Consider the following 114,065-nt stretch of genomic DNA (forward strand, 5'->3'; position numbering starts at 1 on the left):
AACCCCAACCCACTGTCACACATTCTGTAGGTCCGGTATTTCATAACTAATCGATTGAATATTAGCTTGCTTTCTCGAGCTCCGCAAATAGGCTGAAATCTGCGGGCACTCTTATCCACTCTCTTGCACTAAACAGTAAGATATAGAGGAGCGATAACTATCAATTTCTTAAGATAAGCGCATCCAAACCTCTAAAGTAAATTTCTTTTCGCCCCAGCTTCTCGTCAAATGTCTCTTCTACTATGTATAAAGAAAAAAGAACAGTATATTATCTATTTTTGAGCACAGACCAACCTTCTATGCCGGTGAACAATGTTCCACATATTAGGCGAATGTTAGTATTGTTTAGGTTAGTTTTGGGATTTAGATTCTAGAATAGGCTTAATCATTGACGTGGTCTTTCATTGAAATAATTCTAGAGATTTAGGGCCATTTTGATAACAATTCTGATCCAAAAAAATAATTCTAGTTAGAATCATATTTTGTGATTATGTTCCCTGGATAATTTTAGAGAATAGAATGCATTTGATAATTACACAAAATTTATGTTCCCGAATATAAATGTATTTGGTAACTGCACTAAATTTATGTTCCCAGAAACAATTGGATGGCAATTTTTTTTTAATTTTAATCTTTTTTAATTTTTTTAAAAAATTTAAAAAAATTGCAATTTTTTCTACATATTTTCCACTTTTTCTAAATTTCCAAATTTTTTGTTAATTTTTAAAAATTATTTTTAAATTTAATTTTAAAAAATGTATTCAAAATAATTACTTGTTAGTAAATTTTCAAATCCAAATTTTAATTTTTTCAAATTTCAGAAGTCCACGTGCATTTAATTTTTTTAAAAGAATTGAAATTTTGTTCTTTTTTGTGATTTTCAAAAGTGATTTTTTTTTCAGAATCAACTTTTTTTTTTCTTGTTTTTGCTCTAAAATTGTTTTCGAAAACAGAATTAGAATCAAATCATTTATGTTATCAAACATGTTTCTCATCTTTTTTTATTCCTAAAAACATAATCGGATAATCAAAATCGTTGTTAAACAGACCCTTAATAATTTAATGGGTTTAATTCAGCATTCGATAGAAAGTGTGTGTCTATATATATATATATATATATATATATATATATATATATATATATATATATATATATATATAGGTAAGGAATAGAATGTATATATTATTTCCATCTAATCTATTTTTTTTTTCTGTCATCCTCAAATTTGTCCCTACCCTATTGGTTAGTGTCCCAACGAATAAGTAATTGACTCCTCTATATTCGAAATATGCCTATATATATTTATATATTTATATATGTATAACTTCAAATAATTGTATAGGTGATATGGGAGTGCAGGAACTTACGAAAAGTTTGATAAGGACAAATGACTGCTACCAGAAAAATTGTCCAAAAGATCTTAAATCTATCGTACTTTGGTTAATTTAGTTATAAACTTTTTAATTGTGTTAATTGAGTCTTAAACATTTTCATGCTTTGCCAATTAAGTTAACTCGACCAACATTTGCCAAAAATCGTTGATGTGGACATCAATCTTCATATGTGGCACGGCCGGTGCTTACATGGATTATTTTTATAAATATTATAATTTTTTTATTTTAATATATTTTTTCGCATAAATTTTGGTTTCCTTTTTATTTCTTCTTTCTTATTTCTTTTTCCCTCTGCTGGGCATCGACAGGCCTCGACCATTACTAGCATTTGGTCAACTCTATGATGAATATCGTGATTAATGGTAGTCGTTTATCGATAACTGATCATGGCCATCGATAACTCACGCAACCCAGTATTGCCATTGATAAAGGACTCCTGTAATCAGTATAGTCACAGATTGATCTATAGAATTGAGCATAGAATTGTGTCTCCATTTCCCCCCAATTTTGAATCAAATTGGCCGGTAGATTGGTAAACAAAGCGAAAGCAGTCTTTGATCATCTTCCCCAGCAAACAGAGTAAAGTCAGAGCATTTTTGTAACCTCTTGGACAGGGCATAGCATCAACCCACCGTGGACATGGTTTTCTATACCTGGCCCTAATGTTCCTCCGTCAAATCGGAGGCCTTCCCCTACCTGGCCGACGGACAATTGGACATCTTCCGGACCTTGCACTAGAACTGCCTAACCATCTTGCCCCCAAGATGGATATAACGATCTGGCTTGTTGTAGTCTTGTAGATTATAACATTAGGCCTACATGGAATATATCTCGAATTAGGAGATTTACAACGTCTCCGAAAAGCCCTTGACCTTCCTGCCCATAGGTGAGGAAGGCAGTAGGGGCCATCAACAAGTATGACCATCTATAGGAACTTGCGTGACTAATGTGGCCATCGATAAAGGGCCCCTATAATTGGTATCCCGCCAATATCTACCTTGTCTAGTCTCGGGTCACGTACTCAAACCGATGTTATACCGACTATATCGACTTGGTTAATTTTGGTAATCTCGTTGATTTATTTAAGTGTATACTTTGAGCTATTTTTCTTGGTCCTATAAGCCAAGAAAAAGCACCCTCCGCCCGTGCTAGCAGCAAGAAGAACCAACCTCAAGAAAAACATGTCTCGTTGCACAACCGTCTAAAACGTGGGTAACTAAGCACTAAAACATTTAGTCGGAGAAAGCAAGGTGCCAAGCCCAGCGCCTGTTCATGTAGTGTCTTGAGCAAAGGCGGCAACATCCTTCATCCCACCGTCGATCGCTTGCCCATTACACCAGATGCCGGCTTCGGCATAAGCCGCACCTTCTCTGCTCCTCCACCGAACTTGGTCGGCTCTTGGAATCCGCTCCCTCTGAGCATAAGGTAGTCCTTCATTGCGCCATAGTAGCAGCCATATTGCTTCGCGTTCGCTTTGGCCAATTCAGCTTCCTTTTGGTTCTCCAACGTCTTCACTGCCGTCCTGACCATTATCTCCTCCTCCTGCCCCTCTCCTTGCCATCGGGTTGCTACGATCTTGGTCTCAGCATCAATTTTCGCAGAATTTTGTTTGGTCTGTCCAGCACAGCATAGCTCTGACTTTACCCTTCATCTTTGCCTTGGACACATCCACCTGTTGTAAGGAAGCCCGATCACGAATAGTCTATTCAAGCACATAACTAAAGAATTAAACATGTAAAACGCAACGTGCAAGATGTTTAGTCTTCATACCACTGTAAGTTGCAATCACAAATCTAAACATATATCAGCCGTGTGTCTATCAACCATCATGGTAGACATAAATCAGAAAAGCCTATTTAGACCTAAATACTGCCAACATAAGCATCAGCCTACTCAGACCTAAACACTACCCAATATAAACACCGACACGCCTTCTTCGCGAGCTCAATGTCATTGATTGAACCTCCGGACCTCCGGTCATGGTGAGGTATTCTGACGGGCTTTCGACGGGCCACATTGTGTTACTGATGATAGATGGCAGAAAGAGGAGAAGAAGAGAGCGGGAAAGAGACATGGAGAGGGATTAGCGGGAGCAACTAGAGATTTATAAGGGCCAAACACATGAGCGAATGGAGAGAAAAAGAAAAAAAGAAAAAGAAAGGTATAACATAAATTTGCCGTTGGAGAGGGCAAAATTTTATCGATTGTTTCCTCTATGAAAAGAAATATCTATCCTAATGCTTAAACACGAAATGCTTGACGAAACAATTTCTCCTTCAAATCTCAAGTATGCATTTGGTAATTTATGTTAGCGGTTGATAGATAAAAGATGAGCTATGTTATTTATATTTTCCCTTTTGAAAAGAAGCATGGTTGAGATCGTTTCTTTTTTTCCTATGCAACGCCAAATACCCAAAAAAAAAAAAAATCGGGTCATATTTCTCGATGATCCAAAACGAAGAACTCGATTTCAAACGCACGAACCTTTGTATTCATGAGAATCTGAAGAGGAACCCTGGGAAATTTGCGCAATCTGCTGATGAAGAACGTGGCACTAAACCACCACGTAAAAGCCGCCTGCAAGCGGAGGCCGGAACCAAGAATCAACCTTTGATAACAGAGGAGACTTGCGCATGAATTGGCGAGATGCCAATTGTCATGCGACAGTGTAAGTAACTTTGAAAAATGAGCAGATCTCCCTCATCTTTCTCCCTTTCGGAAAGGGCAGAGGAAGAAGTTTCTTTCACAAGGGAAAAAACAAAATCTTATTCAAGACTTTTCATCCAGAACGTTATTCTTTGTCAGTGGAACAACCATATACTACGACGTCGTCATATTCATGAAGAGAACCCGCCATAAATGTGGTCCCTTGCGGTTGGCCAGCCGAATGGGACGAACCAAGCCAACACCATTTAAATTTTGTAAATTTTGGATAAGACGCCCTCGATTTCAACGTTGCCAATAAAAAATTTCCTCCAATTCCTTTTCGTGATGCCACCCATTTTCCCGTGACTCTTGCTCTTGGGAACGCCCGCACAAATACGCTCGCGAGTCCCACATCTCCGCTCTCTCTCGCTCGTGCTCTCTGCCTTTTGCTCTTCGTCGTCCCTCTCCACGGATCCACACGCTCGAACGCGGTGATTACAGCGAGGAACGAGATCGAGAGACGGCGGAGGACATGTCGGGCGAGGAGTTGTACATCGGTTCCATTGACCAGGGGACCACCAGTACGAGGTTCATCATCTACGATCGCAGCGCTCGTGCAATCGCATCTCACCAGGTTGAGTTCACTCAGTTCTACCCCGAAGCCGGGTAATTGCCGTCGTCCCATAAAAATCTGTTCTTTGATCATGTTGAGTTGAATGATAACAGCAGTGTTCGTTTTTTGTCATAAAATGGTGTGCTTGTTCACATGAACGTGTTATTATTATTATTACTATTATTATTGCTTTTGGCACTTTCGGTTTCGGGTCTTGTCCATGAGCGAGATTTCGGATCGTTTAGTACGAAATTGCTTGATCTCACTGTTTCTGGAACGTAATCGGTTTGATCTCAAAGAAAAAGATGGTTTTTTGTCCGTTCAGTTTAGTAGGACAGCAACGATTTCTTTTACAGGGTGTGTTTTTTTTTTATGTATTATGGAAGTGTTTGTTTGAATGCTTTTCTGTTGGTAGATGGGTCGAGCATGATCCGATGGAGATACTGGAGAGTGTCAAAGTGTGTTTAGCCAAAGCGATCGACAAGGCAACAGCCAATGGCTACAACGTGGACAAAGGTTTGAAGGCCATCGGATTGACCAATCAGAGGGAGACCACTCTTGTTTGGAGCAAATCCACTGGTTGTCCTCTCTATAATGCCATTGTTTGGATGGATGCCCGTACCAGCTCCATCTGCAGGTTAGGCTACTTTTGGTCTTCATGTTAGCATGTTTCAAAATTTAGAGTTTGAGGCTTGTTGACGCCTAAATTTTGATTAATCTATTTTTTGCATAAAAATTATAAAAAATCATCTCACATATTTATTTTTAGCGTACATTGCATTGGCATATAATTGGGCAAGCAGAACACTTAATTTAGCATGCGTCTAGACTAGGCACGGGATGGAAAAATACACCGAGAAGATTTGAAACTTCAAGGACTGTATTGCAAATACTTAAAATTTCAGGGACCGTATTGCAAATACTTGGAACTTCAGGGACTGTATTGCAAATACCAAAAGAAGATGAAGAAGGGAAGATGATGAAGGGAAGATAATGAAAAGAAGATGAAGAAGGGAAGATGATGAAGGGAAGATAATGAAGGGAAGATGAAAATGGAAGGTGAAGAAATGAAGATGAAGAAGGGAAGATGAAAATGGAAGGTGAAGAAATGAAGATGAATAAGAGAAGATGAAGATGGAAGGTGAAGAAATGAAGGTGAAGAATGAAGGATGAAGAACTTTGCCTATAAAAGAGAGAGCTCTTGAGAAGAGTTTTAGAAGGGGGAAGTGGAAGAGAATTGAGAGAGAGAGTAGAAGAGAATTGAGAGAGTTTTTTAGGAAGAGTGGAAGAGAATTGAGAGAGTTTTTGAGAGGAATTTTTAGAGAGGAAAAAGAGAGTTCTTGAGAAAAATTAGAAGAGAAAATTCGAGAGTGAAGAAAAGAGTTTTAGTCGAGCATCATCTTCGACGAGTCTCGACAAATATTTCGCCTCTCGCCACCCAACAACGCCATTGCTTGCCATTTTCGACGACAGCCGCGTTCTTCCCGCTCCGAGATCTTGAAGGGAACTATAACGTGTATGTGAGTAAGTTTTTGTGTAATAGAAGGTAATCCTTTCCATCTCGATCTACAAAAATGTAATCGTTTGGTTTGAACATTTGTTTGTTTATTTTAGACATGCTACGTGTTCCAAATTTTAGCATTATTACATGTTAATTTATTTCTGTAAATACTCGTGCTTGGCTGCGTTTTCTTTCTTTCTAAATCATCCATGGTGTATATCGCACAAAGTTCAATGTTTTACATTCTCATAAAAAAGAAGATAAAAAACCAAAAAATTGCATCTTTGAATTTCAAGTAAAATCCATCAAAATTGCCAAATCAAATATTTTTCATGAAAATGGTACCGAAAGGGCGTTAGAGTAATCTAGCGTAACCAAATCCCCGAATTCAAAATCTCTGGTTCGCGGAAATAAGATAGTTTTCTCCCGCTATTTTATTTAGGTTTCTAATCAACCTACCGAAAATGATTAGTGGCGACTCCAAATTCAAAACACGTTGCATGTTAATTATTTAAACCTTAAGTTGCGATTTGGTATGGACTTGGGAGAGTCCGAGTTAGGTTAATTAATTAACCCGATAATCCATTAGCCCGAAAATTAACTCGTTTATTTTTCTAGGTCGCGACAGCTTGGCGACTCCGCTGGGGACCCAAAGAGGACTTAGGCCAAATAATTTCATGAAAAGAAATCACTTGATTTGGTAAACTTTGGTTGAATTCTCATTCTTAGGTGTTAAATGTTTTTGCAGATTGGGAGTTATAAGGGGAGGAGTGATTGGCTAACCCTTTGTTTTGCAGGCTTGGTGAATTGGAATTGTGATTTAACTTTTGAATCATTGAAGCGGTGTTTGCCTTTAATTGTTGTGCATGATTTATCGTATTTGCACTACACCGCACACTACCCGTGATCGGACCTGGGTCACACTAATAGTTTTAAGATGGTATTTAGATGGTTCTTTAACCTTGGCGATAAGGTTTCGCTAAAGGTTATCCCATCCGGATCCCGAAAATTTTTCCAAAAAATGGCTCAAGGGTCGTTCTCATACACGTGAGGCTACGATGCATGAGAATTGCCCTTGTCGACCGAACCAAGCCGATGTGATTGGACCCGACTAGTCATGACTATTGTACGCGAGGTTGCGACTAGTCATGATGACTGTGCGCGAGGCTGCGACATGTCGTTTCGTTCATCATTTCACTTTGCAAAAGCCTTTTGGATAGATAGAATAAGATTTAAACTCACAATTCATGCGCATGTCTTTGTGATTGGCATTTTCTTCGTATGAGAGGTAATTTCTTGTCTCTTGTACCCTGTTATCTCATTTTTATTTTGAGCCGGTCCATGGTTTAGGTTGATTGTTTAGAAGTTTCATTGTCTTATTTTCAATTTCGCACTTTGCTTCCGTAGCTTTTACAATTTCATCAGTTGTCCTCAATTTTGATTTGGCTTATTCCTGTTGTGCGATTTTTACTAAATTCTACGATCGAGCTTTGAGTAAGTGCCAAACACGAAAGTTGTAGACCTATGTTTCAACTAATATCTTGCAAAATTTCAGAATTAAATTCATAATTTAAGATGGCCCTTCGTTTTTTCAACAACATGCGGTTATAACAGTTTTCTGAACGTGATTTTTTTGGAAAGACACATTAAACTGATTTGATCCGTGCATTTCTAGTCCGATTGGCCAACATAAAAGTTGTTCATCATCTTCTCAACTACAAGCTCGTAAAATTTGGACATGTTTTGATCAACGTACGAATTAATACGAATTTTTTCGTAAAAGCGGACAAACTGAAAATTACATGTTTCAATCCTTTGGTCATAATCACTTTGTTCATTTGAGTCTAGAGGGATGCCATGGGCCGGCTCGCTATTCTTGCTCCCTGTACTAATTTTGGGTTTGTTACTGCGTACAGGTAATTTATCAAGGATCCTCCACATATTACTCGATCGGTCGCGAAGAGGATGGCCGATATTAACGCCGCCGTTAGTGCTGCCCTAGATGAGAAACTTGGCTCCTTGATCGAGCGCTTTGAAGGGATGATGTCCCGAAATATGGAAGAAATGATGGCCGCCTTCACCGCCAAACTTCAATCATCCGCCGCCAACCCGCCGCTTCCTGCTCTAGTTCCTCCTACGGACAACTTCCGTAAAGCCCCGGAAGCTACTCCCTATCCGACAATGCCGGTAGAGGATGTGATCATCACGGGCGTGAGCTCGAGCACGCCGCCCGTAGTCCCAATCCCTCAAGCCAGCCCCGTGGCCCCCGGATTGAATGGTGATACGGCCAAGCTATTGGCCCAAATGGAACAGAGGATCCGAGAGGTCGAGGGGACTCACAACATACCCCGTGTCGACCTGGCTGTCTTTTCAAAGATCATTGTGCCGTAAAAGTTCAAGATGCCCGACTTCGAGAAGTATGATGGAACTTCCAACCCGGTTCAGCATGTCCGGAGTTGTCACAAATGTCAGATTCATGGTGACAAGATTAATGTCTCTCCGAACGAGTTGCATCGCTTATCCGAACCATGGCCGTTTTCTATGTGGGACATTGATGTTATCAGCCCTATCAATCCTAAAGCATCCAATGGGCATCGATTCATCTTGGTAGCAATTGACTATTTCTCTAAATGAATCGAAGCCGCATCTTATTTAGCGGTCACAGCACGAAATATCGTGAAATTTATCCGTCGAGATATCATCGCTCGATATGGTTCACCCGAAGCCATAATCACCGACAATGGCTCAAACTTGAACAACAAGCTAATGGACGAATTGTTCAAGGAATTCAAGATCAAGCATCCGAACTCTTCCCCATATCGTCCTCGGATGAATGGAGCAAGAGAAGCCGCCAATAAGAACATCAAGAAAATCTTAGCGAAGACGGCTGAAAATTATCGCGATTGGCATGAGAGGTTGCCCTTTGCACTTATGGCGTATCGGACCTCGATCCGACCATCTACGGGGGCAACCCCGTATTCTCTTGTATATGGAATGGAGGCTGTTCTACCGGTTGAAGTGGAAATTCCTTCCTTACGTATATTGTCTCAAGCCGAGCTAACCGAAGCCGAATGGATCCAGCAGAGGGCGAGCCAATTGAATTTGATCGATGAAAAGAGACTTAAGGTTATATGTCATGGCCGGTGTTATCAGCAGAGGGTTGCCAATTCATTCAACAAAAAAATTCGGCCTCGATATTTTCAGATCAATGACCTGGTCTTGTGAAAATTGTTGCCAATAGTCCCACTCCCGGAAAGGAAGTTTTCCCCAAACTATGGTGGTCCATATATAGTAAAGAAGGTGCTCCCTGGTGGTGCTTTGATTATGGCCGAGATGGATGGTCATGTCCTTACCAACTCGGTCGGTTCTGACTCCGTAAAGAAATATTATACTTGATTCACTCTGATGTTTTCATAATCGAGTTATAATATTAATACAGATTCACGAGTTGTTCACATTTGGGCATTCGTTTATTTCCTCGCTACTAATCTTTGCTGAGAGATTGTTTCAAATGGGGGAGTCTCTCCGGCCCAATTGAATTGACCATCAGTAGCGTGATATTTACATATTCACAGAGTAAAGGGGTTATCTTGCAAAAAAAGATATGACGACCAAGATGAAATGAGTAAAATGAAGAGCCCCTTCAATCCGTCAGCATATGGAAGAAGGAATAATGCGAAAGCAAAACGCAAATGAGCAAAAACTTGCATCCATTTCATTCAGCGGGAAACCTTACAAACAGATCATCGGGGTGGGAACGTAAAGCCAAACCGAGCCCTAATGAGCATCACAAAGGAGTTCAACCGACTCTCCATACGGTTGATGCTCCGCCTACACCGATCGCTTCGAGAATCGAGATCCGCCAGCTTAAAGAGGAGAAGCTCACATTTCTCTTTAAGCTTGGCCACCCTGTCCTCGTGATACTCGGCAGCAGATTCCAAGTCATGGATCAGCATTCTCCCGCGGGCTATATCCAGGGTCGGATCGTCCAGCCTTTCTTCCAGCCATGTGCATTGGAATTTCAAAACGATATCGAGCGGATCGCGCTCGAAGATGGTCCGGGACATGGCCAAACGTTCCACCAAGTTCCCCCTCTCACGAATCAGCAGCGAGACTTGTTCATTACCATAGTCAAGGGCCTTCTTATGATTGTCGGCTACAAGAGCGGCCAACACCAAGCTGTCCGACCGATCCCGATAGCGAGCTCTCACAAGATGAGCCAAAGTAACATCTTGATGAGTAAAATGGTAAGCCTCCAGGAAGTTAGTGAAGAGGGTAGGGAAGATCCTATATTCCTTTTCTAACTCGGTACCTTGAATAGAAACGGTGTCCATATCCGTAAACATGAGACGGATTTCGGTTTCGACCTCCGGATGGTTGGCTATATAAGAGTAGCCCTGGCCTAAGAGATTATAAAGTTTCTCCCATTTGGCCAAAACTTCAGCCGAGAAGACGCGTGCGGGGAGGGAGGTCATTGTTCTTGAAGCTGCTAAAAAAGAGTGGATGCGAAAGAGTGCTTAGAAGGTTGGAGATGAGGATATGGAAGCGATAATCGTCTCGGCGTTAAATCCTAATTTAAAGGGCAGAAAAAGTCATAGCAATAATTATTGTGGGGGCCGAGTTAATTATCTGGGTAAAACTACAGACGTTTCGTCCGTGAATCACTGGATCTACCATCTCGAGGCTCACGAAATTCGAAAAGTTGCGAAATGACTTAAAGGTTCCGCCATATTAAAAGAGGGACAAGCATACCGCAGAAAAGATTTGAGGGTCCCACCATGTTAGAAGGAAATGAAGAAGACAGAGCGGGAAACACGAAATCTTGGGAGAAGTACCGGCTTAGTGGTTTTCATCCACGTTAAAAGGGAGGCTCTGGAACATGCATGTTTACTCAGAAGAATTTGGAGAGAGTAAGCATACAGCGGAGAGTAGAGTGAACAAAAGGCGAGAAGAAGTATTTCAATCCAACATGTTTGGAGGCTACCAAGCACTTACCGGAGGCAACCAACCTAGACATCCCCGAGAATGAACTACTGAATTTCGAGGCCGGATCCAACGAGAAGCCGTAAAACCCAACTCCCTTGGCGGTGAAGTTCAAGATCTCGATAACAAGCAACAACAATAGCAGCAGCAGCAGCCGTAGTCAACCCCCGTAAAAGAAAACATCAAATCAAAGAGCTCGAAGCTGCCTTTAAGGAGTGCCCTTACGTGAACGGGAAACGAAAAAATGAGTTGAGCCGGAAGCTAGGAATGGAGCCCTTGAAGGTCAGGTTTTGGTTTCAAAACAAGCGGGCCCGAGTGAAGGTTCGAAGTGAAAGTCATGAACTTGCGTCTCTAAAGGAAGAAAATGAAGAGCTTCGAGCAGAGATCAAGAGGTATAGGGATGCTCTTAACATCGCTATTTGCCATGTCTGCAGCAACCCCATCACCTTTGGTGGCATGTTCCTTGATGAGCCACATCCGAGCATTGAAAATGCTCATTTATCGATTCATCCTCCCGAGCAAGTTCTCGCACAATCGGATTTCGTTGGGGATACATCCCGGAAAGTCGGCCTTGCGGAGGCGTAACCGATGCCCTTCGAGGGAAGTGACATGCATCACTACAATTGGAGTTTCCCCGATGTCACAATCGGCCAATTCAACACCGATGAAACTCCGAATCTGTAGCCTACATGAAGCTTGAGTTTTTATTATGGGCTCTCAAAATGTCGCTCTTTTGAGCATTACTAGCCAGCCCTTACGAATCCTCAAGAAGAGTAGAGACATGCGTGAATGAATGTACTGTTTGTTACAAAGTCCCCATGCGAGACATTCTTCCTTTTACGCCTAGAGATAATCAAGGGGCAAAGAACATTACTATCCGCAAATATCGTCATGCTTAAATGCGTGAATTCTTTGTCAGATTTGACTGAACGCCGAAAGAAAAAGCATTAAAAGCCTTCACATAGGTAGATGCAAAAAGATTTGAGGAGGGAAATAACCGCCTCGTTCGTAGGAGAAAGCGGAAAGATTTGAAGAGGGAAATAATCGCCTCGCTCGTAGGAGGGAGCGAAAAGATTTGAGGAGGGAAGTAATCGCCTCGTTTGTAGAGAAAGTGAAAAGATTTGAGGGCTCCTCCATATCAGAAAAGGAAGAAGATGATAGATGGAGTGAGAGATGAGAGTTATTACGAAACGGATCCAAGGCACTAAGACGAAAAGGAGAGAAAAAGCTGTCCTCTTTCGTAGAGAAAGCGAAAACCCGTCTCGCAAGACTAATAAAAAAAAGAGAGAGGAAGTTTATAAAGAACTTGAAGTCTCCATACACCTAGCGACCTTCGGAATCCGTCACGAAAGGCCATCATCGCTTTTGTGATTTTCGGGCAATTTGTTTTTGCAAGTCCAAGAACATCTAAAGCTCATTCTCTAGTCGAAACAGCCATTTTCGGTCTACATATGGAAGGTTTTAAAAGAAAAACACGTTCATTCCAAGCGGAAGTATGGGAACCTTCCTATCCCGAGGATCTCTGCGAGTCATGGCCATTGATGGCAACCCCGTTTCCCTCTCAATCCTCGTTGCTATGCCGAGAAGTTGCATGTACGGGGTTTTTGCTTATGCGAAGGCAACGGATGCCTTAGAAGTGCCGAGGCAAGTACAAAGAAGAGTTTGACATCGTCGTCACAGCCGTGGTAGGGATCAATATGGACGGTTTCAGTCTCTTAAAGATCATTGATTCCGAGTTAGACATACGGGTCATCGTAGTATCAGCAAGTAATGATCAGCAGTTCATAACGAGGGCCACATTGCATGGTGCTCGAGACGTCCCTACGAAGCCGGTCTGCGTTCGAATGCTCCAAAACATTTGGCAGCATGCTGTAAGGAAGCAATTACTCGAACAAAAAAACTACGACCAAGCTGATGACGACGATTTTGTCCAAAAGAAAAGGCCCCTTTGGTCCGCCAAGCTTCATTCTATATTCATTGAGGCGGTTCGACGACTAGGAATCAATTCAAAGACGACCAATGGCTGTACACGTAATAATGAATATAGACGGACTCACCATGCAAAGTGTCACGAATCACCTTCAAAGGGTTAGAGATAAGTCGAGGAAGCACGATGCAGGTTGGGACCAACACGACAGACCAAAGTTGATTGGAAGATCAATACCGGGAAAATCTACCGAGCAAAAGGTACTCGGCCACTTCCCAATCAAGAATACATGTCATACCAACCTTCCGCTGGTGGTTCTAGCAACAGCACAGTTGATCATCCCTACAAGTTTCCGAGCAACGGCGGAAGTTCAAGCTCAAGGGGTCGATCGCTCACGGTGAAAACAAAGTGGGAAATCCGTCGCTAGTGTTAGCAAGTAACACTACCCAATTCGAGTATCAATCAGAAGATTACTTTGATGATGAGCTCACCACATTGATCGCCCGGTTCGGAGCTGAAGGACCTCCCGAGTTGTGATCCAACGCAAGTGATTATGGATCCTTGAACAACGATCGTTGGTGTATAATCCAAGACAAAATCGGTCGATCATTGGAATGGCCAGCAAGAGAGGTGAAACCAATCTCGCATGAATACTTCTTTGATTCCATGTATAGTTCCCCTGCGTGGGATATTTTTTTTACTTTCTAGCTGTCTAGAATTTGCCTAGAGTTAAAGGGCGAATTTTCTCCTCCCTTATCAAATGCGTGAGTTCCTTGTTAAGCTAGGCCTCGTAGAAAATCAATTTGTGGACGACGCCCCGAACGCCCGTAAAGAGAGATTCCGAATAGCCTTACTTGGGAGAATACGAGTAAAAGGCCAAGCGGACTCAAAGATGGGTAACTCCGTATCGTCTCAATTGGCTCTCAATCATTTCAAACTCTGATTTAAGCTTATTTCATTCTCGACAGGAGATTGCCAACTGTTTTGAGAACAATATAGCAAAAAGCGAACCAACCGTGGACGCCAACATCACCACACCTAGTGGTTGGGGGAATGACAAGTGGTCCGAGGCGTCCCGAAGTTCGATCCCGGGATTTGGCATCAATGTACAAAGATTAATAAAAACCTTTTTGCTTCGCAGTTCAATGCCGATTGAAACTCAGCCCGAGATGGTTACAAGACCGGAGAGATAACATCCCGGACATACAATCCAATCCAGATGAGTTGATCCTTTCAATTCAAAGTTCACAAGAAATTCGTACAAGGGTAAAGCGGTATCGTTTCAACTCGTTTAGAACATGAGAACGTACATTGATGCTTTCCCTTTTGATTTTTACGGGGGTCACCGCCTTTCCAGATACGGAAGTATCCCTTCTCCCCGAGAAATTAATGAAATGAGAAATTCCCGGAGCCTTTGACAATCTCATGTCTCGAACCAAATAATGAAGTTTTGCAACTCATTTGCATGAGCAGGGGCAACTCACGATCCACGCCCCTAAGAAGTTTCTTATGTGCTTGCAAATTCTATCCACCAAGATAAAAAGTTGCTGCATTTTATATGCTCGAAAACACTCATACATTGCATAGTTTGTGCATGATTGTTCCTCATGTTTAATTTATCAACTCTGAATAAGGAACATGAACTACATAAGATACACCAAATGTATGGAATGGGGCAAAACAGGATGATGAAAGGCAATCTTTTTCCAAACACGTCCCATTTTTTCAGGCGAGTTGAACGGTGGCTAAGTTCCGCATTTCACAAGGTAAAAGGTTTTCTCGCAAAAGGTACGATAGCCGAAATGACAGAGGCATTCAGTTCTCTATCCCAAACACTACGGGTGATCCATTGATTACCCCTTTTGAGCGGTGGTTTCATTTCTTTACTCCTGTCAAGAACCACCCCACATCGGGGTCCAGACGAGTTAATTCCAAAGCAAGCAACACGAGGTAAATGGTTAGAAATTTTCTTGCTCGGACTAACATTAATCTTCGGGTGTTTCTTTGCATTTATACTCGAATTTTAATTCAAGTGCCTTAGGATGATGAAGAAGATTCACTTCTCTATCCTATACACTTCATTCTTTGCATAGCCCACTTGAGCCCGCAAATTCATTTCTTAAACTCCCGTTGGTGATCATTTGCTCATTCCAAAGACGAAGATAGCATTTTCCCAAGGATTAGAATTGGAGATGGTCGGGTCAACAGAGAATTCCCGAATGGACTCATTTCTTGTATGCTAGATTTTTTATGTTTACATAATTTTTCTTTGTAAATGTTTATGTTTGTTGTAATTCCTGGTTCAAAATCATGGGATTGTAAAAAAAAAAAAAAGGAGAGGCAAACTCAGCTTAAAGGATAAGGGCCCGCTCTCGAAAAAAAAAACAAAAAAAAAGTAAAATAAAGAGATGTCGAAGAGCTCTCAAAGAAAAAGGAAAAGAAATCTCTTCTCGAAAAAAAAGAGAAAAAAAAGAAAAATGAGAGTCGGGAGTAAGAAAAGCAAAGGCCGATCTCATATGAAAATTTCAAGCATAGGAAAAGCAAAGTGCCTACCAAAAGTAAGGCCAATGCACATTCATTTGTAAAGTACTTCTGAATTTTGAATGTACATTTTTGCATGTTAAGTTGTAAATTCCATGTACATGTTTGCATTGTGTCTCTTGCAAATCCTTGATGAGACACTTGTTGTGAAGAAGACTCCCCAAGAAATCAGTTTGTAAAGTGCAATTTTCAGTAGAAAACTACCATCCCTCATTCAATGATGGTATTCTTTCTCAAGACATTTCCGGAAGACCAAGATCGGTGACTAGTCGGCGATGATCACCAACGTCAAGCCCCTTCTCATTTAATTTCTGAGCCAAAACGAGCCTTTTCGTTCCTCGGTCCCCAATCCTAGCCTACGTTATAACACTCCAAAGTCTCTTCTGATTAGGGCACTTGAGTTAACGTAGAGTTAAATGATTTTAAGCATCACTCGAAGAAGTTCGAGCAAGATTATTTCTCTCTCATTTTTGCAGGATTCTTGACTTGTAAATCCGGAGCAGATGATGAAGAAATTCATTTCAGCAGCCTTGACTCAATTAGAGTCCCCTTTGTAAACCTTTGACCTAGCCCTCATTACGGTCCTAATCAAGACCTCCAGATCGGCTCGGTCGTATCAATTGCGAGATTACTTGGATCCTTATCGAATGCGATGATGGAAAGATTGAGTGATTTCTCTTGAATCCCCGCAGACAGGGATAAATAGCTTTTCTCGAGAGTGAGAGAAAGCCCTTTCGGACTGAAGTCCCCCATTCAGCTCACATTCGAGGTATTCGTAATGTGAGAACCTCCCCTGGACAAAATTGGTAATGCAAACTTGACAGAATGGTTATGCATGAACTATAGTATGAGTGATTGCATTATACTCATTGTTGAATATGTTTGTGTGTGTTACCTCCGACATTCTATGATAGGTAATACATTCCCGATGTTCGAGTTCCCTCCCAAGGTCTCGAAATTCATCCAAGGATTATTGAATGAGCAAGTTTTGCTGGCAAATGCCTACCAGGTACGATACGAGCAATCTGTTTCGTTCCTTGATTAATCATTTGGAGAACCCGGGTAAGTTTTTTCGAACCCCTTTTCAAATTAACAACTCTTCTCATGATAGTTGTTATGATTCAATTCGTGCAATATGCCCCTTTTGTACTTATCGATTCCATTCGATGGTGCTCCTATCAAATATTGTTCAATTCGGGCAATATGCCTCTTCGTCAAGTCGTGTAGACATATGCACTCGGCGATCTTGACATCTTATCAAATCATAACGACGTAGCTCTTATGGTTTCAATCTCTGGACGTGAAGACATATGCACTGGCGATCTTGACATCTTATCAAATCATAACGACGTAACTCTTATGGTTTCAATCTCGGGACGTGAAGACATATGCACCGGCGATCTTGACATCTTATCAAATCATAACGACGTAGCTCTTATGATTTCGGTCTCGAATCACGAAGACGTATGCACCGGTGATCTTGACCTTTAGTCGGCTCATAATGACATAACTCTTATGATTTTCGGCTCCTTTATCAAATCATGAAGACATAAGCATCCATGGTTTTGATCCAAACCAAATCATAATGACGTAGCTCTTATGATTTTGGTTCCCCTTTATCGAATCGTGAAGACATATGCACCGGCGATTTCGACATTTAATCAACTCACAACGACGTAGCTCTTGTGAACTTGATCCCACTTCTTTCGACTCACAACGACGTAGCTCTTGTGATCTCAAACGACACACATATCTTGCGCTGTCTTGCATTAGGGAGAAGTCTCTGATAACGGATAGGCCAAATACCTTAAAATCCTTGCATCCGCAAAAAGAAGCTTGGAAATTAAGAGAACCATTAGCTTACGAGAAATTTGGTAAAACAGGTATTCTTGTATGCGATCCATGTGCAGGTTTCTCTAACATGAAAAAGGGAAATTATGACACATGTTATTTACAGTCTTGCATATCATGCATCACTTCATTACATAAAAAATGGGATTAAAACTCCCACCAAAAAGTTCATCCATAATTTGCAATGTCAAAATTTAGGATTCAATTTTGTCTTTGAGCGGAACCTCTACGAGCCTCCACTCAAAGAGGGGCAGCTGTTGACGCCTAAATTTTGATTAATCTATTTTTTGCATAAAAATTATAAAAAATCATCTCACATATTTATTTTTAGCGTACATTGCATTGGCATATAATTGGGCAAGCAGAACACTTAATTTAGCATGCGTCTAGACTAGGCACGGGATGGAAAAATACACCGAGAAGATTTGAAACTTCAAGGACTGTATTGCAAATACTTAAAATTTCGGGGACTGTATTGCAAATACTTGGAACTTCGGGACTCGTATTGCAAATACCAAAAGAAGATGAAGAAGGGAAGATGATGAAGGGAAGATAATGAAAAGAAGATGAAGAAGGGAAGATGATGAAGGGAAGATAATGAAGGGAAGATGAAAATGGAAGGTGAAGAAATGAAGATGAAGAAGGGAAGATGAAAATGGAAGGTGAAGAAATGAAGATGAAGAAGAGAAGATGAAGATGGAAGGTGAAGAAATGAAGGTGAAGAATGAAGGATGAAGAACTTTGCCTATAAAAGAGAGAGCTCTTGAGAAGAGTTTTAGAAGGGGGAAGTGGAAGAGAATTGAGAGAGAGAGTAGAAGAGAATTGAGAAAGTTTTTTAGGAAGAGTGGAAGAGAATTGAGAGAGTTTTTGAGAGGAATTTTTAGAGAGGAAAAAGAGAGTTCTTGAGAAAAATTAGAAGAGAAAATTCGAGAGTGAAGAAAAGAGTTTTAGTCGAGCATCATCTTCGACGAGTCTCGACAAATATTTCGCCTCTCGCCACCCAACAACGCCATTGCTTGCCATTTTCGACGACAGCCGCGTTCTTCCCGCTCCGAGATCTTGAAGGGAACTATAACGTGTATGTGAGTAAGTTTTTGTGTAATAGAAGGTAATCCTTTCCATCTCGATCTACAAAAATGTAATCGTTTGGTTTGAACATTTGTTTGTTTATTTTAGACATGCTACGTGTTCCAAATTTTAGCATTATTACATGTTAATTTATTTCTGTAAATACTCGTGCTTGGCTGCGTTTTCTTTCTTTCTAAATCATCCATGGTGTATATCGCACAAAGTTCAATGTTTTACATTCTCATAAAAAAGAAGATAAAAAACCAAAAAATTGCATCTTTGAATTTCAAGTAAAATCCATCAAAATTGCCAAATCAAATATTTTTCATGAAAATGGTACCGAAAGGGCGTTAGAGTAATCTAGCGTAACCAAATCCCCGAATTCAAAATCTCTGGTTCGCGGAAATAAGATAGTTTTCTCCCGCTATTTTATTTAGGTTTCTAATCAACCTACCGAAAATGATTAGTGGCGACTCCAAATTCAAAACACGTTGCATGTTAATTATTTAAACCTTAAGTTGCGATTTGGTATGGACTTGGGAGAGTCCGAGTTAGGTTAATTAATTAACCCGATAATCCATTAGCCCGAAAATTAACTCGTTTATTTTTCTAGGTCGCGACAAGGCTTTTTACGCGGGTGATTTGGCATTTCCAGTGACTCTGTTGTCTTCTATTGGGATTTTCCTGTACTCTGTCTTGACTATCTCGGATGACATGATTTTCATTGTGTTATAACGTAGCCAAACTGTCTTTTCCATCGTACTCTGTTATTTTCTACTGGAATTTTCCTGTATTCTGTCTCGAAGTTCTTCCTAGGATGAGATTCTTTTCATTGTGTTGTAGCGTCGCAAACCTGTCTTCTCCATTGTAGAGCTCATTGAAATTACTTCATAGTCTGATCCACTCTTCGTATGGTGATCAATAACATTCATGTGATGTTGGATTAGTTGAAAATCTGGGGTTTGGCATGAACTGTAAATTAATGACAGGAAATTGGAGCAAGAATTACCGGGGGGAAGAACCCATTTTGTGGAGACTTGTGGTCTACCAATAAGCACATACTTCAGTGCACTGAAGGTGCTGTGGTTGAAGGAAAATGTTAATGCCGTTAAAGAGGCGTTGCAGAAAGGCGATGCATTGTTTGGAACTGTCGACACTTGGTTAATATGGAATCTGACTGGAGGTGTAGATGGGGGCGGCTTACACGTCACTGATGTCTCAAACGCATCGAGAACAATGCTTATGAATCTGAAAACACTAGACTGGGATCAGCCAACGCTGGATACATTGGGGATTCCTGCTGAAAGTCTTCCTAAAATCATAAGCAATTCTGAGGTAATAGGAAAAATTGCCAAAGGGTGGCCAATTCCTGGAGTTCCTATCTCAGGGTGTCTCGGAGACCAACATGCTGCAATGCTTGGACAAGCCTGTCGGAAAGGTGAGGCCAAGAGCACTTACGGAACCGGTGCTTTCATACTTCTGAACACGGGTGAGGAGGTGATTCACTCAGAACACGGACTGTTAAGTACTCTGGCATATAAGCTTGGGCCGGATGCTCCGACAAACTATGCCTTGGAGGGTTCAATTGCTATTGCTGGAGCTGCCGTTCAGTGGCTCAGAGACAGCCTTGGTATAATTACTAGTGTGAGTGAGATTGAGGATTTGGCGTCGAGTGTTGAGTCCACCGGTGGGGTCTACTTTGTGCCTGCTTTTAATGGCCTATTTGCTCCGTGGTGGCGCGATGATGCACGCGGGGTTTGTATTGGAATCACGAGGTTCACAAACAAGTCTCATATTGCTCGAGCCGTGCTTGAGAGCATGTGCTTTCAAGTGAAAGATGTGCTGGATTCGATGCACAAAGATGCCGGAGAAAAGGGCGAGGTTAAGAATGAGAAGGGGGAGTTTTTGCTTAGAGTGGATGGGGGTGCAACTGTAAACAACCTTTTGATGCAAATTCAGGTACGAGCTTCTCTCATCCTCAGCTTTTAATTACTTTCTGGAGTAATCCCACTACTCACTTATGTTAAGGTCCATCCTTTTATTATGCTCGCAATCCTTGAGTGGTGATATTTTCTTACCTACTGTTGCTACTGCCTCAGAATGCGTCTTCCTGTGGATACAACCAAGTGCACATGTTTATTTTTCCCCTCTAAGGTTCTTGTGAAAACCAGTCATAAACTGGAAGAGATATGTCTTACTGTGCTTATATATGTCTTCATCTGAATCAAGTTAGAAACATTGAAATTATTCTTTGTCAAGATTTAATACCCAATCCCATGCTTTATGTTCTAATGAAACAGAAACTGCATTAAGAAAGTTTTGGAGCTTCCCCTGTGCAAAGTGACTCTTCTGTTGATTACTAGTGAGGTGTAGGATCAAAATTTTTATCGTTTTGGCTGGTGTTTTTTACAGGATAACGTGTGCAGTCTACAGTCCACTTACATTAATGTTTATGGTAATTGGAAGCTATAGGTGTTTGACACAATAATTTGGGCGGGACCCTTAGCAAAGAAGAAAGCATTGTTAATTTCCTGGTTACATAAAAAAATTGTCATTGCTATCATCGAAAATGTTGATCTAACCAAATGGTTGTTCTTGTTATGAAGGCGGACCTGCTGGGAAACCCGGTGGTGAGACCTGCAGACATAGAGACAACAGCGCTCGGAGCAGCTTATGCCGCCGGATTGGCAGTCGGAATATGGACAGAGAAGGACATCTTCAGCTCTGGAGAAAGGGCCGAGAACGTGACGATCTTTCGCCCCAAGTTGGATGAAGGTGTGAGGAAGAAGAAGGTGGATTCTTGGTGCAAGGCTGTTTCTAGGACATTTGACTTGGCTGATCTCTGTCTGTTATGAGTGAAGTTGTGTTTCCAAGTGACATTGTGTTTATCCTAGCTCTTTTCCTGATGTCTCTTACTAGTCAAAGAACTCTTGTTTCTTCTACTCTAATAAATTGAACATTACCTTTGTAGATAATCATTTCTTTCTCCACGGAAGACTTCTGTGTCCACAGCTTCTCCAATTGAAGAACTTTAGTTTTTGAGGGAATGATTAGCATCACACCTATGCATTATTTGGGCCTTTTCTATACAATTTGTAGTGATCGAAACTTATTGCGATGTGCTTAATGGTTGGAAGATCCGTTTATTTCTTCTTTTGATTATGCAATATCGGTTTTGCGCTTGACAAGAGAACCTATTCCAAATCGAATATGAATCAACGCCCAAATCATCTGGTACAAATTATTAGGGAACTGCGATTAAGGTGGGACACAAGATGATAAAATTCCATGGAGATTTCTCCGACCCGGCCATGAACAATTTTGACTAAGGCTTGAGGTTCTTGAGGGGTCCAAAATTCAGCAGGCCAAAACAAAGCCCTTGAATCCTTTCTTGTTTTTGCAAGCTGGTCACGACAAGTTTCGGGCAAAGGCAGTGCATGCGGCTGTGTCCTCTTCATCTTTCATCGTAGGAAGGTCTCACCTTCACATGTTAGCTTACTTTGAGGCCAACTTTCCTCACCTTTGTTTGACCATTAGATCTTGGTTCCAATTTCACCACCTCTTCCAAATTTTGTACTTCAAAGTCACGAAAATTGATGCGGAGCTGACGTAGATGTCAACGCATTGATGCGGCGTTCGCCGAGCCTTCCATGTCAGTATCTCCGTCCATGTGTTTGACGGAAAGACTAGCTTGCACAAAAAATATGCGGTTCAAAGACCCGTTTGGCGCCCGAAAAACAAATCAAGAATGTAATTAAACAAATTGGAAAGTATAAAGACTACTAGTTCCTTCATATTCATTATAAAACATTGTAACTAAAGGGATTATACCACAACTTTTCAATTAGCAAACCATATGAAAATCTTAAAAATTGGTGAGTAAATTCCCTATATCCTCCTATCACGCAACCTCTGTCACATTAACATTAGGGAGAAGCAAACATATTTAGATTAATCTTTGGTACACAAATCATGTGACTTTATTTTTACACAAGTCACATCTCACTGTGGATATGAGTAGTTATATCCTGGAAAAATTTAGTTAGATATTTAGATGCCTTGTTTATTTCGCTTAAAATGAACGATTCGGAAAATGTTTTCTTTAAAATGATCGCCTGTATCGCTTACAAAAGAATGAATAAAAATATTTTCATTATCCACAAAAATATCTACTGACGATAATAAGAATATCTTTCCTCGGCCAATTATTTCAAACAATACAAGCTATCGATTGTAGAAAAAAGTTTTCCAAATCATTTATTTTTCATGAAATAAACGAAGCCTAAAGTTTGCCGCTCCTTTCTCTCAATGAAAATGTGGATTGGGATCATTAGATTTGCATGTTCCAAAGGACGCTGAGCATGGCTTGGACGCTCCACCTACCGAATGTAGAATGATGAAACTATTGTCCGGAGCGAGGATTATTGACGTCCTCAAAAGTCTAGGGTATCCTCCACGCATAGGCCAAAAAGAAAGTTTTGAACAATAAAATGTCTCTATTGCATTGTAGCTACGTAGAAAAATTAAATTGGAAAAGAAAACCGATGCATTTTCCAATCCAGGAACTAGAGGTTTTTCGTTTAAGTCTTACCGCACGTAAACTTCTTTTGATTGAGCCACTTGCACAGACCAAAGGCTTAAATTTAACGGATTCATGGCGATTGTATAATTTTTGGGATAATTATCTAAAAAGTTCTAAACCTTTTTACGATTATGCCGATTTAGCCCTAAACCTTTTAATTGTGATAATTTAATTATAAATCTTTTGAAGTTTCGCTAATTTAGTCCGAACCTATTATTTGGATAATTAATTGAAATGATTATAATTGTCGGGAGGTTTATGACTAACTTAGCACAATTAAAAAGTTCATGATTAAATTGACGAATTGTCAAAAGATTTAAGATTAAATTGACACAATTAAAAGATTTAAGATTAAATTAATTATCGTACGACAAATTTAAAAACATTTTGGATAATTTTCCTTATGATATTTCATGAGCCTTGTGCGTAGCCGGGACAGGACTCTAGTCTCCACTTCCGTGTCCCAAGATTAACAGGATTGAAAAAAAGGCAATGTATCGTTGGGGACAAGGAAGGAGAAATGCCGCCGAAGGTGTGACGAGATGATGCTCGTCACGGAATCCTAAGCAAATCCCAATTTCCTCCGAGCAGCATTTCCTAAGAACATCATTACTTTTCGACCCCGCTTTTCTAAAGAGGAAAAAGGAAAAAAGATTAAGTACATCGCAATAGTTTACTTTGGTCCTCTTTTTTTGCCTTATCTTAAAGGCAAAACCGTCGCTTTATAGGCATAAGTCCACTCGGGAATCAATCTCTTTTCTACAAAAATTCTATACAAGCATGTTTCTATTGTCTCGTAGCAAAAGGTCACCTACAAATTAAAGGAACGTGGTGGAATTCAGGACGCATCGACTTATAGACATAATGTATCATTGTTGGGGCGCTTAGCAACAACTTAGCCTAGTTTTCTAATCAAAGATTAGTGCGCTAATCAGGCCTCTTTGTTAGTTAAACCCCCACTCCAGAGTTGTTCTATTCTCATCACTAAGCAACCGAGGTCCAATCCGCAATCATGTTGTCCTCCACATACCCGCCCGCGATCGAGTGGGTTCCCTTTGCCCCTCTTTTTCCCCCTCGTTTTCACGGAATCAAAGTTGGTGAACACGATCTTGTACTACACTTTTTGACTCTTTAGTGAGGGCCATTTCATTCGGCTACGCAGCAAGGGGCTCTCGATGTCGCTGTGCGATCGGTGCGTTACAACGAGGGTCCTGTAAGATTTAACACTTAAAAATGTACTTTGATCGGTTCGCTTTTGGTTCCGTGATGTTTGGTGCAACATCAAAGCAATGGTTCTCGTTTTAATTACTTGACGTGCCTCTATCTTTGAATGTTTGACGAGTACTTGATCGTTCTTGGTACTTGTCCTGCTCGATCGAGAGAGATCGACAGAGAGAGAGATTATGGAAACAATAGATTAATCATATTAAAGTAAGTTTTCTTCCAAGCGCGGGCAAGCTTAGTTGATTAATTATAAGGTCGTGAATCTTGTTAGCCATTAATTAATCCGATGCCTTTGGTGCTTGAAGAATTAGATTGGTCAGCATGATGTTGAACTTATTTTTGTTTGCACAGCAATCATATCTTCATGTCTTTTCTGCAAAATCTACTACCAGGAACCAGAAAATGCGGGGCAACATGGAAAAAGAAATTACGGTTAAGAGCTAGAAGGACCTTCCTCGAAAGTCTCGTTGGGGGAGTAATTGAAAAGAGAGAGAGAGAGAGGAGAGAGAGAGAGAGAGAGAGAGAGAGAGAGAGAGAGAGAAACAAATTATAAAAATTTCAGAGTTAGAGGGACGTCAGGTTCTTAAGCGATTGAGTCATGGGTAATTTTTTGTCTCTTAATTGTCCTGAAGAATAGTTGAAGACAATTTGATTTCGCATATTGAAAGATGATGAAATTTCGACGAATCGGTTCTTGATCATTGTAATCTTCTGAAGTCTAATCGAAATATTTTTTTTTTTCGAATCTCTTATATTTGTATTGATGACTCGACTCGAAACTTAAATTGAAGAGGCAATCTGATCTCAGCGTGTGTCCACGGCACCGAGCTTGATGAAGATTTGGAAATGACAAAATTTGATATTGTCTTCCTAATGTTTTCATGTATGAAGAGTCAAAAAGAAATGGTCTATCCAAATACACATCTCAATAAAATTAAGAGGGACTAACTTACCCCTCCCAAATTGCTCTCGCAAAGTTGCCATCACATGGCCTCAAATCATTTGCTCATCACCGAGGAGCGTTTTAAAGTTATCGGCACAAAACAGACTTGCATGTCACTGCAAGTTTATGAGCTCAAGAAAATTTCAGTAATCTTTCATGACATATATGATCATCAATGCTTAAAGATTCATAAATAAATAAAAAAGGGTCACGAGGACATTCTTTCTCCATTTTCGGAAATATTCTTATTTCGACAGAAAATAACAAAAAAAGATGCTTAGGACGAGTCAAAATGAACAAAGCCCTCGATTGATGATGACCTATTGAATGCGCAAATTCTTCATTAACATGTTCACGAACGTACATAACCTTCTAAGTAGTAGAGCTTCGAGAAGGCTGAGTTCTGTTCTCTCTTTCTTTTTTTAGGGTTTTGCCGTGCAAGACTCTCTTGTGGTGGAAATGACGCTGAATTTGACCCTAGGAAAAGAGAGACGCAATAATGAAAGCTGAGAGACCATGATCACCCGCATTGACTTAACGAGCACAAGAACAAGACTTTTAATGATCCCTCTTTTGTCCGCATTTTTTCCTTTTTCTCTTTCAGATGATCCCCCCGAGGATTTTGACTCATCATGCTCTTAAGCAAAAGAGGACACGAGAGGCTGTTGTTTTCAAGGTAAGGGATGCAAGCAAATTGGTGTTTGCACACTCCATGATTGGATAGCGTCACGCTTGGTCCATCGGCCATTAAATTCCTTTTGCTTGACCCTCTTCAACGTGTCCTGTGAGGACGAAAACGGCAAGCAAATGACACAGAAAGTATGGAGGAAACCAGCGAGCAAGAGAGAGAGAGAGAGAGAGAGAGATTCGCAGAGGACTAATGAAACCGAAGCATCCCAAGCAAAGCAATCTCGGGAAAAAAGAAGGGAGGAGTGAAGAAAAGGCCTGAAAGAAGTCTTGGGACACTTTCCTTTTCTCCCTTGAGTCAAAGTGCAATCCCCCACGCAAAGAATTCGTGGAAAAAAAGGCACATGCACGACGATTTTGGCCTCCATATTCCTAACCTCAGTTTCCATGCGGAAAGCCGAGAATCCATGGACGGAACTTCTTTATCATGTGATGACAAAAATTTTTATCTATCACCTATGGAATGAATTCTTTTCTCCCATGTCACATGCATAGGATCTCATCACTTGACCTTTTTTGATTTGATCGTAACAATATCGACACCATGAGTCATCTCCTATGCAAAATTGGCATCGGCTAACTGGTCGGTCATCGATTGCTCGGCGATAAGGATACCAAGGGTCCATTTTAGAGGGCGTATACTGCTGTCTCATTACACTCCTCCTAGGGCACCAAGGTATGCTCTTGAAAGGGATGATGCATGTGAAGGAAGCTGATCAGTCTTTAGGGCGAAATGTGAAAATTGGGAAGAGGTGCGGGGACCGAAATGAAAGCGAGGGACAACTTACGAACACATGTACAGGAGAAAGCCGGGAGGCAGACACGGAATCGCAAGGTAAAAGCCACCTCCACACCAGTCTGACCCTGCGTCTGACCGGCCAGAGAACTCCGCGGTCCCACACGAGTCGCGCACAAGGCGCTGAAGACAAAAACCCGAAGAATCTACCGAGCAATTTTCAATTCCACCATCCTCTAAACTTACAATGAAGTGAAAGGAAAAAAAAAATCACCTAGTACCACAGTTTATATTCGATGAAAACTATTGTAAATGCGAAAAAAAAAAAAACCTCGTTTTTCGATGTTTTTGTCATTTAATTGCGACAGGAAATCCCATTGTATGTTATGCAATGTCTTCTTGCAGGTTCTGTTTCAATTTCAATGCCCCGCTGACCCGGCAACTCCCTCGTCCTCCATTCATTGCCTGCTCATCCCTCCATTTATCACACACCCCTTTCCTTTTTTTTTTTTTTTTTTCAAATTCAAACGTTCGATTTCGCTGCCAACAAAAGCTCAGTTCCATAAAACAAAAGACAAAAAGAAAAGGGTACACTTGCTAACAACATTCATACCGAAAGCAATATTTACATAGTGGTTTTGCTAGGTAAATAAAGATTATATCATCATAGTCGAAACTAAGTATAGTGTTATCGAAGAAACTATTATTGTCGCATGATATTCTCTCTATCGTTTCACCTCTTCCCCTATTTTTTGAAAAAAAATAATCGATATAATCTCAAACCTATTGCAATTGTAACAATTCAAATATTAATTTTTTTGCATTTGTGCCATGGTAGTCCTTCCGACCAAATTTAGCCGGAAATTGATGACATGGACGCCGGCCGTTCAATGTGACACCATTGACATTAATACATTTTTTTTTTTGAATTTTTTTATTTATCCATCTTTTTTTATTTTCTTTGTTTTATTTTTGTTAATGGCTAGTAAGAGACCAGTGGATGGTCGGCATCCATGACATCAATTTTCAACTAAAATTAGTCGGAATAACTAAATTTGCACAAATACACAATTTTATAACTCAATTGAAAAGAAAAAAAGATTTATAACTAAATTAATATAATCATATTAGGATTAGGACTTTTTTAGTAACACAAGCTCCCCCTCACCCTCCCTTCTTTATGAGATCACATTATTTATCATCATTAATTTCCTGTCCTTCCCATTATCCATCTACTTAAGTTGTGGGGGGCATGTCAAGCTAAGCTAACTCGGCCAATCCCCAAGCTACTAGATTTATCCCAAAAAAGATTGGTTTAGTTAACGGCTAAATAATAGAAAATTAAGCCCCTCCCTCCCTATCATCTATCAAGAAAGGAGAGAGAGAGAGAGAGAGAGAGAGGAGGGTCGTGTTGATAGGTTAACTATACAATCATGGGACAAAAAAGCTAAAAAGGGTTGGCATAAAAAAAGCTTCAAGCTCAAGAATCAGCTCAAATTTTTTTTTTTTTCCAATGGTGTCTCCAACTCTACAACATGCAAAATAATTCCTTAGCCAAGATTGTTTATTACCTTAAACCCCCTCTCTTTTTAGACCTTAGCTCTTTTTAAACCTCCTTGGCTTATTATCAACTGTGTGAAATTCTCTCTCTCTCTCTCTCTCTACACCCAAGAATAATAGAGAGCCCAAAAGTTCAACGCAAGAAAGAGGAAAGCCTTTGCCTCCCATTCTCTCTCTGTCTCTCCACCATGGCTTCGAACACCAACATGCAGGGCTACGGATCCGACCCGGCATCGCCCCACACGACCTTCGTCCAGGCCGACCCGTCGAACTTCCGGGCCATAGTCCAGAGGCTGACCGGTGCTCCCGAAGACCCTTCCGCCCACAAGCTCCCCCTCACCCTCCCTTCTAGGCTCACCCCCAAGCCGCCACCGGCGGCCTCCGTCTCGGACGCGGGGCTCCGGCGGCCCGCCTTCAAGCTCCACGAGCGGAGGCAGAGGAAGCTCGACATGATCCAGCTCAACAACCACAAGAACATCGGGTTCTACGCGGACACCAAGCACGTCCTCGCTTCCCCGCCACCTCCTCCCGCTTCGTCCCTCTCTCCGACGTGGCTGAGACAGTACGGGAAAAGAGGCGGCGAGGCGGTGATGGTGTCGCCGGTGTCGCCGCTGGATCTGTTCGGGAGGGCGAGCCCAAGGACGCCGACGCCGACGACCCCGACATTGCTGTCGCCGCGCGAAGAGGAAGAAGCCGAGGAGAGAGCGATTGCGGAGAAAGGGTTCTACTTGCGCCCGAGCACTCCGAGACAAGCCGAGCCTGAGCTGCTTCCCCTCTTCCCTCTGCACTCTCCTAGCGACCAAGATCGTCCCTCATAATTAAACCTTAGTTTAGCTAACAAAAAACAAGATCTTTTAATTCTTTCTCCTCTCCTTCTTATCTGTCCTTTATATTTTCTTCTGGTTCTTGATGCGTCTGGTGCTATTAATTTTGATCTGGTTTCCTGAGTTCTTCCTTGAGGACCGATGTTAGTTTGGCTTTCGTCGGTCGCGTGACTAATATGTACTGTACTGTTGCTATTTGATTGATTGTGTACTTTGTTCTTTTTCTTCCATTTTGCATATTTTTTCCGCCATTTTTCCGAATTCTTGTCTCTCTCTGCTTTACATTATTCAAGAACTGAAACTGTGGGACTTCTGCAGCAGCAAATGGCGTCAGAAATTTTCTTCACCATCAAAGTGAGGAAGTGACAACTCGATCTCTTTCGCCCACCCCTCGCAGCGTTTCTTTTTTGGCGTGACGTCTGCGCACCATATTCGTTTTTCTCTTTTGTTATTTCTCGACATGGAGTGGATACTGTCATATCGTCACCATGCACCAGAGAAAAAGCGATTAGTTACTGAATCTTCCGGGCTCAAGAACCGGGTTGAATCAGCAGGACTTCGAAGTGGAATAACGCAACCTAGGAAGTTTAGCCAGTTGACTTGAGGGCTTGGCTTCGTTTTGAAATGGTTTCCTACCAGTACTTTTTAAGAACGATACAATTTCAATTATAAAACCACACATGATTATCGAGTATTTTGTATAAAGTATTTTTAACAGTATTTTCATGCTAGCTGATTCCATGATAAAAATGAGTAGCATTTATGTATGTATTGCTTCTTCAACATGAGATACTGTTGTCGCGGATGAAGACACAGTGAGGCTGAGGAGCTGTTGGATTTAATGGCCATTAATGGTGGGGACTGAGCGATCTTGGCGTCCAGACAACGGCTAGGGTTTCGTCCTCTTGCATTTGATTCAGATTTGCTGGCCTGGACTATGGAAATTTATGGGAGTTAATTCGGTAGTGTGTGCCAGGAATTGAGCAGGCTGAGTGGTAAGAAGTAGATGTATTTCTTGTTCAAAAGTTCAAAAATTTACTGCCTTCGATTGTTTTACTTAATATCTACCCATTCCTACTAGGAGAATACTATAATAGTTACATAATGCTTAGCACAAAAAGAGTAAACAACATTCCTTACATGACATTTGTAATGTTTGGGATGACCTTACTTAAAACAACGCGAGGTGGACAAATGAGTATGTTAAAAACGAAATATCCAATGACTTCATATTTGGCCGACAGGAACCGCTAATTTGATACTCCGACAAGACGGTCAATTATTTTTAACCACACGATCTCTTAATCAATGATTACTTTATATAAAACACACAGTGGTGATCTATGAATTTATGGTTGAGATTGTATTGTCTCTCGTCAGAAATCATTTTCCTTGACTAATTGTAGCAGATTTACATCTTCTAAAAATAATTTTGCATTAAACAGCATTTTAAAGGAGGGTTTTTGGGAATGGGTAATGTTAATTTTTGAAAAAATTAATTTCCAGCTTCGTAACTTCATCATTTTGGGGTGAGCCTTATGGTTACAAAATCTCTCAAAGATCATTGCAACTTAAGGATGATCCCACTTATCTCCAAACAGAGCGAGCCGCGAATCTCTAGATTTATTTATTAACTGCGCGGCGTAAGTCCGATATCTTGAGCCCAAATCCGAGCTCGTCAACATATCCAGTTAGACTCACCTTCACTCAAAAGTTTAAGTTAATGAGTTATGGGCCAATTGGGATATATTAACTGCTCACATTACATCAATTATCCGATGTGAGACCTCTCTAACACAACTCACACGTGCATTCTAAAAATAGGGCATCAACATGATATTGCGGCGACCATCCTGTGGCACTTTATCTTCGGGGTTTGAAGAGGGAGAGGATGATGGGAGCAAAGTCGCACATCGGGCAACTAAGGAGATATTTTTGGGGGTGTTTATAATGGGTTGGGTTCAAGGCAGAGATCTCTCCATACCAAAGGAACCAAATTACAATGGCGCGAATCCCTCCATTTAGGGCAGTCTGTCATATAAAAATCAAAAGTCGCCAAATTTGAAGAGTCTTAAAAGTCATCGCTAGAGGGCAATTTACATTGGTTTAGAGATGGCCTGGGAAATGGCTGAGTTGACACGGAGAGACCTTGGTTAGCCAACTACGTCTCTTCTAGTGTCTTTTGTGGAATTTTTTTCTGGTTGCAAGTTCAAGGGAAGACGCTTAAATCTTTAATCGGACCTTTCTTTTGTCAATTGCCCGAAAAAAAAACAAGAACTAAAAAAATGGAGCTATCTTCAAATGGACCTTCGACGTACAAGATGTTTCTCAATCTGAACAAGCGAAGCATCCATACAGTAGTAGAAAAGAAGGGGTGTTTTCGGACAGTGTGTATTGTTGACTTTCGACTGCGGAGAGGGAGAGAGAGGGAGAGGAGAGATGTGAATTTGCTTTGCCCGGACAAGGACCGGGGAGAAAGTTTGTGCCCTGAAGTTACGCGGCAAGAGAGATGGTGCGCAATCTTATGAGGCAAGAAAGGGACATTTTTGCCTCAATGCTCCACATATTAGGAGCCGGAGGTTTAGGGTTCGAATTTTCTAATGCTTGTTCTGTACTTGTTTGTGAATTTCTCTCGTTACATAATTCTCGTCGTTGTATTAGCCTTCGCGAGAAGGAGAGTGCCAAAACCTAGAAAATACAACTTGCTTTTTTCCTTTGACAACTTAACTTTAAAAATTAATGACGAATTGAGAATCCGGTTTACTCTTTTCTCTTATTATTCTTGTGAAATTCCGTCTGTTTTCGTTAATGTATATATCGCCATTTATTAGGAATTTCCTTTCTATGTTTGTGTTTTATTTTTTTGTGCAAAAAAGAATGACACTTTAAGGAATTTCCGTTCTTTATGCTTATATTCCTTTTGGACGTTTTCAGATACCAAAGTGTATTGGGGCTTGTCCTTTCATTCTTAATCTCGTGGGGAATTTTCCAGGTCCGAACAGAAATTGGCACTTCGATATTCTCTTTACCAACCGTGGTATCGATTATGCAATTTGAACCCAATGATTTGCAAGTCTTTGAGAACATAAAAATCCCACTTCGTGGTAGAGACTTTTGGTTCTCTTTTGCACCTTTTGAGCTCATTGGAGGATCGTTGATTTGAGCATCTTGTCGCTCACAAATAATTAGCAATGAAGAAACTTGAGACTAGGAGCATTTTTATCGGTGCAAAGTAAGGGCGTCAAAAGTAGAAGTCGACGAGGATGGAAGTTGGAAGAATATATCATAGCTCTATAAACGTCACGAGTCACCAGTCGTATCATTTTCCATCTTTTCTTCCTTCGAATTGAGTAAATGACGATCGACATGTCTAAAGAATCCCAAAATATCCAGAACTCAACGGTTTTGTGGTAAGGTGGAAAGGCGGTATTTCTTACTGGAGAGGGAGGGTTATTGTCGTGAACTCGAATGTCAGGTCGTAGGTGAGGAATGTCGAGTTGCTTGGAGTCGCTTGAAGTCAAGAGAAGCAACTAGTAACGAATTGGTTTTCCAATGACGGCTTACCGTGTGTCCAAAGGACACAAGCGAGCACTAAACCCACTAGAAATGGCTAGGAAATTGGCCAGACCATCCCCGACAAGTTTGCTCTGAACTCACCGAATCAAAACTCTCTAAAACATCTTAGCTAGACAGGAATAACTTAGGATCCTGCCACAAGTCCTAACTGCATAGAGCAATGCTCTGTAAAGAAAGTTTTGCATTGAGTCCCTAAGCAAAAGACAATCGTGAGAAGTTCAAGAAATTATAACAAGGAACAATATACTTATTTGTGTAAAATGACCACATTATGCATCTACAATCATTTTTATGATGGATCAGCATGATCGCCAAAATCGTGAGTAGGCCAAAGGATTTCCAAAACATCAATAAGGATTTCCAAACTCACTTCTAATATTAGACACAAACAAATAAATTTCCACGCGTTTCTAAAATTGCATTACATATTGCAATTTAAAGCAACCTTACTTGGAGGTGGATCCTACAATAAGATCATTCACCACGTTATACGCCTTTAGGTCGTAACTCAATCCCTCCAGTTTTACACGAAAAATCTATGCTTCCCTCGCTTGTCAAATTAAATCATCCTTGATAGAGCCGGCTCTCGACTTAAATGAATATGGTCTACACAACATAGCAGGAATCGAGATGAATTTTTCTCATGTTTCATCATCATAGTGACATTTTAGTACTTGTTTGATTCTTACATAACAATTTGCCAAAAGAAAATATCTTGGTCCTCTTTCGATCGCCACCCTCAATTTTTTTTAACGTACGGTTGACTTTTTAGAGGGAATCTCTAAGCTGATGTTGATAAAGCACTAAAACAGGAAAAAAGATCACAATTATATGCATATATTCTCGGAATTGATTAGCTATTCTGATGCATCTCACACAGTGTTGCCTCTCCCAATCATGAAGCTGACATTCTCTTGGTTGCACTTTCCCTTTAGCTTCTCCTACACTTCTCTCCCCCCTTATCGCTTTCGAAAGATGGTTGGAAACTTAGAAACTTGCATGAAACTTGATAATAATAATAATAGTAATAGAGCACATAACTTTATCCTCCTTTCATCAAATGCATGCAGTCGTGGACAATCTCCCACCACAGCTTTTGCCCCACAAATCTTCTTGGGCAGATAACAAATTAGCTCGGGATCTAAGTTCAAATGATGAAGAATTATTATCATAATGATTGCTATGTCGGTTTTTCCTCTCTTTTTTTTCTTTTTTTCTTCATGTGTTGACAACCACAGAGGATGTGACATGTCGCCGCTGATATTGCTACTTCTTATGTCCGAGTTCTTTCTGAGATTTTTCCCCTTTTGAGTTGTGGGTAATCACTCAAGATTGTGAATGCATAACAACTACTGGAGAAAGCATTATTGCTCGAAGTTGAACAACTGGAGATGCATGCTGGCGAAACATTACCTTATTACTCTCCGCTCGGTCCGTCGATTAATTAATAATATCTTCTTTAATTATGCAGATTGAGACAGTGATGCTGACATGTCATGTACAGTGCTTATTCTCTTGCGCTGATGAGCCATCATGGTCAGTTCTAGCTGCACTGTGAATCCTATGCATCTGGTCTAACAACTGTTGGGGCAAAACAAGCGATCTATTTTGGTGCATGTAGATTAGGAAATTCTCACATAAGAGATTTCCTAATCACGTTTAAGATACATGTTTATGTTCTGGACAAAATAATGTAGGGAAAAGGAAAAGTACTATATAATTTAAAGTCAACGATTAACACTTGACATTTGGCAAATTTTAAAAAAAAAAAAAAAAAACTCTGAGAATGAACTTTATTTTCGGGTTTATCTTTATTTTTCTTTCATTTCTGGAATTTGAAATTCCAAAGATATTTTTTCGGGTTTGCTACAATTTATGTTACTTATTAGACACAATTTCGAGAAGATATGTTCAATATCGGTTTGCGACTTTTTGGTGATCAACGGAGAACCATAAAGTCTGAAAAGTTAAGTTTGTCGCTTATGGTTGAGTTGAAAACAAATGTACTTGCCGTTGGTATTGGTACTTTTCAGGATTGCTGTTTGTTTGGTACAAGTGACTATCTGAAACACTTTTCTTCTTCCTGTTAAAGATCTACGTTCTCTTTCGCTTCATCTTTTTCCTATAGAGAGGCCAGAAGAAGTTTGAGAGATTGGCAGTCTTAATCCTGGTTTCAACTTGAAAAATGAAGCTAGTCTGATGTGCACAGATTAGCATGGAAACATCTTTGATGACCCCAAAAAGGAAAATATAGGCTAAAAGCATTACCAACGAAAGGCTCCCAACAGATTGCAAATGGGAAAGATGAAAGAAGAAAAGGGGCCTTGCCAGGGTCATTCTATAAGGTGCTCGAGCATGCGATTTGGCGTCCGGCACGAGCTCTCGCATCATTATGCTCGATAAAAGGAACAAGAGAAGCTTCAATAAAAAGATGATGGCAAGGAAAAGCGGCATTAACCTGTCCCAATGCACTAGTTAAAATTTCTTGATGGGGGCCCTTCCTAGGATATAACTATTGTCCAGGAGCATTTAAGTTGGTCCTTATCAATTTAGATGGGGCAATATCTCCACCCAAGCCCTGATCTATAAAAGATTCAAAGTCCATCAAGTTCTAAATTTGTAGAATTGAACTGAAACGGTGGACCTGATAGCTTTATCCCCAAGACATGTGATGCAATGAGATGAAAGAATAAATCATCTTCTTGACTAGTTACTAGAAAATCCCACATGGGTAAATCCAAAAACCCAGAAATCAATGGAATCAAAATGGATAATCAAAACAAAAAGGTATCCCTTTTTTCTTCAACCATCTCTGCTTTGTTATTACAAGATGCTGCCTGATTCAAGTGCTTTTATCAGAAGAGATTCAAAAGAGAGCCCCTTCCTTATGTGTGGCCTCTATCGTTTGTTTCATCTCCTCAACGAACTGAAGCGCATATCGATTGCTGGTTATGCAACCCGGCTACGCCGTTCGATAGCTGCTGCCTGTTTCTTCTCCGGTTCGTGACGACTATAAAACCTTCGTCATCGCCGTTCATATTATTTACATCGACTTTATTTGACTCTGCCTTATTAGTAGCCAACTCTGTCTTCCCTTCATTTCCGTAGAGAATTTTTATAATTGCCCTATCACTGGCTATCGCTTCTGAAGAACTATCAGTGTGATCAATCTTCTTTTCACTGACTGCTGAATCACTCCGGGGTTCAATGCCATGCTGCACCGACTTGACAATGAAGCTGAGCAAGATCTGCCTGGCAAGCTCTGACTTCTCTGCCTCAGAGCTGGTCTTTCTTGCAGTATCGTTTTTAAGTTCAGCATCAGCTCCTTTTTCAACCTTTCGATGCTCTTCTATAGACATTTCATCCGACGAATGTGACCCCAATGAAACTTTTGAATCGAGTGCCCCGGTAGTAGAGTTTTTCCTGGGGACGTATTCTGGGGCATGTGGATTCATGATTCTGGGAGGACTGAGTCCAGTTCTTTCTGTCACGGGAGCTTGATATTTCCAAAAACCGTGTTTCACACGTAAAGAGTGGTTTCTACTATAGTATAGTGGTGATCTCGGCCCACACGGAACTCGTACAGTAGCCGGAGGGACCCCAACTGACTCGACCAACATTCCTTGAGTAGCTCTTACATCATAAACACCGGTGACAGCAACGGAGTTCATAGGATGAGCCATCGCGAGCACTACCGGATTGAATGGCTCTGCTGCAGCAGAAAGCTTACTTCCATTTGTTTCCATTGGCTTTTCCTTAGGAGTAGTCATCTCTTCTCCTTCACAGGAAGCATCCTCATGTTTATCATCGCTTCCATGCTTTTCTTCATCTTTTTTCCCGCCATCATCTTGAGCTGCCTCAGCAGCAGAGTCATTCTTGATTTCTTCCTCCGGTTTCTCGGGTGGCATTTCGTGTACCTGTGGTTCAAGTTTTCCCTTGTTATTTTCCTCAACCTTCTCCAGTAATGGCTTCAGAACTGTACCTGGTGGTGCCAAAGCAACTTGCTTGTAAGATAAAGATTTTGAAGCCATGGTTGCAAGATTTGGCGCGGAGGGAGAAACTCTAGCTAGAGGCGCTTTGCCCTGCGTTTTCACTAAATCTTCTCCAGCACTCAAGCTAGAACCTTTCAACTGCTTGAGCGGGGATGTCTCTGTTGTGTGGGCCCTCAGAGCAGCCTTTTTGACAGGCGAGATGATTTCTCTCCTCGAGCTACTGGTACTAACATTTGCATACTCTGAACTGCTTATGTTTAGTTTTTCAAGGACTGGCCGCCTCCGGTTGAACTTCCGGCCGATTGTATTGCCCGATCGCCCTTTTGGATTGGCTTCTTGCCACCCTTCATCTGAAGTTGTTTCTTCCATGCTCAAAGTCGACACCCCTGCTTTGTGTCTAACTGCATCATCACCTTCCTGATCTTGCTCATCCATATCAACAGTGCCGGGTCCTGCTTCAGCTGTAATGCTGTCAACGGCAGTCTCGGTGCTTTCTGGACTATCTTGAAGCATGGCATTATCAACTGTAGCCTCTGAAAGCGCTTGAGTAGGCTTATCTTCAATCTGCAGCACCTGATAAAGTATAGCCAGAAGGAAAGAATCATGTCGAGGGGCTTGCACGAAGTTGGATGCCTAATAGCAATAGAAAAAGTAGATGACGACCAGTGAGAGGAAGTTGAAAGACTGTCCAGTATAAACCTCAAATAACCTGACTTTCCTCAAGATCTTTGGCCAAATCATCTAGCATAACTAATGGACTCAAAGTAGCGGCATCCTGCTTAGATAACATCCCCATATTCTTGACAAGATATGGTCGACAAATTTGATTATCTAAAACCATTCAGAACATAGAAGGCCAAATAATTCCTCATAGACAAGAATAAAGAAAACCAAAATAGAAATCCAAGTATAACTACTGCTATGACCGGAAACAGGAGAAAAATATAAGGTGAAATGGCCATGGCCTTTGACAGAATCAGCAGCAAATAATATATACCTAGATTAGCTGATTAAACATCTGAAGGTTCAAATATAGCCATTATTCTACTTAGTTTACCTTGGCACGGCGTTGCTTTTTGTGCACCTCACTCCTTTTAAAATCTTGATTGGAACTTATATAATCCAAGAGATCAGACACACTGCAGAAAATGGCAAAAGAGTTGGTTTCCTGAGATACAATTATGCAAGCCAAACCAAAGTAATCTGGAGCTACCATATCACTACCTAAGGTGGCCTTTGCTTGCAATTGACGCATCTGGCTTTGGAGTTCCATTTCTGGCAGCTTCTTGCTGCTCTAGGGCCTTTGATTCAAAATATTCAAGCCATGCAGCGGCATCCTACAAGAATATGGCAGGAGAGGAAATTTTTTGTGATCATAGGTCAAGGATCTGATACAAGGATTTATAAGCATCATTTCCTTAAATTGATTCATAGTTCAAAATCCACCTGCAACATTGATTAACAGAAATTTTCTATTAATGCTTCCTAAAATTTTTCATCAGCTCCCATCGCGCATTGTTTTAGAAGGTATAAGTTCTTGGGATACACCGTCACAACTAACAAAAAATGGTCAATAGAGATGTTTCAATGACTCAACTTTCAACAAGAATTCTCACCTGAGTGCGAAGGTCTTCAGGCCCGAGCTTGGCTTGAAGTATTTTAAGTGTGGTTTGCTCATGCTGCACACTTAATGAAAATGCTTCCATCAATGAAAGTGCTATGGCTATCGCGTGAAAGCTTGCAGCCGTCTGCCAAATCAAAAAATCATGTCAGAAGTCCAGTTAAGGGAAACACAACACATTGACATTATAGGTTCAGAGAAGGGACCTGTATATGATCAGCTCCTAATAATCTTTGGTTGCACTTTAGAGCTTCATGCAGGTATCTAAGAGCAACATGGACATTTCCCATGCCCTCTTCCATCATAGCCACATTAATGTAGGTTGCGGCAGTGTTAGGATGAGATAGCCCACATGTAAATTGAAGAAGAAATAAAGCACGGTTGACGTACCTGCGCACAACAACATCGACAAAAAATTTAGAAAATAACACAGTGAAATATAGAGAACATGTATATCAAACTACATCAAAGTGGGAAAAATACCCATGTGACAAGAAACAACTACTAAACTACTCGTTGATATTTAGAAAATCATCAAAAGAAAGAGAATTTTGAAAATAAACAGAAACTAGTCGCTCACTCACTTCAAAGCCAATTCAATATGCTGTAGGCGATAATAAAACACAGAAAGGTCTCCATAGCTTTTCATTGTATCTGGATGATCAAGCCCAAGCTCCCTTTCGTTGATATCCAAAGCCTTTTGCTGATATATGGTTGCCTAAAACAGGAAATCAAATATTCCGATCATTAAAGCATGTTCACCAAATCACTCTTAAAATGATCTTTACAACATTGCAAGGAAAAGCTGGAGTAGAAACTTTCTGCCCTAATCACAACTGTACTGATCTTTCCAGCATCTCCTATCTAACATAGGAAGATCGATTGAAGAATAAAGATTCATCCCCTGGTATTCTGATTGCATGTGCTCTCTTCTTTTAGTGCTTGGACCATGAATTGAGTTCTCGTGCATGCTTATTGCCACACAACCATTTTACACTAGTTGGAATAATGTTTCTGACAAACAATGTAAGCATCACCTATATCTATCAGGATCTAAGTTCCCATTGTATTCTTGGAATTAAACCTAGAATACGAAGTGGAAGATTACGGTACCTGGTTAAAATCTCCTGTATGGTAAAGAACAACTGCTAGAAGACTATATGCACTTGCTGTTGTTCGATGACAGGGACCACAAACAGCGATCATCTTCGCTAGTGCCTTCACATTCAAGTAATAACACATTTTTTATGTCCCATAATGGAAATAATGGAGTTAACTGTTAACCCTTGCCCGCGATTTGAAAAAATTAGCAGCTCGTACCTTCGTCCCGTAGGTAACTGCTTCCTCCAGCTTTCCTTTATCAAGAGCAACTTTAGATGACTCCAACAATGTACGTCCATCAGCTGAGGAGCAAACTACATGCTGCAGATCATTATTGAAGCCAACTCATTAGTGACATACTATCAAAGAGAGAGAGAGAGAGAGTGACATACCATCAAGAGAGAGAGAGAGAGAGAGAGAGACATCTACCTTGCAAACAGGGACCATGCTAATGATGTCAGATTTCGTAAAGGGGTTTTGACTATCCATATCATAGTCTCTAGGAACCAACTCCAGCCCAACCTAAATACATGGAAAAAAAAAAAAAGGAGCATTAGTATCTTGTTTAGGAAGAAGTCAACATATTAAGTGCAGTCAACTGGAAATTTACTTTATGGCAAAGTCCTCGGAGAATGGACGATTTTCTGATATGTTGAAACTCATCTTTCAATGTCCAACCAAACCTTCTAGCTAAAAATGTTCTTAGCCACTGCAATCTGAGAAGACAATCTTCATTCAAGGTTTCATTGTCTTCCACCCCGCCACTTCCAAGTAAGAAATTAAGAGTTGATGCAACTGCTGCAGATAGGTCTTCAATATTTTCGACCGAGGCAACAACTGCTTTAAGGATGTGCTTGAAAGCTCGAGTGACCATCTCATGAATACAAAGTGACTGTATGTGAGGGAGCTTCTCTGCAAGTTCAACCTGATTGGTATTTTATAAAAAAGGGTCCTGTCAAACTACATTCTTACAGTTCAACCAAAAAAAACTACATTCTTACAGTACCAGAATGAGATATTGGCAAAAGTACTTTAGAAAAAGATGAACTTAATGAAAATAAAAGTGTACTAAAGGGGTGATAACATAACTCCATGTAGTAATTTTTTCGAACATCTGCTTGTATCATATCCACTCACTGAGAGAGGGAGAGAGAGAGAGGAGTGCGGGATCATCCTTACCACACGGCCTAGGGAGTGCATCTTTAGTCCCCTCAAATGCATAAAGTCGGTCAGTGTGTGGCCATCAACTGGGGAAAGTTCGAGCGATCCAAAGTCTGTTACCTAATGAAGTAATAATGTTAACATCGCATTACAAGAAAACCCTTGCAGTTCTTCTGTAAGAAGAAATTGATACATAAGCATGAGAAAATTACCAGCTTCGGTAAAGCGATTTCATCGTAGTATCTGTGTGCCATCTGGAGAAGCTCTTCTGCAGACTGTAGTAGAAGGCGAACCAACACATTTTAGAAGTTGGAAAACATGTTAAATTGCAAAATTGCTAATCCAACTATTGCTATAGCACAGATACTTAAGCTCTCATTTTAATTAGCTGGCACCATGTGAGTCAGAAGGATCAGGTGGTATCATAACATACATGCCAGATAACTGAGTGAATAAATTGTTAAGTATTTAGATCATGGTACTTTAGCGACCTTTAAATGAAGACCACTTCCCATTTCTTCAAGACGCACAAATGCTTCTTCAGGTATTGACTTCCTCAATTCAGCTTCGCTTGTGGATTCACCATGGGTTTGTGCAACCAAATTGGAATCTGCGGATGGAGAGGTATCATTTCCTCCAAGACCAGATGAAGTAGCCGTTGCGTTCTGCTTTCTCTCCCTCTTCTTTAACAGTTTGAATTGTTTTCCAAGACCTTTAACTGCTTGCTCATCCTCATCAATATTGTCAGGGTTTATAGAAAGGTTTTCCGAAGGAGCTTCTTTCTTTTGTAGATGCTGTATCCAGCAAGAACCAAGTTCCCATCTAATAGATCTTTCAGAATGAATCGGCTCCTCCTCTAACTCGGTCAAACTTTGTTTAGTTATTTTTTGAACTAGATCATCGGAAATGTCTACTGTATCAGCTGCAGGCTTGGTCAACTGCCCTCCTCCAGGTGATTCGCTATCACCAGAGTTCTGTAGCAAAACTCTTAAACTGCAATGAAGCATCAATTTCTTTGGTGAAGAGATCCTTGGTATAGAAGATATGCACATTTTAGATGTAATGCTCTTGAAATTAAAGGGAAAAGACCAAATAGATAGTCTATTTCAAATGCATAAGATTGGCTCTGAATGATCATGAAAGATCAAGGCTCGTGGAAGAGAGATAACAAAACATCATATATGCATATGCACTTTTCCCCATGTTCAGGTTTCCACAGAAGCTCTGAACTTCTATGAGTTAGAGATACAGCTAACTGTTTTTACCTGTTAAGATTGAGGGAATTAGCTCCTCCATTTGGTTGATCATCAATCTCAAGATCACGAGCCTCGATCTTTCCAATCTTCTTCTTGGTGACAACTCTAACTTGTGCAGTGTATCCACAGTGTTTTACAATGACGTTGCCCAATGAGAAAGTATCCTGCCGAATATCATCTACATTTGTTAAGGGGACTACTAGACCAAAGTGGAAGATGCTTTTTGTCTGTTATCACCGCTCTGAATTTTCACAACATTGAAACAATTTTGAAGATCAAGTGGCTATGGAACCGATGAAATTGCAAAAGGGTATTATTAAGATAGCCAGAACTTACACGGATAACAACATTTTCATCTGCAGTGATCCCTTTAAGCAGATTCCTCTGTGCAATCTCCTCAGCATGTTGGTCTCCATTTGAGGTTTCTTTATACTTAGAGTTTGCATCGGCTGCATCTCGTTTTACTGAAATGTACAAGTCTCCCACTCGATCCTCTAGCCCAACTGATCCTGGCGTATGATGTTTCGCATCTTTAGCACTTGAATCAGAATTTATCAGCCTGCGTATTGCTTCAACGGCTCTAAAGATTGAGACGTCAACAAAGAGACTGTGAAGCAAAAAAGCCTTCCGGTCACGAACCACTCTCTCCTCTTCTGTTTTGCATGGCAAACTTGCCAGTATTGCAAAATCCGTGGCCCATGGATGAAGATCATGCTCGCCATGTCTTCCTTGACCACCACCATTACCTCCCCAGTTCTCATCTTCAGCTGGCAGTGATGGGAAGTTGGTGGGAGACTCCACAACAGATGGTGGGACTAACCATGTATTTGCTCGAAATCCATAAGGTAGATTACCAAACTGGAAATTAAACAAAGAGATCAGATGCCTGGCACCAAAATCATGGTGAGAAACAAGCATTTGACATTATCAAGAAAAAAAGAGTCACCTTGTTGTGCTCTATGAATGCTTTCATCAGCGACTCATATCCCTGAAAAGGTAAGCCAAGTTTATCAGTCAAAAGCAAGAGAAGCTGAACTATTTCATTCTTTGCAAGTGCAAATACATTGGATATGATTTCAATAATTGCCAGACAAGAACAATCAGCAGGATTTGATTTTTGAGTTGCACTTGGAAACAGTCCTTTTACCCTCTTCTCCTATTAAAAACATTCTAAACCGCAACATAAATGCTACAATCAGTGTTTTGGTAATCGAACAATTCTTCTATTTAATTGCGCCCCTAAGCAATCATTAACACGACTCTAATGGTAAATAACCAGGACAAGGAAAGACTTTTGACAGAAATTCTTTGATACAACTAAAGACTCCCCAAATGGGACACGCAAGAAATGGCCATAAACCTCATTTGGCAGCTCAAGCTGAAATGTGGAAACAGAAATGACTAACTAAAAGGTGAGCTGAATCTATTAGAGCAAAGTACCGACATTGGCAAAAGCCCGGCTGAGCTGTTGCAGGAGATCCACAAGAGAGTGGCTTTGCTGAAACACTTTTCCTTGAGTGTAGAATCCTTTTACTGATGCAACTACATTTACCAACTTCCCATTGCATATCTTCACCTGCAGCAATCCACCAAAATTCACAGCTCCAGTAAGTGCCCAACAACAATGTCACAAGAACACGGTTGAAAATGCAAGAGAAGTGAACTATAGTTGCACCTGAATTTCAAAATAGTCCCCATCACGCCTCTCTTCTGTATCATCTTTTGGGCACCTCCTCAAACCTGAAACAGGCAAAGAAATAATTACAACTCGGTTGCCAAGTTTATAGCCCTTGAGAATTTAATACAAGCGCGTCATCTGTATTTGTATATAATCAACAAGGCACCAAGAAGTTTGTTTGACTTCACTCATGAGTCAATGTCACACTTTTGTCTTACTCCACTTATGCAGAATCACTTCACTATACATAAATAGGGGACCTTTACCTTAATATTCAATCTCAAAAGCTCCCAATACATGTCACCAAGATCTTAATTGCAGCAATCTACCTCCCCCATCTTTGGTAAGAATAACCTCTCCCATTTCGCAGTAAACAAGAAGTATCCATCAAGTTCAACATTCACCCCTTTTTTTCCTGGTTATAGAAGTTAGGATCACCATTTTAATAACAATTTGACTAGTACGCAAAGTTTTTCAGGGGAAGGACCACAGATGTCCCAGTAATGTCACTGAATGGTCACTGTAGCATCTACTTCTGTCCACTATTAATGGTTTAAGTAAGAACCAGCATTTTCCGACCAACCAAACAGGACCCAAGTGGACGATGAACTCCCCGACCTTGAGTGGACCGTTGAAAACAAGGTGAAACTTTGACATATTGTCCAAGTTGCTTCCTCTTTCTGTTTATTCTATACGGGAGCAATATAAAAATGCAAATAAACAAATAGAAAAATTGGGGCTCACTGTGAATGGGTGGTGTGAGGTGGGAGAGAGAGAAGAAGTCGTAGAACTCGGAGAGCTTCGGCGACGGGTGAATCGCCGCCATGTCGATGCTCTGCGAGATCGCCGACACGGGCGGGTCCGACGGGCTCTGGCTCCCTCCGGCCTTCCCATCGGACGGCGACGGCGACGGCGGCTCGCGCGCTTGGGGAGTCCTGGTCTTCTTGGGACGTGCGTCTGTGGAAGACGGAGGCGGTGATCTGCTGCTCTTGGGCTTCGCGAACCTTGTTGTGCACGCCACGATGTCCAGGAACCTTCGCACGTGCGATACGGCCTGCGCTTCCTCCGTGTAATCCTCTGGGCAACATTACACAGGATCACAAAGATCCCTCACCCTCAGTTAAGGAACTGAATAAAATAAAAACAGAAAAATGAAAAATAAAAAATAAAAAGCTTTTCATAGTAGCCTATTTGCGATTCCAATTTCTAAGTTTGAACGTTGATAATGATAATGCTACTGGAAATTTTATCTAATTTTACTTTGTATGTACATAACGAAAATCGATTTTTCCCACGAAGACATATGACAAGTTAAGGGTGATGTCCCTATCTTGAGCTGCTATATTCGCTATTTAATGTGACATAACTTATTGATAGGTACGCTCTCCTTTTCTAGTTCATTTGTGCAAAAAAGAGCATCAAATTGAACTTAGCATGCTGGCCTAGACTAGGACACACGACAAGTGATTATTAATTGCAGCATCCTCCTCAAGCATGAGAACGGGTCCCATATTCATGGGACCTACACCTACGTAGCATGCGCTAATGAAATTTATTAACGCCCCAACATGCAACTCAGACAAAAGTAAGATGGTCCACACCCAAAGAAGAAAGACAAAAGTAGATGATGTTAAAAATTGTAATGTAAGTAAATAAACAATCTTAATAAACACTTGTTTTAATTCTTAATTTTTAATCTTTCTGTGCTATTGAACAATCGCCGCAATGCCGGGAACCCTAGCCACCAAGATTCCATCTCTTCAGCAAAAGCAAAAAAGACAAGGGAGGAGGGTGGGGTAGGAATTTCCATTGAGACATGAAAAAGGGTTGTCACCAAGAACCAGGAGAAGTTAGTTGCAATTAGGACCAAATTGAATACCAAATAATAAACATTTAAATATAAAAAAAAACATCGAGGAAAGTTCATCTAACAAACAAAAAAAAAATGGGACATGTCTAGAACTTTCCATGTGTATCCAAATCAAAAATCTATTGAAAGGCAGGTATGCACACAGCACCAATGTACTTTTGCTCTTCTCACACCCACATTCTCATTTGTCAATTCCTTTTTTCCCCTGAAGAACATCATATTGAAATGCACGCCAAGAACAAAAAAAGAGGAAAAAAAACGAAAGTATTTCTCTAAGTTTCAATGTCCTTTGTGCCAAATTTAGGCATTTGTCCATGTGCAAATGTTGTACCATAGCGCTCACGGTTGGCGCCGGGGGAGCAATGTCAAAACTCCAACATTGCACAAAATGGTTCCACCAAATTTGATCAAAGTGGGAAAATCCCAAGACCCCACACGTGAAATCATAGAAATGCTGCGAAAAAGTGGGAAATGCGAGCTAAAGCTGAGGTTGTGGTTCGGCTGAACTGCAGGTAGAAGATCTTCACCTACCTTCAACCATCTTCAGAAGGCACGGTTTCAAAGTGGCAACCTCTACTCTGTCATTCAACCGCTGCCCCTTCATCTGCTCCCCAAGGGGAAAAAAAAAACCAAAAAAATTAAGAAAAAAAGAGAGAGATTTGAGTGGAAGAGTTTGGTTAGGAAGAGTTGACAAAAAGATGATGCAGAAGCTGTGACAATTTTAGCATGTGATCAAATTCATGGGGAAACATGTCGGATGAATATTTGATGGGGGCGGGTGTGGAATCTGAGAAAAGGCTCTTGCCTCGTGAGATAGGGAGTAGTTCGTGAGGTGGCATGTCTCGACATGGTTGGCCAGTAATCTTCGGACATCGAGGATCCTGTCAGTCGAGATGCCCTTCAGACAGTCAAAAGCAAAACCACGTCAGCCAATGTGAATTGTGAATTAATCTAAGGGAAAGGATGAGATTTTCTTTAACCACAAGTTGGCCATTGGGAAGAAGCAGGGGAAGATTAAAAAAAAATCAAGTCTTTCACCTTGAGTATGACTTGAGCATCGTATGGGGTGATGACGGCTATGTCAAGAACGCTAGGCACAACTGCCGAAAAAAATCAAAAACATCAGTGCCTCCTCGAAGTACTCATCTTTCCGAGAGAGAGAGTCCAAAGTAGCAAAAGGAAGGGAAATATAGAATCAAAGAGTTAAATAGATTCTTTCCGAAGTTAGAGACGGGCAAATTCCACAAACCTTTCTCTTCCTTTCTCTTCTTCTCTGCTTTGGCTTTGCCAGACTTGCCTCTGCCTGATCTTGGAGCCATTTTTTCTCTTGACCTCAAGAAGTCCGCCCCAGCCAAAAAACAGAGCTTGGATTCTTGCGAAACACTAATGACCCAGTTGCTGTATCGTTCGGTTATATCGAGATGGAATCGCCCGATGCCCGTGCTCAAATGGCGGACCGAGGTGGGAGCATCATAGGCGACCAGTCATGACTTAATCAATCCGACAGGACGAAGAGGAAGAGGAAGAAGAAGAAGAAGAAGAAGAAGAAGAAGAAGATGATTGTGGGGAGCAATGAGAAAGTAGTGGAGGAGGAGTGAGGTGTGAAGAGAGGAGGAGGGAGGGAGAGAGAAAGAGCTTTAAGAGGGAGCTAGAAAGGGTAGGAAAATCCTGTGAAAGCCCTTCTGGTTTTCTGGGAAGAAGATAGGATAAGGGGCTTCGGGTGTTTTCTTTTCACCCTCTCGTGGATTTGTGAGCAATCCTGGCCTCTCCTTCTTGCTAAAACGCTCCGACCCTCTCTCTCTCAAAATGTGATACTTGTGATGAGCTAATTATAAGAGGGGCTGGGCTGGGAGCCTGCCCCCAGGCATGGGGACAAAAAAAGAGGCTCGCCACTCAGCGGCCGACACGTGGCCAATGGTGGGGTTGGCCGAGAAATTTTGTTTTATCCCATGTTGGGTTCTTGAATTCCCTCTCGGTAAGTATATACCAACGCGGGCCGTTGATTTAGAGAGCGAGTTGAGAGATTCTTGCGGAGCTTGAGTCCATAATTGAATCCTGCAATTTGTCACACTTTGGTGATGATTAGCGCTTGTATTCATCAGCCCCATTTTTTCACACTCACTCGACCTGAGATTGATTGACTCGAAATTGTTTTTGCGATAAGATAAATTTTGGAAATGGTCAGTTCGTAAAGGACGCATGAAGATTTGTCTTTGCAGTTCTCTCCATGTAATTGTCTTCTTATGAAACACGCACATTCATCGCTCTCCCTCCGGCCGTGCACGAGGAATTGTGCGTCACAATTACAAGCGGAAAGTCCGCTTAGACCTAGGAATAGTAATGGCATATTTCACCAAATAAGTTGTGTATGGCATAGTGGGGTCGCACTTGCCCATGTAATTGGTGCGCCCCCGGATCAAATACCAAGGCAAACGATGTGGTCATTTGACCATGCGGCAGGCTAGATGGGATATAAAGGGTCATAAGAGAAACCGATGTGGCATTTATCTGACAATGAGATGCTCGTTAGGTTTGTAAACATTAGAGAAATCAATAACGCAATGGAGACAGTGATTGAGTTCCAAGTCCTCTTCTTAACGTCCTCCTCTTTTGTAATGGGAGAGATCCGGTGTTTGAGTGGCTTATGACCATGATTTTTACGGTCATTAACAACGCTCGCGGTCTATAAGCGCGCCCTCATTCTCGTCATATTGTCGGCCTGAAAGGAACAAAATGCAATACGGGTTCAATGGCTCGCTCGTCGTCCCCGGCACGAGCCTCGGATCAAACTGCATATAAGGCAATTGAGCAACCTATTGTTCGAGGTTTTTGCGATTTCCGAAAGTTGTCTAGACTTTTGGAATCCACTTCCTAGTGTGTCTGAGTTACTCTCTCGCTCTCGTCATTGATCGTTGTGGGTTTACAGTAGAAAAGCTGTGAGTGGAGCTGTGCATGCAAGCACTTGCTCTCCATTCATGCTCGACTCTCGCCCATCTTTGCAAAAGCCGTCGAGGCTCCTCTTTTGCTTTCACCATAATTAGTCCCTGAATGTGGACCACTGCCAAACATCATAATCGCAAGCCTAACGAACGAGAAAACTGGGGTTCTTGTAAATGAACGAGAAGCGACACTGACATCACATTGATGAGTGCATGCGGGATGTTTCTTGCATTAATAGATCTAAACCCAGACCTTTCGCTTACCGCGCAAGGCAATCCTCGAGAAAATGACATATAGCAACTAGAAAATAGTTCCGCAAAATATTTCACGGGTCACCTCATATCGACACCATTATTTCTACAACTCGGTGGAGGGAGACTACATCCACATCAAATAACATGAGATGTTTCATGAGATATTGTATGATTTGCGATTCTTACGCAAAGAAAAAAAAAACGGAAGAAAACTTATATCGAAGGTATTGTTCCATGGCACATCGGAAGGTTGTTAATCAACTAAAGATGGCCAAAAAGAGAAAAGGGTTGTTGGCGGGCATGTTCAAAATCAATTTTCCGCTTCCACCCGCTAGATAGCCTTTAATCTATTGCGTTTACTTGATGGAAGTCTTTCATTTTTTTGGGGGCGTTCTCCGGACGTGCATTACAAGATATCTGAAGTAAATGAGTCACGATGACCTAAAATGTGACTTAGGTTATTGTAGTGACAAGACAAGTCCCGATCGACAGGTGGAATAGTAGTAACAAATCACTACTCTAGAGTTTGGCGGACCTCCTTGCGCTAGTTTAAGGGCATAGACCCACCATGTTTAGCTAGGTCTGCTCAAGCCCAAGCCATCATTTAATATGCTGGTTATGGTTATGATAATTTCCTATAGATGAGATCGACTCGGACGAGATTGTTCAAGACTCCACATTCGACTCGGACCATCATTTGCGGGAATCTCATTATCCGGTCCCATCTTCCATTTCTCTCGTCCAGCTTAACGGGGGATTTATAACTTCCCTGTCTTTAGTTAGATCAAATGAATGCCAGAATGAAGCTGTGGCTTTCTGCCTACGTTCCTTTTCTTGAGTTTTGTTTACATGTTTCGAATCTAGTGGGCATCTCCAGTTCATCGACGGTCTCATCAACGTCGGACTTACAAGCACAGCTACAAGTGAATCGAAATGTCACGACTAAACTCAAGCATTCCTTGGCCTGTATGAGGCTCTTATGGTCGCATCAGCAAGAAAGTCACTATTGCTAGTCATCCCTCCCCGTTCTTTTTTTATATCGTCACGGGATGGAAGAGGGATAAGCCCTCAGTAGCTACTATAATTCTCCAAATATCGTCAGTCAGTAGTCGAATAACCCTACTCGAAGCAAACCCAATATAGCATTTTTGAATAATTAAATCATCTTAACCGATTAAATAATAATGATCATCTATAGACTATAGCTAGGAGACGGAAAATGTACACTTAAAAGCATATGAGGCCTCTTGGTGAGCAATTCTTCTTCCTTGACAATGTATGTACAAAATAAATAAAACGTGCAATATCACCTTAAGTTTGCAACCATCATAACTCACACAAAAAGTACATGGCATCTCTCCCACGAGCAAACCACATATTGGCCAAAACATAGAATGATGAAAACTTAAGTAACAATAGTGAGTTATGTGATTGATAATCCCAATTCTCAACAAAATGAGAAAGTTAGGCTTGAAATGATGACGGGGCTTGTGTTGAATAATGTTAAACTAGAAGTTGATTTTGCATTTTTAGCATCAAGGCTCATAAGGTTATTCATTGTCTACTGAATAGGTGAGAGTATACAGGATACGTTTGGAAGTATGCTCATAATCTATGAATAAAATTTCACACTTAGTTCGTGACATAAAATACATCTTAAGCTTATTAAAATCTGAATGTATAGGGAGTCCGATATGACTTGTCCTACTTATTTCATGCTCTTTATCTCAATACATGGTGGGATAGGGAGCAGCACGACTCAAACTACTTGAGAATAGCTCATACCGGACTTGACAACTACTCGATATTATCTTGCTCAAATCTAAGTAAAACTCAAGTTCAAGCTACTCAAACATCTTGTGGAGTCCAAATCTAGCTAGTCAATATTCAGCTTGATGGACTCGAGAGTCTCATCAAGTTTTCATTATTTTTGACAAAATAAGGTTCCGTAATATTTGAGGTTATAAAACTCAAGCTCGAATTTCATTTATCGGTTAATCGTAATCGAGTCGAGCTCGAGTATCTCAATTTTCTTGCCGAATCGTCCCGAATAGGAAAAGTAGTGCACGATTGAGATCGAGTGGAGCTTTGAGCGCCCCGAGTATGCAAGCCGCGGCTTGACTCGGCTTCCATCGTAACGACCTCGGGCAGATCATCATTCAGTATGATGGGCCGGGAAAAAGGAGGCCCACTTCGGCGGGCCGAGCCCGGCCCGATTAGGCCCGTCGACTTATCGAAACTGAGACCCGTTCGGATTCATCCATGTTCAGAGCTCTCGCGTTTGGACTTGACCGATTTCAGTCAACGAAGCTATTTCCTCCACCACGCCCTCTGGTTCTCTCTCGTCCATTGCACGAGCTGAGGCCGAGCAAAAAGCGCGCGAAGAAGCCCTCGCAAAGCGGTGCTACAATGCCGGAGTTGCCGGAGGTGGAGGCGGCGAGGAGAGCCGTCGAAGATCACTGCGTCGGCCAGAAGATCAAGAGAGCCGTTGTCGCCGACGACCCGAAAGTCATTGAAGGCGTATCCCCTTCCGGTTTCCAGTCCTCGCTCGAGGGCAAGACCATCGTCGCGGCTAAGAGAAAGGGCAAGAACATGTGGTTCCAGCTCGATTCACCTCCTTTCCCTTCTTTCCAGTTTGGTACACTCAAATTCTCTAACCCTTTTGTAGTTTTGAAAAAGATAACTAATTTTTTCACTCATCCAAAAATATAAAGTAAAAAAGCACGGTCTTGCTCAGGAGAACGTTCTGTAGTGAGCATTTCACCATGATAGAGTTGTCGCAAGTCAATAATGACGTACTGTCTAATGCTTGCTTGCATTTGGGAACGATACAAACCGTATTAATGTACGTGGGAGTTTGTTTGGCTTATGATAGTGTTGGCGTGGTGTAAGAGTTGCATAATTGTCATTCATTTGCTGAGGGAGGAGGTTCACTTCTTTTCTCGCAAACAGAATGCTTTAGTGAAATGTTTGATTGATTGGAAAGACGTTGCTTTAAGAACTTTCGGCAGAGCGTGGGTGTTGCATATTTCTTTTTCTTTTCTGTGGAGATGGTGGTAAGAGTTTTTACTTTGTGGTGTTGGATCCAACTGCAAAAATCCTTGAGAACAAGAAGACGAGGTGGGAAATGCGAATTTTTGAAGAAGCTAGTAGCTCTTATGGCTTGGGTATTACCTGGCCACGAAATATAATGGACTATAATAGCGTAGGTGATGATGCCAACATTCACGCCTAGTTCAAATGAAGAGAAAACTTGTACCATCTTGTTGTTGCATGACATAGAATACCATCTTTGCTGACTATGTGAATCTCTAATTGCATTGTCGCTGTTGCTGTTTGAGAATGGATTATGTATTTTAACGGAACCCCAGTCTTCTAGGAGGTACTATGTTAGAGACATTGGTTATGACCCAGATGAGTTGCGATTTCTCTGATAGTGTGTGTGGATAACATTTTACTTGAGTTTAACGTAGAAAATGTGCAGTTCGAAGAATGTGCATGACTCTTGTTAAGTTGAGTGAAATACTTCCTAGCATGCCGTAAAACCCAAAGTCCACTGTGGAGTTAGTTTATTTATTAATGAATGAGCAAAGGTCTGCCCAAATTGCACCACTTTCAGTAGCCCTGTGAGGGATTGACGATTGTGTCTTGGTCGAGGTTCTTACCTATGTAGAAAGTCCCAAGTTTTAGAATTGTGTTCATTATTGTGGCAGACCTATGCAGTTCCATGGAGAAATGAGGATGGGTAGGAGAGAAATCGAGGGATATAAGATTTCTGCTTTTTTATGTTAACTCATATCATATGGTCCTGCCCTGTTTATGGAAGAACAGTGCGGAATGTAGGGATGAATTACATTAACATGCATCTGATTTATGAAGAAGTGGTAATAGTTCTTTATGTGATTCATTTGTTGCAACTGGAAAAAAAAAATTACACTAGGGTATTTCTTTCATAGAATTTATTCTTTTTCAGAAGAAGTTGGAGCATGAACACTTTAGAAGGCATTAACCCCACTCGTGTTTGGATCATGACTATGAGATATAAGGTTGACTGAAGCTTCTGTTACCACTCTTTCATGGGTCCCTTACTCTAGCATCTCAATATGTCTTTCAGGGATGGCAGGTGCTATCTATATCAAGGGGGTTGCAGTCACAGAGTATAAAAGGTGAGGATGGTAAATGATGGACGTGGTACTTTGCTTTGATCATTTTCCAGGAATAATGTCTTTTGTTTCCTGTAATTTCTGGCAAACTCCATACAGCTAAGACTGACTGAGACTGGTATCACCATCTCTCTTGCAAGCTTTTGTTGAACTTAGATGAATTTCATTATCCAAATCTTGCTTGAGCAGATGTGCTTGTTCCTCTCGAAAGGGAAAATTGGTAACTCTTTTGTGCCTTGAGGTCAATTGAAGTCATCAATGTTCTTTTGCTGGCAGGTCTGCTGTAAAGGACACTGATGAATGGCCTTCCAAGTATTCCAAAGTCTTCATAGAAGTAAGAAGTGTTCACTTATAATGAGTTCACTGCTGTGAAGACATCAATGTTCTTTTTCCCATTTTGTTTCTTGGACCTGTGAGGTCACTGTGATTCCTTAATATCCCCTTCTCTAGAGTAATTGCTACAAAAAATCATTGTTCTTCTGCAGCTTGAAAATGGATTGGAGCTATCGTTTACTGACAAGAGGCGTTTTGCTAGAGTGCGCTTGCTGAACAATGTGCGTGAAATATCTATGTTTTTCTAATCTTGTAGAAGACTAGGCCCCCCAATTAACCACTAGATCTAATGTTGCAGCCGACTTCTGTACCACCAATATCTGAGCTTGGCCCAGATGCGCTTCTGGAGCCTATGACGGTTGATGAATTTACTGAATCCTTGACGAAGAAGAAAATTGCAATCAAGACTCTATTGCTTGATCAGGTATACTATGTCCTTGTATGGCAGATATCTGGAAAAATCACACAGAGGACGATGTATCAGGAGGGGGAAAATTTTGACAATCTAGTTTTCTCCTTTGTATTTTCACCATGTTGCATCTTTGCAATTCTTATAGTAAGGACATCCATTACAAACTTCTTTTAAGCTTGAGGAATTGTTTTACTCTGTGTGAATCACAAGCATGCTGTTTGAGGAGGATTTGGTTTTATCTATCTAAGCTTGGTCAAAAGAGTTCGATTTATACAGTAACATTAAAGGTTGTCCTTCAGTTGACATTGTGGTTTGCAACTCTTTGGTTCTCTTGTGAAATGTGAGTATGAAGGGAAATTTCATATAGCATGTTACAAAATTTAATATTCAAATATAGATTGGTTGAGCCTTCACGGAAAGGGATAAAAAGTTTGATCTGGAAATTGTTGTTATGCTTAATTCTTTTAGGTTCTTCTTGATCTTAGAGCTATTAATTTGTCATTTTAAGTCAATATGGTGCCCATAATTTTTCTTAGGCTGTCGTGGAGTACTTTGTGATGAATACAATTCAGGCTGTTAATTTTAGTACTGCCTGCTTCAACATTCGCTTATTGTTCCAGGTTCTTTTGTGTTTTCTGTCTAATGTATCTGGATCTTGACTCTTCAATTTTCACAGAGCTTTATTGCTGGTATTGGCAATTGGATTGCTGATGAAGTGCTATACCAGGTCAATTTTCTTCCATATATCTATTTGGAGGATTCTTTGTAGTTCTGTTAACCTTTGCGGATAGAGTGCAGTGTTTTCTTTCCATTTTATGATTTTCCTATTGTAAATATCTGTGGCCTTCTACTCTGATTCTCCTTTATATGGTTAAATCATTTTCTAGTCTGTAACAGGCAAAAATTCATCCTCTGGAAACCGCCTCCAGTCTTGCCAAAAGAAAGCTGTGCAACCTTACATAAGTGCATTAAAGAGGTAGGAGACTAAACGTTCTTCTTCACATGCTTCTCTTGCTTGGATTGACTCTTTGACGTGTAATACATTTATGGAAAAATAGAGGAAATACATGTAGGTTGTTCAGTTTGCTGTTCAAGTTGATGCAAAATGCAGCCTCTTTCCCCTTGAGTGGTTGTTTCATTTTCGGTGGGGCAAAAAGCCTGGGAAAGTTAATGGTAAGATTCTGAATATTCAAGAACCATCGTGACAATATAATGGTTTCACAGGTCATTGAGAAGGCAATTGAAGTTGGGGCAGATAGTAGTCAGTTCCCTAGTAATTGGATATTCCATTCCAGGGAAAAGAAGCCAGACAAGGCTTTTGTTGATGGTTTGACTCTTTTCTTGTGAAATTTGCAGCTACATGAGTTATTATCTTGCCCTTTTATGATATCCATTCTTTTCACCCTTTTTTGTGTTATGCTTTCTCTGGCTGTTTATACAAATACAGGTACATGTCAAAAATCCTCCACGAGCATGTTTATATACATGTATGTTGGTTCTCTTCTGCATCATAGGCCTATGCCTTCAAGACTTTATTGACAGTGTTTTACATACAAGTTGGACTTGACATGCAAATGCTGCCTGGCCCTAGGACTGGTCCACTATCCCTTGAAAACCAGAATGTGCAAAGCCGGTCTTTAATCTGGTTGAACTTGTTAACCGTTGATCAAACCTTGAATGAGTTCTTCCATCTGAAGATAAAGAACAAGTTCATGCAGGCACCTGGTTCCGAACTTAGGATTTATTTAAGAGGGAGCAGGTTGCACAATCCCTGGTTTTGAACTTGGACTTTTCAGTTTGATATTGTCTCTGTTTGACCTTGACTAAACCAAACAACGGTTTTTCTCTTGATTAGGTGGCCAATTAAATCTTGAAAAATTTGTTTTTTAGTTGATGAAGATAGATATGTTAAGGTTGTTAATGTTTCTGCAGGCCAAAGAATTGATTTTATCACTGCTGGTGGCCGGGTATGTCATTTTCACACTACTTCTCTTTTATCTCTCCAGATTGCTTTTTATCACATAGTCAATTTGACAGGCCTTGATTGTCTGTCCTAGACAACTGCATATGTACCTGCTCTGCAAAAGCTAAGTGGAGCTAATGCGGTAAATGCTGCCCATAAAAAAGGAAAGCAAACCTCAAAGAGAAAGAAGCGCAGCAAGGAGGAGGAAGAGGAGGAGGAGGAGGACGACGGTGGTGGTGTAGCAATTGAGGAAGATAATAAACTTAGTGAAACTGCCAAGTCGAAGAATGCCCACAAGCCTAGAGGTCAAGGTAGAAAATCATCTAGGAAACCCAAGGAAAGCGATGATGAAAGTGATGAAGCTGAGATTGGCGAGGAAGATGAGAATGCATATGGTAATGGCAACAATAAGCAGAAAAAGAGAACAAGAGGGGCAGTTAAGAAAAAAGGTCCAGAAAAGGCCCTGAACAAGAAGACTCAACCAGCTAGGAACAGCCAAAAGCAAAAGAAGCGAGCCAAGTAATTATCCCTTATATATTAATGAACCAGGTCTCTTGCACCTGCCCACTTTTGGTCGAATTAAAGGGCAGGACTATGCAGATTTTTGTAAGTAATGTTAACGTGCATTTTATTCACTTTGGGTGGTGAAACCGGGTTAGTTTTTTAACTTTTTGTTGTGGCTATGATGTCTGTTGTGAACTTGATTGCCTCCTGCTGTAGTACTTTCTGAACAAGGTTATGCCATATTTAGGCTGTTGGATCGGGTTTTCTATTCTATTCAAATCTATTGGATGACCTCTATGTCTTAGTATGGAAAAGTTTGCAGTTTGTTGCCAATGCTCATCATATTGAGCGCTGGCCTGCAAGAGAATGAAGCATTGCAATCTTTGTTTCTTAGTCGAGAGGATGTCGACATTTCTATTAATCTGTCGATAATCTCCGGTCCACCGAGACTCTTCACATCACGAGTTTGTCATCTCAGCTTAACCTCGTTCGGTCCCATTGCCTTTATTACTGGAGTGATGGTTTTAATGCGAGCTGTTCAATTGATCCATAAACGTTCAGTTCCTTTTCTTTTGACATCTCCATGACAACTACTTCCAGTACTGGAAAAATCGTCTCCACAAGCTGTGCTACCAAGTACCGTACATATAATGTCAAGTTAGTTACCTACCATTACACAATGGAGACACGTCATTTACCTCTTGTTATTTCAGTTGAAAAGCAATTTCATTTTTTCTTTTTAAGAAGCAAAATTTCTCAATTTAAATTGACAAAAGGATACCTCAAGTGTCAATATTTGTGTACGTGCTCACTTTTTTGTCAATATTTTTTGTCACTTTAGTGCCAATTTTTTTTTTTAAATTATTTAAGTGCTATCTCCAGTGAGATTGTCGAAATTTCTTGCTCTTGGCACTAAAGTGATTTTTTTTTCTCTAATTTGACACTAAAGCTATCATTTTTATGGATCACTTAAGTATCGATTTTTTTTAAAAACGATTATTTAAGTGTCAACTCTGGTGAGGTTGCCGGAATTTCTCGTTGTTGGTGCTAAGGTGAGTGCCATATATAAATATTGATACTTGAGGCGTCCTTATGCTATTTAAATTCACCTTAAGATGTTCAGGTTCAGAAAATAGGGGGAACAAACCAGACTAGAGATCAAACTCGCATCATCCGGGCTCTTCAATCTCACAGGCCCGGTCCAACTTTCCGGCCCTAGACTCAATCCTCGAAGACTCTCTCTCTCTCTCTCTCTCTCTCTCCTTCTTCTATTGACTGCATTGCTCGTTACAGTGCTCCCAGCTCGTGCAACTCCAAACATAAAAATGGGCGATTCTCAAGTTTCGACGAATCGAAGCTTCCGCTTTCCTCTCACCCCTTTTTCAGATTTCACCTGCGCTTTCTGTTTCGGCCTCGTTTCTCTCGCGACCCGTAGTTACTAGGTACCTTCACTCAGTACTCCAAATAGTCATCCAGTTCGGTTTTTTAGTTGTTGATCGCTTGTAATGGGTGTCGTGGTCCATTCGCTCATCCTGAGGTTGTGGCTTTGTTAGTGGGCTGTTTATATTGTTTCCCTTTCTTTGATTCAGAGTTCTGGCTGCATCTCTTGAATAGTGAGGCTCGTCGGTCGTTAGATGCATTGGAATCAATTATGGTGGACGTTTTGATGCTCAAGTTTTTGGGGTCAGATTGATGGGCAGTTTGTTCCTTATCATTTTTGTATTGTGTTATCGCAGGAAGTCGTGTTTTTCGAATATTTGGGCTCCTCGTTTGATGTCATCGATATGCTGCAATTCTTAAGCCAAAATTTCAGTCCCTGCGTGCTGGAGTTGAAAGTACTAATAGGATCTAGATCACCAAGCTGTCAATTCAATTAGACTCGTTCACTAATTCTTTTTAGAGTTGTTTTGCTATCAGAAATGGTTTTATTTTATCAATGTCATGGTCAGGTCATGTTAACAATTAATCTAGGGGGCTTTACGAAGGCTAGAAGTGATAGAACTGCACCTGCACCTTCATCTATATTGTCTAGTTCGCTTATGATCGTGCCAAGTTTTGTATTTTAGTTGTTAACTTTCATTGTGAAGTAGTTTTGATGTTGGGCTTATGGGCTGAGCAGGGCAAGAGTAACGCTAAAGAGTTGGGAGTGATTTCAGTGGAATTAGTGTCTTACTTTAGCGGGGTGTCCTGAAGATACATCATCCAAACTTAATATCTGTTAAATAGAATTAGTTGAGCATGAATCTGGCTTTTATGAAAGAGGCATATGTTTCTTGTGTAAGGAAATACAGGAACAAACCATCTCTCTCCTAAGTAAAGGGATGTCAGCTTTAGGTTAATTCTTTGATTTTGCTCTACTGATTTTATCCTGAGTAACTGATATTTCCACAAGGTCAGTGCCATGCGTGTTCAATATCAGTAACACCGAAAAATGTGAATGCTTAGGAGAAATTGTGCATAATGCTAGCTCTATGTAAATGGCATTCAAGAAGCTTATTCGACACATCCTTGAATAGGAAATGTGGAAGCATTTGTGAGCATAACAAAGTAACTTAAATAGAGTTATAGAGTTGATAATCATCTAACTTTTTTACTTATCAGCTGTGGCCACGACTATGATTTGTGCTGGAAAGTATGACTGGTGATAGCAATCTTTCACCAAGCAACAAGGCCTTCCCACCCAGCCGTAACCTCAATATCTCGGTAAGTGTGATACTCTTCTTATCTTCGCTTTTGCGGAGGTTGTGTTTAAGTTGTTCTGGTTCCATTGTGCATCCGTGCTTAGTTCTGTATATAACAGTTTCATCTCCAGCCTTTTGTTCTTGTCTCGTGACAATTCTTACCCTTTTTAAGTGTTCAAGTTCCATTTAGATCTTATACTTTCTGCTTCGTACTTTTTGGCATTTGAAACTTGACTTTATTTCATGTTGGTTAAGTGATCTCTAGAAATATTATACATGTTGACTTTTAAAGCCATTTAGAATATATCAATTCTCTTCGCAATTTTTAGAGTCAATATGTATTTGTTTTGCTGAGAAAATCCATAAGTAAGATTTTGAAGAATTCGGACAATCATACCCTACATCTCAATTCAATTCAAACATCTTAGCAAAATTGGACTCTAACGTACAGTATAAAAAATTTATTTTTCCCTACTAAAGAGCCTTTCTGTAGCATCAGAAATGCTCCCGTCATTCACAGAAGAGTTTGACCAAGCAGTTTCAACATAATAAGTTTGATTAGCATGTTGCAATGTGAGTGCTTTTTTTTTTTTTAAATGGTTGCTTGTTTTGGTCAATAGTAGGAAAAGTCAAAGACAAAGGTAGTAAGAAAACTGAAACTTTTTTTTTCTTTCATGTCAAGGGAGAAGTATTAAAAAAGTTAGTGATAATTGTATTGCTTTTTCATAAAGTGATTCATAGTGACACCGATTAGTGGGTTGATAGTTCTTATTTTTCTTTTTCCAGGTAGAACAAGGTTCTCAAGACAGGAAGGAACTAATTGAGGATGACGCCCATGTCCTTGAGATTGATGACGATGAGATTGAGAATGATAGTGAGGAAGAACTTGAATTAAATGATGGCGACCAAGAGCTTGAGCTGAATGATGGCGAGCAAGATCTTGAATTGAATGATGGCGAGCAAGTTCTTGAGTTGAATGGTGTTGATCAGGGGCTTGAGATTTTGGGGGAAGAAGAAGAAGAAATTGTGAGGGATGGTTCAGTCAGCATCAATGTTCAAAATGGCCCATCTGATGTAAAGGATTGCCCTCCACCTTTTGCAGGAATGGAGTTTGATACATATGACGATGCGTACAGATATTACAATACTTACTCTAAGGAACTTGGGTTTGCTATTAGAGTGAAGTCTTCATGGACTAAGCGGAACAGCAAAGAAAAACGTGGTGCAGTTCTCTGTTGCAACTGTGAGGGATTCAAAACTGTCAAAGAAGCAAGCAGTCGAAGAAAGGAAACACGGACAGGTTGTCTGGCAATGATAAGGTTGAGATTAGTGGACTCCAACCGTTGGAAGGTAGATGAAGTCAAGCTTGAGCACAACCACTCATTTGATCCTCTTAGAGCAAAAAATTCGAAGTCACATAAGAAGATGGATGCTAGTGCTAAATATAAAGTGGAACCAAATATTGATGTGGAAGTTCGAACAATCAAATTGTATCGAACGCCAGTCATAGATTCTGTGGGTCATGGAAGCTCATACTCCTGGGAGAGAGAAACTGGCTTTGACAGGGCCAAGCGTTTAAAGCTTAATAAAGGAGATGCTAAAGTGATGCATGATTTCTTCAATCAAATGCAGCTTATAGATCCAAATTTTCTTTACCTGATGGATCTTGGTGACGAAGGTTATTTGAAGAATGTATTTTGGATTGATTCGAGGTCCAGGGCTGCTTATGGGTACTTTGGTGATGTGGTTGCGTTTGAGATGATGTACCTTTCAAATAATTGCGAGCTTACTCTCTTTGCATTTGTTGGAATTAATCATCATGGAAATAATTTGTCGCTCGGCTGTGCTTTGATTTCAGACCCAAGCTTAGAGACATATATATGGCTATTTAGGGCATGGCTTACATGCATGTCAGGTCGACCTCCACAAACTATCATTACTGATCAGTGCCAGGCTATGCAAAGTGCAATAGCTGAGGTCTTTCCAAGGGCTCACCATCGTCTCTCGTTGTCATATGTGATGCAGAGCATTCGTGAAAAGGCGACACTTTTGCAGGAGGCCGAGGCATTTTTCACGTTGCTGGATAGCACAGTTTATGACGTACTTAGAGTTGAGGAGTTTGAGATAGCCTGGGAAGAAATAATGCGGCGTTTTGGCATCAAGGATCAAGAGTGGCTTCAGGCACTTTATGAAGCTCGAGAGAGATGGGCCCCAGTTTACTCGAAGGACACTTTTTTTGCCGGACAGAACTGTTTTCACAGAGGCAATCCTAAGAGTCCGTTCTTTGATGGCAATGTGCTTCAGCAGACTTCTTTGAAAGAATTTCTCTCAACGTATGAATCATTCTTGCAACAGAAGAAGCAGAAGGAAGTTCTTGATGATTTGGGGTCTAGAGACTTAAGTGCCTTGTTGAAAACATCATCTCACTATGAGTTGCAGCTCTCCAAGTTGTATACTAAGGCCATCTTCACGAAGTTCCAAGATGAAGCCGTTATGATGTCTTGCCTTGGTTTAACTCAAATTCATGCGAATGGGCCGATTGTGACGTACTTGGTGAAAGAAAGAGATAGCAACGCTGACCTGGAAGATGTCAGGAACTTTGAAGTCTTGTACGACAAAGCAGGAACTGAAGTCCGTTGCATCTGTAGCTGTTTTAATTTCAAGGGCTATCTGTGTAGACACGCGTTATGCGTGCTTAATTACAATCGGGTGGAGGAGATTCCTTTCCAGTATATATTGTCTCGGTGGAGGAAGGATTTTAAGCGCTTGTATGTACCGGAATTCGGGTCCAACAATGTTGATGTTAGCAACCCAGTTCAGTGGTTTGACCATTTGTATAGGAAAGCCATACAGGTTGTGGAGGAAGGAATGATGTCCCAGGATCATTATATGGTTGCTTGGCAAGCATTTAAAGAGTCTTTGAATAAGGTCCGTCTTGTAGCTGATAAAAGTAACAGTCACTTGAATGTATAAAATTCTTTGCATAGTTGAGTTGGTATCATTTACGATTTTGTTTGTGAACTTCTCCATACATCACCAATCGCGCAAGTGGGTGGTTCATCTTGGAAGGATGAATTCCTGGAAAATTTCTCTCGGAGAAAAGCTCGCATTTTTTATCCGTAAAAACCACTTCTGACCTATTTCTGGGTTGATATTTTGTCCTCTGTATCTATTCAGTCTTGGTTTAGCATTAGAGACGATCACATGGGTGGGCGGCCCACTGGGACCACCCAGGCCAAGAGGTAAATGGGTGGGCTTGGTCAACGGTCTTACATAAGAAAGCCCAGCTCGCTCATCTCTGACCCGAGCTCGCTCTGGCACGAAAACTTTATACATAGAGGGCTTGGAAACACATTACGCCCAACCTTGCGGCCTGGCCCGGCCCCCCACCTACCCCGCGATCACCACTGTTTATCATGCTGCTGGTTTTAATCCAGTGAAGTTTGGGCGCTCCAACAATGAGTCTGTCATCATCTCATGGCATGTGATGTTAGATAATCCATTGGATGCCAAGCTTTTTACCACCAAGGATAGGAAAGTTTGGTCTAGTAGAGTTAACATTCCAATCATATTTTGATTTATCTAATTGCTAGTCAATCTCTGTAAGAGAACTAAGGAATTTTGGAATAAGAATTCTGATCTTCATTGCCACGGAAATGTAACATATATGCAAAAAGTTACGGCTATCAAACAAACTCCCTAATTAGTCTAAACTACCAAAAAAATACAAGGACCACACAATAAAAGGTAATAAAAAGATATGCACACAAAACTTCCTAAGTAAATGGCCTAAATACGAAGAAGAAAGTCAAATTGATCCTTACCCAACGCCTTTGTGAAGATATCAGTAGGCTGCATTGAACTACATACATAGTCTGTTTGAATGTTACCATTAAGTATCTCATTATGAATAAAATGATAGTCCACTTCAATATGTTTGGTTCGCTCATGATAGACAGGATTAGCGACTATATGCAAAGTTGCCCGACCGTCACAATACAAGTGCATAGGTTCAAAATGTTCCACACCAAGAGAATCCAATAAGCTTTTCAACCACTTAAGTTCACAAATTCTAGTGGTCATAAACCTGTATTCAGCTTTAGCGGATGAGTGAGACACTATTTGTTGCTTCTTAGTCTTCCATGAGATAGGTGATTCTCCCAAAAGAACAAAATAACCAATCAAAGACCGTCTCATCAAAGGACAACTAGCCCAATCAGAATCGCAGTAAGCGGACAATTTGAGGTCACAATTGGCATGCAACATAATACCATAACCTGGATTTCCTTTCAAATAACGTAGAATTCTGACAGCTACCTCCCATATGAGCTTTCTTCGGCTGCTGCATGAACTATGCAAGGATATGCACACAAGAAGACAATTCGGGGTTGAGTTATTGTTAGATAAATAAGCCGACCCACCGGGCGCCTATACTGAGCGGGGTTGTCCACATCATCGCTCTTAGTAAGGGCCAGCTTGTGATTTTGTTCAAGAGGAATTTTAGCCGGCTTGGAACCCAAGAATCCGACCTCGTAAATCACATCCAACGCATACTTACGTTGACATAAGAAAATACCATATGAGTTTCTCGCCACTTCAATCCCCAAGAAAAATTTCAGCTTCCCCAAGTCTTTCATATGAAAACAACGACTCAAATAGTTCTTGAACTTTTGCACAGCGAAAACATCATTACCGGAGATAATGAGATCATCAACATAAATAAGCACATTTAATTGAACAATCTCAACTTGAAAAGTGAACAAGGAGTAATCTAAATATGATTGTTGAAATCCATAAGCTTTCAAAGATGCAGCCAATTTTGCAAACCAACATCTAGGTGCTTGCCGCAAACCGTACGTAGATTTCTAGAGTCTACAAACCTTCCCTGGTGATTGAGAGGCAAATCTAGGCAGCATCTTCATGTAAACCTCTTCCTCTAAATCGCCATGTAAGAAAGCATTTTGAACGTCCATCCGATGGAGTTCCCAATTCTTTGCAGCCGCAACGGCAAGAAAGGTGCGTACAGCACACATTTTTGCTATAGGAGCAAAAGTCTCCTAATAATCCATGCCTAGCTTGATTATTTCCCAATATCACCATCCGCGCTTTGTATCGTTCAACACTTCCATCAAAATTGTATTTAATTTTATACACCCACTTGCTCCCAATTGCTTTCTTCCTAGGCGGCAAATTTTCGATTGTCCATGTACCATTATCTTCTAAAGCATGTATTTCTTTACTCATGGCCTCTCTCCACCGTTCATCTTTAATCGCTTCTGCATAAGAGTTTGGTTCATGTCCTATAGTAATTGTTGCCAAGAAACACCGGCGTTGCCTAGAGAAGTTTTCATAACTCACATAACGTGCTATAGAATAAGGCGTACCTGAGGAATCAAATCAGATAGATGAGCATGCCGAGGGGCTTATTCTAATGGCGTTTGTTACATAGTCTTTCAAATGGACGGAAGGTTGCTCCGATACCCGTGTTGGGTAGTCTTAAGCCTTTTTCATCTCAAAAGCTAGCTCTTCGATGACTTCACTTCTTTCCACTTCCTCACCGTTTGTGTGGATCAATTCCTCCATCTCATGATTCACCTTACTTTCTCTATCTACACTTTCAACATGCTCCTCTCCCAAGTCACTTTTTAAATCCTCAACTTTGTCACCCAACTTCATAAATCTATTTTCAAAGAAGTCATCATTTACTGTTTTATCATATACATATGGAAATTCTGTTTCAACAAACACTATATCTCTTGATACAAAGTAAGTATTCACCAGTTTCCAAATCATACAATCTCCATCCCTTCTTTCCCAACGGATACCCAACAAAAACACACCGACGACTTCTACTAGCAAATTTGTCTTTATCCCGATTTTGATTATGTGCATATCACAAACAACCAAAAATCTGAATGTGTTTGTAAGGAGGAACTTGCCCAAAGATAATCTTCTATGGGGTTTTGCCATTCAATAATATAGATGGAGTCTTGTTAATCAAATACCTAGCTGCAAGTACACATTCTCCTCAAAATTCTATGGGTAAATTTTCTTAGAAATGCAAAGCTCTTGCAACATTAAGGAAATAACGATGCTTTCTTTCCACTCTACCATTTTGTTGAGGTGTTCCAACACAAGAAGTCTGATGCAATATCCCATGTTCATCAAAATATTCTTTCAAACACAAAAATTCACTTTTATTATCACTTCTAACGATTTTCACATTTTTCTCAAATTGGCATTTAGCCATCACAATAAATTTCCTAAGAACACAAGCCACTTCATTTTTTCCATTTAGCAAATATATCCACACAGTACGAGAGTAATCATCAATAATTGTCAATAAATAAATTGCTCCACATGAAGCTGGGACTCTATAAGGTCCCCATAAATCACAATGTATCAATTCAAAACAATCTTTATCTTTATTGTCACTAGAAAAGATCTCTCTTGTTTATTTTGCTCTAAAACAAACCTCACAAGTTTTATTGGTTTTCCTAATAATTTTGCTAGCTTCTGGAATTAACTCTACCACCTTAAAAGAAGAATCACCCATTCTCTTATGCCAAAGCTCAAAGGATCCCATATTAGCTACCTTGCAAGCATGTACCGAAGTCACTCCCTTGAGAAAGTAAAGTCCCTCGTGTTGCTCACCCGCTCCCGTCAAGTTCCTCGAATTTAGTTCTTGTATAGCATATGTTTTGTTAGTGAGTTGGATAAGTAAATTTGAATCATTAAGAAGTTGTGATATAGAAATCACATTGCATTTCAAATTGGGCACAAAAAGAACTCGTTGCAATTTCAAGTCTCCTCCAAGCAACATAGTTCCTTCTTTTATAGCCATGGTCTTTTCTCCATCAGGTAACCCGACTAAGCATGGCACAATGTTCCACAATTCACTCAAAAATGCCAACGTTCTTGTCATATGGTGAGAAGCTCATGTGCCAATAATCCAAGGAAAAATCCTCTGCTTACCTGTCAGGCTCTCATGGGCACCATTCTGATGAGAACTTAACATTCCCAGTAAAGTAGCCCACTGCTCATCATTCAATCCACTAAGACCCTTTCGATCTAAATCCATCACAACTCCTCACCCACCATTAACTCCAGTTGCTTGTGTGACGTTGGCACGGGCACCTCTTCCCTTGTTATGTCCACCTCCATTACCACGCTTTTGACCACCATCTTGTCCAGCAAAGGTTCCACGTGGTCTATTACCCCACCATTCTGAATAGTCTATCAGATGGAAACAACTTTCAGCATCATGTCCTTCTCGGTTGCAATTAGAACAAAGCGAGGTTTTATCTTTATCCCACCTTGAATTTCGACCACCTGCCCGGATTGCAAAACTCATGGGATTGCCTCTTTCATCCTTGGTTCATGTCACAGTTCACACTCGCTCTTACTAAACAACCATAGCATAGACATGTTCAGATTGGGCAAAGGTTCAGTGCTCAAAATATTGGCACGCGCTGTTCCATATCCTTCTTTATCCAAGCCCATCAAAAACTGATGAACTCTTTCTTCTTCAAGCTTTGTTTCCAATTCAATGGTAAGATTGCATTTGCAGCTTGCACAAACACACACTGGTATCTGATCATAGTTATTTATTTCATCCCACAATGTTTTAAATTTACTGAAATAGGATACGATGGGTTGACCATCATGTCTACAATTTGCCAAATCCGATCTCAGTTGCTGTATTTATGGACCATTCCCAATCGCGAATCTCTGCTTCATATCCTCCCACAGGTCTTTCACGTTCTCCATGTGAGAGATAGTCGAGCGAAGTGTCGGTTCAATGGTATTAAACACCTAAGAAACCAACACAGAATTAACCGTCCACCAATCTTCAAGTTCCAGCGAATCATCTGCTGGTTGCTTGACAGATCCATAAAAAAAATCATATTTCTTTTTGGCTCTCAATGCAGTTCGCATAGGTCGCGCCCATTCTTCATAATTCTCGCCCTTCAACTGAACTTGGGTAATCAGGTTACTCGGGTTGTCATTCAAATTCAGTGCGTAAGGACTGGAGGTTTTCTTGTCTGATCCAGAACTCTCCTCATTTTTTTTCATCGGCCATGGCTCTAACACCATGTAAGAGAACTAAGGAATTTTGGAATGAGAATTCTGATCTTCATTGCCACAGAAACGTGACATATATACAAAAAAGTTACAGCTATCAAACAAACTCCTAATTAGGCTAAACTACCAAAAAAAAATACAAGGATCACACAATAAAAGGTAATAAAAAGATATGTACACAAAACTTCCTAAGTAAACGGCATAAATAAAGGCAGCTGACAGATGCCTATCCAATAATCTCTTTGGCTTTTGTTTGATAGTTATTTGATTAAGTTATCTTGCCACTCTTGGATGTCGTATGATTATTCGCTGAAAAGTGCACAAAAAGCAGTCCGAGGAGGGGGGAAATAGGAGTAAGAAAGCAAAACACTGTTCAAGAGATTGCTGTCAATGCTGTTATGAATTTTCCTCTCTCTCTGATTGAACTAGTTAGACATTAACAGTTCACATAATTTTCCTCTTTCGAACAAATTATGATAGCGAAAGTTCATGAAAGGGCAACATTTCTCTTTATGTTCATACATCATCGACTGAGAGTCAACGTTTCAGGCAGCCCCCGGTGTCAACGACCCACCTAAAGCCGTGCAGGCACGTTTCAACTGGAGAGGAAGTTTCTGTCACATTGCCATGAATATTCTAAGTGCATTCTCTTGTTGAAATAACTTCTGGCCAGAGATATTTGACTTTTATGCAACTTAAGAATTATTCTGAACAGAGCTTCCTTGAAGAAAGAGAAGGATGAACTCAAGCGTAGTAGCGATGCGTGTGGATTATGAGGTCTTCTTGAGTTTCAGCGGGCCAGACACTCGCCTAACATTCACCGATTGCCTCTATGAAACCATGAGCAATATCGGGATCTGCATTTTCAGAGACGATGAAGAGCTCCCCTTTGGCGAAGAGATTGGAGGCAAGCTTCTGCGAGCAATAGAAAGCTCCAAGATCTGCATACCAATTTTCTCCAAAGACTATGCTTCGAGTGTGTGGTGTCTCCAAAAAGTTGCACACATGGTGGAATGCAAAAGGAACTCGACCGGAAAGGAGATTTTGCCCGTTTTCTATGATGTGGAGGCGACAGATGTTAAGCTCCGGACGGAGGTGTATGAAAGTTCCATGCAAAGGCACGAGAAGAAGTTTGGCTCCGAGAAGGTGAAGCAGTGGAGGGAGGCTCTGAGAGAGGTTGCTAAGATCAGAGGATGGGACAGAAATGATGCAGCGTAAGGATTTGAAGTTCTAAACTTTCATAGAGCGTAATGTATTCGATATTCCTATTTATGCAGCAATTCCCTCGAAGATGCTTTTCTCACCATTCATTTTATTGGCCTGCTGATCTAACCGTAGCTTATGTGGTACATAGTTGTATGACACTGTAATCCCTCCAACTTGAGAGTGATTTTTTGTTATTCATCAACTGAGATTTCTTATGAATATGGCAGCCAAGGTAAGCTTATCAAAGTGATTGTTCAAGAGGTACTCAGTAAGCTGAAAACAAGGCAGAGGAGTTTGCCTGATAATTTCCTCGGAATGGACCATTAACTGGAAGCTGTGATGGACTTGTTAGACACCTACTCTATGGATGTACGGTCAGTTGTAATCCACGGTATGGATGGGATCGGCAAAACAACTCTTGCCAAGGCCATATTCAACAAAATCTATTCTCAGTTCCAAAGCTGTAGTTTTCTCTCAAACATGTGAGAATCATTGCAACAGGGCGACATTGTGAAATTGCAGAAACAACTGCTGTCTGACCTTCTGCAGTCAGGATCCATAGAAATCAGTGACATTGGCGATGGGATAAATATGCTCAAAGAAAGATGTCTTAGCAAGAAAGTTCTCATCGTTATTGATGACATTGATAATGAGGACCAACTCACAAACCTGGGAGGAAAGCCTGATTGGTTTGATTCTGGAAGTAGGATCATCATTACAACTGGAGACATGAGTTTTCTGGTAGCTGAAGAGGAGAGACTACATACCAATTGAAAGGATTTTTCGGGAAAAAAAAAAGAAAACAAACAAAAAAAAAAAAAAAAAAAAAAACAAAAGATAAAATTAATTACCCCCCCAAAAAAAAAAAATTTATAAAAAAAAAAAAAAAAAAAATTTTTTTTTTTTATTAAAAAAAAAAAAAAAAAAAAAAAAAAAAAAAAAAAAAAAAAAAAAAAAAAAAAAAAAAAAAAAAAAAAAAAAAAAAAAAAATAAAAAACAACAAAAAAAAAAAAAAAAAAAAAAACCAAAAAATTTTAGGGGTTTGCCCCCCAAACCCCCCCCCCCCCGCGGGGGGGGGGGAAACCGCCACCGGAAGGAAGGAAAACGGCCGGGGGGGCCCCAAACCCCCCCCCCCCCCCCAAAACCCCACCCAACCCGATATTTTTTTAAACCCACTGAAATAAAAAAAAAAAAAAAAAAAAAAAAAAAAAAATAAAGACAATTACACAGTATAGAGTACACAGTTATACATTTATGAAATGAGGGAAATGTGCCCCAAACATGCTCTTCAACTTTTCAGCTTGTGTGCCTTCAGAACAGACTTTCCTCCACGTGATTTTAATGATCCTTCAAGCGAAGTTGTTGCCACTATGGGGGGACTTCCTTTGGCTCTCAAAGTTGTTGGCTCCTTTCTTCACCGAAAAGGCCATGTGATACGGAAAGAAACGCTGAAGAAGTTGCAAAAAATGCCTCACAAGGAAGTCCAGAAAAATTTGATGATTAGTTATGAAGCTTTAGAGTACGAGGAAAAACAAATTTTCCTTGATATTGCATGTTTCTTCACTGACGAATGAGAGGGCGATGCAAGCTATTTTTGGGAAGCTTGTGAATTTTATCCAAAGAGTGGGATTATCGTCCTTATGCACATGCCTTTGATAAAGATAATTGACCATGACAAAATATGGATACATAATCAACTCAGAGACCTTGGAAGGGATATTGTCCACCAAGAAAACCGCCAAAGGCCAGGAAGATGTAGCAGGCTGTGGTCACCTGAGGTTACTCTAAACGTAATCCTGGAAAATGAGGTAAAACACAAGTATTTTGGAATGTTCTTAAGAGCAATGGCAGTTCATGTATATCCTGTACCAAGAGTAGATTGTAGTATAGACTCCATTCTCCTTTGTCAGTTTGAACTCTCATCATCCTAATGAATTTCAATTCTTAGGGAACTGATGACGTAGAAGCACTCAATCTCGAGGCACCAAATCAAATGTGGAGTTTTACAAGTGAAGAAATTGCAAGGTTGGTAAAGCTAAGATTCCTTAAATTATATGGGGGAAAACTTGTGGGAGACTTTGAGAATACTTTCTCAAAGCTAAGATGGCTCTCTTGGTATCATCGTCCAGCAAAATTTCAGGTAACCAACCTTAAATTGAGGAATTTGGTTGTCCTCAAGCTTTCAGGAATGTACATAACCGAATGCTGGAGGGGATGGGATCATATAAAGGTACATAGTCATCTTGTGTGCGGTTGCATTTGTTGATAATGGCTCTTTCCTCTTTACGAGAGTTTTCGTTGTTTTACAGGAGGCAAAAAATTTGAAAGTCCTAAATATCACAGGCTGTGAATACTTAACTAGAGTGCCTAACCTCTCTACATTCTCAATGTTGGAGAGATTGATTCTTGAAGATTGCGAAAGGTTAGTTGAAATTGACAGCTCCATCGGGGAGTTAAAATGTCTAGTTTACTTGGAAATTAATGGATGCAATAGTATGGAGAAGCTTCCTGCAGGATCTAGTTTGGATAAATTGGGACTTGCAAGACTTTATAGAGAGCTTTCGGTCTCAACTGGAGAATTGAATTCACTCATAGAGTTACCTGAATCAATTAGAGCTTGAAAGTTGTACAAATCACTCGTTGCCCAAACTTAAAAAGGACTCCCGACTTCTCAAAATGCTTGAATTTGAAGAGATTGGTTCTTCAAGATTGTACAACTTTGCTAGTGGTTGATGGCTCTCTCTCTAAACTAGAGCGCCTGAAGCACTTGCAAATCAGCATGACGGTTTTACCGGAGAGAGATATCATGTTCCCACCAATCAATCTGGCTACTCTTTCTCGGCTTCGGACTCTTGAGATAACTTGTCTCGAACCCCGATCTCTCGTGGGGCTTCCATCTAGTCTTGAAGTATTGACTCTATACGATGTTAAGTCACCAATAGATAGGTCACTCTTTTCCAACTCACCAAACCTATCAAGTTTGTGCCTTTGTAAATGCCGGTTGGGGGAGGTAGAATTTGATGATGTGCTTGGACAGCAGCTGGAGAAGCTTTGTAGTTTGGAGGTGAGGGATGGTGAATTGCTTGAGAGGCTATCTGTAGCAAGATTAAAGGGGCTCCGACGGTTGAGTGTGTTTGGTTGCCCGAGGCTAATGGATTTTCAATTTGTGGAGGAATTGAAATCGCTAGAGGCGTTATCTATTCATGCATGCAGTTCCATAAGACTGTTGCCTCAGCTATCAGAATTAAGGAATTTGAGGAGATTGCATCTCAAAAATTGTCCCCTACAAAATTTGTCCTATGTACGTATTCCAGACACGTACGTGTCGTTTGACGATTGAAGGATGTGGGGCTTTTCCTTCCTTTGATGGCGCTTACAAGAAATGGAAGGATACTCTGTCTGGACGATATTGACAGCCAACTCTAGAAGAAAGAGTTATCTCATATTCCCATTCAGTTGTTAAAATTTCCTTTGATTTCTTCTTCCCCTATATTTTATTCTTCGTGTTTTGTCCTGAGCAATTTGTATTTGTTCCTGGTAGAAATACTCAGTTTATAGCATGCGTGCATGTTGACATTAAGTTCAATAATGACTAATGCTCCAATTGCTTTTGTAGCATTCGTGAGTTTCTAAAGAAAGGGAGAAGGAAGGTTTTGTTCATGATTCGTTGATGAATATTAGGACTTAGAAGTACCAGTTGTGCAACGGTTGTGGAAGAAGTTACTAAGGGTGTGGAAATGTCATTAGCCTCGCTTAAATTAGTGTTTGCGTAAGGAGATCGATTACTTTAGCTAGTCCCATATGTAGTGGAGGAGAGAGGCAGGTCTTTCAAGGAAGATAAAGAGTCATTGGATAATTATTTGTAGAACCACGAGAGATAATTCTTGGAGTAAATGGCAAGCTAGTATTTCGTTTGGCAAAATAGTGAAACCTGTTAGAATGCACCGTTGAAATCATTACTGGTGAAAATTATTAAAGATTTGCTTCTGTTTTGATGTCAAGTCACCCCTCGAATGGTCGCTCTTTTCAAACTTGAGAAATTTGTCTGGGCTAAACCTCTGTAGATGTTGGCTAAGAGAGATTCAGTTTCATGATGTCCTTGGACAGCTAGAGAATCTGCATCATCTAGAACTGTCAGCTTGTAAATTGCTTGCGAGGCTTCCCAGTCTTTCGAGCTTAAAGAAGCTGCAAGTTTTGTCCGTGAAACGTTGCCCACTGCTAAATGAGATGCAGGGCTCGGAGGACTTGGAATTCTTGCAAACTTTGTCAATTGAGGACTGCATATTCCATAGAAGGGTTGCATGATCTTTCAACTTTACGGAAGCTTCAGAAGGTGACCATCTTATGTTGTGAATTGCTGCAAGATAGGACTGTTCAATCACCTGCAAATGGTAAGGTGTATAAATGCTCGAGCGCTTGGGAGCTTTACAATGAAGAAAGAAGAAGTACTCATCCTCCTGAAGAAGCCGACGACCAACTCTAGAGAGGATAGTTTTAACTATGTTAGTCAAAGGATGCTTGGGAGTGTACACTTTCTTCTGTCTAGATTAATAGCTGGGAGCATCAGGTATTGCTTTCGGCACTAACTTTTTCTTTGGACACGTTGTTCCAATGTGTAATTGTTGAATGGTCTAGACCCATTAGTCGTCCCTTAAGCCTGTAGCCTTGGAGTGCTGTATCTTACTAAGAGAGTTTCTTGCTAATCTTGAGGGTTGTCTCGAAGGCAAGAGAGAGCGAACGCACAGGGACACACATGAAAGAAGAGAGAGAGAGAGAAGGGTTAAGATCTTCTACCAAAAACGCAAGGGTGAGCTTCTCTCTAATTTTTCTGCACGTACTTTGTAATTTGGAGCTTGTAGAGGGGGAAAAGATGAGAATCGACGGAACTCAATAAACTGTTTGTACCTAATGATGGTCGGCCTTTCTACCATGCCGCTGACATAATCCACGGCAAGGCAAATTTCGAGGCCTAGCTGTCCGATGACCGACAACATTGTCAGCCGTCTAATTGAATGGTTTACTTACGGCGGGTTAGGCATGCCCAATTGATAGACATGTCCTTGTTTGTGAGATGTTATGTCGGTAAAATCCTCATTTTTATATTTCGTGGATTTTTTGATCTCTCTCCTTTTTCTTTTTTTGGCTTTTTAATTATTGTTAACATCATGTTCCCTCCTTTATTTTGATTTTTTTTTCTTTCTCATCCTGATTTTATGGTGACTTCGTTTTTTGGTGACTTTGTTGCAATGTGAAAAGATGACTCGATCTCAACAAAGAATTTGAACAATCTAAATTCACCTTCATTATGATTATAATAATTGTGAAAGTCATGGGGACCTATTAGACACTATTTACTTATTTAATGTGGTTTGGATTAAACTGTTTAATTGGAAACTTTACCTCTCTTTTCTTCCCTCTTTTTTTTTTTTTCCGAAACTAAGCTTTTATTACAGGCTATAGAAAATGAATCCAACGTAACGTAGGATGCAAGGGAAAATGCTGAGCTTCGCTTTTGTGGGAGAAGAGAAAGCAAAACCACCAGCCATGGCTGCAAAGAGTCCGACTTGGACCAGCCACGTCAACTCAAATATTAATAAAAAATAGGCCATGTCGGATTTCCGACAAGCCGCATCAACTCAAATCAGAGTTGGTGCCAAAATGAGTGTTTTTCAAAAAATTTGGCACTTAAATGATCATTTTGAAAGTTTTGACACTAAAGTGAGCGCCGTACACAAATTTTGGCACTTTATAATGTACTTTAACTGACCAACAAGCTAGCCTTCTTATTGGACCAATTTGCATTCTACATGTGCATCCTCCAAAAAATGATTTCTTTTCAAGAAAAAGGCATCGACTTCACTCGGCAACATTTTAGCGCCAACTTTCAAAATACAACATAAAAAGCCACAAACTTTTGTCCGAGAAATAATCGCGGCTCGAATTTTAAAGTGTCACATAAAAAACTTTAACTTTACCCGATGGCCAATCTTGGTCCCTAACTTTTAAAGGTGTCAATATGAGTCTTTGACCCACTTTTTCATCCACTCTTATTCACTTAGATCACATATGGATTCAGCAGATCTCAAAAATGGATCAAATAAGGATTTAAACTTATGAAGCATATTCAAATATGAATTCTAACTTAACCCATTTTCGATCTATTTTTAGGTCTTTGACCTCGCCGCCTGCTGCCGCTCCTCCCGCTGTTTACCGCCGCTCGTCGCTAACCGCCCCACGAATATGTATGGATGGGTTTGAGCTGTTTGCTCAGGGAGTTGATTACCCTCTTTTTGGCAGCTAACTATTGTGGTAAGCAAGTGAAGTCCTGAGCTTCTGATAGACCCTACGTGGTGTATTTGCAATTCTAATTCTCTATGCTTTTTAGGAACTGCAGACAATGCTGGAGCAATATTAGCTGTCGGAATGGGTATGGGCATCGTGCCCAAGAAGCAAGCCCTGTTTTCCATTTCCCTGTTTTTTTTTTTTCTTCCGATTAAAGTTTCAAATCATTTACAAGCCATCCACGATGGACCCATGGAAGAATCCCCTAGTGCTTTCTTGAGAGTTCTAGAATGGTCTTAGGAGAGGGCGATACGGAAATTACATACCTTTGTAATTAATATTAGTAGTTGGGAGCTGGGGAGATTTGATATCCATCATTAGATCGAGAAGAGATCTACGGTCCTTATCACACAAGTCTTTGTATATAAGAGGCTTTCCTCTCCTCATTATATTGTATCATCTCACTAGTAATACAGTATCCAGAGCTACTCTCTCTAAAGATCCTCCTGAGTTGAGCCTAAGGCCACACGAGCGATCGAGCGATAACTCGATTATCGGCCCGTGACATGCTGATAAGTAGGTGATACATGGCTCGTCAAAAAGCAAGGTTTGTTGTGTATTCAAGAAAGATGAGCAGTAGCCAACTCAATGGCGTTGGCCAAGATCGAGAATCGAATCTATCTTGTCCTAACACACATGAAAGTACAACATCGATACGACAAGTTGTATAATCTCGTTTGGTGATGTCCCTAAAATATCTTAGTTATGCCCGATGCCACTGAAAATGCTAGTGAAAGGTATACGAATGCTAATGAAAGCACTGCTCATTTATGGAAAGCACAAATGCAGATCAAGTTGAAGCAGGACAAAACCAGGACAAAAACCAGGACAAAAGCAACCCTTGAAGATTTCAATCCCATCTTTCTTTAAAACCAACCAAAAGTCCTACAATTTTGCAATCTCAGTTTTCTACACTTCGTAAACTAACATGCATCTTGCTTATTTCAATCCTATCTTCTTCTCAAAAATCAACCAAATTTCCTAATCTCAATTTTCTGTACCTCCTAAACTGAACCTATCCTAACCTACTCCTCACGGCTCGCTTAGAAGAAAGCAGTTGCCACATGAAGTACATGAACTAGTGTAGCCCAGTGCTTTCCCCTGAGCACCATCGCCACCTCTACGTACATGAGCACCTTGGAGAGGGGGCTTATCTTTCAATACTTGAATAGAATGGAAGGAGCCTACACGAATGCGGCCGCCTCCAAAAACCCCTACATAATTCCGTGGCCGTCCTCCTCCATCGACTCCAGAACATCACCCAAGTCCTCCACATACTCAATATCGTCGCCATCATACTCACCAGCAACATCATTGATTCTCTCAGTAGCAATATTTAGGTGTCAACTGTTAGAGATATGCCCTAAAGCGACTTTTTTATAGTTACATGTTAGGGATTTCTTAGGGATTTCAGTTGTATTTTCAATTTCGTATTTAATTAATGGCAAAGACGTATTTATTCATTTGTCCAATTATTTACTTATATGAATAAATTCCATAAGATCGGTTATGACTGGACATATTCTTGAGACGTTAAGAATATGTTTAGTTCCGGTTAAATGAATCTTTAAAATGTTCCTGATCAATGGATCATTGAATGGATATCAATGATCCTATTGAAATCCGTGTGTTCTTGACTTCATAATTAAGTATTGGATACTTAAAGGAATGATGAGTCACAAGTCATTGGGTATTGTGATGCCCGAGTTGGAACACAAGTGCTTGTACAAGTTCAAACGTGACACGCGTTGAACGATTAGCGACATGGAAGCTTTTAGCGTGGTCAATGTCTAATTGTTCATGCTTTGATCTTGTGTAAATAATCCTTAGACCTAAGGGGTGTTGACTTGTGTGTTGGATGGCTATGGTTCACGAGGACACATATTGACGGTTCTTCAATCCGTTTCTTGATGGTCACTCATGCACATACGAAGTCACACGTGTGCGCAAAATGGAATCTGTCTCCTTGTCACATGCAAGGTATGATATCCTATGCAATTTAATTATGACAATGCATTGAAATCGCTCGGGGTTATAATCGAGAATGAAATGTTCATGTCTCGTATAAATGCATGTCGATTAGATTTGTGATATAATCGAATCGGTGACTTGACAAATATTCCATGGTCTTTGTTCGATCGGGATATAGTAAGACGGAGGGATTGAATTACATTGACGGGTTCATTATGTTCTTAAAGAATTCACATTCTGATAGCATGACATATTGCTAGATGTCACTCATGACTTGTAGGACCTAGAGGTTGATCGGGACAATCAATTCTCTTGGAAGTACTAATGTGTTAGTGCATGTTTCTTAGCTCTGATAAACCTAGGGATGTACACACCTTAACCAATACATGACGACGTTGAAGACGATATTGCAAATATGTTTGCAATTACGTATACCGAATTAGTCGAAAATTAAATTAAATAAGATTTAATTTGATTTTATTTTTGTCATGGACGTACGTGCATATGTGCACACGATCTTATAGTGGACACATATTGATGTATCCAAAATGCACATGTGGTCGACTTTTGCTTTTATTAAATTATATGTAGATATTTTTTTTATAGATATATATAATTGTGTTGTACACATATTTTTTTGTGTGTGCAAGTGAGGTCAGCACATGTTGTGCTGACCAAGTGTTTTCTTTCCTTAAAAAAAAGATTTTTTTGAAAAATGATGCACACGGTCAGCAACTGCTGACCGTGTGTTTGTTGTGCACGATCAGAACTTCCGCTGATCGTGCGGCAACCGTTGCTGATCGCACGTAATAGTGTGATCAACAACGGTTGCCGAGAGATAGAGAATTTTTAAGTGTTCGTAAAAAGAACTGTTGAAGTGCCTCTCGAAAACTCTCTCCCTTTCGTGACCAAAATTTTTAAGATTGCGGAGTATTGTATCCACAACATTGCTAGCACAATTGAAGTGGTTATCATCCGCAAGTCCTTTATTCTGTTCGACGTTGGGTTGGTGGTTCCGAACTAGAGGCTCGACACTTGTGGGGCTCGGATCGAAGAACGTCTGAACCTTTTCGTTCCAAGCACGCTTCAAGAGGTAATCCGTTAACCATCTTTCATTTAATATGATTTTCGATTGAAACGCATGAACTACGCCTCTGGAGATACGTGTATAGGTTTTTATTTTTTTCCGCTGCGTTTATGTTTTATTTGCCTATGCATGTTACGTAAATCCCAACAAACCAACAAGTCCGGGCATGTTAACAGCAACTTCTCAGGCGGGCACCAGCAAGTGACATCTGTTCTCTCCTGTTCTGAATGTGACAGCCATTTCACTTTCTTGCCCCACCTCACCTTCGAGTTCAGTGAATAGAATGTTAGAATACAAGTCGAAAATTTGCATCTAAGAAAACCTTTTGTAAAAAACAGCAAACAAAACAAAGAAAAATGGCAGCTTACCTGGACGGTGGAGGGAATCAAGCGACTCGATAGACCACCCATGAAATGCAGTCAAAACAAAGTTCTTTGCACATGAATGGGAAAGCTTTATGGAGAATCATGAGTTTCCACAGGCCTAGGACAAAAAAAGTGTATTTCTTCTTACCACCGCACAAAGAAAATATTTTGTTGCGAATGAACAAGATATTGAAGAATTGTTCATATCATAATTATTGATACATGTCTTTTCTACATAAAAGGGAAATCTTTTGTTGTAATAGAAGCAGAAGTGATGTTGATTATTCAAGAATCGAAGTCGATTTGCTTTTATAAAAAGAAGATATCAATGAACTTCTATAAAATGGTTTCATGAGGTTCAGCCAATTTTCTTGATCGTGAGATATCATTGAGAAATAGGAATCCAGGGGCAAGAGCGTCGACGGGAAGAGCACCAACGCTTTCTTTCTCGGGTCTGTTTTGTGTTGCCTTGTATCTGCACCATGGCTGCAAAGAGTCAGACTTGGATCAACGGGCCTGCCTTCGTATCGGACCAATTTGCTACTTTACATGCGCATAGTCCAAAAAAGGATTTCTTTTCAAGAAGGCATTGCCTTCACTCGGCAACATTTTGCGCTAACTTTCTAAATATATCATAAAAAGCCACAAAACTTTTGTCTGGGAAATAATCGTGGCTCGAAATTTCAAGTGTCGCATAAAAAACAGCAACTTTACCTGAGGGCCAATCTTGATCACTGCTATAATTGCTATCATATTGTGCATATGTAGCGTGTGAGTAGATCTATATATATATATATATATATATATAAATAAAAATAAAAAGACTGTCAAAATAGTTTTAAAACAAATGGATCATAAATAAACCATAACAAACTTGGCAAACCAGCATAATGGGTTTTCAAAATAAAGAAGTCAAATTGAGTGGGTTATAAATGGGTTGATTGTGAACCCATTTACAACCCACTTAAGAGAGTTTTTATCCTTTTTTTAACTTTTCTTTTTACTTTTTTTCTTTCTTCTTTTTTTTTATTTTACTTTTCTTTTCATTTTTATTTTCCTACAAAGTCGGCGAGGGCGCCGACCGACCCTCCCGTGGTCGGCCTCCCCAATAGATCGGCGGGGGCCACGACCCTCGCCAAGAACCGGGGCCTCTTGGATTATGGCGATGCTCGGCCTCCAATGCCTCGCCAGTGTTGGGCATCTTCATGGCAACGGCCTCTGGCGCACGGAGGTGGTGAGGGTATTATTAGAGAATTTCGCGAGAGCGAACAACTTAGCATCATATACGTTGTCATTACTATCCGAGCGAGCAAGACAAAGCGTGTCGTGTTGACTCATTGCTTGAAATCAAGACCTAGTCCTCAAGGCCCCAGTCAACCCCCTCCCATTACCCACCCGACTCAGCCCCCCATCACGAGCCGATACACAATCCTACAAGCTCGTTCTCACTTCTTCTCCTTTACCCACCCGACTCACGTCCCAAGCTTGCTCTCGAACACAGCACACCCAACAAACCAATCGCAGAGTCTCCAACCAAAAGTTTGAAATACCAATTAAAATATTTGGTTTCGTTTTTTTTTTTTTGGTCGAATTTGGTTTCCTATTTTGAAAAAGGAAAAGAACAGATGAATTCCTGCAAATTTATCATTCTCCTGCTTGTTCTTGTGGCCGTTGCAAGCCATTTCGGGGTAGAGGTGGTGCGGGCTTTGCTGGAGGATTCCGCGAGGGAAAACAACCTCGCAACGTACTCGTCAGCTGCTTACGAGAGGTTAAGATACACCATGGCTTGCTGGTTCGAGCACGTGGCTTTCGGACTAAGTCCGAGAGGCCCCGGTCACTAACTTTATTGGTATACCGCAATACAGAAATTAGAAAACACGCATTTTTTCTCACATGTGGTCGGCAAGGGCCGGTGGCCACCACTTGTGACCTGCGTGGGTCAGCCAACCACACTTGCAGGTCTTAGAATAAAATAAGAAAAAAATTAAAATTCAAATTATTAAAAAAATAAAATAAAACAATTCATATTTTTAAAATTATAAAAAAGATAAAAAAATATTATAAATATAAAAATTTTCCATAATGATTAGTAATGCAAAATTCTTATAAATATAAAAGAAATAAATTTTTATAGATTGGATTAAATTTGGAAGTGTTTTAGTAATATGGATCGGATCGGGTCATGTATGGATTAAGAAATTTGCACTATGCATAAATAGATAATCAATGGATCAATGGATCAATTTGGGATTGGACTATTTATAACTCCACCCGATCCACTCATTTGACACGTCTAGTGTGAGATGGCAAACCAACAGTGACATGGCACATAACATGATGTGGCTTTCCTAAATAGTTAATACAAGGTCATCTCTCACTTTTAATGAAAACGACGTGGTTTTCAACTAAACCAAGGATAATCTAGAGATAGTGTGTTTGGAATATTTTTGTTTAGCTTGCTGTCATCAGCTTAGAACACTTCCAGTCTCCACCAAAAAATTGAAATCACTATTTGAATTGAATTTGAATAGCGCAGAAATTATGACTACTTCATTCTAGTGGAGATTTTAAAATGTTGAAAGTTCGACGTGGCGATAGGTTGGTTTAATGCAGTGAAATGGTGGCTACTAATTTCTTGATTTTGATGCAACCATGTCTGATGGTTCTCGCAATTTTTAATATGGCTATTCGTCTTACACAACAAAGCTTTCGTGTAATTTGGAGATCAATGGGACCGTAGTTTGTTTTTTTTTTTTTTCAAGTCAAATGATAACTTGCAATCACTCAACGATTCAACTCATTAGAACAAGGAAACTAAGATTCAAAACATAACAAGTCTCATAGAGCTTGGGGGCTTTAGAGAGGAAAATTATCAAAAAAGTCATAAACTTATCGTACTTATACTAATTCAATCTTAAACCTTTTTTACCAATCCAGCCCTAAACCTTTTTTATTTGTGTCAATTCAGTCCATCCGACCAACTTTGATAGATTAGCACTGAAGTGATAATTTTTAATAATAGTTTAATTTTTTTTTCTCTTTTTTCTTTCTTTTTTATTTTTACAATTTGTTCTTCTTCTTCCTCCAGCAGTCGGCAATCGGCTAGATGAGATGGCCAATGGGCCATTGGCCCCAACTCTCCTTGGCGATGACGAAATAAGCCTCGTGATTGATGCATGAGTCGACTTCTTTGCTCTTCCTGATCGTCCTAATCCTCTTCATGGAAGAGTCATTCTCGCTCCCGATGCTTCTGTTGCTTTTGAATCGCCGAGCCTATCACACGTTCGTACATCTTGGCTCTCCGATCTCCCTTCGGTTCCTCCCGCTCTCCTCCTTGCAACTCGATGCTCGAGGACGGAACGACCAAAACCTCGAGTTCGCGCTCCACGCCATTGCTCTTGCTCGATATGGGCTCCTCTTTGCTGGCACCGCCTTCCTCCCGTTTCCGCTAATTCTTACCCATCGGATCAGCTTCCAATTGGCGCCTCTTCGGGCTTTACGTCTGCAATCCGGTCCTCGAGGACGGGACGATTAGGACCTCGAGGCCCAAAGCCATAACTCTTTATTTTTAAAGGAATATTTTTGTAAATACCTTTTTTTAACAATTATTTTTGCTAAATTATTTTTTAAAAATTATCCTTGCGACACAAAACCAACCTAGCTTGTCCACATTGGCTCTTCGGCTATCTCCTCCAGCCACCTCTAGGCAAGGGTTGGCGGCTGAAGGAAGAAGAATAATAAAAAAGAGAAAAATAAAGAACAAAAAAATTGAAAAGTCATTAAAATATTATTAAAAATTATCACGTCAGCGTTGGCTCATCAATGTTGATTAGATGGATTGAATTAGCACGGATACAAAAGGCTTAGGCATTGGCATAAATGTAAAAAGTTTAGGACTGAATTGATAAAATTAAAAAGTTTATGATAAAATGAGCAAAAATACGATAGGTTTAGGACTTTTTTTGATAACCTTCCTGGGTTTAGAGAGCCAATTTGGTGGGAGACTTCCTCTCTAGTGGGCTTTCACGATCTAATCCGTCATTTGGTTAGCATCTTGTGGGCAATGGACAATTAAGACACCTTTCATTGTGGCCATCACGCTCTTGCACTCTTCAAATGGACAACGAAGGGCCCATGGGCTTTGGAATGGGTCTGATACGTACTAAAGAACTGATAAGCTATCAATTGATAGTCGAGCTTGCAGATCACTTAGCCCTTCCAGCAGATCACTTGAAGTCTTCTTTGGGCTTTTTTCCAAAATAATTTTTTTTTTAAAAATATTTAGAAAAATTTTTTAAAAATAAATATTTAGGTTTGAGCCGTTCTTGATTGAATTGAGGGAGGAGAATTTTGGTGATAGAGAAGGTAGAGAGCTCTTGCAAGAGTTTTAGTTTTTTAATTTCATATTTTTTAATTATTGATACTTAGAATATTTATTTTATTTATAATTATTTTTCTTGTGAAGCTTATATTTATAGACATTATTAGCAATAATTAATGTAAATATTTATTAAGATCTATAATGAATAAATAATGTTGTGATATAACGTAATATTAGTCCCAATAAATATTTGCTCGCAACCCAACAACGCCATAGCTTGCCATTTTCCGCAACAAAAGCGTTAAAATCCGCATGGAAAGATTAAAGGGAACTATAACGTAAAAGTGTGAAAGTAAAGATTTTGTGCAAAATTTGGAAGAGTATATCCTTTCCATCTCGATCGTTACAAAGTTTTTTTTTAATACACGTTTGGTTGATGAATACATTTGTTTGTTTATTTTAGACATTCCAACGCCGTTTTCCAAATTTTAGCATTTTTACATGTTAATTTATTTCGTAAATTCGAATGAACCCTCCTTTCTTTTCTTTCTTTCTACAATCTATCCATGGTCCAGATCTCATTAAATTCAATGTTTTACATGGTCTCAAAAAGGAAGATAAAAAACCAAATAAATTTCAGTCTTTTAATTTCAAGTACAAATCCATCAAAATTGCCAAATCAAATATTTCTGATTGTACATTGGTACCCCGTTGGCGTGTCGTCCTGGCGAACTAATTTGGTGGTCACGGGTTCCAATTCCAAGATTGTTTCCTCCCGTTATTTTATTTAGGTTTCAAAAATCAATATACTCCAATTGGTTAGTCGTCCGGGCTCGGAATTCCTAAATCGATAGTTGGGCATGCTAATTATTTGAACCTTCGAGGAGTTGCAAATCCATAAATATTTATTTTGGAAAAATGTTTTTGTAAATAGGTTTTTTAAAAAATTATTTTGGAAAAAAAATCCGTTTTCTTTCCACATTTCCTCTTCTTCGACCAAGCACAGCAAGGCAAGTTTTTCGGTCTACAATAGAGGAGGGTGCGATAGATTTGGCGAACCCAGCAAGTCAAAATAATGGAAACCTAGTTGATCATCACTGTTTCAGCAAATTAGCCGATGTGCTCGAGCCTAGAGTTGGGGCTCGGTGCATCATATAGATCAACTCCACAACTAAAACTTGAAATTCACTGACGACGAGCCGAAGCCTGCCATTCAGCTAGGAAACTTCATGAAAGAATAGAGTGGAGCTATCAAATTGGATCCCGAAATTGAGGCCCTGAACGCTAGACTTTTGGAAATAAGTGGAATGCTTCAAGTGTGGTCAGCCATCAGTTTATGCTTGGTTTGAGTTTTGCTCCAAACCACGGTCGTTTGCGTGTGATCCTTCCACGTCAACACATGTCAAGTCCTCATATATAAATAGAATGGCACGGTACGTCTTTAATGGATCATTGGACAAATGCTTGACAGGCGTCACATTTGGGTATTAATTCAAAGTTAATGCACGTTTATGAATCAAAGAAAAATATGTTTGGAACTAAAATTGGGATCGGAGTCCAAGTTTGGGCTTGTGATTGATAGCAACATAGAGGGTGGTTTTCTATTGTAGGACAGTCGGAGGATAAATCGCCTTCCAATCCTTTTGATTACTGAGGAGGGCAAAAAAAAACAGTCCGATCCAACTTTGGGGACGAAAAAACAGTGAATATCGAGAAGAAGTAGTAAAAGAAGTTGGGTGGAAATGGCGTTCCGCTTTGAATGAAGCTGCAAACTCGCAACACTTTTTGTCTCCCACTTTTTTCTTGGAAGTCGACGTCGTTGCCCTTCTTTTCTGTCGGCTTTTACTTGATGCCGTGTTCATCTTTACTTATAGCGACGATCTGGAAGTAAGCGTGGGTCCTCTCTCTCTCTCTCTCTCTAATTTTGATAAAGCTGGAAACTATTTCCATCCACCCTCGGAGAAATACCATAGGGCTTGACTCGGAAGTCGTCCCTCTTCTTTCTCTTTCGGTGCTAAGGAAAAAGGAAGATGCCTTGTCTCGCGCCAACTTTCAATTTTGGTCGATTTTGGGTCACCGAGTTCTATCCATCCTTTGCAATTAGAGAGAACTGTTATCAGAGATTGCAGTATCACGAGAGACACGTACTCTTCATTCGTTCGGCAAAGCTACACCGATTACATTACCTGGAAATTCAATATAAAGCGACTTTACTACCCCCAAATTTCTTTTGGTAGTCTAAAATATTTTGTCAACTTTGAAGATACAATCCTTATTACCACCACCTTTATGCCAAATTTCCTTTTCTCGTGGAAGTGGGAAATGGAGTCATTGAATTCGTTGTCAATTAAATTCAACCACTCCATATAAAGGTTACCCGATCCGCCAAATACTCCCAATCCCGGAATGTTTTAATTGGTATGATTTAAGACATGGGTGTCATGACTGAACCGAAACCGAACCGAACCGAATTGAACTGAAATTTCGTATATTTTCAATTCGGTTTGATTTCTCGTGATGAAAAAGCCTTAATGCTTCAAACCTTTTATAATTAATGGGATGATGACTATCGACCAAGATCGAAATATCTCCCGTAAAAGATAATTTGAGGCATTCTCAACTCTCACCCTTTTCCATTTATCCACTCCACCCACTTTTTTTTATATCGATTTCGTTCTTTTAAATTACTGATACGTAATATTATCATAGTAATCATTTACCCTTTTTCAAGCATTTCAAGTATCTTTTACCCATTTCTCTACTCTCACTAATTTTTCGCTATTATCTATTGCTATATTTTTGTGGATTTGCTAACGTATTCCCTTCTTCTTCTTTTTTCATTTCTCATCCTTAGGCAGGAAGCCTTTTTCTCGAGTGGTATAGCTTGAGGTGGGTTAGGGATGGGCATTACACCCGCAAACTAGAATCATTAACCGATCGGTGGTACGTGAAAACATGACTCAAACTCAACACCCAATTTGAACAATCAAAGTTCATTTTACTTATAACCACAATCATGTTAAAATCATATAGATCTATTGGACACTATGTAGTGCTGTTTGGTTCAAACCGCTCAATTGGAACTTCCATCCTCTTCTTCTTTTCCCTACGTGAAAGCTGAAGAAACAGAGCTCTTGTGACTGGCCAACAGAAAGGGAATCTGACGAAAGGCAGAATGGGAGGGAAAATGCTCAGCTTTACCTTTGTTGAAGAAGAGAAAGCAAAAGTGGGGGGCTACCCATTTCGTGGAACGATGGTCGTTCACATTCTTAAATGACAATCTCGAACCGTCAGTCCTTTCCCTAATCGATAAAGCAAGAAACTTTTTCCATCCACCCTCGGAGTCGATGGATATTAAATCAATGTTAATGCACGTTTATGAATCAAAGAAAAATATAATTGGGATCAGAATTGAGATCCGAGTTAAAGTTTGGACTTGTAATTAATAGCAACATAGAGGGTGGTTTTCTACCGTAGTACGGTCGGAGGATAAAATCACTTTCCAATCCATTTTATTACCGAGAAAAAAAGGATATCAGATCCCTGCGGCCTAATTGGGTGGGACCAAAAAACAACATCGAATATCGAGAAAATGTAGTAAAAGAAGTCGGGTGGAAATGACGTTCCGCTTTGAATAAAGCTGGAAACTTTTCCACTCTTTGCCCTTCTTTTCTTTCGGCTTTTACTTGGATGCCGTGTCTCATGATGAAAAAGCTTCAAACATTCTTTAATTGACGAGATGACGACGACTGTCGACCGAGTTATCGAAATCTCTCTCTATCAAAACAGGACTCGAAAACTCAGCACCCAATTAGAACAATCTTAAGTTCTATCTTTACTTATAACGACAATCTGGGAAGCAAGCGTCGGTCCTCTCTCTCTCTTCTCTCTCTCTCTCTCTCTCTCTAATTGATAAAGCTGTAAACTTTTTCCATCCGCCGTCGGAGAAATCCCATAGGGCTTGACTTGGAACTTGGAAGTCGTCCCTCTTCTTTCTCCTTCGGTGCTGAGGAAAAACAGAAGATGCCTTGTCTCCTGGTAAGAGACGGCCTTTGTTCAGTGCGCAGCGGGACCCGGCAGTACATTACTCGTCTCGGGCCAACTTTCAATTAATATCGTGGGCCGTAATTATTCTTGCAATTTCCGCTAATTCAAAGCGCAAGAGAGCCATATCGATCCAAAAAAATATATTAAAGTATGACACGTCAGATTTTTGATTTCCCTAATTAGCGATGTCATTTTAATGATTTTTTTTTCATATTGAAGTGAGCACAGTAGAAAGTTATGACACTTCTACTAGGGATACCAATACAAAAAGTTCCCAAACTTTATCTCTATGTGTAGTGTCATTCCCGAACTTTTAATTTATTTAATATGGTGTATAAACCAATATAGCTGTTACGTTTGCTCGAGAGACAAACCGGACATTATTGATGGCGTAGATTAAGTTATGGGTTGGACTTTTAAAATAACGGGTGAATGTGTTCATATTTTTATCCATTTACTTTAGAAAAGAAAAGAAAGAGTTAACATGTTCATTATCTGGTGGCGTGGATTGTTCTATTAATTTATGATGAAAACATTAGTTGAATAATCTACTTGTAACTATTTTTACTATCCACCGTTTAAATTTAACGAATTGAAAGTCGTATCAACACATTCGATTAACTTGAATACATGAAAGAATGTCATTGAATATTTTTATATAATTTACATATAGTATTGAACATTCACTAACATTTTAGAGAGCACATTTCATATTGAACTAGAGTTTAACTTGTTCACCATTAATGTTAATTTTTCCATTAAGTTGCTGATCGAGATGTACAAACTCTGAATACGAATTGCCCACCCTTTCAAAAGATTTGCTTCTTCCAATCCTCACGAGGACACCATCTCTACAGCGAACTCACCGCGTGAGCTGATAAGGTCGGGGCCCGCCTCTCTGGAGGACTTCCATTGGCTTGACTTCTCAGATCGCCCTTCGTTTTCCTTTCATGTGCGGACACAAAAACAAACAAAATCCGCGAAATCACAGCGAAAGCGCATCGCCATTCTCCTGCCTCTGGCGCTTCGCTACTTCCTCTCGAGAAATCCCAGATCAGATTCAGAAAGGAGGACTCCCCATCTCGCTGTGATCACATCCGGTGAAGTTCTTGAGCTCCGGAAGGAAAGATGAAGAGAAAGAGGGACTCACCAGGCCCATCAGCGATGTCTGCTTCTGTCGATGACGGACACTCGTCCTGGGGGGCCGAATTCGAGGTGTTCTTGAGTTTCAGAGGCCCCGACACCCGGCGCAGCTTCACCGATAATCTCTATCACTCCCTGGTTAGAGCTGGCATTCGTGTTTTCAGAGACAACGAAGAGATCCGACAGGGCGAAAAGATTGGAGATGAGCTTTTGCATGCCATCAAATCCTCCAAAATATACCTTCCCATCTTCTCTAGGGACTACGCATCCAGTGTGTGGTGTCTTCGCGAGCTCACGCACATGGTGGAATGCTCGAGCAAAGCGAAAGATAAAATGATCCTACCCATTTTCTATGACGTTGATCCTGACGATGTGAAGCTCAGAACTCCACTGTACCTCGATGCTCTGGAGAAGCACGAGGAGAAGTTCGGCCGCGATGTTCCGCAATGGAAGGAGGCTCTGACCGAGGTCGCAAGAATAAGGGGATTGGGCTTGAAGGACAAAGGGTAAGATTGTCGGTTCGGAATCTACTAAGTCATTTTTTTCTCCCTTTTTTGTCCTCTTTTACTTACACCTGCCATCCTTGCTTCGTTCTTCTTTCCTCGTCATTATTGTCTTCCTTCCCTGAGCCACTCAACTGTAGACTTCATCTACCATCTGTTTCACGCTAAAATTCTTGTTTCAATATGGCAGCCATGGTGAAGGTGAAATCATCAACGCTATATTTGACGAGGTTTGGAAAAAGCTAATGAAAAGGAGGAGAAATCTGCCCGAACATTTAGTGGGGATCAATGATCAAGTGGAAGCTGTCATGGACATTTTAACTCGTGATGTCCCTTACGTGGTCATTCACGGAATGGGCGGTATCGATAAGACAACTCTCGCAAGTGCCGTCTTTAATCGAATCTCCAATCAATTTGATGGCTGTAGCTTCCTCTCGGATGTTCGCGAATCTGCGCAGCGTGGTAGAATTATTGACTTGCAAAAACAGATGTTGTCAGAAATTCTCTACTGTGGATCTCCAGAGATCCACAATTCTGACGAAGGGATCAACATAATTAGCGAAAGGTTTCGTTATAAGAAAGTTCTACTTGTTCTTGATGACGTGGATAAGCAGGACCAGCTCTCTAAACTAGCCGGAAAGAGCTATTGGTTTGGTCCAGGGAGCAAAATCATCATTACAACGAGGAACGTCAACTTTTTGCCAATCAAAGATGAGGATGCAGAGAGTAGTTGGAACCAAGCACGTTCTAAAGAGTATGAAATCTATGAAATGGCAGAAATGGATTCTTCTGATGCTCTTAAACTTTTTAGTCAACATGCCTTAGGGATGGATTCCCCACCACTTCGATATGAAGATATCTCGCTCAAAATTACCAACAAAACAGGTGGACTTCCATTAGCTCTCGAGGTTATTGGTTCCTCACTTTTCGGCAAAGGCAGAAGGACTTGGGAAGGCACGTTGAGCAAATTAGATTCAATGCCCAATCAGGACGTCTTCAAAAAATTAAAGATCAGCTATGACATATTAGATCGTGCTCAGAAAGAGATCTTTCTTGACATCGCTTGTTACTTCATTGGAAAAGGCATGCTCCACCCGTGCTATATGTGGGAAGCTTCCGGCTATTTCCCAAAAGTCGATTTACTCGTCCTTGCTCGTATGTCTTTGATAAAGATAGAAAAAGATGATATGCTATGGATGCATGACCAGCTTAGGGATTTCGGAAGAGAAATTATACGACTTGAAGACGATGAACGCGGAAACCATAGCAGGTTGTGGGAGCCCGAGATTGCCTTGAAGGTGGTTCAGCGGATAGAGGTAAGCTATAGTCACCTTTGCTATTTTCACCGGGGGGAAAATCGACATGCATTTACCAACGGTTGTGTAGTTAAATTCTTGCAAGTAAATTTTTTTGCTCAATTTTTCTTTTGGCAAAGAGAAATGAAAAAGGTTTCTATAAGAGTTCACTAACGATTATAATATCACATATCACATTGAAGTAGTGTTTGATAGGTTACCCTTACAACGAGAAAGTAATTGATGGATTGGAAATATTATTATGCTTTGCTGTAACCCGGCTTTGACACGCTCTAGACCAAGCAGGGTTTCGATCAAGAGATTCGCAATTGGATCTGATAACTTTTTCTTAATTGCAAAGCCGTTGCAGGTTTTTTACTTTTCATAGGAATTAAATATACAGGCAGTATTTTCTATCAAAGGGTTTTACACTGTGATAATAACATTCTCTGTTACCATCTGACTACGATAATTCTCTTAAATTGATGGATTAGAAATATTATTATGCTTTATATAGTATAAGGAATTTTTCCTCAGTGGAATGAACAAGTCAAATCAACTTGATTAGTTCTTTTTTTTATGATTGTCTCGATTTAGATCAGTACGAATCAATATATAATTTGTATTTCATTACTGAATATAATCGAGTTCCTCAGACTTGTACAATACCATGTTTGTCATCCACTTCAAATGTGCTTACTTGTGCTTTTCCTATCACAGGGGACGGGCAAAATTGTAGCACTCAAACTAACGGGACTGCCCAATCTGCAGTATTTCAGAAGTGAAGAATTTTCAAAGCTGCCCAATTTACGATTCTTGGAATTAGAGGGCGGGAATTTGGTAGGGAACTTTAAGAATCTTCTTTCCGAGTTAACATGGCTCCGTTGGAAAAATTGCCCTCGGAAATTGGACGCAACAAATCTATGTCTCGAGAAATTAGCCGTGCTCGAGATTTCGCTCTCTGACATTACTGAAAATTGGGCCGGATGGGGGCCATGCCTGGTACAACATTATATAACACGTAGTTTACTTTTTTTTTGCCATTTGCTTACCCATTTGCCTTTCTTGACTTGGATTATCCTTGGTTGTTTTTCTAGGTGAGCGAGAACTTGAAAGTTATCCATCTCGATTTTTGCCGAACCTTGAAAAGGATTCCTGACCTCTCGGAATGCAAGAATTTGGAAAGAATGGTTCTTCGTCATTGTTCACGCTGGCTAGTGATTGATGGCTCGATCTCTAAACTAGAGCAACTGCAGCACTTGGAAATCGAGGGAACGTTTAGGATACACCGGGGGGATCCTAATGCCGACCTTTTGCCCGTACCTTCTGCATTAGGTGGTCTAAGATCCCTGTCAAGGCTAGAATTAAGAGGTGTGTGTGTTCGAGAACTACATCATTCCACTGGAGAGATGACGCATTTGAAGTATTTGTCTTTATGTGAGTGTACACTTGGAAAATTTCCAGACTCTCTTGGAAAATTGACATCACTGCTTGAATTGAACTTGGATAGCATACAAGTCACAGAGTTGCCGCATTCTATCGGAGATCTTAAAATGTTGACGAAAATGAGGCTTTGTGGGACTCCGATAAAGAAGCTACCGAACTCGATAGGAGGGCTAGAGTCCTTGATTGAGCTAAATTTGGCGTACTCGCATATCATAGAACTACCTGCTTGTATTGGGGATCTCAAACGATTGGAAATTCTAGATGCAAAATGGAGTAATATAAGAGAGCTACCAAAGGCGATAGGGATGTTGGAGAATCTTAAAAAGTTGAGAGCCTCACGTTTTGGGTACTGGGAATATGTCACGTTTCCTCCTACCGATTTGGCTACTCTTTCTCAGCTTCAGGTTCTTGAAATTCAGGTTGACCCCCGATCTTTGATAGGGCTTCCGTCGAGTCTCGAGAATTTGACTCTATACCATCTCAAATCACCGATGGAAAGGTTTCCCTTTTTCAACTTGACAAATCTAGCCCATTTAAGCCTTTGGAATTGTGGCCTAAGGGAGATCGAATTTGAAAATGTGCTTGAGAGGCTATCCGTATCGACGTTAAAGGGGCTCCAAAGCTTGGAGTTGTATCAATTCCCGGGACTAGTGGAGATTCAAGGTATGGAGAAATTGGAATCGCTGGAGTCATTGAAGATTCAAGAATGCAGTGACTTAAGAAGGTTGCCCGATCTATCAGAATTAAAGAAGCTACGGAAGTTGGATCTCCGTTTTTGTCCATTGCTAGATTTGCCCACTCTATGCCTCCCAGACATGTGTCGTTTGCACATTGTTGGATGCGGGAATTCATCATAATTTTTTGGCTATTACAGAGATTGGAAGGATACTCAGTCGGCATAGAAAGAACCATCTCATATTCTCATACTGTCGGTAAAATTTCCTTTGGTATCTTCTTCCCCTAATTTTATTAGTGTATTTTTTTTCCCTCGAGCTATTTTCTATTAGTTCAATTAAAAATATTCATTTTATAGGATGCATGCATGCCTGTTCACCTTAAGCCTTAAAATAATTGAAGCACCAATCGCTTTTGTAAAAATCGTGGATTTCGAAAGAGAGGGAAAAGAAAGGTCTTATTCACGATTTGTAATGTAATTAACACTTACGTTATCGTAGAAAGTCGAAATGTACGATTACTAAGAGGTTAATAATATTATTATAGAAAGTTGAATGTACTTAAGAAGTAAAAATCACCCGAGTGCTCTAGGAGGACTTGATTAGATAGATGAACACACGACTATATTGAAAATTATGGGCTTCTGTCATTATAAGCTCCTTTTTTTCTCTTTAGCGTTTCCGAGATGTAAAATCAACCGTGACCATGCATAAGTGCGCAATCAAATAATTAACAATCGCAAACAATGTTGTAAGAAAGAGATGAAAGAGAGTATGGAGATAGAATACCCTAGCCTTATCGGGTAATAACAAAACATGGCCTTATTATGATACCCCGTGACGGGGAATCCTGTGAGCAAGTACCCTAACCTAGATGCATAATGACTATGAATCAAATAGAATGAAAAGACTAGCTAATTAACGACAACGAAATGCTAACCAAACATATGTTATGCCTATCCTTAAATGCGATTATAATCTAAATGGGACTACATTGTTATCAACTTATGTTCTCCATTTTCATTTCTCTCCATTTACCCCCTTTTTTGTCTCGCAATTGGTAATTTCCAATTCCATCAAGGTCACGTCTCTTTCTTTTCTTATTTTAAAACCAACAAATTACTCTATGTTCCAAGATGAAATCTGAAATTCTGATTAGCCTGGATGGAGGAATACTTTGATCGGATTTTAAGTATAAAAAATGGTCATGTGGTAAGTTGGGTCACTCACTGTACCCTATTCCACGTGGCCAAGAAGTCAGCAAAATGGGCTTTGGTGACTGGCTCTATAGGAGTAAAGTACTATGCCAATTATAGAAAGTTGAATGCACTTAAAAAGTAAAATCAACCGCTATGGCAGCGCATTTGATGGTAGATGATGCGGCATTAGGAAACGAATGCCTTTTGCTAAGTGACTAACCCCCGCAGCACTAAGCATTGGTGCTCTCACTTCTGTCCTGTATCTGAACACCGTAAAATTGAATGACTTCCCATGGATATGCTCATTCTGCAGGTGTAGCACGGCAGCAATTCGTATCAAAAAGGAGTGGGAGATGCTATGTCCGCTCTCGGACACCACCAAAGAGGCAACACAAACAAGTTTGCGTCCCAGTTTAAATCCCATCGTACTCTATATTATTTATATTTAAGGATTCCTCCTCGTGCACGCTTGAAAGAGATTAACTGCAATAATTACGTAACAAAGGTTACGTAATTGCCGTAACTATAGAGCGAAACCGTATGCAAAATTTGAGGTCTACTCTACTGGTTCACAATGTTGCTCTGGCGCGTATGCATGTATGACTCTGGAGAATTAAATTTTGCAGCTCCTGCGGAGGATTATCGCGGTTCAGGGTACCCAACCAGGACGGAGGTCCATTGGCCATCATAATTGGCATAGTACTTCACTCCCTTTTTCTTATGTTATCTTTTTGCGAGGACTAGCAAGAATGTAAGTCATGATACCACTAGTGATTGTTACACACTCTTCTCTTGAACGACGCATGGTTTTGATTGCTAACTGATTTGATGTAGAAACCAGTGCGTGAGGCTAGACTTTGGCAATCACAAATCACTGATTGGCAGTTAAGGCTAATGCGATCCACTATTTGCATCGGGTATGATGGCAAACTAATGCCATCGATGATGTGATTTAAGAGGTATAAGCAAGTCGATATGATTGGCAGAGGCGATTCTTTTGCACGTTGGGCGTACATCTTCGTTCATACGCTTGCATTGGAATTTGGCAATCCTAGCATCTTCTGAATACTTTTATTGCTCTAGTCGTATATGATCTTTAGGATGATCCAGTGAGAGATGTAATCAAGAGTTTATAAGCTCAGGACAAGAGGATAACAAAAACGATGGAAGAGAATTCTTATAAACGATAATTCCTTTTTTAGCGCTTGCCTCTTTTTTTCAATTGCCCTTTTGAATCTGCAGCCGTACAACACTCTTAGAAGTATGTACATCCAAAGCTCCCACTTCATGAAATGTGGAGCGTTGGTATTTTTTATATGAGCAAGCTGTTCTTGTTCTGGAGGAAATGTCAATCGAAGAATAAATTTCACAAGAGGAAGGATACAGTGCGAAAAATGATCGCCTTACGTGACAAAGGGAACCAGCCTGCAGCAGAGGCAATCTCATTTAATACCAGCACAAATATACAAGCAGCTGCTGCTAATTCTACTAGGACAAAAGACCCACCATCCGTGGTCATCATAATTCACATCATCTCTGTAAAAACTTGCTTAAAACTGTTTTTTGCAAAGGGACTTCTTCATCATCTTCATCCTTTTCTTCGGCTTGGGCATACATATTTAAAGCACAACGGATTACTGAATTCGCTTGTTTCCTTAATGTTGCATTGTCAATGACCATGTCCGTCACCCTCTTCCTCAATTCATCGTCACTTGTCCTCCCTTTGCCGTCATTGCCATTCCGAGTCTCATCCACTTTTACAACAGCATTTTCTACATCTTGAGCGAGGAGTTGGGCCTGATAATGGACACAGGTCAGCATGATAACTGCCAGGTAAGTGATGCGGTCAAGATCACATAAGGCAGGAAAACTTCAAGAACTTGGTATCCTTGACTTAATGAATTAGAGAACACTGATTCAATTCACAGCATAAGTTGAACAACGCTCCATTCATTATATAAGGTTCAGGTTTTTATTGAATCGCAGGAAGATGAATTCAGGAGGTGATATAACGGATGGCATACTTGAATCTAGAACAAGAAGAAGGGGTCTATATGGGGGCGCTGAGGTCGATTTGAGCAGACACCAAAAATTAAGATTCAAATAGAATACAAGCAAAACAGAAGTTAAAATTCTGAAATGCAAACAATACATCTGCAAGGAGGAGGCCAATTCGATTATCAGATGTTATCAGTAGATCTGTTGCATCAGACGGTGAAGAGGTATCCACAATCAACTTATCTTCTTCTTCACTAAGGAAATTAACGCTACATTCTTGAAGCCGGTTTTGAAGAATTTCACATTCATGCAGCAGCTTTGCATTTGCAGCGCTTGCAGACTCCCCTCTCTGTTTCTCTTTTTGTGGAGTTTGCTAAACAAGACAAAAGCAACAATGAGTTAAGGCTCACGAGAGAGAGAGAGAGAGAGAGAGAGAGAGAGAGAGAGAGCAGCCTTCGAGACTCCAAAAATTCAACTTAAAGGTGATTACGCCAGCACATTTAAACTAAATTACCAGTCTTTCGGACTTCAAATAAGGGATCATGAATGCAATACATAGAAAGGGAACTGCTTGTGATGCGCAGCCCTTGTTTGTGCACGTAAAGATATTCTCAATTCATGGGAAAACAAGAATCTTGAGAGTTGTCTTGAAGGCAAGAGAGTGAACGCACAGGGACACACATGAGAGAAAGAGAGAGAAAGGTTAAGATCTTCTACCAAAGACACAATGGTGAGTTTCTCTCTAATTTGTCTGCACATAAGTAATTTGGAGCTTGTAGAAGGGTGTCTTTTTGTGTATGCTCTTGGTGTAACTAGACATCCTTGAGTGATCACTGGCTCGTAAATGCCACAAATTATCTTCAGAAGAACTAGATTAGTCATGTTTGACAGGTCAGGGACTATCTCCAACGACAAAGACGGCAACTCTAACTTTGTCGAACTCTCAGGAAGCTCTGGCAACTTTTGAAGACCATTGCAGGCACATAAAATAAGCTTCTTGAGATGAGAAAGTTGACCGATGTTTGTCGGCAATCTCCTAACCTTGCTACCTGATAAGTCTAGGATGCTCAAAGAGGATAGATGCCCAATTTCACTTGGAATTTCCTCCGTCGTACAACCAACATGTAACTCTACTCTTCAGCATTCCTATGGCCTTTGGTATCTCTGTAAGATTTTTCCCAGCCGTTAAAGCACTTCAGCTTTTTCAGATTTCTAATGGAATCCGGTAACTTTGTTATTGAACCTTCATCCATTATCAACTTAAGCAGGGATTCCAGTCCTCCAATTGAGTCTGGTAGCCTTCTTATCCTGCAATAAAACGAATCTATCCCCTCCAACCCCTTAAGGTTTCGAATGGAGTCAGGTAATCCTGTGATGTTTGTATTAGACAACTCCAACTTGCGCAGTGATTCTAGTCCGCTCACTGAGTCCGGTAGCAGCTTTATTACCTTCAGCATTTTGAGATTTTCTGCAGAATCAGGTATATTTGCTATCCCCGTGATTGATAGATCCATCTCAAGTAGTGATTTTAGTCCCCTAATGGAATCTGGAAGTTTTCTGAACTCCTTACCTCCACTCAAAGACAGGTACTCCAAGCCCAATATATCTCCTACTGAGGGTGTAAGTTCTTGCACTTGCTTATTTTCGATATTCAGCATCAAAAGGGACTCCAGACCACCTAGTTCTCAGGTAAACTAAAAGGAAGTATAGGTTTAAAATCATGAACTCTGGGCCACAGACTCTCCAATCTCAAAGTCGCGGTGATTTCTAAGAGCTTCAAGTGCTCTAGCTTATTGATACAGCCATCTACACGTGCCAAGTATTCACACTTCTCAAAAACCAATCTCTTCAGATGTAAGCATGAAGAGAAGTCAGGTGTCTTGTTAATACGATTGCAGCTTGAGAGACGTACAACTTTCAACTTAGCAATGCTCTGTAAATATAACAGACTGTTAGAAGCAAGTGTAAAGATGTGGGGAGACAAATGTGACACAGATATAGTATGACATGATATGTACCATGCATGGCCACCAGCCAACCCAGTCATCAGTAATGTCGCTTCTCGACGGCTTGAGCACTACTAAGCTTCTTAAACACAAATTGGTGGCATATAAATATAAAGGGCAACGGTGCCAACAGAGCCAGTCAACTTCAAGAGAAGACTCGTAAAGTCTACAAATAAGTTTCCTTCGTCTAATTTAAGAAACCTTATGTTGGGCAGCCTGGAAAATTCTTCATTCGTTAAAGTTATGCTCTACATGGAGTACTGCAAATTTCTTTTTTTTTTTTTTTGGTCACATAAGTACTGCAAGTTTGAGAGTTATAACATTGTCTATTCCCTGTCAATAAAAGTTAGCAATCTGTAAGCTGTAAAAGCAAAATAACAGAGAAGAGCACATGCACAGGATCTTTTTGAACTACTGCATTTTTTTTCTTCCGAGAGGAAATAGCCCTGAATATGACTTACCACTTTGCTTGTAACTACATCAAAGGAGTTGTCGGACACCACAATCTGCTACATTTTCCTGGATCTTGGAGGCACTCCTGTCGAATTATCTCTCTGCTGAGATCTTTTGAGTTTGTCGTGCATCCATAGTTTATCCCCGTCAATAATTTTTATCAAAGAAAACTGAAATAAGCACAAGTATTCCACTTTTTGGGTAAAAATCACAAAACTTCCACATAATTTGTAGGACTCTTTCTTCACCAATGAAGTAATATGCAATATCGAGAAAGATTTGTCATTGATCATCCTCTAATTCTTCATAACTTACGATCAGCTTTTTTAGGACATCATCGTGGTGCACTTTCTGTAACTTGTTCCACGTGTCTGTCCATATTATCATGTTTTTGCCATAAAGATATAAACCTACAACCTCGAGAGTCAAAGGAAGTCCTCCGGTGACTGTCACTCCATGAAATATCCCTATAATCAGGTGGAGGTGAGTCTTTCAAATGCATGCTTACTGAAATTTGAAGAGCATGGTTAGGCCGCAATTCCTTCATGTCATAAAGATAGAAATCTCCAGGATGTGCTGGGATCGTCTCACTTGGGCTTTCATCATCAGATGCCAAGAAAGGGATTCTCCTGGTTGTGATAATAATTCTGCTTCTCGGACCAAACCAACTGGACTGGCCAGCTAGTTTCTTGAGCTGCTCCCTGTCATCAATGTCATCAAGAACAATTAGGACTTTCTTCTCACATTATCTCTCTTTGATAGGGTTGATTTTGCACAGCTTTTAGCAAGAAGAAGAACAAAAAAGTGGTATTATGCATTGGCTACTAACCATTGCCTGTGGCCCATAAGCAGCAGGTGCAAACCCACCAAAAGATGGGTCAGCATATTGGAGTGGGATACACACCTGCATTGAGAAATTGTTATCCTCTGCCATGTAAACTTAGCCTGGCATGAACAGCGTTATGGATCTAACGCCAAGAATGTCACATAATGATTCCTTTTGCAAGTTGAGAATGCCATCGTTATGGGATGAGTGCCGAACATCTGAAAGAAAGCTGCAACGTTCTTGAAACCGAGAATACATTTGTTCAAAGATAGCCTTGGCAAGAGTTGTCATTCCAACACCACCCATGCCGTGAGTCACAACAAATCGTACACCAGAAGCAGCTTGGCCAAACAACTCCTTGATGGCTTCCATTGGATCACAAATCCCCACCAAGTCATTGCGCACGTTTAGTTGTGTTATTCTCAACTTACTGAACACCTCTTCCAAAATAAGCCCTATGAGTTTATCTAAGCTACCATATACATGCAACCATCTCAAGTTAAGAAACGACAAATAGATAGTATACAGTACATGCAAGCATAACGGCGTGTGTGGGGGGCAAACAAAGGCTCCTCTAGATTTGAACAAACTAATCGAACAAGATAGATTACATCTCACTTGAGTTGCCATCCCATGCGACAGTTCTTTCCTTTTAACTATAGTTGCTTGCAGAGTATGCACAAACACTATAGGTACTATAAGTCTCTAACTATATTCCCAATGATGCAATTTCTCATGTCAAAATGATCAAATGGAAAGCTTCCTTGTCACTTTCCCCTTTCTAAGAGATCCAGATTTTACACTACTCTGTAAACACCGCAAGCATAGATGCACTTGTAGTCGTAGTAGCAGCTCCTGTAGTGTTCCGCATTCTCTTCTTTTGGCCAGAGCAACATTGTTCTAGAGTTTGGTCCATCACATTGCCACCTTTCTTACATGGGATCAAGCAAGATTGACTGCTCATAGAGCGAATACTAACGTTTGAACTAATACAAAGGAAACATTAAAAGATCATCTGCAAGCAGACATGAAAGTGCTGGAGTTTTCAACATAACCCATGATCGCTCAAGTTCCAACCCTTGATTCTGGTCACCTTTCTTCGAGCTGCCTCCCACTGCTTCACTACGTCCTTACCTGACTCTCTCTCTCGTGCTTTCGCAGGGCATCACGGTACGTCCCTGTCTTGAGCCTCACATCCCACGCACCCACGATGGGCAAGTTCACCTTCTCACTCTTCTTCCTCCTGCACTCTGATCATGAAAGTGGGTTCGCAGAAACACCATCTGCTCGAAGCATAGCCTCGGAAGAAGATAGGCACGTAAATCTTGGAGTTGGTGACCCCTCTCAGAAGCTCTCCGCGGAACTCCTCACTGGTATGGAGCTCCTCGTCGTCCATGAAGACGCGGATGCCAGCACGGACGATGGCCGCATCGGGCCATCTCAAGCTCAGGAACACTTCATAGTTCCTCTCGGGCAATGATGCCGATTCACCACTATCAGTCGTGGAGGGATCGCTCCTTGTGCTCGCCGGGGATCTGCCTTCTCTCCTTCTGAACAGGCGACGGAGCGGATCAAGGTCATTTTTTTTCCTGCTCTGTTACGTAACGCAAATCATAAAAGGAGAACATTCCAAATTATGGAATGCTGTTAGTTTGGCAAGAAAGAGAAATGGGTATTGAACACGTCTATACTACTGATGCATCTAAACCTGAGAGGCTTATACAATCAAGTTCGAGTCTCTTAAATACTTGACAATATTGAGATGAAAAATGAAGTTCGTAGTGATGAAAATCTAGTAATGTCGTATCATATTTCTCTGTTGTTTTGTGGGAGATTCTACTTGAAAGGGAGAATCCGCACCCAATCAATCATCTTACAAGGTGCAACTACTCGGGTGCGTGAGATCTAACCTATCATGTTGCATTGAAGAGGAACTTCAAGTATAGAACCTTACATAACAAAAGGCACCAAAAGACGGAAAAACCTGCTGTTTGTTTTTTTTTTTTTTTTTTGGTAAGGACCTGCTGTTTGTTTGTTGAAAACCACTTTTCCCAATAATCGAAACCAATCTTCATGCCTTGAGGAGTGAGAAATAATTTGGTTGTGATATATATGTTTCATTTATCCAAACACCTGTTGCCTCTTCCTGCCCTTTAAGTTTTACAGAAAACCCACGAGCGCATGATGTGCTATAGCTATCTGTGTTTTCTCAACTGCTCCAACTTGGGACAGTTGCACTAATGTGGCATCCAAGATGAACTTATAAGACTGGTTACGGAAGAGCTTGCCAGTAAGTTAAGGATAAGACAACCTAACTTGCACAATGACTTGGTGGGAATTGACGATCGAATGGAAGACATAATGGAGTTGATTCTGGTGTAAGTTTTGTCATAATCCATGGCATGGCAGGCATAGGAAAGACGACTCTTGCCAAGACTGTTTTCAAGTAAATGTACCTCAGTTCCAAAGTTGCAACTTTCTTTCTAATATCCAGCAATCATCTGGCGACAATGATATTCTAGAATCTCAAAAGAAATTATTATGTTATGTTCTCGACCTTATATCAGTAAAAGTTTCTGAAACTGATGATGGAATCAAGATGATGAAAGAGAGATTCTGCCAGAAGAAAATCCTAGTTGTACTTGATGACGTGGATAAGAGGGACCAGATCATGAAACTGGCTGGCAAGACCAGTTGGTTTGGTGTAGGAAGCAGAATTATAGTTGCAACCAGGAACATCCATTTCTTGGTAGCTAACGCCGAAAACCCAAATGACATCATCTGAGCACATTCCAGAGATTTCTATTCTATGAGGTAAAAGAGATGCAATTTGACCATGCTCTTCAACTTTTCAGTAAGCACGCATTTGAAAGTGAATCACCCCTCCGCATGATTTTGACGGTAATTCAAAGGAAGTTGTGAAAGCTATGGGAAGACTGCCTTTGACTCTTGAAGTTATAGGTTCGTATCTCCATTGCAAAAGTAAGGTAATATGGAAAGACAAGTCGAAGACGTTAAGGCAAGTGCCCGACAAGGATGTTCAATAAAAGTTGATGATAAGTTACGAAGAACTAGAATATGAGCAACAACAAATTTTTCTTGATATTCATGTTACTTCATTGGTGAAGCAGCAAATCATCCCCATTGTATGTGGAAAGCTTGTGAAATTTTCCCAATCAGGGATCTTGGAAGAGAAATTGTTCGGAGTGAGTGCCTCCAAATTTCTGGAAAGCAAAGCAGGCTATGGCGTCCTATGCTTGCCTTAGAAGTAGTTCAGTTCAACAAGGTAAGTCATAGCCACAACTATTTATTCATGGAACATGCAACCTATGTCTGGTGCTCCTGTTTATGCAGAATCTGTCCTCATTTCACATAGGAGAAGAAGATGATTTTTTTTGCCCAATCAAGAATACCAGCAGCAATTTTACCATTTGAGTTTCAATTCAAACCAAAGTTGGAGTGACTTCATTCACATAATTAGAATAATATCGATGACATTGTATTGTCATTGCTGATAACAAAATTAACGTGATGTTTGCTTTGCTAGAAAGATACATTGCTCAGAGAGAATAAATTAGTATGATGTGTATGCTGGCCCAAATTGAACAAGTTTTGTTATCATGGAGAATCAGAACTGGGGCCAACAGTGTAGATACCAATCAGCGATTTTATAAGTCGGCTATGTAAAATTAACACAGTACAAGATTTGTATGGTTTGCAGTTATGAAATGAGTAAGCAAATTTTGTGCTTCTCAAAATAATCTGAAGGTGAATAACATCAAATATGCTTTATCTCACAATAAATGTTTACAGAGCTCTTATAATTCCTTTTCATCTCTGTAAGGTTGGTATTTGAAACCAGCTTTTCTTTCTCTGCATTACAAACGTATTCATTTTCTTATAATGTAGGGCATCTGGATTTTCTTATTCTGTTACTATGCTTTATGTGCTCACATACTGTTATTCAGCTACCTTCTACCTTCAGGGAACAGACAATGTTGTGGCACTGAAACTCACAGGACTCTCCAATCTTCCCAACCTCACAAGTGAGCAATTTTCAAGGCTTCCCAATTTGAGGTTCCTTGAATTAGATGGAGGAAAACTTGTAGGAGAAATTCGAGCATCTTCGCTCAAATTTAAAACGGCTCTCATGGCATCATTGCCCTGCAGAATTACATGCTAACAAGCTTTGCTTAAAGAACTTAGTCGTACTCAAGCTTTCAGAGAGCGACATTACTGAAGATTGGGTCGGATGGGAAGTATGCATGGTAAGATGTCATATCGTGAGTTATTATTTGTCTCACTATCTTACCACTAGCCTAGTCTTCTTACAAAATATTGTTGTTTCACAGGTGAATGGTAAGTTAAAAGTCATGCATATGACAGGTTGTAAAAGATTAATCAGGACACCCAACTTCTCCAGGTGCTTAAATTTGAAGACGTTGGTCCTTAAAGATTGTGAAAATTTGAAAAAGATATATAGTTGGATTGGCAAGCTAGAACGTCTGAAGTGCTTCGAAATTAGTGGGAAGAACTCTCTGTTTCGTTGGCAGTTTCCTTTAAGGGACAATGTGTTTGTAGTACCTTTAGTATTAGACTCCATTGGTGGCCTAAAATCCCTATTGACGCTAAAGATAGAAAATGAGCAAGTTCGAGAACTTCCTCTCTCAATTGGAGAGCTATCAGGTTTGGAGTACTTGTCTTTGAGCCATTGTCCTGAGCTTGAAAGGCTTCCAAATTCCATAGGAGAATTGAAGTCACTGCTCCAATTGGATCTGTCTGTTAGTGGAATTATTGAATAACCTGAGTCTATTTGGGGACTAGATTGGCGCGAAACATGCCCTACTGATTTACCTGAATCCATCGGAAATCTTAATAGGTTGGAGGCAATAGATTTATTTGATTGCAAACTAAGAGAGCTGCCGGGGTCGATTGGAGGACTGGAATCACTTCTTGAGGTGGATCTGTATGGAGCAAACATGGCACAATTACCTGATTCCATTAAAACTCTAAAAAGGTTGAAGCGTATGAAGATTGGGAACGAAATAAGAGAGTTGACACAGGCCATGGGAATGCTGAAGAATCTTAAAGAGATCTGTGCTAGAGGTGATATGGAGGAAATTCAAAGTGAAATTGGGCATCTATCGTTGTTGAGAATAGTAGACTTGTCGCGGAGCAAGGTTACGAGGTTGCCTACAACTATCAGTCAGCTTTCAACTTCATCTATTGAATTGCAATGCACTTCAGATGTTGCCAGAGCTTCCTCTGAGTCTTAAGTGTTCATCTTCATCATTGCAGACTGTACCTAATCTCTCAAAATTGACCAAGTTAATTCATATTGATGTAAGTAATTACACTGATGAGTCCCTAAGAGTCACCCAAGGACAAGTTCAAAGTCAAAAGATAGGGTGGATTGGGAGGTTATTTGAACTGGAGTATATGGCCCTTATTTTTCCAAATCTCACCTTGCCTCCGACTAGCTTGAGTTCCCTTTCTCGGCTCCAATGACTCACAATAACATGTCTCGACCCACAATCCATGACACGGCTTCTATCCAGTCTTGAAGAATTGACTCTCTATGATGTCAAGTCACCTCTAGAATGGTCGCTCTTTTCGGACTGGAGAAATTTGTCTGGGTGAAACCTCTGTAAATATTGGCTAAGAGAGATTCTTCATGATGTCCTTGGACAGGTACAGAATGTGCATCATCTAGAACTGTCAGCTTGTAAATTGCTTGTGAGGCTTTCCAGTCTTTCAAGCTTAAAAAGCTGCAATTGCTGTCTGTGAGATGTTGCTCGCTGCTAAAGGAGATGCAAGGTTTGGAGGACTTGGAATTCTTGCAAACTTTGTCAATTGAGGACTGCATATTCTATAGAAGGGTTGCCTCATCTTTCAAATTTACAGAAGCTTCAGAAGGTGACCATCTTATGTTGTGAATTGCCGCAAAATAGGACTGTTCAATCACCTATAAATTGTTAGGTGTATAAATGCTCGAGCCATTGGGAGCTTTACAAAGAAGAAAGAAGAACGACTCATCGTCCTGAAGAAACCAACAGCCAACTCTAGAGAGGACTGTTTTAACAATGTAAGTCGAAGGATGCTTGGGAGTGTACACCTTCTTCTGTCTAGATTAATAGCTGAAGCATCATGTGTTGCCTTCGGCACTAACTTGTCTATGAACACATTGTCGCGACCGCTCTCAAGAGAGTGGACATGCCCGATCACCTGGAGACGGGTGACCGAGCCCAGGCGGAGAGGGCATATGTGGAGATCAACTGAAGCTACCCAAATCTTCAGAGAGGTGAGTTAGTAAGTGGGCATGTTGTTCTAACGGGTAATTGGCCTACAGCCTTGAAGTACCGTCCCTTACTGAGAGAGTTTCTAGCTAATCTTGAGGGTTGTCTTGAACGCAAGGGAGAGTGAACGCACGGTGACACATGAGAGGAAAGATAGCAAGACGGGTTAAGATCTTCAACTAAAGACACAAGGGTGAGTTTATCTCTAATTTTTCTGCACATACATCGTAATTTGGAGCTTGTGATCTTAGAGCTTGTAGGACTGTGTCTTTTTGCATGCTCTTGACCTCCTTCATCTTAACGGGACAAAGCTGGCAAAGATGGGAATCAATGGAACTCGATAAACTTTTTGTACCTAATGATGTTCGGCCTTTATACATGCCGCGGACATAATCCACGGCAAGCAAAATTGTGAGGCGTAGCCATGCGATGACCGACGACATTTGAAACTTCTCATTGAAAGAAAATGAAGCGATTAATTTTTCATTGTTTGGTGATACACTTGAAAGTGAGACTAAAAACGCTTTTTGATGTTTACAACTTACCAAAAATTACTCTTTGCACTTTGTTCCTAAATAAGATATTAAATAGTTATCCAAGATATTGCTAATATATGAAGCATATACTATTAGATTATTTATTATCAAAATAAAGCAACCTAAAAAAGGATGCCAAGAAAAAAATGAAAATAATTAAAAAATTTAATCTCTCAATGCTCATAAAGCTTCACGGGAGAATACTTCTTCATTCTGTGCGAGCAAGCGTGTGGAAAGGGAGCTTAAGCAAACAATTTCTTTTTGTTAGGATGTGTGTATGAGTTATGTTATAAAAGTCCCACGTCGGAGAATTGATGTTGTGTAAAGTAGTTAATATATCCTATTTTTTTGTCGGATTTTAATATATCCTAGTTGACTCATAATACTTTGGCTTAAGCTTTTGAGTGAAAGTGGGTATATCTAGATATGTTGACGGGCTCGGACTTAGCTTCCTTTTGACGCCCGAGTGAAGGTATTGGGCTTCTGCTACGTGCTCCCAATAAATGATATCATATTCGAATAATCTGGCGAGAAGAGACCATGTATTGGTGAATATATCCTAAGTTTGTTTTTCCTTGATCGAAATTTTTTCCCATTGGTCGTCCACTTATAGCGAACCAAACACCTAAAGGTTGGAAAATCATTCCATAAAACAAACACAACCAAAGGTTTCGTCCTTTAATTAATTGTTCTTTTGAAGGTGCAACCTAACAATTCCAGACGGCAATGCTAGATTCCAAGTGATACTTGGTGTAAAGTTCTCCAATTCTATAAGGGATGGAAGATGGTTATCACACTAAAGGCATTAAACTTAGGCAACTGATCGAGATATATTACATCATGTAAGAATTTTTTCATTCAATTTGCCAAGGCTGCGTTTGGTCGTATTCACTTTTTTATCAGATAGAATAAGGTTGGATTAGATAAAAAAGACGACTTACCTAATGTTTGATAAATGTTCGGTTATAACCTGGATTTTTGCAGATAAGATAGGAAGAAGATAATCCAGGCTCCGATTGCTGTGGTAACTCCTTTAATTCAGGTTTAGATTATTTCTTCTCATGCTACAATAACTCATATTTCTTTTACCACTTGCTTTATTTGGTAGAGCATAGTATCTTTTTTTTTCTTTTTCCCTATTTTGGAAAATCGTTCAGTCCAAGAACACCATGGATGACTTTTGAATGGTTTACCTTTCAAAGTTGGGGTGCTTGACTGGCCTTCCCAAGCGGAAGATAGTCAGAAACTGGCTTCTGTTCTCCTATTTTAATGTTAGTGGTACTGGTCCTTTTTTATTTTGTAATTTGCTGAGGGAGGACAATCTGGTGGAGATGCCTAAAAAGCACTTGCTCATATGACAATGTTTCGTTCGATCAACGTCAGATGAAAGTGTTTCTTCATCTGATCCTCCAGAGAACACCTTCTCTACAGCCAACTAATCTGGAGAGGACTTTCATTGGCTTGACTTGTCTAAGTCGTCGAAGTTCTTCTATACCTTTACCCTCTATTATTCCTGGAAACTTGTGTTCGATTAAATTTGCCAGGTGGACGATGTTAATGACCTGCGTATCAATCAAACGGGTGATTGGATGAAAATTTCCTTCAATCAGTTCATATTTTCATCGTCTCAGAAAGGAAAAATGTAAAGAAAGAGAAAAATCACCCACCATCATTGTTGTATCCGTATTGTGTTAGTAATGTTGCCCACTGAAGAATGTCGATGGCCGGCAAAAAGAAAAAGGAAAAACAAGGAAAAAATAAGGAAAAGATAAAAGTAAAGAAGGAAAAGAAAATAAAAATAACAAATAAAAAATAAATTAAATTAATATCAAAAATTATCCATATCAATGCTGACTATATCATATAGTACAATCGATGTTCACTTTAGCGATATCCAATCAAAATTAGTCAGAAAGGTTCAATTGAAAAAACATGAAAATTTTTAGGACTCAATTGACACAATTAAAAAATTTACAATTGAAATGGTAAAAATGTAATAGATTTAAGATTTTTTACATAACTTTCCTTAAACTACATTAGTGGGGATTAATTAAAAAAAATCTATATTAGTAGCAATTCACAAAAGAAAAATAGAAAAAAAAAATTGTACAAGATCCGTAAAAGATGCTGGTATCTATGCACTGGAAAGTGTGAATCTCCAAAAAAAATAAAAAGGGAGAGAGGCGCGCGCGGCACATATGGAGGATGAATCAGGCTATCCTTGGGAAATCTGATGGATTACTAACTTTGCTAACAAAGGAGGGGGATGGAATCTTCAAATTAATTTGTACAAACACAATGTTTTTTTATTAATGCGTAGTCTTTTGATATTCGGTCCACGGTGATTATGTTCATTGCGCGACGGTGAGCGTCAAGGATGGAGGTTGCGGTTGCTTGCATGGTCAAGACGATTGAGCCGAATTCTAAAGTGACTAGGCAGGCGGCCACTAAATGGAGTAGCAGGCAAGCAGTTGGACGGAGGAGGAAGACACAGCGAAAAAAATTTCTTTTCATGTCAATAATATTAATAAGCAACAGATGTTTGCCGACTACATCCTATGTTGTGTTATGACTCATAGAAGTTATGGAAAATAATATAAGCAATATTCAAGTTATTTTGAGAATGCATGACGGAGTTACTGTCATACGAAACTCTTGTTATTGGGTTTGTTATGTACTATATATAAAGTCGCATATCCATCACATGATCTCATAAAATGTAGTGATTATCACTTACTAAATCGGGATTTTACTTATCCCTTTGTTCGACTTTGGAGGTTTCGAATGGAGGAAAGGGACGGGTTTGCAAAGAGGGCAAGGGGGTGGATTAGAATTTATATGGCGATGGGAGTGGGAGTAATTAGACCAAGTTTGTAGAATTTCTAGTTAGGTACACTATGAAATTTTGGACGGTTATTTTCGTTAAAGCAATGTTTTATCTAACTAATATATTTTTATTTACTTTAGCGTGCATTTGTTTCGCGGAAAAATTTCTCAATAAGCGATTAGTTTTCAATTATTTGGTTGTGTACTTGAAAGTGAGACTAGAAAAGCTTTTTGATGTTTACAATTTTACAACAAAAAAAAAATTACTCTCTCGGTCATTATTACATTTTGTTCCTAAATGAGATACTAACATCTTGCGAGTCGCGCAATTGGAAACTTCCAAATGACCATCTCCAAACTGACGAAGCGTGCATCGTGCAGTGGGCGTTCAGACCAAGAACGCCATCGCTTAACATCATATGTAATAAACCTGACTGTCGGCCCAAAAGGCAGATGAAAGTGTTTCTTCGTCTACAGTACAGCCAACTAATCTGACCTGGTGGGCTTTCATTGGCTTGACTTGTCAAAGTCGTCGCTCTTCTTCTCTCCTTTTACCCTCTATTATTCCTAGAAAGTACGGCGAAAGCGCATCGTCCTTATCCCTGGCCGGCTGCGTTGCTCCTCTAATTCCTCTTTGAGGAATCCCAGATCAGATTCGGAAAGGACTCCACATCTCGCTGTGGTCGAACCCGCTGAAGATTTTGACGATGGCCACTAGTTTTGATGCCGGCGAGTCGCCGTCGTCGTCGGGGGCCGAATTCGATGTGTTTTTGAGTTTCAGAGGCCCCGACACTCGCCACAACTTCACCGATTTCCTCTATCACGCCCTGTGTAGAGCTGGGATTCGCGTTTTCAGAGATGACGAGGAGCTCCGAGCCGGCGAAGAGATCGGAGGCGAGCTTCTGGACGCCATCAAATCCTCCAAAATATACCTGCCCGTCTTCTCTAAAAACTATGCATATAGTGCGTGGTGTCTTCGCGAGCTGACATACATGATGGAGTGCAGGAGGCAATCGAATGAAAAAGTGCTCCTCCCCGTTTTCTATGACGTGACTCCCCGCGATGTGAGGCTAATTCCAAGGTCTGCTGTAAAGAAGTACAGGTGGAGGCACCGCTTCCGTGATATTTTGAAATGGGGGAACGCTCTGCTGGAGGCCGCAAATATCAGTGGATGGGACGTGCAGGGTAGAGGGTAAGAGTCTGGGCTTGTTTGCTTTCTTTCTTCCTCTCTCTCTCTTTTTTTTTTTTTTTGGGAGCAACTAAAAGCCTGACTTTTATCCACCAAAGAAGTAGATTCTGGATTGAGATGATGATGCGTACGCGAGTCGTGATGCTTTCCTCTGTGTCATACTACACTGCTTACCGCCCCAGGAGGATGAATGCAATTTCCTTCTCCAGAAAATTGTATTAGAAAAATTTTTGTTTCCTTTTTACACGATGTGGGACTTGGAAAGATTCAAAGAGAAGCAATGACAATTCAAAGAGATAACTCACTTAATTTTTTTCTGTTTTAATTACTCCTACCAAGCACACTTCTGTTGAGATTATATTTTAGTAAGTCGAGATTCCCTTTTACTTAAAAAAGCGATATTTCCTGTGATTGCCTTACCCATTCGGAAATCTGATTAGCTTCGTGTCTATGATAGTCCTTAACTCCAAAGTTCATCTGCCTTCTGTTTTTGGCTAAGACTCTTGTCCATATGGCAGCCAAGGCCAAGTCATCCAAGATATTGTCGACCAGGTTTTGACCAGGCTGATAAAAAGGAGGAGAAATCTGCCTAAGCATTTAGTCGGGATTGATGATCATGTGGAAGCTATCACAGACTTGTTAAATGGAGATTCTCCCTAATGCTTCGTACCTGGTCATCCATGGAATGGGCGGCATCGGTAAGACAACTCTCGCTAGTGCTGTCTGCAATCGAATCTCCAAACAATTTCAAGAATATAGCTTCCTCTTGGATGTTCGCGATGTTGCGCAACGTGGTAGAATTATCGACTTACAAAAGCAGTTGTTATCAGAAATTTTTCAAGGCAGATCTTTGGAGACCTTCTATTCTGTTAATGAAGGGATTAACATAATAAGAGAAAGGTTTCGTGATAAGAAAGTTCTCCTTGTTCTCGATGACATGGATAACTGGGACCAACTCTCTCAACTAGCGGGAGAGAGCAATTGGTTTGGTCCAGGAAGCAAAATCATCATTACAACTAGGAACATCAACTTTTTGTCAATCAAAGAGAAGGACAGACAGTTTAAATTCTATGAACTGACAGGCTTGGATTCTAAACATTCGCTTCAGCTTTTCAGTAGACATGCATTTGGGAAGGATTTCCCACCGGATGACCTGGATGACATCTCCTGCAGAATTTCTAGCAAAACAGGTGGACTTCCACTAGCCCTTGAGGTTATTGGTTCCTCACTTTGCAACAAAAGCAAAAGGTTTTGGAAAGAAACGTTAAAGAAATTAGATTCAGAGCCCAAACAGGAAGTCTTCAATAAATTACATATCAGTTATGGCCTGTTAGATCATCATCAGAGAGAAATCTTTCTTGATATAGCATGTTACTTCATTGGGAAAGAAAGACTATACCCGTACTATATGTGGAAAGCTTGCAACTACTTCCCGGAGAGTGATGTACTTGTCCTTTCTCGTATGTCTTTGATAAAGATAGTAGAAAATGATACACTGTGGATGCATGACCAGCTGAGAGATTTTGGTAGAGAAATTATTCGACGTGAAAATATCAATAATACCAGAATGTGGAGCAGGTTGTGGGAGCCGGAGATTGCCTTCAGGGTCGTTCAGATGAAACAAGTAAGCAAGAGTGACCTTGCTATTTCCCTTTTCTTTTTTGATCGGGAACCTTGCTATTTACTTTAGACTAAAACCGACCCTGCATTTGACAACAGTTGTGGAGTTACTTTGTCCCAGGTAAATGTTATTGTTCAATTTTTCTTTTGCCAGAGAGAAAGAAAAGGTCCAAACAAGAGTTCATTGTTGGTAAGAACATTAGATAGATATCTAGAACGTGCTGATTAGTTACACTTACAATGTGAGGGTAATTAGTAGCAAACACCTCAAGGAATACGTTTTAATACAAAAATTGTTCAACAAAATATATGAAAACTGATGCAGATTTCAACTTCCTAGGTTACCAAAGCTTTTCAAGGTTGATTTTGTTCTTTTTAGCTAAGTTGGAAATTATTAGCAACATTACTCTGCAATGAGACATCGTCGACCACACCTTACTAGAAATTTGGTAATAAATTTTGTAATCTGCAATCTTTTGTGTATAGTCCCGTAGAGCTTCCCTATAATATATGAATTTAGTAGTCAATGGTCCATCTCTGACATACAAACAATACATGAAACCTAATGAAGAGAGCTCTGGAGTAAACCGGGCTCCCCCACAGACTCCACACCTAGCTGGTCTCGAACTGCAGAGTTGCAATTGGATTATAAACTCAAGACACGGTTAGAAATTGGTCTTGCAATTTTTTCTTAATTGCACAACCGTTGCAGGGTTTTTATGTTTCGGAAAAATTAAATATGCAGGTGGTTTTTTTATTTTCGGATTTACTCAATGATAGTAAAAGAACTTTATGATCACCTTGCGACAGAGTCTGCTTAAACTGCTGGATTAGAAATTTTGTTATGATTTATACAGTATAAACTATTAGTTCCAACTGTATGAACAAAGATTAACTTGATTAACTCTTTTTCATGCTTTTCTCAGTTGAGATTTGTACGAAGGGATAATGTGTGCTTCATTACTTAACATAATCAAGTTGCTCAGGCTTTGTAAAGCACCATTTTTGTCATCTAGTTCCAATGTTCGCTTATGCTTTTCCTATCACCAGGGGACAGACAAAATCGTAGCACTCAGACTAACGGGACTCTCCAAAGTCCACAATTTCACGGATGAAGAATTTTCAAAGCTGCCCAATCTAAGATTCTTGGAATTAGAGGGCGGGAACCTGGAAGGGGACTTTGAGAATCTTCTTTCCAAGTTAACATGGCTCTCTTGGAGTTGTTGCCCTTCAGAATTAAAGGCGAAAAATTTATGTTTGGAGAAATTAGCCGTGCTCGAGCTTTCAGAAAGTGACATTACTGAAGATTGGACTGGATGGGGGTCATGCCTGGTAAAACATCATATTGTGCAGTTTACTTTTTCTCGCATTTGCCTCTCTAATGAAACGTACCCATTTGCCTTTATTAATTTGGCTAATTCTTGGTTTGTTTTTCCAGATGAGTGAGGACTTGAAAGTTGTACAAATCACTCGTTGCCCAAACTTAAAACGGACTCCCGACTTCTCAAAATGCTCGAATTTGAAGAGATTGGTTCTTCAAGATTGTACGACTTTGCTAGTGGTTGATGGCTCTCTCTCTAAACTAGAGCGCCTGAAGCACTTGCAAATTTGCGTGATGGTTTTGCCGGAGAGAGATGTCATGTTCCCACCAATCAATCTGGCTACTCTTTCTCACCTTCGGACTCTTGAGATAACTTGTGTCAAACCCCGATCTCTCATGGGGCTTCCATCTAGTCTTGAAGAATTGACTCTATACGATGTTGAGTCACCAATAGATAGGTCACTCTTTTCCAACTCGGCAAACCTATCAAGTTTGTGCCTTTGTAAATGCCGGTTGGGGGAGGTAGAATTTGATGATGTGCTTGGACAGCAGCTGGAGAAGCTTTGTAGTTTGGAGGTGAGGGATGGTGAATTGCTTGAGAGGCTATCTGTAGCAAGATTAAAGGGGCTCCGACGGTTGAGTGTGTTTGGTTGCCCGAAGCTAATGGATTCTCAATTTCTGGAGGAATTGAAATCGCTAGAGGCGTTATCTATTCATGAATGCAGTTCCATAAGACTGTTGCCTCAGCTATCAGAATTAAGGAATTTGAGGAGATTGCATCTCAAAAATTGTCCCCTACAAAATTTGTCCGATCTACGTCTTCCAGACACGTGTCATTTGATGATTGAAGGATGTGGGGCTTTTCCTTCCTTTGATGGCGATTACAAGAAATGGAAGGATACTCTGTCTGGACCATATTGACAGCCAACTCTAGAAGAAAGAGTTATCTCATATTCTCATGCAGTTGGTAAAATTTCCTTTGATTTCTTCTTCCCCTATATTTTATTCTTCGTGTTTTGTCCTGACCTTTTTGTGCTTGTTCCTGGTGGAAATGCTCAGTTTATAGCATGCGTGCATGTTGACATTAAGTTCTATAATGACTAATGCTCCAATTGCTTTTGTAGTAGTCGTGAGTTTCTAAAGAAAGGGAAAAGGAAGGTTTTGTTCATGATTCGTTGCTGAATATTAGGACTTAGAAGTGCCAGTTGTGCAACGGTTGTGGAAGAAGTTACTAAGGGTGTGGAAATGTCATTAGCCTCACTTAAATTAGTGTTTGCGCGAGGAGATTGATTACTTAAGCTAGTCCCATATGTAGTGGAGGAGAGAGGAAGGTCTTTCAAGGAAGATAGAGTCATTGGATAATTATTTGCAGAACCGCGAAAGATAATTCTTGGAGTAAATGGCAAGCTAGAATTTCGTTTGGCAAAAAATTGAAACATGTTAGAGTGGACCATTTAAATCATTACTGGTGAAAATTTGGAAAGATGTGCTTCTGTTTTGATGTCAAGTCACCTCTCGAATGGTCTCTCTTTTAAAACTTGAGAAATTTGTCTGGTCTAAACCTCTGTAGATGCTGGCTAAGACAGATTTAGTTTCATCATGTCCTTGGACAGCTAGAGAATCTGCATCATCTAGAACCGTCCGCTTGTAAATTGCTTGCGGGCTTTCCAGTCTTTCGAGCTTAAAGAAGCTGCGTCCAATGACCGACAACATTGACAGCCGTCCAATTGAATGGTTTACTTACAGCGGGGTAGGAATGCCCAATTGGTAGACATGTCCTTGTTTGTGAGATGTTATATCGATAAAAATTAAAATCCTCCTGTTTATATGTCGTGGATTTTTTCCTCTCTTATTTTTTTTTTTTTTTGGCTTTTCTATTATTGTTAACATTATGTTCCCTCTCCTTACCAAAAAAAAACATTATGTTCCCTCCTTTGTTTTGAATTTTTTCTTTCTCATCCTGATTTTATGGTGACTCTGTTGCTATGTGAAAAGATGACTCAATCTCAACACCGAATTTGAACAATCTAAATTCACCTTCATTATGAGTATAATCATTGTGAAAGTCATAGGTACCTATTAGACACTATTTAGTCTCGGGCTCCGGCGATGCTCGGCCTCTGGCGCACGGAGGCAGTGAGGGTGTTGCCGTAGAATTTTGCGAGAGCGAACAACTTAGCATTGTATTCGTCGTCATTACTATCCGAGCGAGCAAGGCAAAGCGTGTCGTGGTGACTCCATGTCTTGACATCAGGACCTAGTGCTCAAGGCCCCAGTCACTAGGAGCCAGAACCCCTCCCCTACCCACCAGATTCAGTCCACCATCACGAGTTGACACGCAATCCTACAAGCTCGTTCTCACTTCTTCTCCTTGACCCACCCGACTCACGTCCCAAGCTTGCTCTCAAACACAGCACACCCAGCAAACCAACCCAGAGTCTCCAGCCAAAAGTTCGAAATACCGATTAAAATATTTGGTTTCGCGTTTGAAAAAGGAAAACAACATATGAATTTCTGCAAGTTCATCATTGTTCTGCTCGTTCTCGTGGCAGTTGCAAGCAAGTTCGGACTAGAGGTGGCGCGGGCTTTGCCGGAGAATTTCGCAAGGAAAAAAAACCTCGCAACGTACTCGTCAGCTGCTTACGAGTGGTCAAGATACTCCATGGCTTGCTGGTTCGAGCGCCTAGCTTCCGGGCTGAGTCCGAGAGGCCCCGATCACTATCT

The 114,065-nt window shown here is 40.3% G+C and overlaps 9 protein-coding genes and 2 long non-coding RNA genes across 16 annotated transcripts; 10 read left to right on the forward strand and 1 right to left on the reverse strand.

Annotated features, from left to right (window-relative positions):
• Positions 1–4,256: 4,256 nt before the first annotated feature.
• LOC115737424 (glycerol kinase-like) lies at positions 4,257–21,682 on the forward strand. The gene is made up of 4 exons (XM_048275173.1): positions 4,257–4,707; positions 5,070–5,291; positions 19,515–20,484; positions 21,132–21,682. Exons 1-4 carry the CDS (start codon positions 4,574–4,576, stop codon positions 21,378–21,380), a joined length of 1,575 nt encoding a protein of 524 aa, XP_048131130.1. The 5' UTR covers positions 4,257–4,573; the 3' UTR covers positions 21,381–21,682.
• Positions 21,683–28,336: 6,654 nt separating this feature from the next.
• LOC115737291 (VQ motif-containing protein 11-like) lies at positions 28,337–29,304 on the forward strand. The gene is made up of 2 exons (XM_030669330.2): positions 28,337–28,359; positions 28,426–29,304. Exon 2 carries the CDS (start codon positions 28,446–28,448, stop codon positions 29,073–29,075), a length of 630 nt encoding a protein of 209 aa, XP_030525190.1. The 5' UTR covers positions 28,337–28,359; positions 28,426–28,445; the 3' UTR covers positions 29,076–29,304.
• A 6,035-nt stretch (positions 29,305–35,339) lies between these two features.
• LOC115737290 (protein REDUCED CHLOROPLAST COVERAGE 3) lies at positions 35,340–47,133 on the reverse strand. Of its 2 annotated transcripts, XM_030669329.2 has the most exons (24): positions 46,586–47,133; positions 46,375–46,436; positions 46,142–46,234; positions 45,868–45,940; positions 44,211–44,543; positions 43,464–43,528; positions 43,233–43,364; positions 42,735–42,776; positions 42,125–42,646; positions 41,798–41,952; positions 41,024–41,525; positions 40,745–40,807; positions 40,551–40,652; positions 39,982–40,296; positions 39,801–39,893; positions 39,591–39,692; positions 39,384–39,488; positions 38,855–38,988; positions 38,477–38,660; positions 38,266–38,397; positions 37,874–37,986; positions 37,707–37,788; positions 36,640–37,222; positions 36,383–36,574 (listed from the first exon to the last, which is right to left on the reverse strand). In XM_030669329.2, exons 1-24 carry the CDS (start codon positions 46,653–46,655, stop codon positions 36,528–36,530), a joined length of 4,104 nt encoding a protein of 1,367 aa, XP_030525189.2. In that variant the 5' UTR covers positions 46,656–47,133; the 3' UTR covers positions 36,383–36,527. The 2 variants fall into 2 exon arrangements, with proteins under 2 accessions (XP_030525188.2, XP_030525189.2); XM_030669328.2 differs by having other exon boundaries at positions 35,340–37,222.
• Positions 47,134–50,769: 3,636 nt separating this feature from the next.
• Positions 50,770–55,405, forward strand: LOC115737499 (formamidopyrimidine-DNA glycosylase). The gene is given in 10 exon segments (XM_048274895.1): positions 50,770–51,168; positions 52,645–52,696; positions 52,970–53,027; positions 53,179–53,247; positions 53,325–53,450; positions 54,115–54,165; positions 54,336–54,374; positions 54,376–54,414; positions 54,512–54,765; positions 55,371–55,405. Coding segments are annotated over 9 exon segments (942 nt in total). The 5' UTR covers positions 50,770–50,792; the 3' UTR covers positions 54,644–54,765; positions 55,371–55,405.
• Positions 54,651–55,924, forward strand: LOC125313688 (formamidopyrimidine-DNA glycosylase-like). Its single transcript, XM_048273510.1, has 3 exons — positions 54,651–54,765; positions 55,329–55,405; positions 55,496–55,924. The coding sequence occupies exons 1-3, from the start codon at positions 54,651–54,653 to the stop codon at positions 55,922–55,924; spliced, it is 621 nt and encodes a 206-aa protein (XP_048129467.1).
• A 1,252-nt stretch (positions 55,925–57,176) lies between these two features.
• On the forward strand, positions 57,177–61,577 carry LOC115737472 (protein FAR1-RELATED SEQUENCE 8). Of its 2 annotated transcripts, XM_048274741.1 has the most exons (4): positions 57,177–57,347; positions 57,495–57,624; positions 58,507–58,608; positions 59,373–61,577. In XM_048274741.1, the coding sequence occupies exons 3-4, from the start codon at positions 58,540–58,542 to the stop codon at positions 61,557–61,559; spliced, it is 2,256 nt and encodes a 751-aa protein (XP_048130698.1). In that variant the 5' UTR covers positions 57,177–57,347; positions 57,495–57,624; positions 58,507–58,539; the 3' UTR covers positions 61,560–61,577. The 2 variants fall into 2 exon arrangements, with proteins under 2 accessions (XP_048130698.1, XP_030525454.2); XM_030669594.2 differs by lacking the exon at positions 57,495–57,624.
• A 6,123-nt stretch (positions 61,578–67,700) lies between these two features.
• On the forward strand, positions 67,701–68,600 carry LOC115737425. Its single transcript, XR_007197336.1, has 2 exons — positions 67,701–67,918; positions 68,105–68,600. It is a non-coding gene; the product is annotated as an uncharacterized LOC115737425 (long non-coding RNA).
• A 503-nt stretch (positions 68,601–69,103) lies between these two features.
• LOC115737426 (disease resistance protein L6-like) lies at positions 69,104–70,498 on the forward strand. Its single transcript, XM_030669548.2, has 3 exons — positions 69,104–69,685; positions 69,826–70,107; positions 70,187–70,498. The coding sequence occupies exons 1-3, from the start codon at positions 69,518–69,520 to the stop codon at positions 70,496–70,498; spliced, it is 762 nt and encodes a 253-aa protein (XP_030525408.2). The 5' UTR covers positions 69,104–69,517.
• Positions 70,499–87,174: 16,676 nt separating this feature from the next.
• Positions 87,175–87,663, forward strand: LOC125313690 (disease resistance protein L6-like). The gene has a single exon (XM_048273511.1). The coding sequence runs from the start codon at positions 87,175–87,177 to the stop codon at positions 87,661–87,663; it is 489 nt and encodes a 162-aa protein (XP_048129468.1).
• A 200-nt stretch (positions 87,664–87,863) lies between these two features.
• LOC115737469 (disease resistance protein L6-like) lies at positions 87,864–112,767 on the forward strand. 4 transcript variants are annotated; one of them, XM_048273730.1, is made up of 5 exons: positions 87,864–88,564; positions 109,614–110,024; positions 111,071–111,352; positions 111,459–112,308; positions 112,657–112,767. In XM_048273730.1, exons 1-4 carry the CDS (start codon positions 87,902–87,904, stop codon positions 112,260–112,262), a joined length of 2,160 nt encoding a protein of 719 aa, XP_048129687.1. In that variant the 5' UTR covers positions 87,864–87,901; the 3' UTR covers positions 112,263–112,308; positions 112,657–112,767. The 4 variants fall into 4 exon arrangements, with proteins under 4 accessions (XP_048129687.1, XP_048129688.1, XP_048129689.1 ...); XM_048273732.1 differs by lacking the exon at positions 87,864–88,564 and adding an exon at positions 107,751–108,403 and having other exon boundaries at positions 108,919–110,024; positions 112,466–112,767; XM_048273731.1 differs by lacking the exon at positions 109,614–110,024 and having other exon boundaries at positions 87,864–88,972; positions 112,466–112,767.
• On the forward strand, positions 100,725–102,379 carry LOC125313755. The gene is made up of 3 exons (XR_007197333.1): positions 100,725–100,839; positions 101,539–101,821; positions 101,906–102,379. It is a non-coding gene; the product is annotated as an uncharacterized LOC125313755 (long non-coding RNA).
• Positions 112,768–114,065: the final 1,298 nt, after the last annotated feature.

The sequence above is a fragment of the Rhodamnia argentea genome, chromosome 2, assembly GCF_020921035.1.
Source record: "Rhodamnia argentea isolate NSW1041297 chromosome 2, ASM2092103v1, whole genome shotgun sequence".
Classification (NCBI taxonomy): Eukaryota; Viridiplantae; Streptophyta; class Magnoliopsida; order Myrtales; family Myrtaceae; genus Rhodamnia; species Rhodamnia argentea.

What these genes read in the sequence shown, in the direction of transcription:
- LOC125313690 (XM_048273511.1), top strand. Translation starts at nt 87,175, where the DNA reads ATGTCTGCTTCTGTCGATGACGGACACTCGTCCTGGGGGGCCGAATTC.
- LOC125313688 (XM_048273510.1), top strand. Translation starts at nt 54,651, where the DNA reads ATGGTTTCACAGGTCATTGAGAAGGCAATTGAAGTTGGGGCAGATAGT. An exon ending in AGACAAGGCTTTTGTTGATG is followed by an intron (nt 54,766 to 55,328) that starts GTTTGACTCTTT and finishes TTTGTTTTTTAG; the next exon opens with TTGATGAAGATAGATATGTT. An exon ending in TTATCACTGCTGGTGGCCGG is followed by an intron (nt 55,406 to 55,495) that starts GTATGTCATTTT and finishes TGTCTGTCCTAG; the next exon opens with ACAACTGCATATGTACCTGC.
- LOC115737290 (XM_030669328.2), bottom strand. Translation starts at nt 46,655, where the DNA reads ATGGCTCCAAGATCAGGCAGAGGCAAGTCTGGCAAAGCCAAAGCAGAG. An exon ending in ATACAGGAGATTTTAACCAG is followed by an intron (nt 38,989 to 39,383) that starts GTACCGTAATCT and finishes TTCCTGTTTTAG; the next exon opens with GCAACCATATATCAGCAAAA. An exon ending in AAAAGCAACGCCGTGCCAAG is followed by an intron (nt 37,223 to 37,706) that starts GTAAACTAAGTA and finishes ATACTTTATCAG; the next exon opens with GTGCTGCAGATTGAAGATAA.
- LOC115737291 (XM_030669330.2), top strand. Translation starts at nt 28,446, where the DNA reads ATGGCTTCGAACACCAACATGCAGGGCTACGGATCCGACCCGGCATCG.
- LOC115737424 (XM_048275173.1), top strand. Translation starts at nt 4,574, where the DNA reads ATGTCGGGCGAGGAGTTGTACATCGGTTCCATTGACCAGGGGACCACC. An exon ending in CGTACCAGCTCCATCTGCAG is followed by an intron (nt 5,292 to 19,514) that starts GTTAGGCTACTT and finishes AATTAATGACAG; the next exon opens with GAAATTGGAGCAAGAATTAC. An exon ending in ACCTTTTGATGCAAATTCAG is followed by an intron (nt 20,485 to 21,131) that starts GTACGAGCTTCT and finishes CTTGTTATGAAG; the next exon opens with GCGGACCTGCTGGGAAACCC.
- LOC115737426 (XM_030669548.2), top strand. Translation starts at nt 69,518, where the DNA reads ATGCACATGCCTTTGATAAAGATAATTGACCATGACAAAATATGGATA. An exon ending in ACGTAATCCTGGAAAATGAG is followed by an intron (nt 69,686 to 69,825) that starts GTAAAACACAAG and finishes TTCAATTCTTAG; the next exon opens with GGAACTGATGACGTAGAAGC. An exon ending in GGGGATGGGATCATATAAAG is followed by an intron (nt 70,108 to 70,186) that starts GTACATAGTCAT and finishes GTTGTTTTACAG; the next exon opens with GAGGCAAAAAATTTGAAAGT.
- LOC115737469 (XM_048273730.1), top strand. Translation starts at nt 87,902, where the DNA reads ATGAAAAGGAGGAGAAATCTGCCCGAACATTTAGTGGGGATCAATGAT. An exon ending in GACTTCCATTAGCTCTCGAG is followed by an intron (nt 88,565 to 109,613) that starts GTTATTGGTTCC and finishes CTAGCCCTTGAG; the next exon opens with GTTATTGGTTCCTCACTTTG. An exon ending in CTGGATGGGGGTCATGCCTG is followed by an intron (nt 111,353 to 111,458) that starts GTAAAACATCAT and finishes TTGTTTTTCCAG; the next exon opens with ATGAGTGAGGACTTGAAAGT.
- LOC115737472 (XM_048274741.1), top strand. Translation starts at nt 58,540, where the DNA reads ATGACTGGTGATAGCAATCTTTCACCAAGCAACAAGGCCTTCCCACCC. An exon ending in GCCGTAACCTCAATATCTCG is followed by an intron (nt 58,609 to 59,372) that starts GTAAGTGTGATA and finishes TTCTTTTTCCAG; the next exon opens with GTAGAACAAGGTTCTCAAGA.